The following is a 141,835-nucleotide window of genomic DNA, read 5'->3' on the forward strand; positions in this document are numbered from 1 at the left end:
GATGCAGAGAATATTGCATCGGGAAGTATTCTTACAAATTTTTTTTTTCTTTTATTGTTTCCCAATGAATTCCCATATTATCCATAAGCAACATTTCTAATGGTCTCTTCGTCATATTCTATCGTAAAGTGAGTTGACGTATGTGATGAAACGGGAACCTCGTCAAACAAAGAAAAGATTTAGCAAAATTACGAGAGACAAAAGATTCCCTATGAATTCTTTGTCATGAGTAATCTTGATAACTATATAAAAAATGCCTAAACTTCTCGGCTGTTCATCGCTGAAACCATCACTCTTTGCCGAAATATATTTGGTAAAAGGGCGTCACTGCCTGTCACTGTCTAAGCTGAATAAAAATTTTGATTTTTGCTTTCATATACCAAGACAAACTCGGTGATTCAAATTAAAAATTTTTCTTTTTAATGCTAACCTATCCACACACTACTCTACATAGAATACTAAAGAAATAATTTAATTTTTCGTTTTTTAATGTTCCTTATTATTACAATTCAAATTTTTTTAGTCAATGCAAGCAACCAATGCGAAGGCTGAAGTTTGACAAAATTTTGCGTTCACGGATAACGCAAAACAGATTATAGGTTAATTTGCCTTTAATTACATACAATTTGATGTTGACGGTTCGTGCGCCAAGCACAACGCATTACGCAAGTTTTGTGCTCATTTTCTTTACTTTGTTTTTTCGTTTTTATTTTGCTACAAAAACACATGTGTTTTATTTACTATTGGTATGATTGTCGTTATCAATAACTTGGCATTACACTGCCATAAAGAATTGTATTTTCGATGCTACATATATTGCGACAAGAATAGCACTTCTTCAATGCCTGCTAACACAACATACTTTTTGTTAGCATAGCCTAATCGCACAACGAGAACGCGCCTTTTTTCCGGCTTGGGAATAAAAGTTAAATAATTGATAAGCAATGGAAACAGCTGTTCGCTCATTGTGTCAGTGCCCATCAAGTTTTATTCCGTTTTTGTTTACATATTTTAGTTGATTATTCTAACGAAGATTGATGGTAACCATAGATCGCAGCTTGCAAGTACTATCAGACAGTAACCGTAATTTCTAAATTCGCCAAGAATAAAATTAGGTAAATGTCTATATTAGTTTCATTATCATATTTAAATAAACAAAGCATTAGTTAAATTGATAACCTCAAATATTTTGGTGCGGCAATATATGCTGAAATAACAATAGAAGTTATTAAAAACTTATGTAATCTCTGAGAAATAAAGCAAAGAGAGACGTCTTACGAGAAATATTTAAATCCCATCTTAAGTATTCATTTCAGTTACGATGGGAGCGCACGGTCACGGTGAGCCATATAAAATTCCAGATCCGAGTATTTACAATGTTGATGATATCCCCAAACTGAAACAGGTTAAAGAGGCTCTTGCTCGACAGGGGCTGAAAGATCCTTGGTTGCGGTAAGCATTTATTAGGATAGTAAAAGAATAAAATTGTAGTTTGTTATTTTTCTAGTAATGAGGTTTGGCGTTATGATACTGCACAGTGGGGAACGCATGCACAACGCTTGCGCGTGTTCATGACCCGGGGTTTTGTCTACGGCTTGGGTCTTGCTGCGCTCACCGTTGCTGCAGAGACATTATTGGGAAGCAATGATCATCACGGTCATCATGGCGGCAGCGAAGGTGGTCATCACTAGACCTGCGTTGTTGTTGACGTCTTTCCCCCATTGGCTAATGATAAGCTAGAATATTTCATACATATATCGTGATATTGATCGGATCTTTATTTAACTTCTCTGCAATAAATTTAAGTTTTTGAAAATCGAGTTTCAAAAACAACAAAAATATTTAAGTGGTACGTGGTTTTAAGTCTTCGTAACAAGATCTGAGAAAGATTTGTGGCTTCTTGGTAGGATTGAAATATTCATGACCTTTAGACCAATCGTAGCCTACAGCATATGCAAAGATTTGACCATTAGCATTGAAACTGCATTTTGTGATTGATTGATCCATTGTCTCCGAAGATTTGAGTTTTGTGCGAGCATCTTTGTCCCAAAAACTGAAAGTGCCGTCTGAGCCTACGGTTACCAAAGTGCCGTGAATCGGATGGAAAGCTATATCATTGACTGCGTAAATATCCTGAAATCCCGTAGAACCCGATGAACGATGGCACTTGAAGGTAAAGTTGTCTTTAGGGTTAATTGGATTCACATACTGTATACCCACACGTCCTTCAATGCTGCCTAAGGCATATCCTATGAAAAAGAAGTTTCATTAAGGGTTTGCACATTTCTTAACATAAAAAATTTACCAGTTGGAGCTTTCTTTTTGTCCCTAAATATTGAAATAGTGCGATGCTGATATTTTAAGGGACTTTCTTGTCTTTTAAATTCTGTTGGACTATTCTCTAAGGAATAAATAATTAAACCCCTTCCTGCTGTGCCCACTACCGCCATTGGGTAATCGACATCCGCGCAATAACACCGTTCAGGTAGATTAATAGCTAACATCGGATTAGGCGAACGAGTATCCCAAAATTTTAAAGTCTTATCCCATGAACCGGTCATTAAACATGTGTAATTACTACTTTTAATCCAGTGACATGTTTTAACGGGTGCTTCGTGTGCGGCTACTTGCATTTGCTGGTCTGAAGCCAAATCCCATATTTTCACTTGCTTTTCACTGGCTATGAATACTTTTGTACCATCATCAGACCAGCACACATCTAAAACGGGTCCACCCATAGTTTTCATGGATTTTGGCACAGTTTTTCCAGTTTGTTCTACCTCCCAGCAACGTACACTACTGTCCCAGCTACCGGCAATTAGAAAATTTTGCTGCACTGTAGCTGGACTAAATTCCAAAGCAGACACGGAGTCTTCGGGCGGAGCCACAACTTCGAAGTCATTCATTCGATTCGTGCTCGTGCTTCCCAAGCTTGACTGGCCAAACATGCTGACGCGCGGATTTAATAATATTTTCTTTATGTTTACTAATCTTTATTTTTTTTTTTTTTAATTTTATTTCACGTTTCTTTGAATATATTTTCTGTACTAATTTTTGGCAAAATTCTCTGCTAATAAAAAGAAAATCACATTAATATGTGAGCTTGAAGAATATTCCGAATCAATAAAAAATAAAAAACTCACGCTGAAGTAAGGAGAATAGATAAAACTCAAAAGTGGGTATAAACAGCTGTTGACAGTTTGGCGAACGGAAAACGCGAATAGGTTTGTTTTAGTTAAATGTTTTTAAGGCAATAAATTCTAAAGTTTTTAAATTTTTGAAATGTATAAAGATTAGCAAAAAAAAAGGAAAAACATAACAGCCGAGCAACAGAATATTAGTGCTATCTCGCACCTTGACCATCATAGTTTCTTTGTAATGAGTCCTAAAAGTCAGAAACCTAAACGATGTCTATCACTTAATCTCACTATCGGACTCTTTAAAGTCGAAACAACTATGTTTAATACACGCGTTTTGCCTATGTCGTATTTAAATTAGATAAATATGGAATGGATGAATAATTAGGAAATTGATTTCGTATTCCTAATTTCAATTTCAATATCAATTTTTATATGTTGTATGTAATGTAAATGGATTTCATTATTCAATGTAATATGGATTTCATTATTCAATGTAATATGGATTTCATTATTTTTTTTGCACGTTTTTTTTGGAAAAATATTTGCAATTTCTTCATCTAACATGATTTTTTAAACTTGTGAAACATATCCTTCAATTTACAATATGCCGCATGTGTTTGTCTAAATGATTTTTTTTTTTTTGCACGGATTTCTAAGGGACACTTGTACCGAGTAAAAAAAGATTTGGGTGTATATATTCCTACTGAGGAATGCATCTCTAATTTTTTTGATTATAATTTAAACGATTGCTTATCGCGTACACATTTCCTTTCTTGACTCAATTCAAATTCGCCTTCGTATTTTTATTGCATATTTCCATTTATTATTTATATACATCATCAATAATAAATAAATAAATAAACCTTAAGAATACTGCTGTAATAATTATATAAAATTTATTAATAAATTACGGTATAAGCAATTAATATACATATTTTCAACGTCATTTTATCTTTATCTTCCAATTAATTCATTAATTCTAGAAAATGAAAAACATTTAAAGATCGTATTAATATCTTTGATAGGTTTCGTGTTAAAAAAGCACTGTTCATTCGGAAATTTTTTATAAAAACTTTTTAAATGAAAACACAATTGGTCAAGACTGCGAAATCGCACGGACCGAGACGGACTTGGATTTCATGTACCTATTGTCAGTTATTGTGATAAGGAAATTATGGCAGGACAAGAAGTTTAGCCAGTTGGCAAATTGCGAATGGATCCATAGTTAATTACGGCTTATTTCGATGGAATTGAATTCGACGCAAGTAGGAACTTGAATAAAATAACTTAGCGCTAGATATGGAAAAGTCATTGAAACTGATTACGGCCGCCCGAATTCTTAGTCTTTATCAAGCCAAGCAATTAGACCCTCAAAATAGCAGAAAACAGTGATCTAATTGAATCTTACATAATTTGTGACATGACATCGTCAACATGAGATGTTATATAAATATTACATGCATTCTCTATATTTATATTTCCAATATTTTGTACAATTGTAGGATTTGTTTTTAAATCACTTGATATTGTTTTAACGGGGATTTTTTTGTGTATTGTCAATTCATCAATTTTTTGATTTAATAATGAATAATGGTAAGCACCGAATGTTTGTGATTTTTTTGCCACTTTTGAACTTGTTTGATCTCTTGCTTTTGCCGCATGCGTGTTTAATGAGTCAGATGGTTGTCGATGTTTTTGACAGAGAAAAAAATCACAAATTTTTAAAATGCCTTTACAACCAATATAATCGACTGATTGCTGAATTGATTCCTTTCCTAAATTAATGCGACCTTCGTTTCCGATATATTTAATCCGGCCGCGATTTTTTTGCACTCTTAACGCAGTCTTATTACCAATCACCAGCAAATCTCCTGCATTATTCTCAATACGTATGCGATTTCCATTGCCAATGAAACGTAAATTGCTGACATTATGGACTATGCGTATTTCCTTACGATTAACCACAAAATCTTTGTAATCTTCGTTGACCTCCTCAGTGCAATCATCGACAGCATCATACATTGGAACAACCATGTCTTTTTTTCTGTTTTGTTTTTAACTTACGCTATAACAATATACGCCGAGTGGTTTACTTTCAATTTCTTTCTTAAATACTTTCTCTCTTCGAAGACAGTTTAATTGGTTTGTTTTTTATGGGAATCACAATTACGTCAAACTTGTTTCGTTGCCGATGTTCTTTTAAAATATTTATTTAATTAACATTATATATCGATATATTTACTCCCTTCAGTATCAATTTTGTACTGAGCAACAAGTTGAAAAACATTGCTTTTATAGTTAATGCTTTAATTTGAAAAATTTCCCCTTTTATATTCTCAAGAGAAACTTACAACGATAGCTGATAGAGCTTTTTTGATTAAACATAATTACGAGATTATCTTCTTTTCTAATAATTAATTTTTATATATTTTTTAAAATGATATTCACATTTTCATTTTAATATAAACCAAATGTATTTCTCACAATTCGAAATGTTTTCTTAATGGCTCTCAAAATTGCTTTAAATATTTGTAAATTTTCATCAAAGAATGCCATCTAAGTTCAAGCAATAAAAAGCAAAAGGAAGAAAATTATTAATAAACCATATTTTAAAAATATTTCTATAATAACATAAACAAATGAATAAGGCAGTAAATTTAAACGAATTAGAATTTTTATTTGGTTATAAACATCATAGACGTTACATTAGATTATTGAATATGCATTGAAATTTTATCTAGAAGGCAAAGATTTGATCCTGAATTCTTCATATCACTCTTATCCAAAAGAATCAGTTACAGCAATAGATGAATTTAATAACTTTTGCAATTTAAATTTTCAATATTTTAGTTTGGCAAAGTTTCGCTATGAATAAAATCTCCACAACGAACACGAATATCCATTAATAAACTGAGCCAAGCATTTGCTTATAACTAATAAAGGGAAATGCATGAAAAAGCTGTGGTGAGTTTGGTGATCAGTGATCGAAGCCAGCAATCTTCTAGTGTTATACTTGTTATCCAAGTAAACTGGCCTTCGTTTCAAATTTTAGGTGTGGCAAGTTAATGCGCAAAGTTTTGTCATCCAAGTAAACTGGCCTTCGCTTCAACTTTTAGTCACAAATAAATACGCCGATTAGGCAAGAGTTTCGATTAGCAACTCAATGGTAGTGGGTTCAAATCTCAAGTACGGTAGAGTTTTTAATAAAGTCGAAAGCCTTAGATGCTAGTGCCTTAAGACTTTAGTCTTAGAATTTATTCTCTGGTTAAATTTATAATAATAATAATAATAATAATAATGGTCACAAATAAATTCGGCTAGAATTGGAAATATTTTCTTATTTTATTCACCCATAATCAGCTAACTACTATTTAAGGTAGAAAAATGTCCTCATAAACTTAACGTTTCATCGTTAAAGTTAAAAGAATAATTTTGCAAAGTCACTAATACTAAACTTCATAGATGTGGAGAAGGGAATGAAAGTTTATATCGAAAAACTCAAGGAAATATGCACGAATGAGTCGAATTAAGCATCGGCGTAAGTGTATATTGCCAATACGTTTTTTTTTAAGGAGAATGATTGTTAAAAAATTACCCGTCCTTTCTTTGTGAAATTCGTGTATAAAAATAAAAAATTTCTTTTAATCACATTTATATCAATTCGAAAACATTTTCACTATCTTCGATTTTAAATTTATTAAAATAAAATTATCTGACAAAATTCTACAACTGCTTGCTAAAGTATTCAACACAGTGAATACTTGTTATAATAAAGAAGAAGAAAAAAATTCTATACGCTTACAAATAATTTATAAAAAAAATTAAGATTTAAAACATATGCACACATTTATCATTTAAATAACATTCGAATAAAACTAATGAACGTGTAACTATGCGCCAACGAAAAAGCAAATCGATGATATTACATAAAAGTCAACAACAAAAAAAATAAATAAAAAATTGAAAAAGAAATTGTAAAGCAAATTAAAATATAGTCAAATAGAATGATATGAAAATAAGCCTTACTAGAGGTAGAGATATGAAGCTGCCGCCGTGAGTCATTTCATAAAGCTCATCATCAGTGTATTTGTCAGCTTTAATCGTAATTAGAAATTCCGCTGAAACCGGTTTGTGATCTGATAAATTGTACTCGGGATGAGATTTATATGCCAGTTGTTTCAAATTAAGTTGTACATCAGGATAAACAGGTGCTTGTAAGCGATATAGTATACGATCACACCAGGCGGGGCGACGCTTGAGATTATAATCTGAAGTTCCTTCGATGAATTTGAATGTGGGTGGAAAATTGGGCTTTCTCTCCTCCATTAGCGAGAACGCATTACCCGTCTCACGCACCAATTTTAACTGGTCAAATTGATAAAGTTCATCTAAGCGTCCTTGCTCGACTGCATTTCGTATATCCCAAACTGAGTCGTGACTATCTAAGCGGAAATTTAAATCACCAAACCAAAATACAAAGTTGTGATCAAAAATGTTGCGATATCTTGGTGCCTTGTAATGATGATTATCAACAATTTGATCATAGTCTTCTACGCGTTCACGTAGCTTCTCATCATGCGCGGCTAAGTGAGAGGCTACAAACACCACCCCTGTACCGTAAAGACTTAAACGTATGCTTACTGCTCCTTTATTGCCCCATAGGCCACCGAAACCAGTTTTCGTATTCTGCGTCTCTATTTCTCTTATATGAGAAATATGCTTTGGCTGAACCCACATGCTAATTAACATTCCTTGCAAACGTTCAGCGCCCAGTTTTATAAAACCCATGTCATCCAAGTGTTCTTTCACTTTAAATGTCCACTGGTCATCTTGGAAATAATTCATAATTTGATTTTTTGGCTGAGTATTCACTTCCTGGAAGCCTATCACGTATATATCAGGTACATCAGAATTGTTTGGACAAACAGTCGCATTTAAAGATAACGCATCGTTTAATGAAATATCATCGGGGTAATGACCACCCACATTCCATGTAAGTATGTAAATACATAACTGGGCTACAATATCGCCGTCCATAACTTTATGAATTCCACTTTATTGTTGACAATTTGCACACCAACCTAAAAAAAATTTGCTGCTAATTAAATTAGTGTAAGAAGAAAAAAACATTTGATAACAATAATTACTTAGCGACAACTCTATCTTGCTCTTTCCAATTTTTAGAAACTTCAGCTGTTTCTTTTTTTTTATTTTTTCTTTTCGCCAAAACTATTCAAATTTTTACTCCATTCACTGCCAAATTTTGAGTTGGTGTAAATCAAGCAACTATTTTTCCTATTAAGATCTTTTATCGTAATCGTTAATTTTAAAATAACTAAATTCATATGTGATTCTGATATTCTTTGTTCTTCAATTTACATTTAGTGCTTACCATTATTCACCTATTTTCAATAACCGGTTTATACAATGAATCGGTAACGACAAAAATAAGGTAAAGTAAGCAAAGTAATAATCACCCCTTAAGCCGAATCTTGGATACCCAATATTTTAAGCGATTGCATAGAAATTGCAAAGTACTTTAATAAGAACTCATCTTACTTTTTTTATCCTGACCTTTTCGATTAATTTAATAATATATTTGTATCAAATTTCTATTGACTAGGAAAGTTTTTTCAATAATTTGTAATAAATTGCACCAATTTTCAAATTTAATTATGGGTACCTATATGAAAAATTTCATCTTGTATTGCAATCTTGCAAACCGCTGGTGAAATAGCTCTTTTATTCCCTTCAAATATTATGCTACATGTTAACCTATGATATTAATCAATTTACTAAAATTGTGATGCATTCTTATTTGTCATATGCTGATGACAGAGCATAACAAAAAAACATTCCTCTTAGTTTATATAATAGATTTATTTTAGAAAAAATAACCTTCTTCTTCTTATATTCAACAAATCAACAACCGGAAATTCACCAAGATGTGTGCCTTAGAATAGATTGGAAACAATAACGTTTATTCAATTTCTAATAACTATCTTAACAATATTTCCAAAAAATTGAAAGAAAGTGGAACCTTTGTAGCAAATGTCCTCACTTCTCAATTCTCATATTCCCACTTATAAAAAAGAAAACAAAAGAGAAATATTATAGACAGTTCTCATCATCAATGCTTCCGCCAATTTCCTAATCCTGTTAATATTCTAACAAGCTTCAAATTGGCTCTGCCCACTAAAGTATCACACAAAATAATCCAAGTTTGTATTAATAAATAAAAATGAATGTTAATTTGAGCATGGATATTTTGAGCATTTTGAACTAAGTGAAGAGACTACATTCCTTACTTTCGAAGTCCGCGGGTTCAGAATTAGAAGGAAGAATTATTTGGGAAAATAACCTTCTTTACATTCACGTGTAACATACTACAATTCTAAGCTACGAAATTCCATTCGTGGAATATTTAATATAACCTTGAACAAATTGTCATTTTAAGTTAACGTGGCGCTTATAGGGGTGAGACAAAAAAGTGTTATCCCTTTTTAGCGAAGGTACGTGATATAAGAAAATAGCTTCACATAGCTTTTGATGCCAGCGTATTAGAATTAATTGTAGAAAAATGGTCTGGGGTTGTAAAAGTTTAGAGCTGTGTACTTTGAGATAGAACGAGATTTCTGCCAAATGACTAAAACTTATGCGCGACAAGTTGCGGATTTTGTGTTTGTCTGGACCTGTTCGATTAATGGTAGTATAGTCCTTGGACCAATCTAAACGGAGAGTTACTATCTTTTGCACTTATATTTAATCATTTTAATATAGTAAAACACGTTTTTTATGTTCATTTTTTTCAAAATATATGTCGAAAAAGGATTAGAGCAAAAAATTTGATATTATAATAACTTTAGAAAAACAACAACAGCAATAAGCACAGGCAACTGTAGAAAATGCTTCAATTGCTGATGCGAACAATAGTGTAAATAATAACAAAGAAAAATATTTATTTGGAATTATATGTTGGCCATATCCCATAATTTTCTGACAAAATATATGCAAAAATGCACTATTATTAAACTATAAATAATTAAATTATGCATTATTATACTAAACCTTAAAGTCAAATAACGAAAAGTTTGCATTGCAGTATATAAGGGCATCTAGCAACTAATAGACTTGAATGTCCATCACTAATTTATCGGAAAAAATCATTTCTGGCAAGGTTTTACAGATTCATCAAAATATTTTGACGTTTTGCATTCTCTCTTTCACAATTTTTTTTTTTGTTTGAAACATTTTTTTGCAAAAATTGATTAAATTAAAAAATACTAAACGGAAAAAGGAATATGTTTTCATAAATTAACGACTGATTCATAGCAAAATTAATGAAAAAGACTTCAAATAACCGAAAAAAAGGAAAGCAGCTATTTATCGTTGATTTTGCGTTTTCCTGTGTTTTGAACAAACTACGTCAGGTCTCTGTCGTTGAAGCCTGTTCAAGAAATTTAACAGGAGGAGACGAGGTGTTAATAATTTTTTGTGAACAAGTTTAGAAAAATTTCGCGCAGCATAAAAAGTAGCACTTAAGGATTTCTAATATGTTGCCCCGCAGCGTGGATTTAGTGCGAAGCTTACATCTTAAACAATGCTTTATAGGTCAACAAGCTTTAAAGCGATTTCATAGGCTAATATTATTATCGGGTTATGGCGAAATAGTGCCTATAAAAATTGCCAGAACAATTTGCTCCCATAAAGATAAGGTAGATTAGCTGAAATAAAGAAATTTAAAGTATCCGGAATTAAAAAATACTTCTTATATAGAAATTAGCTGCGTCCGCATTTACAACGACGAGTTCTTCTGGTTCTACCCGCGATTCTTTGATTACAACGCAAACCAAAACGACAGAAAACACAGCTACCGAGCCGAAAGCAGTCAGTGAAACTCAGCTGGCATCTTTGATGTCAGCGGATGCGCCTACACAAACAAAAAAACTCGATATTGAGACATCAAAAGGCATTCTATCAATAACCACCACTATCGAAGATTCAAAAATAAACGAAATTGTATTTGAAAAAACCAATTCTCTTACAATCGATACGCCTATTGAAACTACGGCAGAAAGTATTTTAAAAAAAGAGGCAGACGTTATTCCGACGATAACAAAGGAATTGAGCAAGACCACTAATGCTGTTATTAAACAAGTTAATGCAGCCGCAAAAGCTGCTAGTATGACAATACAGATGTCTAAAGCCACAAGTGATGAACTCTTAACAAAGAAGACATCGAGCAGTAAAGCTCCGTCAGAAGTGAAGACAAAACCCGTAAAGTGATCAGCAAAAACAAATTTGTAGGTGAATCCATTGATGTGTTTCTTTACTTTTAGAAACGCATCAAAGTTGATTGTAATCGTTCCTCATTGGAACGCAACTTTATAACACCCGCACGCGCCATGAGTGACTTCTTGTTAAAGGCTGCCGATTTAGAGCCTTTGCCAAAAATCAAGCGACGTTCACCGTACGAACAAGAACCTCCCATTACTGTATACTGGCGGAAGGATGTTGAAGCTAAAGCGATAGAAGTGTGGGGTTCAAAGGAGATTCTGCTTAGAGAAACCCTTAAACGCGAGCTTGAACGTAAGACACATCAACAGAGTAAGTGAAGATAAGCTAATAGAAATCCTCAAAATGTTTAAAGGCATCAGTTGAGTCCCTCTTCAGATATCTTCACTGTGAAACGAAGACTGCGCGATTACCGCCGTGAAATGGGATATAGAACTACAACAATCGAAGACGAACCCGGCCTAAGAGGGAAATCTGGAAAAGTTGTATTGATAGCTATTGGCATGTAAGTATTATAAAAGCATTTAAAAGATTTCACAAAAAACATTTATCTTAAAACTGCATTTGTGCAGTAATGGACTGAATTTTTTATTTAAAGTGGGCGGTTGGCTTTATTCGGGTTCGCATAGCATGTTTGCTGAAGCTGTGCATTCATTGGCGGATACCATAAATCAATTAATTTTGGCGTACGGCATCCATAAATCAACACAAATGGCCGACCCCGATCATCCGTATGGTTACAGTAATATGAAATATGTTTCATCTTTAATATCAGGCGTGGGTATCTTTTGCGTGGGTACCGGTCTATCAGTATATCATGGTATTACGGGCATAATGAATCCAGAGCCTATGGAGAATTTCCTTTGGGCTCTCTTCATTTTAGGTGGCTCTTTAGTTTCTGAAGGCGCGACACTTTTAGTTGCAGTGAATGAAATACGTCGCGCTGCTAAACTGAGTGGTATTCCTTTTAAAGAATATGGTAAGGAACTTGTTGCTTTTTGTACTGATATCTCATTTGGATCTCGTCCTTGTTTTACATTTTAGTTATCACTGGCAAAGATCCCTGCGTTAACGTGGTATTAACGGAAGACGCGGCTGCTGTAGCTAGTGTGGTGGTGGCCGCATGTTGTATGGGTGTATCTATTTATACGGGTTCTCCCGTATACGACGCTGTTGGGTCTCTTTTAGTAGGTAGTTTATTGGGGGCCGTCGCTTCGTTTATAATTTACACTAATGTTGCCGCTTTGGTTGGCAGGTAAGTCATATTGGAATGCTTTTGTTTTTTAAGAGAGGAAAAACTTTTTTTTTTTTAGATCTATACCTCAGGAACATTTGGAGCGCATTAATTCGGAGCTGGAAAGTGATATTATGATACGAGCTATACATGACGTTAAAGGTATCGATATGGGCAACTCTTTGGTACGTTATAAGGCTGAAATAGACTTTGACGGTCGCGAATTAACTCGCTTTTATTTCGATAAACAAGAACTAAGCGAACTCCTAAAGGTAACAAATATCGAAATTGTGCGTTAATTTGAACGGATTTTTCGTCTAAAGTAAGTTCGGAAAGATATGGATACGAATTAATTATTGAAAGAATTATCTACTGCTACTTATTATATTTCCTTGATTTCCTGTGGTCAGCAAGTAAATACGCCAATGCATCCGCAATAGCCTTAATGAAAGCTTAGATTGGTGTAGTATTGCAAAGGTTTTTTCTTGAAAATCCCTTCCAATTAACGCAATTTCGCAATCGACACTCTTGTTGGAGTACAACATTGTTCATTCACAAATCTTCTTTTTTTCCTCTTCTTAAGGTTGTCAAATCTTTTCAAACCGTCGATGAATTAGAGCAATTCCTCTTGAGTCATGGAGAAAATATAGTTGATTTAATGGGCGGTGAAATTGATCGCATTGAAATGAAACTACGTGTAAGCTTAATTAACAAGTGATCTTGAGAGTTTCAAATTATACTTCTTCCTTGTTTTCAGAAAAAATTCCCTGAAATACGTCATTGTGATCTAGAGATTCTTTAATTGTACTCTAATGGAGATGTATATATATATATGTATATATATGTATATGTATATATATGTATATATTTTTGTTTAGTCACCATCCCAGCCGTTTTCTGTTAACCGAATTGTGGCTTCTTCTACTTCAGAAGAAATTACCCTGAAATGCGTCATTGTGATTTAGAGATTCTCTAGTTGTGCCCTAATGGAGATGTATATGAATATACATATATATTTGCACATATATATGTATTTATTTTTGTTTAGTTACCATCCTAGCCGTTTTCTGTTAAACGAATTATGGCTTCTTGCACTCTACATTTGCAACAGCGTACGAATGTGTACATTAATATTGCCTTAAGCATAAAAAAACTTGTTTTTTTACTGTTCTGGTTGAGTTGTTTTAATTTTAATGAATTATTCGCTAAAATAAATTTATGTGTAATATTGCAAATGTACGTAATAAATAATAAAAAAAAAAACATTTTTTTCTTTTGGGATTTGCATAACCGACGGTTTCAACCGAAATTTGCGAAAATTTAAGTAATTGTTTCAATTACTTTATGCTAAGGACAGACTGTTTTAAGCGTTCCGAGAACGTAGATATTAAGCCGAGAAAATTCGCGGACGAAGATTTCCAACAACAAATATTGAGCGAATGTCCATATGGGTACTATTAAAATAATATCAGAACCATCAAGTTGAAAGTCAGCAGTTATTGAACGTGATGAGGTTCTCTCTTTGTAGTTGAAAAATATGCACATTTCCAATTGAAATTATAACAAAGGCATCATACTAAGAATTTTGACAAAAGGCGGCTCGTATCAGAAAATATGTTTTTGGGAGCTCAGCTGAATATGGTAACGAAGACGTAAACAAATCTACTAAAACAGAAAGCAGTTATTACCTCTTGTCCTTCCGCAGTTCGCTTTTCGTATTTACTAAACAACTGCAGCGCTATTGTTCTTATTCTCACGTTTTATTTGGCTTTTTCTTAGAAGTTTTAGAAGCAACATCACTTTTAGCTCCTGGAGTCTTTTGCATTCTGGCCACTTGCATATCTTTCAATTTTGCATTTAGTTTCTTTTTAGCTTTGGCTAATTCTTCTTCTTGCTTGATAGTTTTGGCTGGTTTAGGGTGTAAAAAACGCTTACGTTCGCCATTTTTGGCAGCTTCACCACAACCTGGTATGAGAACAATAAGGACATGACTTTAGATTAACAATTAATGAAACAAAAATATTCAGTACCGCATACCATGCACTTCTGGCAGACCATGCTTAAAGCAATAACGTCCTTGACAGTATTCGCAAGTGTGACCAATTAAATTGGTTTTTGCTTTGCAACGAGTATAGTCGCACAAATTGTCCACATCCTTCACGGCTTTAAGGACATCATCTAATTTCGTTTCCACCACTTTGCTGGGAATTTTTTCCAAAAGCTCCAATGTATTGTTCGTGCCGTAATTTGGCCGCTTTCCAGGGAACAACGGTGGCTCTTCAACACCTTCGTTTGATGTGACATCGTTAGCATCGCTAGCAGCAACAGCTTTTTCATCTTTGTGTTCTTCATTGTAGTGAAATGTCAGTAATTTTTTTAAAAAGAATATATCTAATCATCAACATTACCTGCCATGATAAATTCTTACAAGTCTCTCAAAAAATGAAGCTAAACAAGAGAAATATATCACACAAAATTTGCAAATAATTGTTTATATATAGATGAGTTTGGCGGACGTTGTTGCGAGGATCAAAATAATTGCTCACACAGCAGATAAATCTTATAATTGCGATGAACACCCTATGATTACTAGTTTTCAGCTGTGAAAATAAATAAACGAAAAGTAAAGTGGAAACTCTGGTTGCAAACGTAAAAGAAGTGCACCCTATGTTTAGATGATAATGCGGACGTATCCTTCGACCGATTTGGCCCATTTTCAATACCAACCTGCGTGCAAGAAATTTCAATGTTTCTGTCAAATTTGAAGTGGAAATCTTTATTTTTTTTATATTTTGATTTATTAAACGTTAATAAACATTGTTAGACATGTCAAAATAACGCAGAGCTAAAAATTTAAACCTTTGCTGTACTGCGGTTGCGACTAGTAGTATATGTGGTTGTTCTTGCAAATTCGACTTTATGCTTTAAGCAACCCAAATAATTTTGTATCTCAGACGCAGAATTGCATTGTATTAGCTGCACAAGAGGTGGCCAAACATTTCAATATAACAATTTAAACTTTGAGGGTTTGCAAAACGTGAAATAAAATGCGTTGCGGTTACCAATTCAAACAACAGTAATACGAAAACAGACAGCATAACATTCGTAACGATATCATTTCGCAAATAAAGAGAAAATCGTAAAGCATTTCAGTTGCTTTTTTCCTTGTGTTGTGTAAAATTTTCGTGACTTTTATAAAATGTATATATAAAGAAATGATGCATTTTGCAGCGTTGTAACAGAAAGACAAGCTTACTTCCTTCATCAAAAGTTGTAACTGGATAACGTGCCTCAACGTTAACATATGCATTGTTTCATTATGTTTCATTCATTATGTTTGTAACGTTTTTGAAACGCTTGTTAAGAATGTAAGTCCGAAACATTTTCAGCGACGGGGTGAATGAAAGAAATGTTACATGTTATAAAGCAACTTTTAATAAGATTAAGACTAAAAAAACATATACTATTCTAAACTTAATGGTGTAAATTCACCTGGTTTAACCCATGATAAACCTTTAGGACCCGTCGCAGTTGAACCAGGCATAGGATCTTTACCTTCTCTTATTCGTTGCTTTATGGGACCGTGAACTTCTTCATTATACTCGTCAAATGTAATATAATGAGGATCATCTGTTGGCGGTTTATCGTATACATGCTCCTTACTGCAGTTCACGCAATCTTTTACTTTTGTTATAAAACCAGCACGATTTTGGCTTATTAATTCAAACGCTTCCGAATTCAGCCATTTTGTAATGTTTGTCAAACGTACACAATCCAAAGGCTCGTTAAATATATACTGCATATACTTTAGCAATTGCCAAATGTGATCTTCACCACAACGCCACTGTGGAAAGGCATGACTCAAATCCATGGTCCCTGTAAATGGACATATCAAAGGATGATATATTTCGTTTTGAAAGATGACAGTCTAGAACCAACAATAATGAAAACACAGCTCCATATATCCCACATAACTGTACTTACTGGCACAGTATTATCATCCGGATATTTGTCCGGCAAAAGCATGTTAAAACGAAAGACGCCCTCAGCGTAAAATCCCTGCCTTACGAACAAAACGCCATACCACACTAAGCATAAAAAAAAAAAATCATTTAACTGGTCTTGTCTTAATATGAAATTAAAACTTGCATAAGGAGTTGCCGAAGGAAGGTATAACATATATTCCTCCTATTTTTTCAGCTTCTATCATTTTGCTAAAAATATATTGCAATTATCTAAAAGAGCTTTCCGTTCCTCTTTTTATTAACTTACTATTCTGCTAAAATTTTATATTCTTGTTGTATAGTTGTTAATATTTTATCCTCTGCTTTGTTTCCATCGTGTGTCATTTTTGTGATTTGCAATACTTTTTCACGCTCTGGATGGGTTTGGACCTAATAAAAGTGAATATGAATATAAATTGAACAAATTTTAATTTTATACAAAATTCAAAAATTTGACAGTCAATACAAAGCAAAGCATATGTTTTTGTTCTGTACACACTTAATATAAACAAAAAATTGTGACAGTTGCAAAACTAGGGTTTCCAAGTTTATTTCTTTGCAAAATAATGAAATAGCATAATGTTGAGTTTTAATGGAATGAAATAGTTTTAGTTTTAATAAAGTTCGCGAAAATAAATTCTATCGCGTGTCTGAAGGCCATTAATCTGTTTATCATAACTGAGATATTATTTGAGTTTAATTTTAGCACCAATTTTTTATTTTAATTTTTTTATTTATTATTAATTATTTAAGCAATAATTAGTCAGTAAATCAGATAAACAATTATAATTAATTAAGGTTAAAATGGAATTAGCATGCCAGTAAGACTATAAAGTCTTTTTTGGCACAAATTAAAGTATTACATAGGATATCCGCCTGAGTGGCCGAGTAGGCAAGAGTCTCGACTAGCAACTCAATAGTCGTGGGTTCAAACCTCAAGTGCGGTAGAGTTTTTTAATAAAAGCCGATAGCCCTAGATGCTAGTGCTTTAAGACTTTAGTCTTAGAATTTATTCTCTGGCTAAATTTATAATAATAATAATAATAATACATAGGATAATACGAACTTCAGTGCCGTAGAAATTCAACATAATTACATAATTACTCATTACAGGGAGGATTATAAAATTTCCTAATTGCTGACTTAAACCTACAAACACTAACCATTGCCTTGATATCAGAAGGTAACGAGTTCCATAACTTGACAGCATTGATAGAGAATAGCCTTGATGATTTCAAATATCTGTTGTCGGGAAGAATTACGTTCGTCGTATGTGTGGCTCGAATTTTCTTAAATAGATATTTTGGCGTACAAGCATAAATGAGAATTTAAAATCTCTGTCGAAAGCCGCGATTTTCTGTAGTCTTTGCGCTTATTAAAAACTTATCTGGCATTCTCTTCGACAGCCAACTGTGGCTTGGCGCTGGTTAAGGTTGCCGTATGCGTTGTTTACACACGAGACATTTAATTAATTTCAATTTGACTTGAGTCGGTATATACGAGTAGGATAAAGATAGTAACTTAAACGTAAGATGACTGCGATTTACACCTTGCTTGACAATGTCAATCACTGCATCAGCCATTCTAATATTAGGTAGAGAGTCAGAATCATAAACGTTGGATAATATCGCGATCGCTTTTGTCTTATCCGTATTAAGTTTTAAATTATTGACAACGGATCAACGTGAGATGCGAACCAAATCACCGTTAACTAGCTGAATCAGATTCTCCACCATCACCCGTGGCCGAGATAAGTATATTTGTGCATCATCTGGCATCATCATAAATGAATAGTGCAATCTTGACAACAAGCAACTAAGTCGTTAATGAAAATACCGAACAGGTTCGACCCTTATATAGCTAAAGGGAAAATTATTATGTTGACAAGATAGGACATTCTGTTCTCTATATGAACTTCATGGATTTCAATAGTTTTTAAAAACTTGCTTTGAAAAATATACGAAATCGTGCTATTTCTGTTGAAGATAAGAAACCATTTTCGAGTGTCTTGGCAATCATAGTAAATGCGTAGCAGCAACTATAAATAATTTCAAATAATATTCAAAATTTCTCTTGTAAGTAAAAATTATATTTACTTAACAGATTAAGAAGTTAAACATATATAATATAAACTAAATTGAGATTATAATGCCTTTCAAAATTGTAAAGTGAATGGAATAAAACTGAAATATTTTACAAATAAAAAAAAAAAAGAAAAAATAATTAAGAGATAATTTGAACGTGGAGCGAATTGGAAACGTTATTATTTGATTAAATGCCATTTTAACAGATTTTATGCCATCGTGAGCACCTAGTTAATGAATGCGGAAAAATAAGAATGAGTGATAGCGTAATAACGGGCAGTACAGATATTTTAGTACAAATTTGTGTTTATATATTAACATGGAATGTTGATGGCCATTCTCCGAGTGCACCTCTAAACGACGCTTTGTCCATAAATAGCACTGTCTGCCCGTATGGTTCACGTTTGCCAGATATTTATGTAATAAGCTTTCAAAATACGCAATACGACGAGAGAACAAACCACCACCGTCGATGGTCGTGGAAAATCGGTGACGTTTTAGATCAAATGGGTTACAGGACTATCGGCTCTGAGCGTATGCGAGGTTTGCTAATTACCGCTTGGGCTCGACCGGAGCATATGAATAACTTGAAATATATAGAAACTCGGCACATAAGAACCGATACAGGCTGGGGCAGTAAAGGATCAGTAAGTGTACGCTTCAATCTTTACGGCGTAGGAGTTGTTTTCCTGTCTTGTGACTTCACTGCAAGCGATGAAAACTTCCTTGAACGCGTACAAGAATTTGAGGGGATTGTACATAACCAGCAATATAAAGCACGCAACTATCGCGGCGTATTCGATCATAATTTTGTTTTTTGCTTTGGCCATTTGAATTTCCGTTTAATTGGTGACCAATCATCTATTTTTATAAAATCAACTGTGAATAAAGGAAATTTTAGAGAACTCTACAAATTTGATCAATTACAACAGATGCGTGGTGCGCCTATCAAACTCGCATTAATGAGGGAAATGCAACCAGATTTCCCACCCACCTGTAAATTTGTAGAAGGAACTATCGAATATGATCTACGTCAACGTCCAGCATGGTGTGATCGAATTCTACACTATTTTCATACGAGACGTTTTAGTAAACAGCTCGACGTAAAGCAAATAGCATATAAATCTCATGGAGATTATATCTTGTCAACTCACAAGCCCGTTTCAGCAGAGTTCCGCCTCATTATTCCTTCTGGTGCGCCAAGAGACGATGAGATTAGTGAGTTGGACGACGAGCCTAAGGTAATTTTATTTTCTGTATGTTTCTACTTCTTCATATTATCTAGAATCAAAGGGTTCGCTTTCGGGTGTAAAATATCGTCGGCTTCTTGCATGGCAACACTACAAAAAGACGTTTGTTTTGAAAACGAGTATGATTCCATACGCAAGGCGGCAAAAAAGTATAGCTTTCAGTTAACGCTAGATATCGGTGTAAAGTTTTCTACATGTGTTTGCCAAATTTGGCATCTATTTAGAGGTTCCGCGTAGATATGCTATACAACTTATAATAGTTCCGAAAATTCTTGGACCAATTAAGCCTGTCGCTTTCGCCACTTTTTTGTGATAATCACCGTGTACTTCGCTTAGGAAAACATTGCCTGCATGACCGGTGATATTAAAAAAAAGAAAACGAAATATAAAAAGTTATCTTTTCATTTATAATGTAATTCTTGGAACCTAGATATGGAAAATATTCACCAAAATGCGGTTACACGTGTTTTATATAGCTATCATTATTTATTTCATTTTTGAGCAGTTCATGGGCATATATTTAATCAATTTTTTTGTAATTTCTACTCGAATCTAGGAAAGCAGGTTCGTACATTCCATGCGGCTTTTTTGGGCATCACTTAAACGAATATTGGGATCATGTTGGCGATTCAAGATAAATTTCTGTAATTAGAAAAATTTTTGTAAACTTTATAAAGGATAAAATTACTACGATTATCGGATTTGTTTCATTTGTTCGGCCGATAAGTTATAATTGCGGAAAAGAGAAAAGTTACGCCCAGTCCGCTTCATACTCCATAGTATTTAATGATTTCAAATGTAGTTGATTGTAGTTAAAATCTCTAAATTGTGGATGAACCAACGCTTTAATTCATGACAATTAGAAGGCGCGCACCATTTTTTTTTATTTATTGTATTGAAGAGAGGAATACGAGTGCGTTTGTAGTAGAGGATATATTAAGTTAGTGAGGATGTATCTAACATGCAGAAGGGCTTCAGAGCAATTCAGAGTCGTAATCTGAATTAATCTAAGAATATCTGTCCGTCTGTCTCTCTGATGACAGTCCGTGCAAATTTGCTTTGACGATTATACGGTACGGATAAAATATGGACATGTTTTGACCCAAGGTTAAACGCTATTGAAAATGGTTCGGATCGGAGCATTTTTTCGACCACTACCCCTATAACGCTTTATTCTAAAAAGTCGTTGCATGGAAAAAAATTGTAATTTTGGAAATTTCTCCGTAAAATTGGCTAAGTAGTAGAAGTATTTCGGTACGAAAAGGTATAATTTTCAATGCTTCATGATGAAAATTATATCATAATCGTAACTTAACATAAAAAAATGAATTGTACCAAATTTGGACCATCTCGGTTTATTTTTTGAATCCTATCCTAATAAGAATTTTCACGAAAATTTTTTCTTTGTAGAAAATTGATCCATTATAGTGATTTCATACAAAACTAAGGATTGTGTTAAACGATGTGGTGTAGAGTATTTACACGTCAGTTTTGTCCGACTATAATGTTCTTGTTTTAAATTATTCATGAAAAATTTTTAAGGTCTCTAAACACCGATCAGAAATCCTTTAAAGTCTGTCGTATTTCAGTTTAAGGCCAATTTAAGCTGCCGCTTTGCTTGATAAAATCTCAGTTTCATTTGATATTGAAGGCGACCTGGGGTCTATTTCTAATTTTTGCATTTCATTCTGATAAGTTTAAATCCAGTCCGAGTCCATTAACAACGGTTGTTCGGATCATAACTTAATCCAGATAAGACGACATCTGTGCGAGGAATACTGACGTTACGACGTGATCGTTTCGATGTGCTGCTGCTTACGCCATTGGGTCTAATTGGCGATTCATTTAGTGTTGATTTTTGGGTGGCTATAGATACTATCTTCACATCTGTTCTATAAAGCACGTATAGGGTATTACAAGGCAGCGTATACAGGCAATGAGATGCGCATATAAACCAAAGCTAAACTTTTTAAACAACTTAGTCTTAAGAATAAGAAAAAGGGCCAGTAAAAATTGCATCCAAATTATTCTGAAATTAATTGCGGTTTTTCGAACAATGACATTATTAGAATTAACTCTTTCCAATTCGAACATATCTGTCATAATCAAAAAAGAAAAAAAAAGTAAATAATTAACTTGGACTTTGTTGCATGACAGTTTCTTATACATATGAGAATATCAGCTGTTTTTTGTTTTTATTTAAGATGTAATAGGTTCAGTATAAAGGTTAGTAGATAATGCAATAAATTTGCAGTGAGTAAGTTGAAAGATGTTTCTACAACGGTTTTTACTAAATTCAAAAGGACAATGTTTTTTTTCAACACCAAGCCGCTGCCTCAACTATGTGCAAGGACAGGAGCCAGAACCAAAAATGCGCGAGTATTTCTATTACATCGATCATGAAGGGATGGTTGGTAAAATAAGGCAATACGTTCTTCTTTTCTGATGTTTAATACCTTTTTTTTTTTTCAGCTCTTTCTTGACGATGCGAAAATGAAAAATTTTACTTCGTGTTTTAAAGAACAACAATTTTTAAAATTTTTCTTCACGCGGGTGAAATTAAATGATACCGAGCGTTATAAAAGTGAATTCCCTTATCTGTCGTTATGCGGACGAGAACGTAATTTCATTAGATGTGATGATACACCTGTTGTGTTTACCCACATTGTTGGTGAAGGTATGCATTTACTGAATAGCATTCACTATAAAGAATAATTAAAAATTGTTTTGATTTTTAAGATGATAGAATAGTTTACAATCACGGCGAGAAGGTTCTGATAACAGATTTTCAACCTCATAAAATCTACATGAATCCTGACACGGGACGAGTTTATCATCCAGCTTGGCCGAAAGTTGGCAACATCGGTTTAATTAGATCAAAATTGTCTATTGAATTGAGTAAACATTTTGAATTTGCCGAAGGAGAGCACAAGGGACCATCTCATATACGTTGGAAAGGAGAGAGGCTTAAATTGGAAAATGAATGGGTCGACCAGACACAACGATATGGTTTGCATTCAAACAAGCCAATTGAATAGTCTGTATGGAATTAAAATTAGGAAAACGTTTAGTATAATTATAAATAAGTTAGAAAATGAAATATATAGTAAGGATAATACCAAAAAACTGATTATCTTAAAGAAAATGAAATTGAACCTTTTTTAAAACAATGAAAAATTATAGTCTTTGCTGAGTGTATGTGGTAGTCCAGATAGTCCAGACAATATTTTGGTACACATTCCATACTGCCTCAATTATTCCCGCCCTGATCGATTATGCATAGGTTTGATGCAATTCAAGTTTTCATATTGATTTTATTATCGTAAGCTTAAACTGATACCGCCGCGGTCCATAACGGTTTCGCATAGAATTATTGCCACCGATCATCAATCAATGTTTGCATCAATATTTGCAGCTCGTCTCTGATTACTGCAGTTGTCAATGTGATTTTCCTTGTTGTATGTTTATTACTAGAGCCCTTGTTGATTCGTTTATTTTGTTGGTCGATGGGATCCCCTTCCATCTTGGATTTGCTACAGTAATTCGTGCATCTCTCGTACTTCCATCTGACCAAGGTGGAGCGAAGGTCTACATTGATCATCGTATATAAACTTAAGTTGCTTTCCCTTTTGTTTGTTTTTCGGTTTATAATCAGACTTCAAAAAATTAACTAAATTAAAGAGAATGTGAAAGAATTTTAATAAAGAAAAAAAGTTTCCAATCAGAAACCGAAAGTCGTATAAGGAGCCAGACATGAATTTATTAAATGCTTTGTTTTGCGATTTATTATTGTTTTGTGTTCTTTTTTTAAAGAAAATCAAAAAAAAAAAAAAAAAAGTAAGAACATTATAGCAAGGTCACTATTAAATGCCCTATACCACATTGTATAACACAATTTTTATATTTATGATAGAGCACAAAAATTACATCTTTTTTTAATATAAAATTGCTATTATGGATAAATTTTCATCATGAAATACTAAAATGAGCCTTTTTTGGTCGCAAAACAACAACGATTTTCGGGAAGTCCTTCCATAAGGCAGGATCCAGAAATGGGCGTAAATGATCAAAATTTTGTAGAGCTCATTTTTGCATGAAATTACTATTATGGGTCAGTTTTCATGACCACATATTAAAACTGAGCAACCAAGGATCAATTTTCGAGTAAATTTTTTCCATACAATGACTTTTCAGAATAGATCGTTGTAAGGGGAGTGTTCAAAAATGTGAACCGATCCAAACCATTTTAAATAGCGTACGTTCTTAGGCCAAAACATGTCGTTGTACCAAATTTCATCAAAATATTTCATAAATTACGACTTGGACAGACATCAGACGGACAGACACGCTTAGATTAATTCGGGTTATGATTCTGAATCGGTACGATAAAAGGTTGGTTCATCTCATGGCCATCTGCGTGTTACATACGTCCGCACTAACTCACTATTTGCCACTATACCACAAGCGTGGCTGCGATTGTGCCAGTGCCAAAGTATAAGATATATCTGTAATTGGATAAACGTACGCGGATCTCTCGCACCGACGAATCTACTTCGTTAATTGCACGAAAGTTTATTAAGTTTTGTTTAGCTCCGCCATTTTCATCTTTGAATGCAAGTCTAAGTCCAAAAAAAAGAAAACTTCCGTCGACTGAAAGTTTGTCAAGGCGAAATTATGTTGCCTTTGTCGATTTGCCTTTCTTTCGTTAGTACGGGCAACTTTTTTGTATTAATTTGTAATTTTTTATTACTTTCGTTGGTTCGAACTAAACTATTAAGCCAAGTTATTGTTTTATCGTGACCGTGTAACGTCAATAAAAAATTTTGATTGTCCGTAACAAATAATATTTGGAAAAAATGCATATTAACAATTTGCAACACTTCATGCTATGACCGTAGTGGACAACGATTAATCCGAAATTATTGAGCGATAAACTGAAGAATATTTTCGTTTGGTTCTTTTGAAGTCTTCTTGCCTCTGGTTTCCAAACACAAATTGTATATCAACTTATCTAAAGTCTAACATTCAATTGTTGAACTCGCTCTTTAAACTCTTAAAGAACTCAATCATCACATATCCGTCATATCCGACATATTTTTATAGTCATCACCGAAGGATGAGAGGTATATTCATTTTATCAAAACGTTTGCAACGCCCAGAAGGAAGCATCAGAGACTCCAAAGCATATATATTCTTGATCAGATCGATTTAAGTACGTCCGTTTGACTGTCTGTCTGTAAACATGTCTACTGTAAACATTCTCCTGCCCGCAAAAATGAAGCTATCGACTTCAAATTTCAAAGATTCAAAGTTCATGCACGCCATTTGGTATTGAAAATGGGCCAAATCGGTCGAAGGACACGCCCACAGGATCACATAAACTGAGAACACCACTGTTTTTCAAAGAGAACGAAAAATTGATTTTTTGCTTATTACTCATAAACCGTAGCAAATACATATATAAAAACGTCTGCGTAGAAAAATGGAAATAATTCGCTACCCCTATCCAATATTATAGCGCATCCAAATTGAATTAGTTTTTCAATGCCTGCATAACGCGCAGCAACAGGCTTTAAAAACCCCACAAAGTATACAAATTCTTGGCCAGTATTAAATTTGGCATATACCGAAACCTGTGCACCTATTCGTCTGTCCAATTGTCTGTTTGTGCCAGCTTGTAATATTTGTGGCAAACATTCCCCCGTAAGCGAAAATGAAAACATTGCCTACAGATTTGCAAAAGAATTTGGAATTGACCTAAACTTTTCAAAGGATACGCCTACACGCACACATCGTCTACACGCCTATACGGCAAAATCTTTTATTTGGAAAATAGAAGAAATTAGCTGCGCACACTCCTTATTGTAGAGCATGAGAATTTTGTTCTTTTAATTTTTTTGTTTTTCTTGGGGTAAAACAAACGGTGATGAGTATAAAAGATTCGATCCCGACCGATTTTTACCTTTCTTAGTTGTTATTATACGATATGATCGGCCTTTCGTAATAGCTTTTAAGATCACTACAAATACAAATAACGCAGTTTACTCGGTCCAGGCATATGTTCTGGCATATTAAGCCAGACTAAACATGTTGGAGATTAATTAGTGCAAGCGAAGCGATTTATAGAAATAATGGCGGTGTTTGAAGAACAATAACGCGCTTATTGGGTTAGATTTTCGTATCGTATCTAGTTAAGAATTAATCGAAGCTATTGCTGCTAGAAAATATATTTTACATTCTAATTCCCGAATTCTTAGAAACCGGTACATATCGGAATAAGCAAAGGTTAAGGGTTCACAAAAAAAAAAAAAGGAAATCAATATTAATACATTGTTTATATTTTAAGGTTTTAATTAATAATTCATCTTGCATTTTCTATATGTCTGTGGATGTATTCCCATGAAGATAGCTTTGAACTGATATTAAAATGATGTACATGACTATACATTTTCATTGTTATTATTATTCGTTAAGCATAGAATGTAAATTATTTCCAAATGATTTTAAAATTAGAGTTTATTTGCCTTTTAACATCATTTAATTTGTACGTAATGCCGCTCATGTCACGTACGAATATGTGCAGTCATACGTTGTGTACGTTGTGTACGTGTGCTTATTTTGATGTACAATTCATTTACGCGGAACAATCTATCTGACACTGAACTTATCGAAATTTTTTCCGGAAGTAGTAAAATATTTTCAAGTTTAATTTTTGTAAAGAAAAAAATGAAGAAGAAGAATCAAAACAAACCGGTTTAAGGCAGACGTTTATAGAAAATTATTATCGGAAAATTGCAGTGGTTTTCTGTTCACTTTAAGATCATTAAGCTGATATTGCTTGAGTATATTGTAAAGGAAAACGGGTACTGCAGACCCATCATCACCTTACACCACTTCATTTGATGCAGTTATTCAAATAAGGCCATTTATTGGAAATGGTCGATGGTGGACTGATCTGCGGCATTATATGGGTTGTCCTTTCCGAATCATTTTCAATAGCGTTCACCATGACGGTGTACCAGTTTTCATTCAAACTGTTAGTTTAACTTCATTCACTAATCTTACTCGCAATTATAAAACAGAGTTGCAGCAAACACTACAAGATTCTAAAGTGTGTGAAATAAAGTTCAGGAGAAATGCTTTAAATTATGTAAACTTTCTTTCATTCTTAATAAAAATATCTTGAAAATTGAGATCGTACGAGTGGACAGACGGACAGACAGGTTTATTCGGATTCAGTGACTCTGAATCGATAGCTATACTATAAGATGCATCCATCTCATTTCATTTCATTAATACATTCTTGTGTCGAAAGTGGTGTAGGGTATAATAAATCAATTCAATTGGATCGCCATGTAGACAAAACTCTACGAGTAATCCTTTAGTGCGCGAAAAAACCTTTCCATAAAAGTGTTCCATTTCCGAGACGCAATTCATATATGAAAAGCGACATTTCTTTGGATTATTCTTTTAAAAAAGGAAAGTTAAAACACTGTAGCAATTATTAAGAAGAAAGAAAGTGAAATTCTTGTATAAAAAGAAACTTTTCATCTATCACGTTGCGGCAAGATAAAGTGGGTATTGGAAGTTACTATTGCCAGGTGAGTATTAAGGATGGTTTTAGACGAATTTATTTACATACGAGATATGTTTATTTGTGACGCACCTCGTTGTCTTTCGTATAGAAAATGTATACAGTGTACAATACTCTTTCTACTGTAACTTAAGAATAATTTATATCTTTTTTTGACATTTACATGTGATGGGTGATAAAGATCGGTGTTTCACTTCGGGAGATATTTCCGATTTTTGAACTTACTAGAAAAAAATTTCTTTATTTATTTACTGCATTCGTCCAAACATCTCCATTATGCGTTTGTCACGTAAATAATGTTACGAAAATGCAGCATTTGATGGGTTGAGTTTTCATGAAAACTGGTCGCTTTTCTAAGAAACCCATACCCGAGATTACGGGTGACCTAAACGATATTGATTTTCATCGTTAGAGGACAGTAACGATGATGATGATGAAAAACAATGAAAATGGCTTACTTAACTATTCTTGATTTTGCAATTTTGAGGCAACAAAGTAGGAACCTTACAGGGAAGAACACATTCCCTCGATTAGCTAGCTACCCCTGAAAACCTATTCTAATTTTTTTCGAATTAATATATATCGACTGTCATTGTCGAACAAGCAAATTTGGACATCAGCAAAAAATGCCCCCAAAATGTCCTTCCTCCCATCTCCTGTTAATCCTGCTAAAATCCGTCAATTTCTAGGTATCATGTTTCTGTAGCACTACCCAACTCCTAACGCCTACTGGGGCAAATATGGTTTTGATTATATACAACAGACAATGATGGTACATAGGTTTGGGAAAATAAGATCCGTAATTCATTTCCGTGGTAGTGCACAGCTCAAGCCCGTTGGGCACCCAAAGCATGGCAGTCTTTATAAAACAAGACCGGTTGTGGAGCACTTGAATAAATTGCTTGTGAGCGTGGCAGAGGCTCCCTATAGGCATGTGTATGTGTGTGTGTGAGCAAGCGCCTTTTACTAAGGAACTCTCTTTATGAAACAATACTTACGCAATAGCGCCCAAAAACGGGATTTTAAGTTCTTTATTTTGTGTACACCATCTGGATATGGATATGCTTTGGGTAGGTGTAGGATAAGAATCAATCAGAATCAAATTCGCAAGTGGTGTATTAAATAGTGTAGTATAAAGCGAACAACCTAAATCTTACATTAGGTGATTATAGACCGGAACTTGCAGAGCGGTTATGCTCGTATAAAAAGTATGATGGGAATAAAGGAGATGTGCGCCGTAATCTAGAAAGGGAGGTAGAAGTTAAAAAACACCGAGGTCCCACAAAGCCGAGGTTCCGCCAATACAAGGGCTATAATGAAAAAAAATGCTGAAAATAGATGCAAACTTCCAGTTTGTAAAGATTTTTCACGGACGGAGTACATCAAAGGCAAGGTTGCTTTGCTAAATGCATGACCACTTGTTTACCTTTACAATAATTTTAGTAATAAATGCATGTTGTTGTCGAAAGTTTGCATACAATTATTTCCTAAAATAAATACTCAATATTATCATCACCTGGATTTTTAAAATTATTTTTTACGTAACTTATGACTGACTAAATTCGTATAAGAAACGATTTTTTTAAATTTAAAATAAAAATTCATGTACTCTTAGGATTAAAGACAATGTGTCACGCATCGAATATACAAAATAATTTTCAACGTTTTATCATATCTGTCTTATGAGTAATAAGTAGAGAGAGTTAAAAAAAAATTGAATACCTTTTAACCTTGTTTGGTATGGGTGAGTATCAACATCAAACATCCACACATAGGCACCGACGGACAGACATGGCTAGATCGATTCAGAATTTTACGAGGTCTCTGAAACATTTGTTGGGGGCATTACAAACATTATGACAAACTGAGTATACCTTCATTTTTCGCTAGTGGGTATAAAAATAACTCAGCCCAAAAATATTTATGCAATCTTTTCATTTGGAATGAGAAAGATTTCTGAGTCAGTAAACTCTTCTTCCTTCGTTAATTATTATTTAAAAATATAACTGTAAAAAACGAGTGCAGCCGTATAGTGACTCTCGTTACCAAAGACGATAATTTGTGGCAAGGGTCTAACGTGGGTTCCTGCCTGAAAGGCTTAACCCCACGGTGGCCCAAGCCGCTTTAAGCGTACTACGCCCCCTGGCGAGTTAGACAATCCCCACAGAGTAGTGGCCTAAACAGCACCAGAGTCCAGAACAGTTTATTGTGTATGGAACAATAAACCCCACTCTGGTTAATGGCGAGGCCTAGCTGCACTCAATTGTTCCATTTTAGCTAGGAGCTCGCCAACCACAACCACCACGAGTACTCCCCGAAGGGCCGCACCCAAGCAGTCAGGACTCACAAATTGATCAACGCTAGCTTCCGCCATAAGGCTTCCACTGTGCTGTTGATCAATTACCACCATTACCCGCAGGCATCCGTGACATGTGTTCAAAAGTAAAAATAGGTAAAAGGGGAAAAACCTTTCTGTCATATCCCTTTTTTCATTTTTGCATGTATTAAATTAATTTGCCAGATATCTTCTATTAATCGGCCAAAGGGAAGGCCGTCCGTCAATTCCTTTTTGCATTAATAGTATAATTAATTTATTCATTACGATTTTAAGGACAAAGTCCATCATACACCCGCAAGCATAAGTGGCTTTGCGAGGCGAGCCTCCTGACCCCCGTGGCTCTCAGTTTGTTTTACAAAGCCTTAGGCATACTTTGGGCGGATGTTAAAACAACCGTACTTGCTTCGGATTCTCCATACTTTCCTGGTTGCCGGCACCAGTGAACTACTTTTCTTGAAATATATAGGTCTCGGGTATTGCACTGACATGGCAGAGTAAACTACCATGCACTCGCTAGATTACTACCTTCAACGTACTTAAAAACCATTCATTCATATATTTCCTCGGTAGTAACCAGCTATTGAGTGAAGAGCTCTTCTTCCAGCCAACCCCTCCACCATCTCTCAGAAACTCGTCGCCGAGTTAGCAGCCCAAAACCTTAAACTCTTCTTAGCCGGCCGAAGCCGTTGCCCGGGGATCACCACTGGGAGGTGAGAGTTTCGGTACATCTATGCTACCCATCAAAGCATAGTTTATCTCCCCACCATAGACGATAAATAAGATTTGCCATAAAAATATTTACACGAAAGTTTATAGAGCAATAGGCATCGCTTATCACCTTCAGTAGCGTAATTTATTCAGCCAAGTCCCTTTGCCACATGTACCTAAGCCCACACAAAATCATTAGTATAGGCTAAGCCTTTCGAATTCTGACATGTCTAACATGTCTAACCGCATCAGCCATGTCACTCTCTGTGGATGCGGCTTCTTTTATACCAAACATTCGATCGAAATTTGCCTCTATCTGAATGTCCTTCGAAATTGTGCTCAAATTTACGAATACCTAGTTCAGCAAAAGGCTTCTGTTCTATAAAATGGTGTCGTTATGTATACGTTTAGTAACGCGCACTGGAACCTGACTGACTGTTAATGAAGACACGATTAAAGATAATACAAACGTGCAATGTACAATGAAACAATTTATGGCGTCTCTTCAAAGCCCTACAACTGATTAGGAAAGTCATCACTATCTAGTTTTATATTAGTTCGTATACCCCCGAGTAGAATAAGAGCGTATCAAACTTGTTTTCCCCCACTAACTACGTGTGCTCTTGGCCAGGTAGGATCACGTTAGCAAAACTTGCAAGTACGTTCTTAATTGATGACAACAGATCAAATTTCAAATGGATAAGAGTTCGCCAACATACTTTCTATAATAGATATTATGAAATATATACCAAGATTAAAGGATCATGAGGAATATCATCAATTATAAAGAAGTTGTCATTTATGGTTCTACAAATCAACATTTACACACACATTGGTCAGAGTTATCTAGGGGAGATAAGATACGTGAAGCGTTGAACGCTTCATCGTAAACTTCGCCCCATTTATACTTTTAGAAATTGTTTGTAGCGAAGCTCGTTGCTAACCTTTGGCAAATTTAATTTGCCGCCCGCTGTGACCATTTAAAATTTTATGACATGTCATATATATGACAACAGTTAGAATAAATTAATTAAACGAAAAATATTTATATTCAATTTAAATGCAAAACTAATTAATTTACAATAATTTCATGATTCCATCTTACTACACACTATACAGTTGCAGCTGCAGTAAACAAAACGTAATTGTTTAATTATTGGGGAAGCAAATTACATACGTACCTATATACATATTTATTTTTTATTCTTCGTGTAACTATGTTTCACTATATCCACCATAAAAGTCCTATAAGGTTTGTTAAATATTCGTAACGTATAGGTGACGATATTCGGAAGCACCTTGTCTGTTCACCTTGTTCATATAATACACGATTTTGCTGTCGTTAGATTGACTTTAGAAATTAGTCAAGTACATGCGTTTAAATATTATTATTAAAAATCTAAGAAAGAATAAAGTTGTCCTTAGTTAGTTGTCCGCCATTTTGTTGCATTTGCTATAATCCTTTCATGTGCCAGAAATGCAGCAGTTATGTAGTTTCTAGTGGCACGAATGATCCTTAATCTCCTTTCTTTTTAAAAAATGTATCCTTCTTTCGGTTAATGGGTCTGAAAAATAGAGAGAGCGAAAGAGAAAGAGAAAGAGAGAGAGGGAGAGAGAGAGAGAGAGAGAGAGATTCACTTTTTCCATTCGGCAAAAAACGGTCACCAAAATTCAAAGCTTCACGGAGCCGTTCTTTGTTAAGACGTAACAGGACTCTAGCGGTATATAAGCTATGGTGTTATGCAGTATATATGTAAGTGTGAATGAATTCTCAGGAATGTTAATTTCTGTCACTCTGTCTGCAATGCATTTTTTCTGTATATTTTAAAAAGTTGAAATTTATTTGTCCCGAAAAACTAGCCTGATGGTGTCTCTCAACATGTGAAGAGGTATACAAGTCAAGCATACAATTCAGCATTTGTAAAGTTTCGCCTGACCAAACGCAGTAAATGAACTGAACAAACGAAACAATTAGGTCAAAAATTAATCTCATTGCTGTGATAATCACTTTACGGTAGTAATCGTTTCTTTCCTCGATGTGCTCTAAAGTTCATACATATGATGCTCTTGTTTGAATGGAAACGATCTTTCAAAATAAGTACTCTTTACTTAGTTACTAACTAACGTATAGTTCTTTAAACTTTAGTGGACACTAATCTCTTTCCTCATTCCTTGCAGTTTTTTATTAAGAGAAGCACATTGGGAGCTAAATATTAAACACAGGGGCAATAGCGCAGACAAGTAGTTAAGAACAATGATTATATGATTGGTATACCCGCGTTTCAACTGTCATTTGGGCAGAACATAATTTAATTACGATCGCAGCTATAGTGAATGCTAAGACGGTAAAGGCAGAACGTTGATCGGTGGAGTACACATCCCACAGGGTTCGACCATTTCTTATCCATTTTCACATTCTCACCAGTTTCACTTCTCTTAGACCCATCACCGCATTTAATACCCAAAGGGTGAACATCCACTATTTTAATGACACTCCTGATCATATGTTTATCGGAGGGATTTAATAGAGGAAAGTATGCGTTAACGCACTTGAATTTTAACTAAATACTTGTGCAATTTAAAAAATCTTATTAAAACATATAATATTCCGAATGATTAAACAGGCGACAGTGACCAGTTGAAACACCGTAGTAGCGGAAAGAAATCTCACGACATAACCTCAAATAAATTAAGCGAAAAATGAAACCGGTTTATAGCTCTGGATATCGTTCATTCGATTGTAAGAAAATTTCACATTTTATCCGCAGCTGTAAGCTCTTCCCCTGTATGGGGAGTTTATAATTCAAACTATTGAGCTGTGGCCCCTGGCTGCCACATAGTCTACTATGCGCGGATATTCTAACCTTAGATTTATGAAAACCTGTTAATCTGGTGCGTAAATTTTGCAAATATGAATGTAGGAAGCTGAAATTTATCAAAAGCATTTTTTGATCGATTAAGGATTGCAGGTAAAAAAATGGGCGTGATCAGTTTAAAGGCACGCAAACAATGCAGAAGAAAATGAAAAAAATGCAAAAAACACTGACAACTTTTTCATATTTTCGTCTATAAAAGATATTTTTCGAAAACCTATGACCCAGGATATTCATTAGGGTCATTAGGGTCACTTTCATCTTCTTTCAAAATATGGATTTAATCTTTGACAATGCGCTAGAATAAAAGGGAAGTAAGTAAATAAAAGTTGGTGTGTGCGAGAAAAATGGAGTATATCTACATATATATACTTATAAATATATTATATACATATTTGGAATATATATATATGGTTGCTGCATTATACCATCAAAAACAGATGTCTAATATTTAAAGATGTCGACTTCTTTATGCTAAATTTTTAAAATGAAAAACTCGTCAAATCGATTGGTTCCGCGAATCGAGCGTTAAATAAAAATTAGCGAAAGCAATACCAAGTTAAATATATTTTTATTAAAAGACAGACAATGTATGTAAAGGTTATCAAAAAAGGCTCTCGCTAAGCCGTCTATGATTTCTGCTTTTCTTTTCAATTTCACAGCTCGTATATTATTTAGAGGTCATAACACACCCATTTTTCTGCTTTGATTTTTATTTAATTACCACAATTAAGTGTTTTTTTTTGTTCTCTTTAAAAAATAATTGAAATTGTAAAATAGTCAAATTTTTCATGTGGGAAAAATTCCAATGGCAAACAATATCGTATGTACGCAAAGTAATTTGCCCGCGCGCGTTTGTCGTCAGCCACCTTGGGATAACGGTTTATTAGATTTGTAGTTTTACTGCAAGATTTAGAAAATACGAGTAAGGGATTTCTCGAATCAGCTATGAATGTAATATCGAATCGTCGTCTGTACGCCCATCCACAGGTTAGTTTAGGTTCATAACTGTTTTAGATTAGGTTTGAAAATGAATAATCCGGTAAACATTTAAGAATCTAAATAAGATTTAAAATAAAACTTTTGCCGGGCCATGCGTTCCGATCGACTGAATACCATGACTAACGAAAGAAATGTTGTAACGATTATTGTGATTCAAGCCATCAAGCAAAAAAACTATTCTCGTCTTGGGGCAAGAGTTTTACATTCGATATTTAACCTGATAATTTTAAAAAAGTTGTACAACTTTTACGTAATTGGAAGCTTGATAGTTAGGTAATTAGAGCTTTCAGAATCGGTTAGGTAAAGGTTTGTATTTGGCAAGAGATGAAAAATCTTGTTAAAGAAGTTGTTGCTCTCCCGCATAGATTATTTGCATTCTGATTGTGATTTATGAGTCTAAGCCAAGAACGACGAAATTTCAGGTTTCTGCTCTAATTTTTTCGGGGTGAGTGTTTTAAGAAGAGAGCGTCAGAGAAAAACCAAGAGCATTCAATATATATACGGATATGTAATAGGTGATATAAAAGGTCTCCGCGGTTTTTTTGACACTAGATAGTGTTGATGCCTATATATCGTGCGATACTCACTTGATTGTCTCAAACGAACATGCGTTTGAAAGGTGACATTTTTTGTGCAGATAATTTTCTAATTCTCTGCTCGTGCCAAAAGTTACATTGATTTGAAAATATATCTGATGAAATACGCTATGTGATGCTTTTTTACTCTAAAAAAATGCCGAAAAATTTCTGTTAGAATGCTGTGAGTGAACAAAAGATGTAGGAGTTGTTTTGCTCGATGTCAAAGACGCACCTTGTTTTGTTCGGCCAGTCACTGAAAAAGTCGATGAAATTTTGCAAGACCGGCACGCAACGTGTCACGAAATAGCGGACGTACTAATAATCAACCACTTGACAGTTTCGAACCATTTGACCGAAAAACTACGGCGATCTTTTGTATCACCCATTATTTACGTTGCAGAGTTTCCGAAGCCGATATTTGAATGTTACTAACAATGCGATGAAATTAATATATCTCCATTCTACAGTAAGCGGGAGATAAAAAAATGAAATTGCATCTCATTAAGTGCATGAGTAAAAGTAAAAAAAAAAAAAAAAAGCAAAAAAAAATCTTTAGCATATAGAAAAAAACCCACTGCCATATCGGTTAATAATATTTGTTTAACCTTTATACATGATCTGCATATAAAATAACTAAGATTGCACTTATGACTAGAAACTAGCAATTAATTTATTATACCAAAAGAAATTGTTCGCATAGCGGAATTAAATAGAAACGATGCTTATATCATTTAAATTAAAGACTTACTTAAATCCAGCACTGAGCGAGGTGACGGACGATATGACGAGAGTCTAACCTGATCTTTAATGTTAATGCTATTTTATTTGAAAGTCATTTGATAAGCATTGTAAAATAATTGAATATATCGAAAGTTAACCTCCACGCACATATGTACGCAGCCTTGGCCAATATTCATCAGATATGCTTGCTTACATACATATACGTAGTGTTATGTCATTATCAATATGTTTTATTTAAATAAAATTTTATATAATAAAAAAGAATATTTCGCTTAATTTTTATTGTCTCTAAGACGTCGTGACCCTGTTCTAGTGAAAACCTTAAAAGCTGGTTTATATTTAAGCCGCGAGTCTGGTTGGGTTTTGCATAATCATTATCTTAAAAAAAAACTGTTACATTTTTTTTTTTTTTGAGAAAGACGACTTCTTTTGCACTGATTATGCAGATATACGATATTAGGCTTGTGCGGATGTATGCGATACCTAGAAGAATTTGATATCTCTTTCTCTGATCCGATATATTGTTATGTATTCAACCGAAGACGAAAGCTATTGACAATAGATTTTGATCGGACCACTTTAAATAGCTTTTTAGTGAATGAATGTGAAAAATTAGGGCGGGACCGAGCCATTTTTTTTAAATCTTCCATATAAATTTTTTCACTAAAGGTATGTTTTTCTTTTTTTTATAACAGTAAGGTCCAATTTCTTGTACTTTATGAAAAAAGTTGGTAGAAACTAGTAACTGAAAAATTTATGTATTTACAGTGACGTGTCGTAACTATACATAGGTCTGCACTTCGAACTCTAGCTCACGTAAGAATTTTCGTAAATGTTGAGTGCAAAGTGTAAATTTTTGATAATTTGTGACAAAGGTAGGTGAAGACTTATACAAGGCGAAGTAGTGTAGAGCACCCGGCCTTGTCCGAGTATAACGTTTTAACTCGTTTTTAAATGAATAAATTTAAATGATAAATATTTCTTTTAAATCGTAAATAATCAACTATTATTAAGTATTGATGATAACCTAATTATTATCTTTTTTTCAATTTTGTAGCTGAATTTCTCCATTTGACTCTGTGAAAACGCAAGAGGTCTTTTACCGAGCGAATATGTCTAGGCCGACACACAATCTTAGATAGATCAAAAATTACTTTCTTAGGATGCACGAAAATGAAACAAGTAAGAACATTATAGTCGGGCGATGCCGACCCCTACATACCCTACACCACTTCGCCTTGTACATTTATTTGCTTATTTTGGTAATAACACACCAAAAACTACACATTATTTTCTCGCAAAGCGTGCATATTGGAAGATTAAATTTTCCCTCCATATAAGAGTTTGCGTTTTGTGATAGCGCCTACACAAGTGGGCGTCCGAAAAAATAGACCTATGCGCTCCAAATTGTCTGCCGGTAATTTTTTCTTGTTGAAACAACTCCTACGAATTATTAAGATATCACGGGATATCTCATAAGGAGAGGGGTAAGAAATAGACCCATGCTGTTCATATTAGGTCCACATAATTTTTTTATTTAATTACTGTTATGAGGAAATATTCATCACAAAGAAATTAACAATTGGGCTTTTTTGACATGCGGTAGTATCCAAAAACTAGACCTATGTGGTCCAAATTCGGTAAGGTGAATCTCTTTGTCAATTTAGTATTATCAGCCAATTTTCACCATGAAGTATTGGGATTTTGACCTCTTTACCATATAGAGCTTTCGTTTCTGTAAGAAAGATTGTATGAAAGCGGGTTCAAAGAATTGCCCCAGCTGGTCTAAAGTTTCAATACCAATTTGGAATGCCAAAAATACCACTACTAAGTCACTTTTGCCGACAGATATTGAAAATTGAAATTTTTTTTTATAACGACTTCTCAAAATAAGGCATTATAGGGAGGCGTTATATGGAAAGTGTATTGATACGAACCATTTTCAATAGCATTCATCCTTGGATCAAAACAGGTCGCTCTACCAATTTTCATCAAAATTGCGACCTATAGCTTGAACAGAAGTTTACATGGATAGACGGCAGACAAACAGACGGGATCAGATTAATTCAGATTATGATTTTGAACCGATCGGTATAATAAAAGATGGTTCCATCTTAAGCCCTTTTACGTGTTACATATATCCACACTAACTTAATATACTCTGTACCACAAGTGGTGAAGAATATGCAAACTGTATATGATAAGAGTATAATCAAGAGGTTCAACAAAAGCTAGGGCAACCATTATTCATTTTATATGCACTCTTGACAGTCTATAAAGCGAAAATTAAGGAAAGCTTTCAATTGTTAGTCAATGAGTAAAAAGCATATTCATTCCTACCTTCAGTTTGTGGTCGGGCAAAATGATTTCTCAAGGCTCAATTCTGAGAGTCCGTTCCTCAACTAAGTCTTTAAATATTTGAATGGCATATGATGCTATTTGAAGTTGTTGCAATCGTTAATAAAAGGTTAGATGTTTCCCCAAAAACTTGAAATGATTCATTTGAACGGCTTTTGTATGGATCTTGTATTCGATTTTCACTTCGCAGACAAAGACTTTTCACGAGCAAATGTTCTTTTAAAACACATTTCATTGGCATATTTGACTTTGTCTATTTGCTATTTTGCTATTTGCTCTTTTACTTTTCTTATAGGTCTTTGCATGGCCGCACCAACAATCCAGTACGCTATGTACAATTATTTTTCTTTGAAAAACTGAATGCTTTATAATGCTTTATAATAAGACATGTCAGGGAAACGTTTTTTTGAAGAGGAATTACGAATGCTAAGAATCAAGGAAATATCGAAGCGATATAAATCGACATTCTTTCACTTTGCATGTAGCTTTATCTTATGATGAGTATAGGGTGTTACATTTATAGGAGCCGAACAGATTCCAAATTAATGATAGGCTTTGGTTAAAAATTATAAGCTTCGAAGTCATAAGAAAAAACTCAACAAGTTGTGGTGGTTTTCTCCACTTTGACGATGGACGATAAGGATGATAAGCAAGAGTAAGGCAAACCGCTGACTAATTCAATAATATCGACGAAAAGGTAGTAAATAGTCAAACAAAAGAAAATTCCATAAATTGAATTACAACGGAATACATTTGTTTCAACCAAAATATTTACGTTTTGAGATTGATCGACAACTAAATGAGTCACTTAAGTTCAAAGGGTGCAGCCAAACACGGTAATGCTTTTTAAAAAAATAAATGAATCAAAGTTATATCGTGATTAGTAGAAGTATAAGTGCTGATAGTCGGCGATTACTTACAGTAATCACTCATACGAAGGTTCAGGTATTCAAAGCCTTTGAATCCGCGCTGGAAGCCTACAATGCGTAATTGGGAAAATTATAGCATCGTAACGGAGGCCTGACTCTCCCCGGCCAGGAAAAGTTCCGTCTTATTCCCCTAGTTCTTCGTTTATTATAGTCACTTTAGTTAGGAAACCATGGCCCAAGCGGATCATTAAGGGTCCAAAAAGTAATAATGGGCTGAAGGCATGGCAACAGGCTGTGTCGAGGAATAGTGACAGTTTGTGATTGGGAATACATGGAAGACGTAGAAACAAACGTAGCCAAGCGATACTTAAAGTGTTACGATCTGCTTTAGAAAATAGTTGTAAACTATCAGGAGAGTGTTTCCTTTTTGTTTCTCTATCTCGACAGTTGGGAACATGCCTTTGCCGAAGCATTAAGTATTAAGCACACCTTGGCTTGCCGTCATTTAAGGTCTTACTACACGTAAGAGCATTGGCGCCGCTTTAACATTCGACCTTGCCTTAGCCCATACGGAGCGGGCGTAAGTATTCCAATTGTCACTGGATCTCGTCAAGTCAAGGCGCTAAAAAATATGATCTTTAAAAGGTATTAAATTCAACCTTTATGCTTGATTTCTCGGTTCTTCTAGTCGGTTCAGGTGATCGATCGATGTACCCTTTATCGTTAAGATGATTCTTAATTTTTATTTTTCAACTGCACGTCGAGAGCGTTGCACATTCTTGTTAAAATCTTGTCATTTACTTTGCGCCTCATAATATTGAATACAAAATTTTTAAATTTCAGTTCATTCCGCTACACTGTTTGCTACACAGCAAAACAAGTATAAATATACAAGCAATCTGTTGGCGATGATAGAAGTTATTGCGTTTTATATATAATACTAAAACAGTAGAGAGGCTAACACACCTGATAGATTTACTAGAAAAGAAAAAGGTTTTCATTCAAAAATTTTCCACTGATGGCTTACACCATTTCAACAGCATCAGCAATAGCAGCAGCAGCAGCAGCAGCAATACTAACAACAACAACAATTGAAAATACAAAAGATAACATACACAACAGCGGATACCAGAGGTCTGCAAGGCAAGATAGATGATAGATAGCTAACTGTTTGAATACATGTATGCTTATGTTTCACATGCAACGTAGACTTGCCGTCTAAGGTAACCTGAAAGAGAGCAAGTACAGGTAGTATTTAGTCTTCACACAGTGGTAAATGCCATTGATTGAAAAGGTAAGGTGACGTGAATTATTGGCAACAGAGTTGTTGGGTGGTAGGGAAGGAAGAGGGAGCTGAGAAAATATAATATGTCTTCGGTTTACACCGAATCCGTAGATAACTATTCAATGCTTTAATTTCAAAAGGCCGTATGTTGGAGTTTAAAATCCCATTCTTAAAGGGGTTCCATGTACCGAATAGCACGAAATAGCGCTGCACGAATGCAAGATAAAAAGAAAAGAGTGTTTCACCTATCGGAGCCGTTTTAAAATTTTTCGCGCAATAATTTTGTTATTTCATGACCTGTATGGCGATGTCCTTCTGAAAACAAACGTCGTCTAAATTCGTAGGGTCAACTTCATGCGGAAAAATATCGTACTCATTCGCGGAATAAGTGAGTCATGTAACATTGCAGTGTAACGTCTAAACCAGTAGTAGTTTTGAAAAGTGAGTTTCCCTTCCAGCGCAAGAAGCTTATTAGGTCCTCGGTTGCTATAGTTGAGGGGATTATTTCTTTTGACTTCTCATAGCTCCGGATAGGACAGTTTTTCTGCTTTACGTACTTAAGCAGATACAAATAAGCCTCGTCACTTGGATTGCTGGGTATACCAAAATTCCTTATCGTTTTCAAAAGCAGCGAAAAATCGAAAATGACATAACCTGTTGAAAGGCCCTATGAAAGGCGCATATGTTTGCTAATTATAGCCGAACTTAAATAAAACAATTTAATGGACGGACATGATTGAACTTAATCTCGCTATTTACACTGGTCAAGAATTTTTGCCCTTAAAGAGAGTAATTCACTTATGACCTTTGGTAAGCATCTCAAGCATTTGAAAATATGATTATACCGACTGTTGTGGTGGGTAATAAAGATTGAAAAAGGTGAGAGGTAATCGAATAGAGTTGAACTATTATTTCATTATATGTTGGTAGAATTTATCAAGGCAACTTATCCAATGTAGCAATTACACGTGCTTATGGATTGTGGAGGAAAATACTTTTACACACACACGCAAACAAAAATAAGCGAATCAGTGACAACAGCAAATACAACAACAATATTAATAATAACGTCAGCAGCAACATGAAAAATCAGTCAATCATATCTCAATCAGGGTTTTTTCTTATGCTACCCACATACCCATCGTTAGCGGCATATTAAGTTCATCAAATGTTATGAGGCATGTAAGAACAAAAATTACGCGTTCCCTCAGTTACTTTTGTGCGCTAAAAAAAAAAATCCATCTCATCATGTATTATAGAGGTTGTGTTGCAGTTAGGTTATGTAATAGGCAGACTTTTGTTAACATATCGTTTATGCCGCTGTACATTTTTAAAGAAGAAATCATCGAAAAATCGAACAACTTGAAGTAAATCGAAATTTACTAATAAAAGATTCGGTGTAAGCCGAACGAACATAACTGCATTCTTGTTTAATTCATTCATTTGATGTTTTAAATCGTATAGAAAAATTGCAACAATTTTGGTTAAACATGCAACTAAATGGAGTGAATGCTTTTTTGTGAGAAATAAGAGGCGATGCCAGGGATCTTGTAGCTTAGATGGATTTATTACGATTTTTTGAATTGAATTTTCAATCATAATGCATTGGCAAGAAATAAATGGCGATTATATGTGAAGGCTAAGGGTATAAATGTAATACCGAATGCGAAGCTCTTCATATGAGTGCTCTAATGTCGAACGTTCGCCGTCTTTTGAAGTTGCGACATTTGTCTTAATTCCTTTTGTCGTCTCAGTTTATTACATGAGACTAAGCATTGAATGTAAAGTCCTTCAACAAGGCGTCGTTTTAAGGTTATGTTGTTCTCTTTTTGAGGTTATGTTGCAGTCTTTTATTATTTCAATTTATCAGAAGCTCCTATTTAATTAAAAGTACTTCTCGACGCAAGTACGTTTGCGTATTGTCGAGCAGAAAAAAATAAAACAAATATAGCCTTAAGTTGCGTTGATGGGCAGAATCAGAACATTTTCTATTTCCAAAAGTTGCTCTTGAGCACAATAGCAAAGCAAGCTATATAGTCGGCAAGAGAAACTTGCTTGAGATTGCCCACTGAAGTTCATAGTATGAGTTGGCGATTGAGATAGAAGAGACCGCCTTTCCTGAAGCGTAATAGTGAAAGTTTATAATAAATTGCTTTGTTTTGTGCTTTCCATTCATAATTCAATGGAACGCGTGCCTCTTTAGACATTATATAAATTAAATGAACATTAAAGGGAATAATAAAGTAATTAAGAACCGAAGGTGTAACAATTTTTAATTGTTTAATTGGTTATCGTCAAACACGAACAGGGTGTACCAAAACTGCTTAGAACTTTCGATATCGTGAAAAATTTGAAGTCTTTTATGGTCCAAAAGGGGCAAACAAATGCAGCTGCACCTGAATGAGTGAAGTGAACATTTCTTCAAAGTCTTCCAATTTAATACTGGGATTTAAGGAATAAGTGAAGTGAATACATTTTCAAAATCTTCTTATTGAATAGTGAGCTCCAATGAAAAACTTCAACAACAGAGTACCTAGATTCCATATTTTGAAGAATTATGTAAAACCAATGAATATACGCCGCCAATTTGAGACAATATATAGCATTCACGCATTAGTCCGCTTTCAAATGAAAAATGTTTTAAAAAAGCTGCAATTATCTGTTGACAGTGCGCTACACGATTTTGAGAATAAGTCCGAATATGTCTTGCTATTGTAACATGGTATACCTAACATTTCGCATCTCTGACATGTATTTAGAGGGAAGAGTAAATTGAAGCGACGTGGACTGAATCAAACGCGCTATAATTTGCAAGTTACATCTGAAATAATCAATACAGGCCGTAGCAATCTATAATGCACTCTTGACTCGAACACCTAAATTATCATGAAAGGTGTCTCCTTGGCAATCTAGAAAGCACGATTGACTCGAACACTATTGACGCGAACACCTAAAATATCATGGAGGACGCATTTCGCGGTTAGAAATGTCTATTCTTGGCTACGTTACTTTTTCAGGCCATTATATCTTAGGCGAGGCTTTCTGGTTAATTTTGATGCGCGTGCTGTCGCCTGATCTAGTGCATCATTATATTCTACCTAAGTATAAAGATAACAACAATCATTAAGGAGTAGAAGAAATTTGTATCAAAAGTCAATCTATATCGAGACACCCTTTATCAAGGCATGTGACTATAACTCTAGATATACACGCATCTGGTATTCTGGTATTCTGTCATCATCTATAAAATGACATGAAATTGATGAAATAATTGCCTAAACATATTGACTTTACAACAATAGATTGTTTAATGGTTGCCAATATTTTAATAAATAAACGTAATAATCAAATATTAAAAAGTTGACTTTATTTTTTTAAATAAACACAATTTCGTATGATAGACTAAGAATTTATTTATTTTTTTTTTTTTTTTTTGAAGAAAATTTTAAATTCAAGCAATAGTTTTATTAATCATAAAATCCGTAAAGGTTATATTGATGCTCAGACATGACAGTCCGTCGGCATGAGCAGATAAATTGCGATAGGAGAATTATTTAGTGATCTCAGTTAAACTGTTGTTGATATACGTTGGTTATATGTTGTTGCTGTATTTGGGATTTTAGCTTGTTTTTTTTTTATATTTTTTTTATTTTTTTTTTTTTTTATTTATTTATTTTTTTGCATCAGACATCAGCAACAGCAACAACCAACAATCAACCAACTTTAATATCAGTCACTAAACGTACGCGAAACAGGTAACTACTGCTTGAATTAAATCGTTCCGTTCGCTAATTCAATTCAAATTCAAATAACTGAAAAAGGCGCGTAGTTCACGATACGTAAACTACTATAATACTTAATATGTATACTTGTATGTATACAAGCATGTATTATTATTATTATTATTATTATTATTATTATTATTAGTTCTATCAAACACACAATTGTTGTGTTGTTATTCTTACAACAACAACTTTTTGTTTGTACAATTGCAAGAAACGTATTTTGAACGTAAATGATTAACTACAACATTAGTCAAAATGCATTACAATGAGAAAAACAAATAAATTTTCTTAATAATTGAAATTTCTCTTGAAACGAAAACAACTAATTAATTAACTTTAAGATATCTAAGAATAAATTTTTTCATAAATATAAACGCGCAAAAGAAACAAAAAAAAAAAATTAATAAATAAATAAATAAACAAATACTTTATATAAAGTTATTAAAGCAGTGATCATTTATATCTTACACGATTACAAATTACAAAATCGTTGCGGAAGAATGTAAATAAAACAAGAAAAGTCGTTTTACTTATACTTAATTGTTCTTTGTAAACTGTTCACACGCGCAAAAAAAAGAAGCACAAAAAAAAAAAAAATGTAAAAGAAATTTCAAGCTGAACGAAATTAAAGGAAACAATATTTACTAAGCAAGTGCTAAAAATATCAAATTTATTTATTAAAAACAACAACAAGACGAAAAGAAGTTCTTATAATTCGCAAGGTAAATACAAAAGAAAAAAGAATAAATAAAATAAATGAAATATTTATAAATCCTTTATAGTCATCACATTTCTTTCGAAAAACAAAAATAAAATTTTAATACTTTCTAATATAGCGTGGGTGTGGCTGTTTTCATGATTTTTATATATGCATTTGTAGGAAGCATCAGAAACCCCACAAACTATATATATATATATATATATATATATATATATATATATTCTTGATCAGCATCAAATCCTAAATCGATTTAAGCATGTACATCTGTCCGTTTGTTTTAAACATTCTCTTGACCGAAAAAATATAGCTATCAACTTCAAATTTGACGGGACCATTGGAAGTTTTTGCACGTAGATTGGTACTGAAAATCGGCCAAATCGGTCGAAGAACCCGCTTACAGCACCAGGTAAACTGAAAATACTTCTGTTTTTCAAAAAGAATGAAAAATTTGTTTTTTTGCTCATTACTGATAAACTGTAGTATTGGCGATGGTCTCGCGTTTGTGTATAAAAATGGAACAACTTGACCACGCCTATCCAATATTATAGTATATCAAAATTTAATTGTTTTTTCAATACCCTCGTAACACGCACAATTTTTCGCCAAATTTAAATTCGGAATACACCTAAGAATGTCTATCTGTCCATCTGTATGTCTGCGCAACCACAAGCTTCAAAAAACCCATAAACTATGTAAATTTTTCGTCAAATTTAAATTTGGAATGCATCTAAACATGTCTATCTGTTCATCTGTCTGTCAGCGCAACCCTGTTGTATTTGCAAAAAACATTCTCCCAATGAAGATATCGCCTACAAATTTGCAAAAGAATTTGGCATTGACCTAAGCTTTTCAGAGGACACGCCTACAATCCCCACAAGTCTCTACGACAAAAGCTTTATTTATTTTGAAAATAAAAGAAATCAACTGCGCCCACTCCCTGCTATAGAGCATGAGAATTTTGTTCTTTTACTTCTTTTGTTTTTTTTTTTTTGGATTAAACGATGCTGGGTGTAAAAGGTTCGGTTCCGATCGAATTTAATGTTCTATAATAAACCAAACTTTTTTTTAGCAGAGGTTTTCTATTGTTACATTGTTTTATGCGCATATTCCTTGACCGATTTGATCCATTCCCAAAGTCAATCAGTGCGCAAGGAATTTCAATATTCCTGCACTAACCTGAAATCAATATCTTATTTGTTGCTGCCGTGACCACGTTTACCATGTACACTTCCATAGATGGAGAGACGGACATGCGTAGATCAATTCAGAAACTGATAACGATCAATAGCTTATATGGTTTATAGCGTCTCTAAAGCTTGAAAGATTTTACCGCAGTCTCTCGATGATGGGCAGTCTCTCAATAAAGACAAAGGTTGATAGCCATTGTTAGCATAAGGAGTGATATTCAAGAATTTTATTTATATCTTTACTGATTAAGGGGCGAAAAAATATTTGATCTAGAAGAGTAAAGAGATGCAGAGTCATTACATAACCTAAAGCAGATGATATTATATATATTTGGTCGCCGTCGTTTGTAACGCATTAAATAACATAATGTAGATCTCTTAAAAGAATTGACTTACCTAAGAAAGTGACCATTCAGACTTTTCCCTTTTTCGTAAAAGAGGATCGATCCTGTTCTTAACCTGGAAAATATTACAGTATATTTAAATGTGTCTTCTATTAGGCAAGTTAAAAACTTTGCGACGTTTTTCCCGTTATATATGACTTCAAAGTAACATTACTTTAGTAAAACGAACTTTTCTAAGCCAAAAATAACACGTTTGAAAAGAGACAATGAGGAGGCATTTCATCATATGACGTCACTGTGAAAGCATATTTCGAGTAGTGAAGGAATGGAAGCCCTCTGGATAAGGTTGAGTACAAAAAGCAACTCGTTACTTAGATATCATGTGTATTCCCCACAAAAACGTTAGCTTCTATAATATCCATCTGGGAATTTTTAACGAAGGATATAAAAATCGAATCGAAAAAGTTGGCGGCCTGGGAATGACGTTAATGCGCTCAGTAGTGATATCGCATAGGCGAATAGAGTTTGACGTTGGGTGAGCTTGAAAGGGGATCGTGGCTCCGGAGCTGCTTCAACTTGACCAAATTAATGACTGACTGACTCTATTGTTAATACCTAAAGCTGTTCAAGCGCACGATTGAGGTAAGGCGTCCGGAATTTATTAATAGAGTAGACGTCGTTTTACAGAGATGGCATAATGGCTTCATTAGAAACATGTCAAAACATCTTCCATTAAAATATTGCACATTTGTCTTAGTAAAATTTGTTTAAGATATAAAAAAAAACATGTTTGAAGGAGCTTGGTCCTTAGTTGCCTACCAGAGATCAAGTTCAGCGCTGCTTACCTGCTATTCAGAATAAACCGCGGCTTTGAGCCCAGAACATAAAATGGATCCACTTTAATAAACTCAATTTTGTTGAATGAAAGCAATTTGTTTTTTCAAACAACAGGTGATGAATAAAACTGAGATCTGGGTGTGGGGTCTTTTAAAAAAAAATCGAAGACCATTTATGTTCGTGAACAAAAAAAATATATCTGAAATATTAGCGTTCTATGAAACAAATATTTTCATTAGTTATCTAAACGTTGAACGAACAAATGGCTTCTTAGCTACACCACATACAACGATCAAACTACAGATGAAAAGCCTAATAGAAAAAATCCATTTGTTTTTCTGCTTTTTTTTTTTTGTATTGACTTTGCTTTCTATAATCTCTGCTTTTTTGCTCTTGCTGTTCAGTTATATGTACATCTGTTACTTATTCTGTTCAATAAAACATTAGTAGCACCCTATGCAAAGTAAGGTTCGATACAATTTCAGCGAATTATTCGGCCATTTATCGGATTGCATAGGTTAATCGTAACTCGTTTGTTCAGTAAACAGACGAATCGTTCCGGTATTAATTATTGAAGTCTTTGGTAAAGATTAGTGGCCGGATTAATGATAGATTAGCGGGCGAGCAATATTTTGCGTTCTCTGCATTTGGCAAAAACGGCCGAATATAAAACGCGAAAGCTAGCTTTTAGCTGCATGATTATCCGCCTGCTTTATTATGTAATTTCTTCAGTGAACATGGTTTTTAAGTTCTCACATTGAGTAATCTTTACTCTGCGCAGTAGATCATCTGGTTGGTAATCGCGTATGGAAAATTTAACTCTCGCTTAGGTTTTCAGCTATTTGTGCTAAACAGCTGGTGGTATAAATGAAAGATAACTTTCAGTTGCCCGATTATTCCTCCGTTGCTGATTTCTAGAAGAAGAAGAAGATTTTTTAATTCAAATATTACATGTCTGTACACACTTTTGATTATTAAATTTATTATTCTTTTGCATACATTAGTGACATGGTCATGTCTACGACATGGGACATTTAAAAATTCAACACATTCACGAGCAATCACAGGTACGATAACGTCTACTAAAAAAATTATCTGAGAAATTCCATTAGACGATCGTGATGAATGCACCACAGCGTAGTTAGTTGAGCATCTAAATTTTGAATCCAGAAAACTTGACATCATTAGATAACCTTTCTATATTTTCAGCATATACAATAACCCTTATGAAATTCTTTATGCTCTCAAACAGCTGACTTCCTTTACCAAATCTGCTGGATTTGCTTTGTAATCCACTTTGATTCCTTTTAATACCCATCACCGAACAATGCGTTATGTTGTCAAGAGATATGCAAATGACAAGAAAAAAGTTTGAGAGACCCTACAAAGTATATATATACATACTCTTGATGAGCATCAAGTTCGGAATCGTTTTAGATGTATCCTTTTGTTCATTTCTGTAATATTTGTTGTAAGCATTCTCCGGGGCACAAAAATCAAGTTATCGACTTTAAATTTAGCAAAAACATGGGCACTTCGCAGATTGGGGATTGAAAATGGGCCAAATCAGGGGAAGGACACGTCTATCATACCACGTGAACTAAAAACACCTACTTTTTTAAAAAGAAATAGAAAAGTGCTTTTTTTTATCCATTACTCATAATACATATACAACAATATTGTAGTGCCTGTACAAAACTGGGTAAGAATTGACCATGTGTGCCATACTTCCATTGTTTTTTAATACCTTTAAAACGCTCAACAGCAAGCTTCAAAAACTCCATAAAGTATGTAAGATCTTAGCCAATTGAAAATTCTGAATGCACCTAAGCATGACCGTCTGCTTAACCACTCTTCTGTCCGTCTGCGCAAAAGCGTAATATGCGTGGAAACATTTTCCCGTTTTTGCAAAACAACTTGAAAATGATCCAAACCGGGCAAAGGACACGCCTACAATGCCCACTCGGCTATGTAACAAGAAGAGCGAAAACTTTCAGTTTTCCTCTCCCTTGCTCGTTGTTCACAACACTGCAACAGGTACACGATATAAGTTTCCACAAATCTTTTATAAAAAAGTAGCATAACGTTGATGGGTATAAAAAATTCGATCATTGCCGAATATAATTTTCTTATTTGTTACTACTTACTTTTGTTAACTCTCCCACTGTTTAATTAACATTCACAGGCATCCAAAGCTTGTAATCAATCTTCTGGCAATAACTCTAGAGTTAACTGACTACCTTTACATCTCTGCCTCCTAATAAAGAAGACCTGCAGCATCACGTTTTGCTGAAAATCGTCCTAACTATTGCTATCAACTGTGAACCCAAGAGAACAACTTATATTAAAAAATAATCACCTTACCTGATATACACATCCTGTTATTAACAGGCCTAATGCCTTCACCTAAACAAATAAAAAAAATAAATAAATAAGAAAATTAAGCTCGGTTGAGATCGAATCTTTTACACCCATTTACTGGAAAAAAAAAACAGTAGAAGTAAAAAAACAAAATTCTCATGCTCTGTAATATGGAGGGGGCGCAGCTGATTTTTTCTACTTTCAACGTAAAAGTTTTTGGCATATGGGGGTTGTAGACGTCGCCTTTGAAAAGTTTAGGTCAAATCTAAATTCTTGTGCAAATTTGAAGTCGATAGCTTCATTTTTGTGGCCAGGAGAATGTTTACAACAAACATTACACAGACGGACAGATGGACACGCAGAGGACTACATTTTCATGCACGTATGTAAGCGAGTGTACGCGGCTGATTTATTTCTATCTTTCAAATAAAAGTTTTCGTTGCATAAGCGTATGGCCGTTGGAGATATGTCTTCGGAAAAGTTAAGGTCACTGCGAAATTCTTTCGCAAAAGTTGTAGTTGAGATCTTCATTTTCGCCAACGGCAGAATGTTTTCAGCAAATGCTACGCAGTTGCGCAGGCAGGCAAATGAACAGACAGACATGTTTAGCTCAATTTAGAATTTGATATGCTGATCAAGAATATGTACACTTTGTGGGGTCTCTGAAAGCTTGTTCTGAGTGTTTCACGAAATGTTACTATCCTTCGGTGATGGATACAAAAAAAAAAGGAAAATAGCTGAATTTTCATTTTGTGTGGGCGTAGGTGATGCTTCCTACCATTGCAGAACAAAAATGGAAAATTACATCTGTTGTCGTCACTGAATAACGGAGAAAAACTTTTGACTGGTTTGGATTCTTTTCAAATTCTTTTACAAATTTGTACGCGATGTATTTGTTTTTGCAAACGAGAGAATGTATACCACAGATACGGAGTAGTCAAAAATTTACCTCCAACCAAAAGCTCCTACTTCCCGATCCATGCTTCTTTTCTATTCATATATTTATTTACTTATTTTATTGATTATTGTCCCAAAATAATTGTTGAGTTGAGTTTCTTTATAATGGAGTCGCGGCCTTTTCCGCGTTTGTGAGGTTCCTTTTGTAGCCTGCTCTTTTCAAATGTTTCCAAACTGCGATTGCTGTTTAGTGCCTGCACTATTCTTTCTAGCTTGCGTGCCGGTCTTGCTCCACCAATTGTAAAATTTCATCGTCTTTTCGATCAGAGCAAGGTATATCTTTGAAGTCGAACCCTTTCTTCGTTCGTTCCAGCATTCTTAACGTACACTTTACAAATTGTTTTTTTTTTTTTTGCAGCGTTTTTACATTCTTTATAGCGAAAAAGCATCACATAGCGTATTTCTTCAGATATTTCACTTACTTTTAAATCAATATAATTTTTTACATGGGCAAAGAATTAGGAAACTATCTGCACAAAAAATGTCGGCGGAAATGTCACCTTTTAAGCACCTGTTCGTTTGAGATAACCAAGTGAGTGTTGCCCGATATGTATACATTAACACCAACCCGTCAAAAAAACCCGCGAAAACTTTTTATATGAAATGTCACCTGTTAAGCACATGTTCGTTTGAGAATATCAGGTGAGTGTTGCCCGGTACATAGGCATTAAGACAATTCTGCCAAAAAAAAAAAAAACCGCGAAAACTTTTTATATGAAATGTCACCTGTTAAGCACATGCTCGTTTGAGACAATCAGATGAGCGTTGCTCGACATATAGGCATTTACACAATCACGCCAAAATTACCGCGAAGACTTTTTATATGACCTAATAGATGTGACGAGTAATGAAATGTTTTATATCAAACCAATTAAAATTTCACCTAGTTTGTCTCACAAATTATTCGCTGGTACATGGCTCGGCATTAAAAGCGTAATAAAATTTTTTGAAGATATAACGTTCCCAATACAAAAAGGATAATAGTCATTAGATCTGCAGTTGAAATGACTTTTTGTCTACTACGAATACATTGTTTTTTTTATATATTGCTTTGAGGCGACAATCGCACAGAAGGCGTAGATAGTTGCTCTAGGAAGTAGTAGAGGGCTTTGACAGCGCTTACATTGAAGACTATCCTAGAATCATCTTTTTAGAGCCGTCAGTGACATTGAATTCGTAGAAACTTCACGAGAGGGTTGCTTTTTATTCTATTTAACTTTTTTTTTTTGTAATACAATCTGCAGACATTTAATGAACATTTCAGATTATTACAAACGTAATGACTAAACTAATATCCGAACTTTGCAAGACTGTTACTGACGCGAACAGGTAGACGTAGAAATGTAATTTCAGTGAATTTAAACATTTTTTTCATTTTCGTTCACGATCATGTCAGTAAATGTGAAATGATTCGATCTGCTTCGCAAATGCGTAATTCTTTATGATTTTATTGCCATGTGTAACGATGTAAATAATTATTTTGATTGTTTTTGTCTTTCTTTGTTCACATTTCAATTCTTTCTCTTTCAATTCTCTTCTCATGACATAACTTTCCTTATATGAGTTTCCACATACGAGTTGTGTATAAGTGCATAAGTACAAAAAATACAATACCTACTCCGAACCAATTATGATGAATGATACCTTAGGCAGAGGTAGACGCACACGACGCGACTACAACTTTCTTTTACGGTTGCGTAAAGTTAAAATGCAAGCGAAATTTTTTGTAATTTCAGGGCTTATAGAGATAACGTTAATAAGATCGCTGACGGAGGGGCGCTTAACGCGTACAATTGTACTAAATATTAGCTAAAGTGGAAAATATTAATCTTCCTGGAAATGATTCATTGATTTTATATGCTTCCCAAAAAATTAAGCTTAATATTATTTAGACAACTTATAATCAGTTCACATATTCTTTATTAAAAATTGTTACGCATAATCGATAAACTGCTACACGTGCAGTGATAAGCAACAGCACTGATGGTTGGTTGATAGTAAAAAGCTGATTACTACGCCGTAGTGAACTTTGCAGGAAAACTTGTTTACTGTTATATTGTGGTCGATGTTAATGTGTACCACCAATGAAGAAGTGCAGAAAAAAAGAAATTTCACTTGTGTAATTCACACGCACCACAAGACCAGTATGCTATGTAAACGTTTATTAAGTGAACGGCATGATTTAATAAAAAATATCACAACAATTGACAATTCCCCGACAGGGAATAAAAAGATTTAGTTAAAGGAAAAACAAAAAAAAACTGTTTTTTTTTTTGTTTCTTTTGAAAAAAGTCTCCTATAGTTTACCATATCTAAATGTTTTAATTTTTCTTTGTTTGTATTAAACCTTAAAAACTAATATGAAACTTATATCCGGTTTCGTGGGGAATTTTAGATACCCCAACTAGAGTAAAGATGAAATTTTTCATTATCAAATATCTAAATTGTGCCAATGTGAGTGAGTGACGTTAGCTTGTAAGAATTAATCTTATGGGCTCAGAGTTAATGAGAGGGATTAAAGTGAAAATATATGTAATAGATTTTTTAACCCCTTCTCGCTCTTTTTATAATATGATGTAGATGCTGGGAGGATGGATGGACCTGAATTAGGATTAATTTTGTAAGTAAAAAATGGTTGCGAGGAATGTATTAAGATTTAGGTCTTCATCACTTTTCTGATGTGTCGCCATCTTCACGATCGATGGATAGACGGATGGACGGCTATCTCTGGCTTCTCATAAGGTTTACGAATTAGCGCACCTTAACCTTGCGTTGGGGAATGCTTCTAACTGCAACAACGGAACAAATCCAATCATATCTTACAACGGTCGCTACAAACTGATCAGAATTATCCCTTTTTTATTCATTTAGTCGTTAAAAAAATTCTAAGACTAAACTCTTAAAAGCACTATCATCTAAGACTTTTATTAAAAACTCTAGCGCAGTTGAGATTTGAACCCACGATCGTTGACTTGCTAGTCGAGATTCCTCGCCTTCGGCTACTCGAGCGGATAACTTTCAAATAAACTTAAAACTTCATTTAAAATGTCACCGAAAATTTATAAAATGCATCCGCAAGCTTTTGAATAATTGGTGTTTGCAAAAATTGCGATCAGCAGCTAAAAATGATAGAGAAATGGGTAATACTAGTGTACATAACGGTTGAATTCGATGGTTTTGACTTTCCTCTACTTAAAGTAACTGCTTTCCATTTAATGTCATTCAATTATGCAGTGTATGAGGACGCTAATCATCGAGCGCTTCTTCTTCCTTCAAATTCATTACTTTTGTTGTTGTTGTTGAAGAAATATGCTGTCGAACCCCACTAAATACGCTCCGCGGCTTATGGCAATAGTGCTCCATCATAAACTAGCTGCTGATTCAATTGACTGAAAATGCCATTATTTGGGCACTTTTTCCAAGAGTTGTCCAGGACATACTGTTGCAGGTCGAGACGAAAGTTCTGTCAAACTCTGCATACTCCGGTGGTGCCTACTCCTGATTAGCACTTGTTCAAATCGATGCAGAATGGCTTGGATGGCACGCAGATCCGCAAACTTAAAGAAGTGTGAAAATGAGTCGGTGCCAAACCAATTTCATTTGTTTCGACATGATAACGCCATGTTGCCAAAAATATTGTAGAAAATAATTTGCTTAATATATATATTGTACCAATTTTTCATAATAAATGCATTTTTCAACTGAAAAAGTCATCAAAATTTTTGCAAAACCGTAATATTTTTGGAAAATTGTTGTTACGAAGATCTGGCAAATATTTGTCGAACAGCCAAGTAAAGGGCAACATTCATCAATATGATGATACTAAGTCTAGTATAGGGATTTGGTTCGACCTTTTCTTTTAAATATCTCGTTTCGTCCGGCAGCTTAGTTACATGTCGTACAGTCGGTAGCGAGAGTCAAAAGTCCTAAGAGGTCTCCCAGGCTACTGTCGATATCTGAAATCGATAAATTCATATTTTCGTCAATAACCTCGGATATATCTGCAATATTGTCTTCAGTCTCTTCACTTGGAAGCCTTACTGTCAACGAAATATTCAAAGACACATATAACGAAATTTTGGTACTATGTTTGCTGTTATTTGCCTATCGAACCGATCTGAAGCAGCGCTTTGTCATGTAACGTTACCATGAACGAAGACCAATTTTTATGCACTTCAATCTCCTCCAATGGTCAATAAGTTAACAACCGTGCACGAGGCGATTTTTATAATCATTAAATAAACAATTTTTTTTAAAAACGAGATAATCTAGTTCCTCTATAACAGAGCTGGGCAAATGCTAGCCCAAAAGACGTTCAGAGGAAATATCTGGTTGATCTCTATAAGCCGATATGTTAAACAAAGCAACTATGAAAACAAAAATTAATCATCAAAGAGCTTATGATCTTAGATCGAATTATCAGGACGTGAGATCTACGCGAACGATCTGAGGTGCTGATCTACATTATAAATATTTTTCCTTTCATATACGGCTTGTGCACTGTCAGTAAAAATACTTTGAAATTTTCGACTTTTATTCATCGGTGGGTCACACCCCGGCCGGCAATATTGGATTTGTTCACAAGTTTCAGATTTTTAGGTTAAAACTAAGAGCTGACATTGTGATTCTGATGTGGGCAAGCAAAGTCGGGCGTTAATAATAACCGTGAAATGACTAATTCCAAAAGGGCTAAGAACACATTGGGAGAACAAAACTGTGGGTAATTTTCTCCAATTGATTTGCTAAGGCATATATAAATACCTTATAGCGAAAAAAAAATTTTTTTCTTTAGAACACATTTTCGAGCTCGCCCGTCTTTGAAAATATTGATTTAAAATCCTCGCGATCATTTAAAAAAAAAAAAGAAGAAGATCGTTTTTCCCAAAAAAAGAACGCAATAAAAGCCATGAAAGCAAGCTAATCAAAAAAAATCCGATGTGTTTCACTAGAAAACGTTATTATGAAACTGCAGCTGAAATTTGGAGTCAATCGGTTAATAATGGAGGTACGTTGAAAGTACGTTCAACGGGTCGGCTAGAAAAATGTAATTTCGCGAAAAATCCGACTAAAGTTTTAAGTTGCCATTGTTTTAAGGCGATGCACAAAATTTGATTCACCATAAAACCTTTCGTGACTGCTTAAGGGATCATTGAAAACAATAAAATAAAAAAATTCGCATTATTTTTTAACTAATTTGGAATATTTTTTGATCATAATCAGGATTTTTTATGATGGGGTTTATTCATTTTGTTTTTAACATCCAAAAGGAAGTTTCAGATATCCTACAAAATATGTATATTCTTGATCAGGGTGAAATTCTGAGCTGATTTAGCCATTTCTATCCGCCAGTCAGGTGTTTGTACGATATGGGTGTTGGTACGATATGGGTATCAAATAAAAGAACTTGGAGAGTAGAAAGCGAAAAGCATTGTGGTGAACAGGTGAGGTTCGACCCTTGCCGAATATAACTTTCTTACTTGTTCTTCATTAACATAACATTTTCAAATCCTTTTATGCTTCGAATATTTTTTATTTGGGTAAAATATTGGAAACCTTCAGCATTGATTGGTGTTTGTAGCATTACCCTTTTACCATTCTAAGAGATTAAAGCCCCTCTTTCAAATAAAACGATGAAAACAAGTCCTTGCAAATATGGTACACTTGAGATATGTAAAATACAAAGAGCTTTCTCAAGATTTCTCTACTCCTGAACGGAACGGTATAGGCAACAATACTTACATGTATATCAATATTTATCTAATCTGACATCATTTATCTGTTTTAGTAGACGTTAGACTTCGTAGGCAAGAGAGCAATAAAGAAATTTAAATAGCAGTAGTAGTAGATATAATTGTATTTATATATCTTGCTAAACTTTGGTTCCCATCGTTCAATGCATTGTATTATCGTAAATTCTGTAATGATTACATTATTGTACTAACTAGAATACGGCCTAGTAATTCCGATAATGAAATTTAAAAATAACACTGCTTACTTACTTAAAAATTTTTTCTCAAGGAAATAAGGACAGACTGTTATTTTTTATTGTTATTAAAAATGGATAAAATTGCTTTCATTTTATTTAATTATTAAATAAACATAAGAAAAAAGATATTAATCTCACCTTGCAGCGAATATATTTACTCACTACATAAGATAAATATCATGTAGTGTGAAAAGTATTGAACCTTTCATTCGGATGATAACATTCGTCCTCTAAATATCAAATTATTTTGAATAGCAGCAGGTCTTGTCAATATCATTTAATAACTGGCGTTTGGAGCCGGTAACTGTGCGAACTGTGTTACGACTTAAAAATGGATAGAATATTTTGACGAAATTTGCCCACTCTCCACATAACGACCTATTCTGCAAAGTCGTTATACGGAAAAAAATTTCAATTTTCAATATTTAACGGCCAAAGTAGCTATGCAGTAGTTATTCGGCGTTGTAAATTGCTATGAAAACTTTGGACCGACGAAGACAACTTTTGAACGATCTCTCATATAAGAAATCTGAAGTTCATATGACAAAAAAGTACAAGGCACGGATGCCTTATGATTGAAATTATATCATAATAGTAATTGAACATAAAATACGTAATTGTACCAAATTTGGAAAATCTCGGCTTATTTTTTGGAGACTATCCTAATAAAAATTTTCACGAAAATTGATTCTTTGTGGAGCGGTAAAGTTTAAATTTTAATATGTTATGATGAAAATTGCCCCATAACAATAATTTCATACAAAAATGAACTCTACAAAATTTGGACCATCTACGCCTATTTTTGGAACCTGCACTGTATGAGGATTTTCACGAAAATTGATCTTTTGCAGAGAATTGAGGCATCTAATGGTCGGCCTTGCCCGACAACAATGTTCTTACTTATTTTTAATTAGGGTTATAGTTGGTACGTTGAGGCTACGTAAGTGCAATTTTCCGATGCCTGGACTTCTATAGATCGTCATCAAGAAAGCAAGTCGTTATATGGTAAGAAGATGTAATTTTTTAAAGGTACAGAGCTTTTAAAAATCGATCTTCGCCTGCCATGATAATTTCACACGTTTTAAACTATGAAAGTGTTAGTGTTTGAAATAGTGTACTATTTAAATAAATATTTGAAAAATGAAAAAATTAGTAATTTTGCGAATATTTTAAAATGTTGTTTCGCTTTCGAAGATGTCCTTTTCGTTAGTTTTTCACCTTCGTTATAGGAGCACAAGAGTAACTCATATAAAATTTTAATTTTTTATCTCAACCTTTTGGCCTTGAAAAAATTTAACAACAGACAGATAGACTGAGCAAATAATTGAAAACTTTCTTTTCACAAATTTTTTTATTTGATAAGCCAGGCGATAATTCGCCTATTTATTATTTCACGCGACTTTGGGTACAAAAAAAAAAGTTAGCAACCATTTAATAAAGCGGCAATAAAAATGCATGGTTGCTATATACAAGGCGTTAGGAATGTGGTTTCTCTTTAAAAGCTTCAATAATAAATAGTTGTTAAACGTTATCGGACTTCGGACGGCATGGTTACCGGCGCATATCGTCATCAAAGATTTCAATGTATATTTCGAACATCTTCTGTAGACCAGTGTTCGCCAGTTGTGGGCACCAAAAAAAAAAAAAAAAAAAAAAAACGATAATATATATTATATATATGTGTAAACTTATACCAATATTCTATACCTTGGATGTTTCAAAATTCGCATTATTAGAACTTGAATACTAAATACATATATATATTATCTTATCTTTAAACGGAATGAAGAGAAGCCAGAAAGGGATCGTAAATTTTTCAAAACTAAGCAACTGACTTACTGCCAGTGTTACGTCAATACATTAAAATTAAACAAACAAAAATGCTGCATTTGACTTGGCATGACATCACATCGATTGCATAGCCATTGTTTGTTTGCTACATGCTGGCGTGTCAATCGATCGTATCGGTCAGTTATTGGTCTAGAGATCAAATGCACGCACATTGCTCATAAATATTTCAAATCAAAAGGGACAACCTGACAATCTTTGTATAAAACGTTATAAATTAGTGAGCAACTTACTCGCTACCGCTGCTAACATTTTAGAATTCATTTCTGGCCATCAGTATGTCATGTGCCGAGTTTCATGTAAGAAATACTAACACTAGACGACGAAAGCACGAAATAGAAATGAACCATGCTAAGGGGAACTGATGAGTTTCATCGGCTCCATAGAACTTATAAGTAAAATAGCAAATCTAACTCATCCCCTCATTCTTCTTACCGTGTTCAAGAAGTAGAAAAAATCTATTCACCTTAAGGTGCGTACCAAATATTTGGCATTTGATTCGGGTATGAAAAAAAGAAAACACGAAATACCCTGTCAGCAATAAATGCCGGCTGGAAGTATTTTAAGTTTGGCCGAAACATATGAAATGTTAGATCGATATCTGCTATTGTTTTCAAGATAATGATAACAATATTTGGAAATTTTCCCAACTGTTGCAACCATGTTTGCCCGGTCAATTCATATCCGTTCTTAATGTGATTCAAAGCAAAGATATGTGCATCAGCTTTTAAAGCTTTATCTGAAATTTTTTTATCTCTATTGCTTTTAACAATGGATGACGACTAATACGGGGAATAGATAAGCAGGGAAATGGGCAAATAGTCTTAGAATTCCACACGAATAAAGAATGTTCATAGTTTATGCTACTTAAAGGCACGTGTATGACTTTTAAATGCAATAAGACATATACACCGGTATATTTTGACGCAGAAGGGCACATGGATAAGTGAACCAAACTGCATTTGATAAGTTTTCAGCGAAGTCTAATATGTTGAAAAATATTAGAGTCATCTCTTTCCTGAAAGAGAAGTCACTGGCCTTAAAAAGTTCACATTATACGAAGGGGGGATTATTGTTAGAAATGCGATTTATTAGGTTAGGACTTGTCTTAAGAAACGGTGGCATTCAATCTATGCAAACTTAATGATAAATGTGATGTTGCAAACTCTTTTAAGGATATCCAGACTTTCGGACCCAGCGAACATTTTTACTCTCATTTCTCTGCGACTATTTTACCAAGCTCAGCCATCAATTTCGTTCGGGAGTGACCGAAGGATCTTCGGTTTCGATCACCAATAACTAAGTTTGCTCTGTAGCTGTCGGAATGGGAGTCGCTGCAGTCATTGGTACTAGATCTATCGGTACTATGAGCAACACCGAGAATTTATTTATAGAGCTGCTAGACTATAAAATCTCTGCCTTTCAGCCAGCATATAAAACGTCCTTATAATTGTTCCTTGCCTTTAGAAGTTTTCTGACTATTTCACCGATTTTGGAATCAAACCGTGTTAAGGCGATTAATAACCGACATGGCATAGAACTGCAGCTTCTCTGACTTTAACGCAACTTGAACTCTTCTCCCCTAACGCCAGCAGCTTTTTGATCTTTCGCTCGTCTACTTACTCTTTATTTTCTTCTCTTTTGGATCATTCTCTCGTGTCTCGATCATCATTTCTTCTACTATGATTTCTATCACCATGGAATAATGATTGGCTTCTATCCCTGCAGCAGTCTTATTTTAAATATTATAAATACACCTGTAATGGGTTTGAGATTTAATTGGTGGGTAAATAAAATTCGTTTTGAGGCATTTTCTATGATTTTCTTACCCGTTTCTTTACACGTTTTCTTATCTCACTAATTACGATAATTGTTCTGTAGAAATTATTGTGCATATATATATATATGTATATATACATACATATATATTTCATATATCAATGCGTGCATATATTGATTGTAAAATATAAACTTTATACGTATGACCGTCAAGAATTTCAGATACTTAAGTCTTTGATTGCTAAACACTCTCACATATCAATAACCCCGGCGATTAACAAAATATTGTTTTTATTGGAACCATTCACTCACTAGATTGTTTATTTTCAATCAAGTTGACAATATATATATAAATCGTTTCACCAAAATTTTCAGTTCTTTTTCAAACAGTTGATCGGCATCGATCAACGAATATAGACAGAGTTTATCAGAGTTTCGTTTAAACAATTAATTATAATTTTTACAAAAACTAATCATAATAATCATAATAATAATAATAATTATAATAATAAAACAATAACAATAGTATTAATTAACTCGTTAAGGTAAAGGATAATTTAAATAATGAGAGCAAAAAGTGATTTAAAAGAAAATCTAAACTATAGTTAAAAACCCAATTTCGGGATAATCAAAACATGAACTTGGAAAATTTTGCACGTGTCCATATAAAGATCAGGATCACTTAAGAGTGCCTTTACTCGCGATGCAATATAATTTTTTTAAATCAACTTAAGTTAAAAAGTAGTGAACAAAATATTAACAAAATATTTTCCGCATAAATGGATCTACGTATCATTGTCCTGCTTATGCTCTAATATTTTAGTGAACAATTTTTGGAGCTAACTGCACTTAATCTTAAAGTAAAATCAGCCGGGCGTCAAACAATACTTACTTACCTTCCAGTTTTAATAACGGAACTTTCCGAATTCCGTATATTTGACATGGCATTCCATTCCATGGACACATTGGCATCGGCCTTTGTCGCTTCGAACACCTACGTACCACATATTTACTCTAGATGCCCAGTATTAAGTAACTAAATAATTTACTTTATAAAAAGTAAATTCAATTAATACATTACTTCAAAGGCCGATGCAATGCGTAATTAACGATCGCAATTACTTTTCTTTAATCTTTTAATCTTTTTTTTTTCGTAGTTTCTTTAACTATATGCTATATTTCCCATTCGGTTCGTTACACCCAGATATAAACTATCGATATAGCATAATTTTACCATTTCGATTGTAAGGCGCAGTAAAAGTATTGTACCGAATAGTGTAGACTGAGCATTATTTCAATTATTCGAGCGTTCCTGAATTCACGCATCGTCCGCTTTTCGAACTCAGAAAAGTCATCGAAATCTACACTAAAAGTAAAAAAAAACAAAGTAAAACGTGCTCTTTTATCCCTAGATTCGAAAATAGTCATGTTCTCCAGGCAAATAATTCCATGATAGGGGGAAAAAAGCCTTAATCGACCAATGTAAAGACTTGGCGAATCAATATTTTTTCCACGAACGACTTCAAATTAATAAGAATTCCCTGTCGCTGTTATGCGTACAAACACATCTTCAACTTTCTTATTAGCTATAGATCAGTTCAATAGTCGTGATTATACCCTAATCATTTGTTGCACCGGGCATATCAATTTGGAGCGGATGTACACAACACCCAGAAGAAGTTGAAAAAGAGCGATTCCCATTTCCAAATCGACCTAAAATTGTCCGTCCATCCGTCGGGCCAAGGTCCGTCTATGTCTCAAATTTTCATGTATTTCGATGAAATTTAACCAACCAACACTCTTTCTTCCAACGATGAACACTATTGAAAATGGTTCGGATGGGACAACTGGTGTGAGTATTTAATAGAGATTAGAGAGAGATAAGACAGATTGTCCGTCTGTCCGTCGGTCCGTGATATGTCTATGTCGCAAATTTTTGAGCTAGTTTGCGGAAATTTAACCAACCAACTTTCTTTCTTCCAAAGACGAAGACATTGAAAATGGTTCGGATGGGACAACTTCTTCGAGCACTTTTCATATGACGCTTTATAAAAAAGTCTTTGTATGAATAGATGTATTTAAGAAAATGATATGAATATTTAATTGAGATTATAGAGAAATAAGAAAGATTGTCCGTCTGTCCTTCTGTCCGGAGTCTGTCTATGTCTCAAATTTTCATTTATTTTAATGAAATTTAGCCAACCATTCGGATGGGACAACTTTTTCGAGCACTTTCCTTATTAAAAAGTCCTTGCTTGAATAGATTTATTAACCAAAATTGTTTAGGGTATTTAATAGTTGGCTATGGCCGTTTATTTATTTTAAAAAAACGACCACTTCTTGGACAATATTTGTGACACGTTAAAGATATGAAAAATTAATTCCGCGATGGTTGTAATAAATTATCAGTGAGATTACAATTCGAATTTTATTTATTGCCTTAAGTAGTTATTGACCAATCAAGCAAAGATGCCATTCCCGTGATCATAGCTTTTTTTTTATTTATTTATTTTTTTTTATTTGTATTGTTGCAATGTTTTCTAAGCTTGATAAGACTAATCTTATCGTCGCAAATTGCAAACAAATTGTTTATTATGAATTAAGGATTAAACGTACGTTTTGCGTGCAATTCATTCAAAAAGATAAAATAACTATAATTATAAATCAATTGGAATATACCCTCTTATCGATACGCATTTGGAGATAATGTTTCATAATAATATTTGTTCTTTTTTTTTTATTTTTTATTTTGCCATCTTGGCAGATGTCTTTAAAGGATACTAAAGAGAAGTCGACTTCGGTTTTCACAATAACCGATTTTCATTCGAGGTAAGTTCGAAAGAATTCAAATATATTTTAAAAGCTTAAGTCATTTTTAAACAACGTTGCAGAACTAATCTCACAGAGAAAGGTAAACTTAGTGACGAATATGATCCGTTCGCTCATCGTGATCAGGAAACGGGCACATCAACGAGTGGTGCTTTAGCGCATTTATTGAAAAGTTCTTTAGGTACCGGTATCTTGGCCATGCCAATGGCTTTTCTTAATGCCGGTCTAGTATTCGGCATGATTGGTACTTTAGTAGTGGGATTTCTTTGCACATATTGCGTCCACATGTTGGTAAGCTATACGATTAGTGTTTATTTATATTTTGAAATGGTTTTTTAACTATGAAAATTCAGGTTCATTGAGACATTCTCATGCACTTAAATTTGAAGTGACGTATTGCTTACGAAGAATTTATCAACTACTTCAAGGTTCTCTACTTAAAACTTATTTATATTTATAAAGCGATTAAATTATTGTTAAAAAACCATAACAAAAAAAAAAAAAAAATAACGAAAACAAAAGATGATCTGTAATCGATTTTTATGCTTCGGTTCTAGGTGAAAACTTCACAAGATATGTGCCGTGAACTTCGAGTACCTGCTTTAGGTTTTGCGGAAACTGCTGAAAAAGTCTTCGAACACGGTCCCATAGGTCTGAGGAAATATTCAAAATTTACCAGGTATATTAAGTTATCAGATCTTTATTGTCATCACTCTACATTTGTGGACTTAACCGTAGAAACGAACCTCCGTCACATAAAGTTCTAAATTCTCTTCACCTATTAGGAGATCAATTATTCTTTATAGTTGACATTAGAATCTAATTGACACTATCTTCACGCCACGTTCAATAGTTCGTAGACTATTTATACGATTGATGATTTTTTAAGCTCACGTGCTTGTTATTAATACTTTTAAGATCACAAACATTATAAATATACATCGACCAGAATTACCTATGATCACTGTTTGCTTACCGTTAAAATTCTAACGGAAAACAGGATATGCAAAAATCTTCATTGACAACTAAAATTTTTTACTCTAATGGTGTTTAGGTTTAGGGGCTTTCACTCGAAGCTGTCATTTTCATGAAAATCCGCATATTGGAGGGTTAGATTTTCCCTCGCGCGTCCAAAAATAAACCTACCTTTTCACCATTTAAAGCTTCAGTTTCTATTGGCACGGTCCAAAGTTTCCACACCAATTTGGAATGCCGAAATACAGCTACTTAGCCACTTTTGCCAGAAAATTTTGAAAATTGCAATTTTTTTCAGAATAGGGGAGCGATCCAAAACAAGTGTACCTATCCGAACCCTTTTTAATAGCGCTCATCTTTGGGCCAAAGTGCGTCAGTGTACCGAATTTCATCAACCAATGTCTAAAAAATTTGCGACTTGCAGCTTGAAAACAAAAATATATGGACAGAAGTCAGACGGACATACGGACAGACAAGCCTATAATAAAATTTGGGCCTTCCTTAAGCTCTTCTTGGTGTTACATACGTCTGCACCAACTTAATATACTCTGTCCTACAAGTGAACAAGCCTAACATTAACGGGAAACTTTATATATCTGCGATCAAAGGTGGCCAGGTGTTCAAAATTCGTTTAAAGTGAATGTAGCTTTCCTGCATTGTATTTATTTGTTACTCATTTTTTTGTTTTGCTTTGTTTTTTTTTTTTTTCTTTTTACAGACAATTTGTGGACGGTTCTTTGATGGCTACTTATTATGCTGCTGCTTGTGTATATATCGTGTTTATAGCGACTTCATTTCGTGATGTCATCAATTGTGATTTAGATATCAACTGGCATGTGCGAATTTATATCGCGTTAACTTTGATACCGTGCTTATTTATCGGACAAATACGTGAACTGAAATGGCTGGTACCATTTTCGGCAATGGCCAATGTATTCATCATTGTCACCTTTGCCATAACACTGTATTACATGTTTAACGAGCCATTGGTATTTGAAGATAAGCCATACATAGCCAAAGCAACGCAATTGCCATTGTTCTTTGCCACCGTGATATTTGCCATGGAAGGTATTGGTGTAGTCATGCCCGTAGAGAATTCGATGAAGAAACCTCAGCATTTTCTGGGTTGTCCAGGTGTTTTAAATACCTCCATGTTAACTGTGGTCACATTGTACGCAATTATTGGCTTCTTCGGTTACATACGTTTCGGATCTGAAGTACGCGGCAGTATAACTTTAAATCTACCGTACGGTGCACCGTAAGTAAATTTTGTGAAAAATAATATATAAATTGATTTTACGTAATCTATCTCTTCTACGCGCATAGAAGTGCATTCAGATTTTTGGTTAGGATGAGATTTTCGACCGATTTAGTCACTTCACTTTAGTCCATCCTTCTATCGGTCGTAACTTTCATAATAACAATTACATGAGCTTAAAATGCCTCTGAATTCTCGATCATTTTTCGAGCGAGATACATTTACTTATTTGTTTGAAAACTGACAACATTTTGAAAATATCAAAAAGTTTGAAAGAAATTTTTCTGAACAGCCCCCAACCATAGGAGAGATCCGCAATTCAGTTTCATTTTTGCAGGTAAAGAGTCAATTGTTTCGTATGGAAAATTCCATCAGTCCAACTTTCATAATCTCTGAGTAATGAGCAAAAACGGAATAATCTTCAGTTTATGCTCCACTGCAGACCCCTGCCCTGACCAACTTTGCCCATTTTCAACACCAACTTGCGTGCAAATGCTTCCAATATTTCTACCAAATTTAAAGTCGATATCTTCATTTTCAAGAACAACACAGACGGACAAACATTTCTTAATCAGTCACAGACTTTATATATAAATTATAGGGTCTCTGAAGCTTCCTTTTGCAAGGAAAAAAAACGGATTTCCCCCCCGTCCGTCAGCGTTGGGTGTAAAAAGGATTTATTATTACTATTATTATAAACTTAGTCAGAGAATAAATTCTAAGACTAAAGTCTTAAAGCACTAGCATCTAAGGCTTTCGGCTTTATTAAAAACTCTACCGTACTTGAGATTTGAACCCACGACCATTGAGTTGGTAGTCGAGACTCTTGCCTACTCGGCCACTCAGGCGGATAAAAAAAAAAAAAAAAAAAAAAGGATTAAAAAAGGATTAAAAAAGGATTTAAAACTTAAATTAAATTTTCTACATAAACTTAAAACTCAGTTCCAAGTTCAGGTCATGACTGATACGAATCCGCTTAGGATGCTCCATGAATACTGTGTTCGAAATATGTAGTGTATGCAGTATAACGAGGTACGCGTATCTTCATGGCCAGAAATCATAAAACTTTTAATTTTTCAAGTTTCACCTAAAATCATTTAACCTGAGATAGCTTTTACTTCTTCTGAAGCTCACACTCTTAAAGCAATTTTCACCGATTGATGTAATAAGAGCAAATGCGAAACAAGAACTCGAACCGATAAATAAATAAGTTGGGAGGACTTCATGTCTAAGGCTTGAAGCTTTGCATTTTTTTCGCCCTTTTTTTTGCAGAATTCAAAACCTTACCTTACTAACTAGTACCTGTTTTTCATTTACTTTAAATATTGTGCGGGTTTTTTTTTTTTTTTAGTTTGGCAGATGCTGCCAAGTTATTAATGGCTTTGGCGATACTCTTCACTTATGGCTTGCAATTCTATATACCGAACGATATTTTGTGGAGTAAAATCAAGCATAAATTTGATCCGAAAAATCATAATATCTCACAAATATTACTAAGAACAGGTATTATACTGATAAGTGGTGGTGTTGCGGCAGCCATACCGAATCTGGAACCATTTATTAGCTTGGTGGGTGCAGTGTTCTTTTCATTGCTGGGTAAATGACTTTCAAATTTTCACATTTATTTCGGAAACTTATTACTGTTATTGTTATTTTCTTCAATTCATTCAGGTATTTTTGTGCCGAGCTTAACCGAGACGGTTCATTTGTGGCCAAACAATTTAGGTTTTTGTAAATGGAAATTGATTAAAAACATAATTTTATGTATATTATCTATTCTCGCTTTAATTACCGGTGCTGCTGTTAGCATAATTGAAATAATTAATATGAACAATGATCTCCCAGAAGCCAGTGCGCAGTGTAAAGCGGTGTAGTTTATAGTAAAAAAATTAAGCATATTTTGCAAAATTTCATTTATCCATTAATCATTAATTAATATTAAGTTTATGCTGTTATGGTAGGAATCAAGCTGGGCTTGCCTTTAAGCAATAACCTTTTTAACTTAAGTATCATTTTTATTTATTTGTTTGGTGCTACATATATTAAATATTTTTTTATTACTAGATGATGTGCATTGCGTTCTTTGTATGCATTCACTTTTTATATATATAAATATATATATATATATATATACACACAGATACATTAAATATATATTGCGAAGCATTGATATTATTTTTAATTTCATTAATTAATTAATTAGTTTATATAAGTTAATTATTTAATAATTTATTATTTAAGTATCGCCTTAAGATCGAAACATGTAATGACATCAAGATTAATTTAGAATATAATCTAATAAAATTTCAAATTAAAAAGACATATATTATATATTAAAATTTGAAAGATGATCTTGAAATTTCTGAGCTATAAATTCTAAGATATGATCAGTTGAATCTCGGATCTGTTTAATTTGGTTTATCTTAACTCGTAGATCAGGCGTTCAGATGTAATGTAACAAGGAGAATTTAGATCGCTCTAAACTGAACGATCTTCTTCTTGCTTTCCCGTTCGTAACGCAAACGAAATTAATTTTATTCACTTGTACAAGTTTTGTGCCATTTCTAATCCAAGAGATAACTAGCATCGGACAATATTGTGATTTCTTGATACCTCAATATACGTAAACTTGCTTATATCAACTTTTGTGGAAACAAAAAAATATTTCCAAAAAACGTAAAGTGCGATTAACGATTTTTAAAAGGATTAAATTGAGATTTTTTGTGAATATGATCCACAAAGTAATCCGAAGCGCATAATAATGCCATGATGTATGCTATGGAAAGTATTAAGATCGAATCCAATGCCGAAAAGTCATGGCGTCCACATTAAAGGGCGCACACTTTGTCATGCTCCAATCACCGGAAAAGGCAATCAAAAAATTAGCCTTCAGTTTGACCGCGACCGCGAAGCTTAGAAATAGTAAACTCGTGAAAATATATAGACAAACGCATGGAATCGATATCATATTCAAAGCAACACTGGCGCGCTTGATAAGCCTGCAGTCGGAACTCATCACAAATAGTCATTCGTCAGCGATTCTCAAAGGCCTCTATCTACACTGTGGACAGACAGACAGACAAACTTAAATCGATTCAGAAAGATTGGGTTTATTTCAAGTTCGTTCGGGTGTTGTAAACATCTTCACAAACACTGCACTAGAAAGAGGCAGAAGAATAAAAAACAAGAATTATCCAATTTGACAACGGCATGCACAGCTTTGCGCTAAGTAATTGCTCAGGCTAAGTAAAAGATCAAAATGGTTCATCGTGAGATTTCAGGACTTTTCAAGCCGCGAGAACTTTTGTATCAAAACAATCATGTTCTTCTCTCATGTTCTTGAGACAGGCACATGTCCGTTTTGATATATATTCTTTAATTTTGGTTTTCTTATTTTGACATTTTTACAATATTTGTTCCAATACCTTGCAATTCAAGAACAATTTTTATTTTTTTTATATTAACAACCAAAAAAATTTGGTTTATCTTTATTGATTGCGTGAAGAATTTCACAAACGGTTAGTTAGCTATATATAGGCAGAAAAAAAGTACAACATTTTTTGTACATCATGATCCGTCCATCTGTCCTTGTGGGAATTCCTCATAACATTCTTTCATTATGAACGCTTACTTGTCACTATTATGTATTTTAGAATGTATGTATGTCAAGTTATCGCTAATGTTGTATTACACTTACTCGTGATCGCCAAATTTTTGCGGCGATAGTAGATTAGTTCTGGGAAAAATCTACAAATTAAACAAATTTTCTGATGACAATTTTCAAAAATATTTTGTTTTATGAATTGCTTTTTAAAATCCTGAAGAAGAGTTTAGCACTGCTTAGTTATCTTATTTAGTTATCTAAGAAAAAGTCTTATGCAATGGATGGCGAGAGCGTGTCTTTAAACGAAAGTTCATTTGCAAAATATTTTTACAAATCTGATGGCAGCAGAAGCTGTAAGTCTTTTGAGAGGTTTATTAAGATTCAATATAAAAATCTCTAGGAAGATGCGATCAAAGTTTTTTGATAAATGCAAATTCGTGATAAAATTAACTAAAGCAAAATGATCAATGATCAACCTTTGACTAAAATAAATAGTTGAGTGAAACTAAAAAAAATTTACCACATGTCCGATTCGAAAAGAATGAATAAATTAATATTTCTCACATTTATTAAGTATGTATTTTTTTCTTTGAAGAGAAGTGAAAATATTGAGACAGAAATAAACTTAATGGCCTAAAGTCTAATCAAATGTTTGATGAAAGGAAAACGATATGTGCTTAAGAAATATGTTTTTTTTTTTTTTTAAGTAAAAAGTAAATACATAATATATGAATAATGAATGATTTTTTTAATATTAAGATTTTACGTAAAGTACACACAAATAAGTAATGCCTCATTTCTTCGGTTGCTGTTCGGATGTTTCATATAGCTGCTTAATAGGGACCATTTGGCGCAGACCAAATTCATGGCCATTTTTCAAAAAAAAAAAATCAACCTTATTTTTATATACTGAATTTTCAACTTTTTCAAGCGTTTCAATTAATTAAATTTATATAAAAACTAAACGTGTACTCAAAGATTGGGTCATGTTTGTCAACTTAATATTTAAAGGTAAGCATTTAGGATTAATCATTTTAATCAAGTTTCTTATTTTTTCTTTTTCTTAGCATTCTTTTCATTTGTAAGCATATCAGTTTTTCGTTTCTGATTAGCTTTAGTTTGTTGGGTTGTAGCCTGTGCCCCGGAATTTTTAGCAGCCTTCTTTTTCTTCTCCTGCCGTTCTTTTTCCTCCAATTCGAGATTCTCTCGTTCAATTAGCGTAATCAACGTGTTACAGCGTCGTTGCAATTCTAAAGCGGTACGCGACTTTATAAACCAATCGAACCGAAATTGTGGAGATGCTCTATCAAAATATATAAGTAAAGTTTTACTTTTCACGGTGATTCAGCTGCTAAACATAATTAATTAATTATAATAATTTGAGCATCAATTTATATAATGCTTGAATGCCAAATTGAAGAATTATTTACTCAGCCTTTAAGAAGCCTTTCTTTAGCTAATAAATGTATATTTGCACTCACCTTATAGCGGCACGTAGCTCCTCGTAAACATTTTCCTTATCAAAACCTAGCTTGTGCAGCATGCATACCAAAAATCGATCTTCAATTTCGGTGTAATTTTTGCCCTTATTATTTCCATATTGTAGACGCAACTGATGGAATGGTGCTCGATAACGTGACATCTGCATTTTTCAAAAAGAAATATTTAAAATACACTTATTTTATATTTAAAAATTTCCGACCTTTTGATCTAATGCTTTTTTAATGGATAAGCGCCGTTGAATTTTAGCTTCACCACGCTCAATTTGCCCCATAATACGTTCAATGTCTTGCAATTCATGGCAACGTTCCCAGAAAACCGCATTATATTCGATAACTTCCTCAGGTGTCTTACCTTCAACATCCTTGGCTATGTTTTCAATATCGTCACGACCATATTTTTCGTTAGCCTTAATAAATTGATTAAAATCACGTTTAGTCCACGTAGTGAAACCCTGCGTAAGCAAAGCCTCTTTTTCGGTCATCTCCTCTTCAGTCAAAGGTTCAGCCTCATCAATTTTACGTTGCTCTTCCCTTTGCACTTTGGAAGCTTCCGAGCCTAACTCGGGATTTTTCGGTACTTTATAGCCCACGGTTTTACGAAAATAGTATATCTCTTGATCGAGTAGTTCAAATAAACGGGGCGGAAAGAATTGGAAGTCTTGGACAATTGGTTGTTTTGGCGGTCTTGGCGCTTTGGGAGCCTTGGGTTCTGAAACTCTTAAAGCTTCGCGAAAATAGGCATCAACGGCATAATTAGCCTTCCGTTCACGTTTAGGTGGCTCGATCCAATTGCCCAAAGCATTTAGCTTATGTTTTTCACGATAATCTTCGCCTTCAAATTGATACACCGAAGTGGAAGCACCAGCTTCACCATTTGTATCCATTGTGAATGTACGTAATGAGCTCTCTCCTAATGAGTCTAGTTTAGCCTTTTCCTCTGCAGTTTTAGCTTCTCCTCTCTCCAATATAGTGTCAATATCTTCATCAGTAAGCTCAGAATCCTTGGAGGCAAAAACATGATTCGCGCCGAAGCGTATGATATTTAACATTTCATCTTTATTCAACTGGTTTCCAGAATTGTTAACCAGGCGTCCTTGTTGTATAACCAGTTTATCTAAACGCAATTTTATCTCGGCCCTTTCGACTATTTTTTCTTCTACTGTGTTCTCCGTAATGAAGCGAAAAACACGCACTTGTTTCTTTTGACCAATGCGATGAGCGCGATCCATTGCCTGCAAGTCCATTTGGGGATTCCAATCAGAATCGTAGATGATGACCACATCGGCTGTGGCTAAATTTATACCTAAACCACCGGCACGAGTCGACAACATGAAAATGAATTTGGTACTATTGTCCATATTATAATCTTGAATTTGGCGATTTCGATCTTCATGGGGAGTCTGTCCGTCCAAACGACAATATTGATAATTACGCCACAAACAATAATCTTCTAATATATCCAACATTCTAGTCATTTGGGAAAATATTAAAACCCGCGAGCCTTGAGCCTGTAGTTTTGGCAACAATTTATCAAGAATAACCATTTTACCAGAATTATTAACCAAATGAGTATCGGTAGTGTAAGGTGGACCGGGCTCAGCCCCATCGAACAAATAAGGATGGTTGGTACATTTACGCAGCTGCATTAAAATATTTTGTAATCGCATCTTTTCCATCTTACCAGCTCCATTAACAATGTCGATATCTTTCATCAACACTTTAGTATACCATTCTCTCTGCATTTTCGAAAGTCCTACAAATATTTTAATTTCTTTTTTCGGTTTCAACCTCTTCTCGACTTCCGATTTCAAGCGTCTCAAGAGAAAAGGTTTCAAAACAGCATGTAAACGCTGAATTAAAGCATCATCACCTAAACACGTATTAGTGTTAAACCATGAATCGAAATCTTCAGAGGAATTAAAGACATCAGGCAATAAGAAATTCAGCAGAGCCCACAGCTCGTGCAAATTATTCTGCAAAGGCGTGCCCGTAATCAACAAACGATTTGCAGTTTTAAATTCGCGCAATATTTCTGATAACTTGGATTTTTCATTTTTTATACGATGAGCTTCGTCGATAACCATGTAACGCCAATTAAACTTTTTGAAAACTGATTTTTCACGTATACACATTTCATACGAAGTGACGCATACATCCCATTCACCTGGCAACAAAATGTCTCTAATGAAAGTATTTCGTGCATCTTGATCACCGATAAGGCAAACAGCACGAAGGGAAGGACACCATTTTTTGAATTCATTCACCCAGTTTTGAAGAGTGGATTTTGGTACAACCACAATATGTGGGCCGGCTTGATTCCTATAAAATTAGTATAATGATTTCATTACATGTTACAATTTTTAAATAGAATTATCAGACGTACTTGAAATGTTTCAAATATCCTAACAGGGAAATCGTTTGCAATGTTTTACCCAAACCCATTTCATCAGCCAGTATTCCATTGATGCCATTTTCGTATAAGGAAATCATCCAATTTAAGCCACGTACCTGGTAGTCGCGCAGCTCGCCATTCTTAATATAACTGGGTGATGCTTCGAAACGAAATAACTCTTTTGTTTGCGTATCTTCCGCCAGAAGTTCTTCATCTTCCTCTTGTTCTGTCTTGCGATGACGATGACTGAAGCCAACAACAAAAACCACAAATATATAATGAATAAAATTAAGTACAACGTTCTAATAAATTTATGAACACTTACTCAGTATTTGAAGGTTCTTTAATCTTTTTGGGTCTCCCCTTCGGTTTTGTAGGGCTTTTTGCACTGTTAGTCATAAAATGTGTGAATATTTCAGTCTGCTTCAATAGAAAATCAAACCGTTTGCTACGATCAGTTTCAATTTTATTATCAAACTCGACTTCCTTTTCTGCCGAGGAGGAAGTATTTTCTGAATTGGTTTCATTCTAAGTGAAAAATGTAAACAGAAATTAAAAGCCGGAAAAATATTAGAACACAGCTGGCCAATCGGCGTCTTTTTCTTGGGCAAGTTCGATGCTTTGTTTTACGAACCACAAAAAATTTTCTTACCGAATTTTCCTCGTTACCCTCAAGCTCCTCAGTTTTTCCTTCATCTTTAGACATGTTTTCTTAATTATTTACTATCTTCTTTTTTTAATTTCAAAATACTTTCATGAATTTAATTACTTTCTTCCTTAGACAGCACAAACCAACTCGCACACTTGCACAATTTTTTGTGAAAAGTGCAGAGATACCGTAACATTCACTTATTTTCGAATTGTTATTAGTAAGTATAAGACGGCATTGGGGATTTAATTTAAATATTAAGGAATCAACCAACAATCTGTCATATCAGGTCAGCGGCCGTATATTTTAGCAGCCTTACTCTATACCTATAAATTGTAATTTCTCTTAGAAGTGCAAGATAGGTAGAGTATATTGTAATTTCTCTTAGAAGTGCAAGATAGGTAGAGTATATTTTTCCCTGTGTTATTCTCGCCTTAATCCCCCACTCTGTCTTGTAAACAACGCATGATTTTTTTTTAAATTTCATTCTTTACAAACAAATTCAGCTTAAGTGATAACAGAGAAAACTAAAGGGGCTAACACAATGCGGCATATTTTCGTTTTCAGGTTAAAAGCTCCCAAGTGGCCAACACTATGTACCCGCCCTATCATATAACTTTACATTAAAAGAAATAAAAATTGGTGAATACAATCAATCGGGACAAAACCTTTATATCTCGAATGGCTAAGTTTGCTTCTCCAAAGTTTGTTAGGTATCTGGAATACACCGTTCGAAGACACACTTTCATGGCGGCGAGCACGGTTAGTCCGGCATTCAGCAGTTTGCCTGTCTAGATCGGTCACGATAGCTCGGGCAGGACACAGCGCACTTGCTTTGCGTGGCGGTCTGAATGGACGATACACAAGATTAATGTAAAAGCAAATCAAATTTTTGATTGATTACAGAGATGGACGTAAACATAGGCTTCACTAACGCAATTAAATAAAGTAAATGAATTATTTTAGGGAGCTGAAGAAATGGCGTATCATTCCTATTGTCGAGTTGGGAGTTAACTTTTTACAGAACTTTATGGGAACTGACAAATCATATGGGCTTGGACGTGTACATACAAAAACAGAAAGAAAACAACTCACAAAAAGAAAAAAAAAGCAATTTGTTTTAAAGTTAGAGACCATTTAAATAATTTATATTTATCTTACACCAATCATGCATTATTTTGTACGAAATGAAAAAAACCAATAAAGACTATTTTTTTTAAAGTTAAAAAATGTCCATCAATTTGTTATTTGTTTGTAGTGTCCAAATTATGAATTAAGATGTACAACAAAGGTCTCCCGATGGTGGCTGTGCTTGCGGTTGCTAAATTTTTCCACATGAATCCGCATGTTTTGTAAATAAATTTGCGCACATTTGAAAAATCCATTTTAACTGAAAGAGAGATATTTTAGGCACTATCACCATGGGAAGTCATAATTCATTCGAATGAATTTAAATATATCTCTCATAAAGAAATACTTACACAAGCGAATTGAACTTTTATGAAGCTGCTCTTCGAAAAATTCATATAACAAATCAAAACCGCCCGATTTCATCCTTACAGTTTCTTGAAATTTTTCATAGTCATTTAGATACATTTGCTAAAACAATGTCGTAAAACACTCCGTCACATCACGTGGTTCTAAAAATTGGTCATTCGCTTAATTTTTTTATCTAATCAATCTTCTTTCTTTTGTTTGCTTTTATATTAATTTCTGTATTGTTATTTTTTTATAAACTCGTTGTTTACGTTTACGTTGTTTTTTCTTTTCTTAGTTCTAAAACCATACGCTTTTGTTTATTCTTTCCGATAAAACAAGTCGGTAGAGCGGCTGTTCAGCACTTGCGTCTTTTTAACGCGAACACGAAAATAATGCCTCTTTACATCAACTCTCTAAGGATCATTTTTCTTCGTTTCTTATATCATTAATTAATCAAAAATTTAATTTGGTTTCGCGTTAACTTTTTTACCGGATTTCCTTATATCTTCTTATCAAATAATACGGTAACTCGGTTTGGCATTGTGCTTACCACTTGGGTCTTATCATCCCAAAAATCGGAATAACGCATTATTTTGTGAAGACCCTAGAATCACATGCAATAGAAATTGAACATGGCATCAAAAACTATAATGGGAAAGTCAGCTGGTTAATTTAGGCAGTAGAAGGAATCGAGTTAAATTTATCAATTTTGCAAAATGTTGTTAATGAAAAGATTTTGTTGTGGCTTTCAACGCATCAATGCTATTACAAAAACAAGGCAGCCCGGTGATACTTTGGAAGTGAGAGTACGTCATTGAATTAAACTATTTCTTATTGTCAAAAAAAAAAAAAGGTTTTATCTGGCAGCATTACTTTGTATTTACATAGGGTTGGATCAAAAGTGTAAGGCGCTTAAAGAACAATGTATTTTTTGATATCAGCGACGGTTCTACAATGCAAAAATTTCAAATTGTTGTTCCAAAAAGTGAACAATTGAAAACCATATCTGCCGGCAATTTGGTGAAAGTTGTGGGTCAATTGCAAGTGGCACCGCAAGGTCACTACGAATTGCATGCTAACAGCTTGGAAACTATAGGTGTAAATATTAACTAAAATTGCAAGATCTAAATCAAAAACATTGAAATTTCGATAATGGGAAAACTTTTAGCGGAAGGAAACTTAAATTCTGGATATCCCTTTTCTCCAAAACAGCAACATGACCCAGAATATGTCAGAGAATATTTGCATTTAAGGTCTCGCACTAGTTGTACGGCAGCAATTATGCGTTTAAGACATAAAGCTCAAATGGCGTTGCACGAGTTTATGGACAAACATGATTTTATACATATCAACACGCCCATACTAACTACTAATGACTGCGAAGGCGCTGGAGAAGTAGGATATAATGTAAACTAGAGTAACATATAACGAGTAATTCTTCTTTCAGGTCTTTACGGTGCAACCCGACTCCAATGAACTCCTTAAACAAATGTCACGTCCTTCTGTTCCTTTAAATCAAAGTTATTTTGATTCCAAAGTTTATCTCAGCGTTTCAGGTCAACTGCATTTAGAATCCATGTCTTATGGTTTGGGCAATACATACACAATAAGCCCCGCATTTAGAGCGGAAAACTGCAAATCTCCTTTACATTTGTCTGAATTTTACATGTTTGAAGCTGAATTGGTATTTATAGAAAATCTCGAGGAACTTTGCCGTTTCATTGAAAAAATGATTAAAAGCGTGACAAATGACATTCTAAAATCTAGTGAGGCTGATATTCAATACTGTCAAAATCAGACTGTGAGAGAAAACTTTAATCTTCAGTGGCTACGAGATGCTTGGCCAATATTAAGCTATAATGAAGCTTCTGATATAATCCTTCGAAATAAAGAAAAATTCAAGACTGCTGTTAAATCTAATGAAGGCTTTTCGAAGGAACAAGAACTATTTTTAGTCGACTACTGTAAGGCTCCCGTATTTGTGGTGAACTGGCCAGCCGCCCAGAAGCCCTTTTATATGAAAATTTCACGCGAAGATCCTTCAAAAGTACATGCTTTAGACTTGCTTATGCCGGTGGTAGCAGAACTATGCGGAGGTAGTTTGCGCGAATGTGACGTAAATCGATTGCAGGAACATCCCCATTTCCCTGAAGGCTTAGAATGGTATCTGGAATTGCGAAAGTTTGGAGGTTTACCGACCGGAGGTTTTGGGATGGGATTTGAGCGCTTTCTGCAATTACTAACTGGAGTGAAAAATATTAGAGACGTTATACCATTTCCTAGATATCCTCATAGTTGTAAAATGTAAAAAAATAAAGTTCAAATTAAATGCTAATTCAATTTAGAAAGTATATCTTAGTAATTGGCTACTACCTTGCAAGCTTGCTTTATCGTTAATGCTCTAAATGCTCAAGGCAGTATCTCTTATGTTTTTGGTGTCGATAGAAGCGGTGCCTTTTTTTACTTCTAATTACAGTCAAAAAAGTATATATTGCGACTAAAATTTTCAATAAAGAATTTTTTTATTTTTCGCCTGGTCGGCTGAGTGGGTGAAGGGTCTCGATTACTCAATGACCGGGGCGATGAAATCCTTTTCCTTGAATGCCCTAGAGGCGCTATTGCTTTAGAAAACGAGACTTGCCTGAGTGCACGTAGACTGTCGAATATCGGCAAATTAAAAATGGGAAATCTGGGGCATCCTAGGTGTATTAAAAAACGTCATGGACGGGCAAACTTTTGCACTCTGCACTCTGGGTGGGATTAAGGGATTGGTATACCGACGGTTCAAAATCGGAAAATGCAAATCTTGGGCTGCGGTTTGTTGCCCGACTTTTCAGAAAGCCGTATATAGGCTGAATGTTTAAGAAGACAGAGTGGATCTGCATTTACTCAGTCAAGTCCGTAAAGGGGAGAATGATAACATCTAGGCTTGTGTTGGAGTGCCATCAAACACTGAAAGAGCTAGGCAGACGCGATCATGTGCACCTAATATAGGTGCCTGGCCATTCGGGTGTTGAGGGTAACGAAAGGATTAACTATCTGGTCAATAAAAGAGCCCGAGGGATCATGTTAGGTCTCGAAGCTGTCTGTGGCGTACCAAGGAGTTATATTAACAGGCTGCCGTCGCTATGGGCACAGGGGGAAATCGGATAAAAAGTAAAATGCACTGAATATGCACATGTGATTTGACAACCGAAGAAGATAACTATTTTTTTATAAAATAATCAATAAATTATTATTAATGTTATATTTAATTTAGCCAAAGAAATAAATTCTAAAACTAAAGCACTATCATTTAAAGCTATCGACCTCATTGAAGACGCTGCCGCATGTATAGCTCAAATGAAGATACATTATCAGCCTAAAAATGGGTTACTTTTAAAATGATTATGGTAGACACCGCGATTACTTCTTTCTTAATAATATTAGCGATATATATATCAAATAAAGAACTTGATGAGTAGAATGCGAAAAGCATTTGTAATAAAGATTTGATATAATAATAGTATATAAAAAACAAAAAATTAACATTTTAAATATAATGAGATAAAATAACAAAAATATAAACAATAAAATGAAATTTATAAGAATCCATTAGAAATAAGTGACAATGTTTTAAAAATGGCATAGTTTTTGCTACTGATTTATGTTATTTGTAGTTCTTCTATAGTTAGCGCGGTTGTTCAAAAGGGTCGTATGGAACTACCTATGGACTGTGAATTGCCCTACAAAAGTATTGTCGCGTGCAAAATGAGCTTAGCACTAAGAAGTCCTTTTAGCGAATTTTTCGTTTTTTGCTTCCAACGTTATTCTCTTTATTAGCAAATACATCAGATTTACGTTTGTGACCATTAGTTTGTTGGGTTCTAGCTGACGTTTCAGAACTTCTAGTCGTCCTATTCCGTTCTCTTTTTTTCTTTGCGAAATCCTCCTGATCAATCATTGTGACTTGCCCTTGCGGCTTCAAAATACCAGAAGAGCTTTCGGTCAGCGTATCTAGTTGGAGCGTATCTTCACCAGTCTTAATATCGATCCTCGCAAGGAGAGCATCAATGTCGTCGTCAGTGAATTCAGACTCTTTAAGAGCGGAAATATGGTTCGCACCAAAGCGCATTATTTCTATTATTTCGTCTTTTTTCAAACTATGGCCAGCACTGCCACGCAGAAGTCCTTCTTGTATAACTAATTTGTCTAAACGCAACTTTGCCTCCGCCCTTTCGACTATTTTTTCTTCTACCGTGTTCTCCGTAATGAACCGAAAAACACGTACTTGTTTCTTTTGGCCAATGCGATGAGCGCGATCCATTGCCTGCAAGTCCATTTGGGGATTCCAATCTGAATCGTAGATGATGACCACATCGGCTGTGGCCAAATTTATGCCTAAACCACCGGCACGAGTCGACAACATGAAAATGAATTTGGTACTGTTGTCCATATTATAATCTTGAATTTGGCGATTTCGATCTTCATGGGGAGTCTGTCCGTCCAAACGACAATATTGATAATTACGCCACAAACAATAATCTTCTAATATATCCAACATTCTAGTCATTTGGGAAAATATTAAAACCCGCGAGCCTTGAGCCTGTAGTTTTGGCAACAATTTATCAAGAATAACCATTTTACCAGAATTATTAACCAAATGAGTATCGGTAGTGTAAGGTGGACCGGGTTCAGCCCCATCGAATAAATAAGGATGATTGGTACATTTGCGTAGCTGCATTAAAGTATTCAACAATCTCATCTTTACCATCATACCTACTCCATTAATAATGTCAAAATCCTTCATCAATATTTTAGTATACCATTCCCTCTGCATTTTCGAAAGGCCTACAGATATTTTAATTTCGTTTTTCGGCTTTAGCCCATTTTCCACTTCTAATTTCAAGCGTCTCAAGAGGAAAGGTTTCAATACGGCATGTAAACGCTGTATTAAAGCATTATCACCTAAACACGTATTAGTGTTAAACCATGAATCGAAATCTTCAGAGGAATTAAAGACATCAGGCAACAAAAAATTCAGCAAAGCCCACAATTCATGCGAGTTATTTTGAAAAGGTGTGCCCGTTATCAATAAGCGACTTTGTGTTTTAAATTCACGCAACGTTTCTGATAACTTGGATTTTTCATTTTTTATACGATGCGCTTCGTCGATAATCATGTAACGCCAATTAAACTTTTTGAAAACTGATTTTTCACGTATACACATTTCATACGAAGTGACGCATACATCCCATTCACCTGGCAACAGAAGTTTTTTTAGCAAAACCTGGCGCTCATCCTTTTGACCTATCAGGCAAACGACGTCTAAAGATGGACACCATTTCTCGAATTCATTCAACCAACTTTGAAGAGTCGATTTGGGTGCGACAACAATGTGAGGGCCGCCTTGATTCCTGCAAAAATGAATGCAATTATTCAGTCATTTGCGACAGTGTTACGTTCAATTTTAAACCTACTTGACATGTTTCAAATAGCCCAACATCGAAATCGTTTGCAAGGTTTTACCTAAACCCATTTCGTCAGCCAGTATGCCATTGATGCCATTTTCGTATAAGGAAATCATCCAATTTAGACCACGTATTTGATAGTCGCGCAATTCGCCATTTTTAATATATGGCGGTGAATTTTGGAAATTGAATAACTGTTTGATTTTCTTTTCTGTTCGTTCCTGATGCCTATATCAAGAAAGAAGCGTACGCATGTCGAAAAGTTAAATTTGTATTAGCGTGTTTAATAAAGGCTTACTCTACTACACTTGGGGATTGTTTGTCTTTTTTTTGTTTTCCCTTTGATTTTGTAGGATTTTTCACATTGTTACTCATAAAATGCGTAAATATTTCAGTTTGTTTCAATAAAAATTCAAAGCGCTTGCTACGATCAGCCTCTATTTTGCTTTTAAACTCCAATTGGTCCACGGCTGAAGAAGAGGTATTGCCTGAATTAATTCCATTCTGATTGCAATAAAGAAAGTAAAGAATAACGTGGAATACTTTAAAACAATTCACGCAAATACTTTTGTAAAAATTAATCTCACCAAATCTTCCTCATCTGTGCCAATGTCCATTTCTTTCCCACTTCGATATACTTCCATTTTGCGATTATTTATTTGAAAAAAATTTACCGCGAATTCTTCCTTATAAATGTAATGATGCCAACGCCTTTAAATAGAGGTTAAAAAGGAAAAAACGCGTTTTCATGTGACGAAATAACAAAACTTTAAAGTTGGCAAAGCATAGTGCATACTGTGCTGCAAAACACTGCGGCTGTAGCAAAGTATAGAGTTTGAAAAACTGAAAATTTTGTTTACTAATTACTAGTGATTAATAAAACGGACAATTTTTTAACGTTTATCAAATAACCGTATATTATAAACAGACATGCCTTACGTAGGCATACACAAGCAAATTATTTTTTCACAGTTGGTGCATGATCGACGATGCAAAACAGTAATTGTTTTAGGGCTTAAGCAATTACCTGATATTCGAAAGCGTAAAAGTTGATTTCAAAGTTTATTAAATCTCTTAAAATATAGCCAAAATTGAAAATTAATGAATGTTTTGAAAAACTTTTGAAAGAAAAAGCATAAATTTTTGTTTCCTCTTTTTCTTTTTGATCAATAAAAACAGATTCAAACAAGGCAAAGATTTTAAAATTCAAATCAACGTAAAGTTGCTCATATACAACAAAGTATTTGGAAATCAATTTTTTTGCTGACATGTGCGAAAATATGGAGTAGTATTCGGGAAAATTTCTGCAACTGGCTTACCTTGCCCCTTTATTTCCATATTCGCTTAATTGTACCTATATCTTTGTAGATATCAGGTATTTGCAAAAACTTTGATCACTTCTTCACTTGAAAAGGGTATTTTTTGTGGAAAATTGCTACTATTTATATTAATCAAAATAGTTTTCATCATTTTTTACAACATTTTACAATATTTTTGGCAACATGGCGATCTCATGTCGGAAGAACTTAAGTTGATATGGCAGCGATCAACTCACCAACCCATTTTCGCATTTCTTCAACTTTGCGAATCACGTGCCAGCCAAGACATACTGTATCAATATGAACAACTGGTAATCAGGAGGCGTCATGTCTGATGAGTAAGCTGGGTATGGTAGAATTTTCCTTTCAAACTGCAATAGTGCATCTTGGGAAACTCTTGCAACAAGTGGCCAAAAATGGCATTTTCAGCCAGTTCGTGTCGCCACTTTTAAACCTTTCAACCCAAAACCAACAACCCAAACCCAAAACCATTCAAACATTCTCAATTGTATGGAATCTTTATACAAATTACTGAGAACATATGCGCTTATTCTCGCATCGATGGCTTTTTTATAAAGAGACCTGTTGAATGATTGAGAACGAATATGCGCTCATTTTCTAAAGGCGTACAATACATGTAAAGAAATTTATTCAACAATTGGGTTATCATAGAGCAGCACCACCATAAGCCTCTGAACGTGTTTGGTGGGTTTCGGGAGTCGATTTCTTCCAAGACAGAGTGGCAGACACACAGGCGGACGGACAGACTGACTGACTGACTGAATAAATGACATCCCGACAGACAAACTGACTGACTGACTGACTTGCAAACAGACAGGAAGACTGAATGACTGACTGAGTGACTGAAATTTGGAGGAAGAAGTATTTTGAGGTTCACATGATGAGCGTCGGCGTACGCGGCATGAATCTATACTATTAAATGGCTACCTGTTATTTTATACAGAGGAATCATCGAACTTAACCGTTACATACAAAGAATTTACATTTCTTTATTATTTTCCCTGTAGAAGTCAATGATCAAAATTTTTACAAACCCCTAATAAGTTTCATTGCAAAAATGTATGTAATGTATTGTACAAACATATACTGCAATTAAAGAAGACGATTTTTATTAAGATGATTTTTATTAAATTGCAATGCAAATTTTTTTTCGTTTTCTTTCTGCCGTCGCATTGGCAATTTACGTGGCGAAAGAAAGCTCTTATTTCAATAGATATCCTCCTTGTAAACGCGTTATGTTTTTCTTCTATGCATACAATGAATAGCATTAGTTTGCAGCGATGGGTTAGAAGGATCAAAAATAAACGTGGAGCCCTTGAACTTTTCGCACATGAAATTCGTATGTAGTAGTTTATATAAATCTACAAACATTATTTTCTCCTTAGTTAATATCTAATAATAAATTGATTCGTTCTTTCTAGGCTGATAATAAAGCCTATTCCTTAGATAAAAATGAACAGCAAGATAAAATGGATAAACTCAGCAAAAGGTGATCTTAGTCGCCAAATGCAAGAGCTACTAGCAATATGTTGGTGCCCGTGGCACAGAGTTTAGTTGGATTTATATTAATGCCTGGAGTCTAGCGTTTTACTGGTAAATTGGAAGATACATTTTAGTTGAATTCATCTATATTTGATTTTTCCTGTTAGATACAACATATAACAACAGCTGTTTGAAGGCTTGAGGCCAGTTAATGTATTACTTGTTAAGATTAGTTTGGTTGTTGTCTTTATTATAATTAAAATTAAGTAATGTATTCTAAATTAAATAGATTATCAGAAATATTCTATAATTTAAGCGAATTTTCATCTACGGTTTACAGTCATTTGCAATCGTCAACAAGTTTCACTAGTTTTTACCATAAGATAAATAGCGCAATAGGCACTTTAAGCAATATTAATGTCCAATAACAGTAAGGGAACCGCTGCAATTGTTTACATTAACATTTACTAAAATATGGAGTTTTTACCAGAATTTCCGACATACGTTAACAGAAACGAAGTGTTGCAATTTATTGTAAACAATTCCTCCTGACACTTTTATATATATTGCACCGGTCTTCTTCTTGATGCTTATAAATATATTGTGCCGGTCTTCTTCTTAATGCTTATAAATATATTGTACCGGTCTTCTTCTTCCTCGTAGCTAAACTACACCACGTGAACAATCGCTTAATTTCATGTCACGGCAAGCAGTTCCTTTCGGTTTTAAAACGTATGCCGGTGTTACTTCTGAAGTCGAAGTCTATTACTTTGAATTTTTTTTTTTTTTTTTAAGTAAGCTAGAGCGACTTCTATGATCATATTTGATTCCGGAAAAGCATGTGAGAGACCACACTAGAGGACTCAAAAACATTACCAAAAATTTAAAGCCTAGAACGTTCGTAAAAGTCTAAAAGCAAACCAAGCAATCTCCCTGCCTACGAGACTTTTCGAGCCTCTTCGCGTCATCCAGATTACAGCGCTCTTGTAGCTTCTCCAAAAAAAAGCCTAAAGCTGTTAAGATTATAAATACAATGTAAAACACAAATTTTTTATGAAAATTTTTAACCGAAATTCTTCTTGCCTTGTCTTCTTGCTTAGGTAAAAAAACACAGTAAACTTAATATGGTACAAAATCTTCGTTTTCCCAAAATCAGTGATTTAAGGGACCTCTATCCCTACTTCGTAAACTATTTTATTGCACTTCCAACACTTTTCGGGCTTTTTCTTTTCTAAGCTTTCCAAAAAAAAGTTATTAAGATTGAAAGATATATTTCTCCATTCAACGTTCATTTCACCGTTGCATCGATTATGTAGTTTTATGTAACAAGCAAAAAAAAAAAAAAATTTAGTGCCGTGATAATACTTGAAAGTGATTTCTTTAGCAATTTCTTTGCAAGCTAGCAGAACCAAGTCCATCTAACCCTTCATTCTTGTAATGTGATTTTGGTGTTTTCGGTATCAGTGGTCGTAGCATTAGATAGGAGAATTGAAACTGGCTCTTTATTATTCCTTAGCACACTCCATATTCGTTCCTGTTTTTTTTGTCACGACCTGATGGATTAATTTTTTCGTAATACTACCAACGACATGGTTATCAAATATACTGCTCCGGAAGTACGCACACAAGTGGGATAATTTGCTTATTTTTATAATTGACTGGTTAGCATCGCAATGTTTTGCTAATGAGTTATTTGCATGAAGATGGATTACATTATCTTGGACAGGCGCGCACAACATAAACAGTCCAAACATAACATCAACAATACTAATAAAAAACGTAGGAAATATTTTTTTCGTGCTAGTTGGGTTGAAAATTGGGGGTTACATATATTACAAGTTGCCTAAGGGTATAAATATTTTAAAACAAGACGAAAGCTGACCCCCTCGTTACAGAGCCCTTTTATGTTTAAAAATGAAGCTGTACAAAACGCCTTCCATTTTCTTCGCAGTTCTATTTTAAAGACAATTGAAAGATTCCAGTCGTAGTTCCATAACGCATTTAAATTTACTTGTATATACATTGATACATAATATATGAAATATATATATATATATCGATTACGGATTGTAAGAGTATGTTGTTCTAATTTCTTTTACAACGATAACAATATTGTTAAATAGATTTTTACAAAATAATATGAGAAGAATTAATTCTAATTTACAATCGAGTGTATACAATAACACGTGCTCGGAAAAGGGAGAGGCGAATTTATAAATTGCAGACATGGGAAAGGAATTTTTTTTATATAAACTATATATTTGGAATGAAGACAACAAACACTGTAATAATAATTCAAAGCAAATGAATTTAAATTTTTTGGATTAAATGTTTTATGGAATTATAGGCAGATGAAAAGAGTAATCCCACATCTTTAATAGCATCCGCAGTACATTTATCAAAAAGTGGAAGTCAAACAGTGCATTTATTCCAACTGCCCCAAAAACTTTTTCTCTTAATACGTAACAGCAGCTTTCTTTTAAACCGGGTAACTACGCTACTGTGTTAATCATTACTTCAGGGAGGTTTATTCGTATCCAATCAGTTTTTTATGGAAAACATCTGAGCTATTTTGCTAGCCTGACATTTTAGGAAATCATAACTTTGTTTCACACCCTTTTTAAATGATTCTGCTTTACTGACAGTCTGCGCTGGATGATGGTGCTGCTGTTGCTGCTGTTCAAGATTGGATTTTGTCGTGATAGATAGAACTGCCGGCGTTGGACTTCGAACGAGAGCGACATGTTTGTGATTAGGAAACATATTACATAAAACAAAATTGAAACCATTGGCAGTTTTTAGGCAATTCGACTTAAATCGTTCGACACCAAAAGCTCTTATAGCCCGGGAGAAGCCAAAAACTTGTGAACTAATGTAAGCATGACGAATAGCTAAGGTGCGCCCGTCCTTCTGCTCGGTATATTCGACAATTTCATCAACTTTCTGTAAGAAAAATTTGTTATTCCCCGGTTTACAATGCTTTGAAGCGATTGAAGTGAAAAACATACCATAATTTTTTTCATGCCAATGTTTCGCGTGAATGTGGTTAAAGTTTTGTTCTTCGGATCCAAAATAGAATCTTCAATTATTTTAATTGGAGTATTTTTATAAAAACGTTCACCCCATTTAGGCACATGATTAGTTTTAGAGAGTATACGCCGCGAATACAGCTTACCGTCACGCACTTCCCGAGAAATTGTGTCTTCTGTTAATACATGATTACTAAAAAACTCCACTACTTATAAGCAGTTCTTAATACTGGAAGAAATAAAGAAAACCTACCTGGAGGGATTGGGATAACGATTCCAAAATGCCTGCACCACTTGCTTCCATGAATAGTCAAACACAGTTTCAGTGCAGCAATGGGATGAAACAACCATAATTTATGCAAGATCTTCAAAATGTCTGCAAATAACAGGTATTAATATAATTTTATAAACAATGTTCGGGCAACATCAGTTCATTAACACTTTATTATCTGTCCAAACACAAAGCGAAACTGTTTTTGTTTTACATAACAATAACCCTGAATTGAAATAAATCCAATAAATGGCTAAAAATAGATTTAGATGTAGGTTATAACAATCATATCATGGTAATATATAATTTAATACAAATGTTTTCGAAAAGAAATGGCATGGAAATACCTAGAAAAGTATCTTAAGGTGTGATAACAAAAGTCCAAAAGTATCTTTGGCTACATATAATATTGACGCTTCTGGAGAAAAAAGCCTTTCAAAGTTCTCGTAAGTTTTTTCCAATAAAAAAAAAATTGATTCACTTCCCCTTGCGTTACCTTACCAGTGTTTTTGAAATTATACTTTTACAGCCGTTCTTTTCAGCTTTTTCAGCTTAGTGTTATTATATTTTTCCGTTTGTTTTGTAAGGTCTTTCTTCTCGAATCGAATTTTTTCTTTAATCACGAACTCCAAGAATTATATTACACAATCGAAACGTAACGCCATGCAGCCAATCTTCGGCGGAGTTATATCCTTTAAAATCGTTCGAATGCAATTACTCCGGGTTAAAGGAATTTTTCCGCTGTATTCATTAAATTTTAATTTAAAAATTATACATTTTTATTTTTAATATCGTTCCAATTAAATTTAAAATATTTTTATTCCGCGAATTAATGTCACGACAGAAAACTTCTGTCGAAAATTTTTTTATAATTTGCTTTTGCTTTGTTTCCATAACATATTAGAGATGAGACAATTGTTTAATTGTATCGATATCATAGCAGTGACTAAGCTGCCTATTCGAATTTCAAGTTAATTATAAAGGTTTTTGTGAAGCTTAAGATAAATTTTGTACACGTTATATGAACACTTTTTTGATCGATCCTTGAGATAATTACTTAGTAGTACGTAGCAAAATTGATTTAGTGATATCTACCCACCTAAGTGCGTGTTCAAATTTGTTTCGAAATTAAACTCGATCTGAAATATTTATTTTCTTTTCATTTTTGATAGATGAATTTCCGAAAAACAGTGCAAATTAGTCATAAATCATTATCTCAAAATTTACGTGTTTTAAATGTTTCATTCCAGCCTGCAGATTCGGCCATAACAATCAAAAAAGCTTAATAAAATTATAATTATAAGTATCTACATTGAATCATCGTATATTAAATGTACTTTGAACTGTTTTTTAATCGAATGTGATGATGTGTGGTTATGACAGGTTTGTAGAGCGTATTAGTTTGGTTATGACAGGTTGGGAGAAGGTATTAGTGTGATTATGACAGGTTGGTGGAAGGTATTTTGATCATAATTCATGCAAGTGTGGTATGATTGGTCTGTAGAAGCTAATTGTTTTATATGAACTTCAAAGCAAATCCAATTCAAAAGCAATTAGGAAGACATCTAATAAGGAATCCATTATAAGCATTGAAATTAAACCAAAGCAAAACTCAAAATTATTGAATAAAATTTTCAAATAAACCTATTAAATAAAATTTTAGTTATCGAAAATCCAAAAATAATTTATAGTTATCAAATATTTAAAGTGTAAAAAATTTTTAGTGCATTTTTAAAAAAAAATATATTTGCATTAACTGGTAAGTGGGTTTGTTATTACTTATAAATCATTCTTTATAAAGGAGACCCATCTGAAATGCTGCTAGTTTCGTTGGTGTCTCCGTATGAAATCATATATTGTTTTATTCAGTAATGAAATTTTAGAATAGGTTTTTGCATTTAGTCAAATTTTTTTTTGGTTTACATTTTTAATATTTGCGGTATACAAACAAGAAGGTGCTCCGCCATATTGTGTTTGAAGTTTGCAGACCAAAAAGTTACATTTAACTGCAGAAAAATACCCTGCACATTGTTTGTGAAAAAAATTGTACAGACACATGTGCACACATATATAGTAAAATATTTTACATTATTTTAATATTTTTTCATATTTATTGAAGCAATTTTTATTTATAAGCAAATATCAATTGATATACTCGTATTCCATTTCTTTTTTACTCTTTCATATCACATCTTAAGGCCACAATTCCTTGCGCTATTCTTATTAAATTATAATAACTAAATCTCTATTGATATACTCATGTTACTCATGTCACATGCAAACAAGCTCGAAATCACAGTCTAAAAAGAATTACTTTTAAATTTGTTGTTGGTTGTACATTTGTGCATAGAAGAAGTAGTAGTAGTAACCATTTGTAGCTAGGTTAATAACGTTGCCAGGTTGTATCATCTCGATCGTTTCTTTTAGTCTAAAAATTTATATCATTAGTCTAAAAATGTAATTCATTTGTCTAAAAATATCTTGTGTTCATTTAAAGTTTACAAGGTGTAAATAAATATATTTGTATATATATTCAAGTGGTTTAGGTTTCTTATAAACTTTGCATAATTAATTATCTCATATAAATCGTAATTAGAAAATTGTCCGTTATTAGTAAAAAATGCCTTTTTTGTAATCGTTCGTTTTGTGTGTATGTATTCCCAACGATTTGCTGTGAACAACAGATGAATAGCTTCGTAGGATATCTGTTTTTTATTAGTGAGATAAGAATTCATTGTTTGACCAATATTTGATTTACGTTCCTGAAATCGTTTGACCGCGATCTGGAGAAACTCATCTAGTAGACGATTATTTGCCAGAGCGATCACATCCCTCAAAAACAATAACAATCCCTCGTTTACTGGCTGAGCTCGTACCCATGCCGTTTTATTTATTTTTATTAATTAATTTTAAGATTTACTTAAGAGTCAATTGAACTCGACTGCCATTTTGTTTTAGTTGAGTTTCTTGTATAGGTGGAATAAAATAAATAAATAAATAAATTTCTTCCTTTTTTTTTTGGGGGCAGCTGTAGGGAAACCTTTGATTTATGAAAAGAGAATATTTCGTTTACCTTATAATACAATACAGTTTTATATATTCGATCTGCTACTGTTAAATCTGAGTAGGTGATAAGATTTCGAAAGATGGTCCTATATTTAATTTTTGAATAGACAATTATTTATTTTTAATTGGTTTATTTTGTTTTTCAAACATTTTCAGGTTCTATAATTAATACATATATATATTTTATACGTATTTATTATTACTTATTGTTTTAATTCATTTAATTTAAGTATATATGGCCAACATAGCAAACGAAATTTTTAGTCAGTTGTTGAGGGAGCACCCCAAATTGTGGGGTGATAAACGAAGGAGGACTTGCATGGTAGAATGCAAGAGACTGGCAGATAGGCTGACGGAGACAACGGGGCGGTTAGTGACAGAACAGACAGTTTCACAAAAAATTAGAGCAATTAGACGTTACTTGAGGGATTTAAATAGCAGTAGAAGTAGCAAAATCTCAAAGTTGGGAGATTACATATGGTATGCTAGGGAATTGGGATTGACGAGGGCGGAGGAAAGACTGACAGATCAATTGTACCGGGGAACTGGGCATACAATAATTATCAAGGAGGAATTAGAAGAGAATATAGAAGAAAGTTTAGGAGAGACCACAACACGGACAAGGCCATCAAGCCCAGTACGTATAATAGAAGACGACGGTCCCACCACATCAAAGGAGGCGTCACTTGCCCGCCAAATCGAAGAGCTAAAGCAAGAACTAGCCGAAGTGAGAAGAAGTAAAGATCGCCAAATCGAACAGCTAAAGGAAGAATTAACCGAAGTGAGCAGAAGTAAAGATCGCCAAATCGAACAGCTAAAAGAAGAACTAGCCGAAGTGAGGAGAAGTAAAGATCGCCAAATTGAACAACTGCGAGCAGAACTGGCCGCAGTGCAAAGGCCAAGAAGTTCAGGAGGTTCTTAAAGATGTCGTAAGCAAGTTAAGCGCTTACGACAAAATCGTACAGATTAGTTTCGACGAGGTCTACACCAGTAAACAGTTAAGCTACAGCTGACCTGAAGATAAGATGATCGGCTGCGGAATATCATCCAAAAGGAAAAAGGTGGAGTGCGTCACAGTACTGATGTTCTCCGCGCGGAGCTTGCTAAATCTATTTAACGTTATCCTAAGCGCAAAACCGATAACCAACCATATAGGTAAGCCCAGCGAATTATGCAACGCAATAAAACTGCAGAGGAGATCAGACTAGATGTCCGAGCTGTCGTCTGCGACAGAGCGTCGCCCAATAAGGATAGGGTGAAACGCTTCTTCAATGGCGTTTATCAATTCAAAAAGGCAGACGGCAGCACGAAACCTATATTGCTCCTCTACGACTACATCCATTTGCTCCAATCATACAAAAGAAAATCACAAGATGACAATACCGTAAACTTCGGCATACAATCACAAATTACAAGAAGAAACAGGCCGAAATCATATTTCTGACGACGAAGAAACGTAGTGCAGACCTTATCATCCCCACGAAGTTGCGCTGAGATGATAAAATTTTGCAGTAATATAACACCAGCGTCATTGCAAGCGGATGTGAACACCTTCGCCCCAGGCGAGGAAAGTAATATTGCCGAGCGAACTTTAAATTTATATGAAATGCTAACAACTGTAACGAACGTCTTCCTTCGAAGTTCAATTACGACCAACACTTGGGAAAACCTAAAACAAAAATTGGAACCCGCTAAAGAGTACCTTAATGCGGCCACTCATTGGGAACAATTAGACGTCGACGCTTTGACGACAATACATAATTTTATCAGGCTAATGGACGACCTGATCCTGGCTTACCTTGGCATCCAGATAGAATCATGCAGAGTAAGCCAAGATCTTCTGGAGCGTTTTTTCGTTAACATGGCAGTAAGTAAGAAAAAACGTACGAGACCTTCGCACCATATCCTAAAATTGTACAAAAGATTAAAACGTCGACAAATATTAGCATGGATTCAGAATGGATTTCCACCTCCAGATGACTACCAGCTAATCGATCAATTGAATTATGACATAGAAGAAAAGTCCAAGGAGGCGTTTCAACCATTCGAGCTCGATGGAGAAGTGTCCACTAACTTGACGACAGTTCAACTAGAAAACAAAAATGATAGTTACCTGCGTCTTGTTACCGGTTACTGTATCAGACGATGTATACATGACCAAATAAATTTGCTTCGATTGCCATAGAGATTTGGTAGCAAGCGAAGGACAATTTTGCGAGGCAATAAATGGAGTGCTAATGGCCAAAGATACGAAAAACAACTTGCTGTACATATCAAAATATCTAAATCCAGCGTGGCCAAAAGGCTTTGTCAACGAGATGTTTGACAAAGCGTACTACTTGTTTGACGCAAGCTTGACGGCACCCGAAATAGGCAAGAGAATACAAGCCACAATCGTGGCACGAGTTGAGTTCTTCGCAAATGGAGGTTCATGCTCCAGTGGAGAATAAATTTGCTGGGGTATATATTAAATCTATTGCTGAACGAAAACTCTTGGAGAGAACCGAAACACAAAAACATTCCATCGTTCTAAGGAAAATCGGGCCCCAAAAGCAGTAAAGTAATTTAATTACAATATATTTTCACTGATGTATTACTTATTTGCGTTTTTTCTTTCTTTTATTTTAGATTAAAAAGGTCCAACACAAAAAATATGAAATAAGGAAAATCGGGCTCCAAAAGAGTAGTAAAGTCAATTTAACTCAAATATTTTGCAAATATGGTAAGTTTGTGGTAATCTTTGTATATACTATGTTTTAATTACAAAATTTTCTTTTGCAGATATTATATTTATTATTATTTATTATTATTATTTATTATTATTATATTTATTTTTTATAATTATTGTTATTGTATTATTATTGTAGTATTATTATTTTCTTATCAATGTATATATATTTTTACATTTTCTCAATTATTATATATAGATGCTATTATAAGTTACGTTACGTTTATAATGGTTTCTTTTTACTTAAACTTAAGTAATTCACTCATGACAAAGATACAACAGTAATTTAAAAATACATTCTCTCCTTTATTTATATTACTACTTATTCCATATACCACATATTCATAACACCATAGAAATATATGTGCCTAAGGAGCTGTACGGAGGCTAAGGAGCCTTCTATTGTAAACCAATTGTCTTTCTAACAACCGCACAAAGACCTGTACGAAGTAGTTGGGGAATCGTCTAAATATTAAAAATTAAAGATCGACACTTAAATTTAGACATTGAACAGTGTGTTAATAAAAAAAGAGATCTGTACTTGGCTTTATAAAATATTGATCGAAATAATTCAAAAATCCATAGATGGAAAAGATCTTATAGTTGTCACATAGATTCAATTGAATCATTTCCAAAACAATTTATACTTGTTTGTTTTAAAGTATTTGCAGTATGACCCTTTTCGTATAATGAAAATTGAAGATCATATGACAAAACCGTCTAATTTTCAATGCCTTCCAATGAAAATCAGATCATAGTAGTAATTTAATATAAAACAATTCACTATACCAAATTCGGCCTACCTACCTTATATAAGCAATTTTATGAAAATTTTTATTTTTTAAGACCCAATGTTTTAGTTCTAACATGTTATGATGAAAGTTGATCCACAGTAGTAATTTGATATAAAATTTAACGTACGACGACGTACGCCTATTTTTAGATCTTACTCTATACAAGGATTTGTAGAAATATTTTTATTTTTTAGGCTAGAGATGTTTAAATTTTAGTATTTTATGATAAAAGTGGATCCATAATAATAGCAGTAGTATAAGATACAAAAATGAACTATGCTGAATTTTGAATATGTACCACGATTTTCAAAAAACTCTTGGGACAACCATTCTTACGTAAAGCGAGTCTTTACTTGTTATGAGATATAATTTTTAATATACAGTCCTACAATAGTAAGTTCAAAGAAAAACAGGGTATAATTTTTATGTTCTATGGCAAAACTGCAGTGTAGCGTGTTTATTTATCTCGTCATATGAGCAAGAGGTCACCAACACGTACGGCTATATCACGAAATATCGTAAAATTACTTTTTTAATAAAAGAACCTATAGCTTAAATTACGCAAATTATATGCGTATGATAATGGTAACGTTTTTTCATTATTGAATATATATATATATATATATATATGTATAAGAGGGATACAAGCTATTCAGTTTGAACAAATTTATATGCATATGAACAAATATATGAACAAATTTTCTCACGCTTCGACATCAGCTGATCGAGAATGTTACGAAAATGCAAATTGTTTCAAACTGAACAATGTATATGCATCACATATATATATGCATCATATATAAACAAAAGCAAGGCCAATCTAATAATGATTACGATAACTTCATAAGTTCCCATTTAAATTATGAAGATTGAATAATGATATATATTCCGAGACTAATTTCAATAAAAAAAAAGTTTTTTTAGAATTAAAAAAATTTCGTGTACATTTATATATATATACATAAATAACAAACATATGAAAACAATCGATAAATTTAATATTTCTACGATTTCTTTCATCATAATAATATGTATAGATATATATTTATTATATTATATATAAATACCAGATAAGTTCGAATTTGCAAAAACTTTGTCATCGTTAAAAGTGATGTTTATTTGTCTGTTACTTTTTTAATTCTAAATTTGTTTTGTTTTTTTTTTTATTGAAACTTATCGTATTTATTATTACATTGGCTCTGCTCATCTCTATGAAGAATATTACTTTGCACGTTTATGCATGATTGCTTTTTCTTTTAATGCAGACGAGAACATGGAGCTATATTTGCAAAAGATGCACATTTAAGACATCATCAAGCGTAAGTTGGCCGTAATATTAATCACCACAAGCTTTCGAATCGATTTCGACAACGAATAATAATGAGATTTCCATTTTCTCCTCACATGTACCTTTGGTACTGCTAAGGTAAAAATGAAGAAAAGTTAATGTTTGATAGATATTCTCTTGACTTAGGTCTCCAAGTAAAATTTATGGATGTGACCTATTCATTTAAACACATGATAGTCTACTAAAAATTAAAAGCTTGCAAACAGCAAAAACCGTCATAGTAAGAATATCAATAACTTGCACTCTATAGCATGTATTGATCTAAACTTTAATATGACATCATTTACAGCCCCTTTATGCGCTATTGGTTCTTAAGGGCTTACCAAGAACCGCTGGACATTTCTGATTCTGTTACTCATTTGATAGATGTGGCAAGAGAACTCGCCAAAGACGAGTCTTGTTTTTTAACGCAATATATCTACAATATAAAGTATGAATTGGATGATGAACTTAGTTCATATATTTTTATATCCTACACTTCTTGTGGTACAATGATATTTTAAGCTTGTGCAGACGTATGCAGCACCCCGAAGGTCTTGGGATAGGCCCACCTTTATTATACTGACTGATTGAGAATCGCTTTCTGAATGAATTTAAACTAGTACTTCCACCTGTCCGTCTTGTTTACTTGTCCTCGATTTACAGGCCGTAATTTTTGAGATATTTTAATGAAACTTGGTGCAGATGAGCTTTTCGACCACTTCTCATATTTGGAAAAGTCGTTACATGAAGAATTTTAGGGTGATGTAGGGTATTTACATGTAGATGGTAGTCCACTGTTACTGATAACTGTTTGGCTGAATGAGAATGAAAGGAAATACTTATTTGTTTAACATTGGCATGAAAATTGATATAAACAGAAAATAGACGAGAAATCAAAACAATGAGATTATCTTACATCAGTAAATTTGTTAGGTTGCAACGGATTTGAGTTATTGATTAACTTCTCAAAACGAAAGCTAACAACAATCAAATGTTCGCATTGGCATTTGACTTGATATACGCAAAGGCACAAAGAATACCGGTAACCTAAGCATTATTTGTAATACATGAGTAGATATGCAATAAATTTTGTTTTTGCTTGAAATTTAACATTGTTAACGGTTTGCAATGTTTTCTTTTGAATCTTGTAAAAAATTGTGTTCTCTTGTAAGGTGTCAGTCGTGTCATGTAACAGTGCACAAGTGTTAATTAAAATAAAAATATATAATTAAAAAACATTTTAAAAAGATTAAAACAATTTTTTTAAATATTGGAAATTTTTAAAAAAATATTTTATTTCATATTCAAAAGTTTTTAGAATTGTAATCAAGCAAAACGTTTTGCTTTTTTATTTATCATTAAGCTTCTTTACATTTCAAGCTTTTCTTGCATACTGAGATTCTCTTAATTTCCTTTAGCTTTTAATAGAAAGAGCTTTATATTGCTTAGAAAGGAAGAAACGGATAGACTGCTAAGAAAACAGTAGCGATTGATATCTATGTACTTGCAATGAAATAATCAAAACCAAAATATGTCCAAACGAGGCAAAATAAAATAAGAAAAAAAGAATAGAAATGAAACCAGTGCAATTGTGAAAAATGTTCAATTAATCAAATATACTTAAGTTATATAATTAAGTTACATAAAATTGTATATATATATATATATATATTTGTATACATATATATACGTATCCAATAAATTGCATTAAATCTAAAAGTGACTGAATAATAAAACTAATAATCGCTATTAATAAACACATATACATAGTATACATAGTATATGTGTATTGGATGTTCGAAAAACTAAACTTCTCCCTTGAAAAAGCAGTTAAAAATAACAAAAAAAAAATTAAAAAGTATGGAAAACAATTTTCTTATTTCGCTAAATTGCCAATTAAGCCGGATACAATAGAATTTCCTCAGCTATATAAATAACAAAAAGCAAACAAATTAAAATTCAATTTGACGGAAATTCCCAGTAAAAAAAGCAGAAAGACAAAAATTGAAGAAAAACAAAACAAATTCGCCCATCAATCAAGCAATGTAATCGTAACAAATAAACATATATATGGTTTTTAATTGAAGAGAATGATTTGTAATGTTTGTTGTCCGTTTAATCCTTTAAAACGCTCTTTTAAAAGAAAAAAGAAAGTAAGAAGAGCCCTTATGCTCTCATTTTTGTAATAATACTTGTAAACAGTAGAAAAGCTTATAAGAAAAATCACAATTAAAAATTTAACAATTTAAGAAGATTTAATTAACAATCTATTGTAGTTCAATCTCTATGCTTTCCTTTTACGATGTGTGTGCAGTGCGTATAAAGAATGTTTTTGTTTTTATGTAAAAATTTCTTTACCGATTTTTTTGCACATGTATGAGCCCTTATGGACGGAATGTGTAGTGAAAGATTAAGAGACAAACAATAGCGTGTAAGGGGAGAGAATATGTAAAAATAATTGTACGCATCATTGTAAAACGTTTAATCTCTCATAGAAAAATGAAATAAAATATGGCAACACTTTGGTTAAACGAGAAAAAAGAAAACTTTCTATTCTCTTTTGTTATTAATTTACTCTACACATTTTATTTATTGTCTATGTCTAGTCTAGCATTCTCTCTACTCCCGGTCAAAAGTAAAACAAAACAAGGGAGGAATTTTTCTGGGTTTAAAACGACATCTTAATTACCTGCATTGGGAAGAAAAGTTTATAATTATGATAGAAAACGATAAATATTGCATCGTAGGGACAAGTTTTTCTTAATTGCAAAATGAAACTACGCAATATATGAGCAGTGATTTACAAACGGTGATGTCAAAAAACTTGAGATCACCTTTTTCGTAATTGTGGCTTCCAAAGTATATCTAAATCGGAGCATATGTACATTTTATGGGGGATTTTAGTGCCCTCTATTATGTTATATATATTTTTTGCAATGAATCTTATAGTTACACCATCACTGCAGCGCATATAAAAAAGGAAAAACCGAAACAAATTAGACTTTTCAATCACAAGAACAACAACACAATTGCAACGTATAGCTCAGCTGTTTTATTTGCGTTCATATGCATGTAGACAAACAGTTGACAAAAAAAGACTTAATATTATTAGTGCTGGTATTCAAAAAATTAAATCAACAAAGCCACATCTGTTTTAAATCGAAATTTCCTCTTAAATCATGTTAACTATATTTCAGAACATTTTTTTATTTTAGGGATAAGTGTATTGCTTGCTTCATTGCACAATTACAATGTTTGCAGCGAATTTTCGCTATTTTTAGGAGTAACACAAACATTTGTGTCTAATTTATGAATATAACCGTTTGGCTGAGATACATAAAGATAGAAATAGCTTGAGATGATGCATAGAAGGGACGAATAAGTCTCTATCGTTACAAAAACTTGACGCCCAAATAGATAAAATTATGTGGGTATAGAGTCATTATCATCTCTCTAGTTTAAAAATGATTAAGCCTTTACGGCATTTCAAAATTTGTACATAAATTTAATTCATAACGCTTAGTAAAACTTCAATAACTTTTAGAGAACGTGTACGTGTTTGCTTGAGGAGTTCAAAACATTACGTGTTCCCATCAAAGAAAATGTATAGTATAGTATGTCTATACAGGGAGCTCTAAGCGAAAAATATTCGCTTGTTGCATGTATTAAAATCTGTATATCAAAGTCGGAAATTCCTGTGCAATGTGAAATAACGTGATCTATTTAAGTATAGTGCACGCATTGGAAAAGTGAAGCTTCTCACTCTTCTTTTTCGACAGATTTGTTGCGATATCTTTGCACGAATTTTTATCGGTTTTTTGAAAGATGTTGAAAACTGTAATCCGTTCGTGAATCCTAATATCATCTCAAAAGAGTCTTTCTAAATATATTTATTTAATAATAGTCGTTCTATACCTACCCCTGTGTAATAAAAGTTGATTTATTATTGATTTAATAATTACCGCCAAACAAAAGAAGAGGCGAAATATTTGTATGAGCACAATTTGCCGTAAATCTAGCGAAGAAAAATTCAACTTAAACTCGATTACCTATATTTAAAAAATCTACTCAAACAACACAATTAGTATTGTACATATATAACCTTTCTTAGTCTGTAGTTATTTTATTTTTTTTTTAAATAAATCAATTATTTCCGTATAAATTTTGGTTGGCCGCATGCCAAAAATACCAGCAAAACCAGCTGCATAAATTGTTTGGAAGCCATATTTAGTTAAGCCACGAAGGGATGATTAGTGGGTGAATGTAATGTACACAAATATCCCTAAAACGACCATATATTTGTGTGCACTATTTATTTTTTTTTTCATGTGCACTACAAAAAAAATGAGGACTTATTCGATTTTTCATTGCGTTCGTAACGCTCGTATATAAATAAATGTGCGTAAATATTTCTGCAAGATTTTAATTTAGCGATCAGTGATGAGAACGGTGACAATTACAAATGTTAAGGTAGAGGACCAAGTACGATACAATACAATACAATAAAGGTCACGTCACACGTAAACTATTTATTACTTATTTTTATGATTGTCGTAACGCTAAATCTTCTGAAAGGAATATAGCTCACGATATATCGGCTTATCGGCTTATAATTTAAGCAACATATTCGTTAATAATATTAACGAAGTCGTGAATCTTGCAATGAAAATGTTTAAATTGTTGGGTGTCTAAGATTCGTTTCAACGAGAATATCATTTTTTGAATATTTTTAACTATAAACACATGACCGTAAACTTAATTTCATTTCTAACTGTTTTAGTTAGATTCGCGGTTTTTTTCACGAATCTATTGAATTCTGAGTATTACAGCAAATAAGCAAATTTCAAGTAAAGGAAGAAAGAATTTAGTTCGCTATTGTATTAACAGCTATATGCTGATCAAGTTGTCATCAATTAATCGAAATATATTTTTACAAGCCAGTGTAGATAGAAATCTTTCTCTTTCCGTCTAAGTATACTGGATAGGGCTTGAGTGTAAACAAATATCGTAGTAAGGGAAAAATTGTCGCTCCTTAATTTTTAAAAAAATTTTTGGCTGCTATCCAATCAAATGGGACGAATTTTTCAAAAATTCACCTAAAAAATGCTTATTATAAACAATATTCTTACATATAAGCACGCATGCACATATACATCGTAGATTATAATTGTGATAATGTGCTCTGCTAATTTTCAGGAGAAAACAAAAATCAACAAAGCATCGCAAGTGCAGTAGCCACTCAGATTAACGGCAAGAGACGTTGTTGTTGTTGTTGTTTTTGTTGTTACATGACATCTGCCATCGTTTACAGAGTTTATACGCAAATATATAAACATGGATTGGAGCTGGGCCATAGAAGGTGTTAACAACGATGTGCCACGCACCATGGGACCCGAATGTGAAAATTATATGTCGAATGAACGACGTTGGACGGAGGTGGTAATAGTGAGTTTGGGCTGCCTCTGGATATTACGTTGGGCTAGTAAACGGGCAGATCCTATTTCTCTTCCTTGTGCAAGCAAATTGAATCAGTCGCACTCAACAGGCCGTTTACTGCTCATGTTACTAATGACTTTCGTATTTGGCATAGAGATGGGTTTCAAATTTGCCAATAAGTCTGTGATATTCGTATTGAACCCTTGCCATATCCAAACATTGGTGCAAGTAAGTTTTATACCTTAGGTACGAGATCTTCTATGAGAATTAACAAAAAATTCTTCTCATTTAGATTTATATTTTAGCGGCCAAGCCTAGCAAAGCAACCGTAGCTTTATTTAGAATACAAATGAATAATTTGAACGGACCATTGTTAGCGTTCATATTCCCGGAAGTAGAAAGCCGCACATTGCCCTTTGAGCAAGCCACCTATTGGTTGCAACACGCCTTGCTTTACATAGTACCCGTATATATCATTAGAAATGGTACGAAATCTAGAAAATGCAAAGAAAAAAAAAATACAAAAATTTGTTTTTAGGGATTTATGAAGTTGAGGATATTTACGACTTTAATTGGGTCACGATAGGCGTAATGATTATGTTGCTTTATCATTTTGTCGTATTAAATGCCATTTCTATAGTAAGTATTTTCATAAATTCTTATTACATAAATAATAATTTATATATATATATAATGGTGTATTTTGTCCGGATTTTTAATAGGCTAGCGGAGTTAATTTAAATCATATGTTGTGTGCGGCTGTGACCGATCCGTTTGAGGGTCAAAATTATCGCATTGCTGCTGTGATACATGAGTCTATTTTATGCCCGATTCTCAATAAAGTGACTGTGCTCTTATATTGTAATAAGCAAACAATGAAATCAAATTTACTACGAAAGCATACTTACAACCAAAACACAAGTACAATAATAAATGATAATAATTTGTCAAAAGATGAATTACTTTATCATCAACATTATGAGTTAACAGAAAAAACAACAACAGAAGGGACATCATCGCAGCAACAACAACAACAACAACAACATCATCATCATTTACCGCCCTTAAATGTTACCGAAGAATGTATAGTTAAGCAGCGTAAACATAATATAAGCGAAGATAATGATATTGATATTAGAATTCAAGAACAACAACATCAGACGCTCTTAGCTGATGTCGAAAGCGAAAGGGAATTATTAAAAAATTCGTCTACAACTGCCAAGTGCAACATGTCCGCTACAAAAGTTGATTAGTATTTATTAAGCAAAGTTAATTACAATCCGAAATCTATAAACATTCAAAATGTCAATCTTCTTCGTCTATTTGTTTCTCTTGTTATAGTATGTGATGCGGAAATTTGGGTTGTACAATTATAATAATATGTATGCATTCTAGATGTGCATAAATGTACGTTTAAGAGCGCATAGCTAAGATAGGAAAAAATAATTCGTTAAACAAAAAACCCAAAACAAATACATTATTTTATGTTCTCGCGTTTTGTTATTTCCTGTATATAAATATGTATGTTAATTAAAAAACAAAACAAAACAAAACAAAAAAAATCCATTATATAAAAATATTTAAAGCAATATGTATTTTAATATTAATAATAATATGGCCTTAATAATAAATGAGTCTCTTTAGCAGAGTCTTAATAAGTATTACTTAGTTTACGTAGAACAACAAAGTAAAGAAAAGAATACCATTTTATATTAAATCAAATAACAAAGAATTAAACTTATAATAAATTGTTCATTGATAAGAAAACAAATAAATCAATAAACGATAATAAAATCAATAGTATAATAACAATAATAACAATATTGATAAAAATAATGAAAATTTCTTAATTATTAGTTTGGAATGAAGTTTTCGTTACAGATAACAACATCCACCTCGATGTTGTCTGTTGTTGTTTTCAGTCTCTATTTATCGAATTTTTTTTTGCTCACATTCCGATAGTCATCATTTTGATATCACATGCCACGTATTACGTCCAATTTGCGCCAAAGCAGGGACGACTAGTTTATATCTGTCCCTGACTGGTTTACTGATGAGATGCAATGTTTTGGAAACTCCTCGCACGTTTGCAAACATTGCATGAAATGTGGAAGAGGAAGTCTCGGTAGAGTCTTCATCTACGAAACCAAAGATTTCGTTTATTTTGAACGATTGTAACGAACGAAAACTAGAATAAACTTTATCAATCTTAATTAAGAAGTAAAAACATTTTTTTTGTAATTTTTTTTTTTTTTTCATTCTAAGTGTTTTTGTAACGAACGCAAAATGGCCTCGTTGAGGCCATCATGATTAAAAACGAACAGAATTTACAAAATGCCGTCATTTTTAGTTTTTTATTTACATTTTTTTTTTATTTGTATATTATCGGCTGGCAAATATCACATTCAGGCCGATAGCCTGCGTTGCTAGAGCTCAATGTCACGGCCACACTACAATGTCAATATTAAGTGACGATACACCACGACAGCATACTCGCTCCAGCAGTCAAGGTTTAAACAATCAATTTATAAGTACTTGCACAGATGCGGGCGATTGTGGCCGCTGGTACACCTTTGCCTAGTGCGTCAGTCATGTTAACCACTAAAAATTTGCAATGTATGCTTGCTATTTTAGTGTTGGCTCATAGCAATGGCAGTATTCTGGGTACTTCATGGCACATTGTTTTGCAAATCTTACAGCATCTTGTTTGGATATTGGGCTTAAAGCCATCTACTGCCGGGAGTCTGCAGGCTTTTCCTAAACCAGCTGTAGAGGCTAATATTGGTATACAGACCGCAAAGCAGCATAAACAAGGAGGACCGGTATATTCGCATGATATAGTTTATAAAATTCATTTGCTCTCGTCCTATTTCACTAGATATAAGTAAATATATATATAAACTTGAGAAAATCAAACGTAAATTCTTTTGGTGTAGCTTGCTTGCTCTTCTTCCTTTTTGGTGTCGGTTGTTTGTTCTTCGTCCTTTTCAGCGTAGGTTGCTTGTTCAAGAGTTAAAAGAAATGTATTTCTCTATAACTTTTGTTTACTTTCAAGAATTCTCTAAGCATTGCAAAAATATTTTAAGGAATACTATTGAAAATTAAATCGATACAAACATAACATGCATTATTCCAACGAGGGAAAATACCGAAGTAGTTTCACCCGAAAGGCATTGATGGAAAGGTTTAAGCTGCATGTTATCAACCAACGCATTTGTGTATAATAAATTAATATAAGTATATATATATATCATGTAAAATTTTTTATACGAGCAGATGAAAATTAATATTACAACAATGGATGATTTCTTCTTCTAGTAAGAAATTACCGTCTTTTACTTTAGCTAGTCTGAAGTATTTATAGTGTTTTAGGTGAACAAGTTTGTTATTAATACCATCATTGCCCGATTTGAAAAAATTTTATTTTTGTAGAATATTTCACCGAAAGCGCGCGTAATTCGGGTAATGCCAAAGTTGTATGTATACATTTTTCGGGCATCCGAGAGTAAGCGTCTATATTTTTAGAGAATCTGAGAGTAAGCGTCTATGTTTGTTTACAATTCTGAATAATTGAGTCAAATAAGAAAGTTAAAACATAATTCTCATCGAATTTAAAGAAATTACTTCCCATTCAATAAATAATCTGTAATCATTTATAATAAAATTTATTCGTAATAAAAATAAATTATTTCTAATAAATATTAAAATAACAAAACTAATAGTACAAATAGATAAATTTTTAATGAATTAAAAAGGTATTCCTTATTTTTGACATCACAAATTAATGTTTTAATAAACTATTTAATTATAATCACAATATACATATGTATCTCTTTAAAATAAGTAAATTTACAAAATATATGCTGCCATCTATGTTTCCACGATTCTCTTGCAGCCAGGTGATGACACCTACATTACAAAGAGTGGAACTTTACAAAACTAACTCTCGATTGTGTCTTATAATATATTTTACCGGTGCGTCCAAAACGATGGAAATTTTCTTGCCCATCACTGAAACGAAGTGAAGATGGAAGATCTCTAATAACACCGCGCATAAAAGGTCTCCTTGACAGGCGTTCAATTTCAATGTCTTCCCTAGCAATTTCTGCGTCCAAATACGCCTCTTCCTGCTCATATTTCGCAATCAGTTCAAGCCTTCTTCTTTCCACAGTATTTTTCCACAAATTTATTAATATTGAGAACATGATGAAGCAATGTTAATGATTTTTTCTGTCTATCGATTCGTATATCCAATCAGTTTCGTTGACGTAATTAAGTTGTAAGGATTCAAATAATAATTAAGAAAAAAAAAAAAACAATAAAATGTAAAAAAACTCCAACAACGTATTTACCAGTTATCCATGTGCAATCGAAATGATCAAATGATCAAAGCAATACGCGTTCGGGCCTTCAAAATTTCTAATATTTTGCAGACCGTTAGCTGCAGAGGAGCATGTAGAAGAGAGCACAGAGTTGCTTTCCTATAAATATGAATGGCGAAAATGAAATCTCATTACTTTATGTATGAATTTCGTTTAAACATCGTGAATAATGATGATCTTAATGATCGTACTACATGAACTTTGATAACAATTTTTATATTTGAAAATTTTATTTGCCAAAAAAATGTTTAAAATAATATATTTAAGAAAATATGATTTTATAATGCATCTAAATAACTACCTTTTTTTTGGTTTTTTCACTACTTTGATTTACGTCTCTTGCGACAGTTCATATATATAGTTTATATGTGCGGCATATATATAGGCACAACAAGAGTGTTGCCGTCATACTTGTATATACTTGTATATACTTTTACTTGTATTTACTTGCACTTGTACAGCAGTAAGTCACTGCATATTTATGCGTATATTATAAGTATTTATATTATATATTTATATTATATTATATTAATAAGCGGTAATTAAATGGTTGTGTTTATAAATTGAAAATAAACCGAAACGCAACCAAAAGTCAGCTGACTCGTTAGCGACGGATTCGATTTTCAAATCAATTTAATAAGAAAGCCTTTAAATTTGCTAATTCTAACATAATCCCCAACTCTACACTTTGGTCTTGGAAATGTTTTATGGAAATTATATACAGTTAGTATTATCTGCTTCTCGTTGTGCTTATTGACTTCATTTGCTTTCATTTTGATTCTTCCCTGATATGTGTTATTGTATTTGGCTAGTAATGTTTGCATTGAACGGTTGGTCATTGTTAATAATCGTAAATAAGAACAATACTCGCAATAAACTGTCCAAGCGTACATCGCAAGAACCGTTTAACATGTTCCGAGATATGAGTTCCTTATACATGTTTATTATTATTTACAAGTTGCGGGTGACATTTCTGTACGCAAATAGTGGACGATATTTGCTTGGTGCAGAGTGACAAAATTTCAAAAAATGAACTAATACAATGAACAAATTATAACACTTTTCTTAACGCATATTTTAAAATGTATTCCAAATCATTAAATGAATATATATTAAAACGCCACACATTGATGAAAAAAAAAATCGTAAAAATGAACATGGAATAATTTTCGTACGGCATTTGCCACTTTGTCTTACAATTATTCTTTTTTTTTTTTAAATTCCGTTAAGGCATATATGAAGTTTGAGTTAGCGGAGGGTTTTCGAAGAGAACGGAACGTAAATCATATATTACATTATTATCATATATATATACATTATTCCTCTTGCTATTGCTAATATTTCAACACCTTCTTTTCAGCTGATTACGAGTATTAATAAAAATGCAACTCTACATAATATCAAGAAATATTTTATTAATTATATTAATTGCTATTTCATTCTATCTGTGTAAGTAAATATTCGTGGAAGCTATATTATTCATAGAAGAAAAATGGTGGAATGGTAATTTCGAATATTTGTTATGATTTATAAAGTACTATAAAACAATAAGAAATTATCGGTGGTTACAACTAAAGATAAGTACTAATGCCGTTAACCGAAAACTGTTATATTAGTTGTTTGCAAAAATTTTGAACTTTGATTTCTACTGGTAAAAATGATAAAGAAATGGGAAACACTAGTGCACATAATAGCTCATTTCGATGGTTTTGACTTCCTTCTACATAAAATAAAAGGTTTCCATTTAATATTATTGATCTATTCAGCGTACGCCAACGCTAATCATGGGAAGCTCAAAATTCTTCACCTTCCATTCAAATTCATTACTTTTGTCCATTTATTTGAAGAAGCCCGGTATCGAAACTCTCCAAACATGTTCGGAGGCTTGAAGGGTTGAAGAGTTTAAAAGTGACGACACGAATTGGCTGAAAATGACACTTTTGGCCACTTGTTGCAAGAGTTGCCCAAGAGGCACTGTTGCTGTTTGAAAGGGGAAGTTGCACCACACCCAGCGTACTCTTCAGACATGACGCCTGCTGATTACCATTTGTTCAGATCGGTGCAGCATAGCTTGACTGGCACGTGGGTAAGCAAAGTTAAAGAAATGCCAATATGGGTCGATGAGTTGATCGCTGCCATACCAATTTAAGTTCCTTCGAAATAAGATCGCCATGTTGCCAAAAATGCTGTAGACTGTTGTAGAAAATGATGGAATATATTGTACCAGTTTTCCGCAATAAATGACTTCTTCAAGTGAAAAAGCGATCACAATTTTTTAATATTTATTATCCCCAAATCTATGATGGATTTTCACATCGCCCAGCTGGTATCACCTTAATTATAATATAGTGGCAACTACTACATACTACCACTACTACTGTCAACGGTCATCTGTTCGATTACAATATTTATATATAAAATATAGTGCATCGTTCTAATCAGAATGTGTTGTCATTTCTCAAACAAATTTATAGAAACACACTCTTATTTAAAAGAAATGTTATTTTTAAGTGCATTGTAAATACGTAGGTATACATATACATATATATATATATATATATATATAAAACGTGAATTAAAATATATAAATAGCAAGTAATATGCATGCTCCTGATTAAAATGTGGGAACGAAGCGGAAAATTTTAAGCAATGCAATGTAAAGGTGACGTAAAAGAATGCACGCCTTTCAGTGGGAATTTGTGCAGCTGTAAGCTGTAAGAAGCAAATTTAATTTAATATAATACCGCGTCGTGGCATTTTGCATATGATTGAAGAGATCAGTAAAAAAAGGGAATGCACGGCTAAAGAACATAATAAAAAATGAACGATGTCGATATTTTTTACAGAACAACGCAATATGAGTGTCAATTAAACAAATGGTAAACGAGAAATTAACTGAATATTATCTTGGTTGCGCGCCTGCTTTGTACACATATGCGATAATGAAAATAATCACTACTTAGTATTCTATCATTTTATATATATATATATATATATATATATATATATATATATTAACAAAGATGTGCTAAAATATAAAAAATAATGCATAAATTAAAAAGCTTTCAAAGGAAATTTAAGAATGAATGCGTAAAGGATGACAGTTCTAATAGAAAAGAAAAGTATAGCTTCAATGACAACAACGTTACAACCGCTGCTATCTAATTAGACCTTAGAAGTCTTAAGCTTGCACAACGGACAGAAGGTGGAAAAAAGTGAAAATATATTTGTATTAAAGTGTTCAATATAAATATATATTTTATATTGATTAAATCTTATATAATATGTGTGTGTACTTTATGGCAAATTATAACAACAACAGAAAGAGTAATTTATTTATGTTTACAAAGCAACAAAAGCCTAAACATATAGAATGTCAACAAGTGTTAAATATAAGCGAAAAGATCATTTAAAATCAAATATCTCTATGTACAAATAAATAAATAAATAAATAAATAAAGTAAACGTATCAAGGTTTAAATAAATTTATAGTAATATACTTTTTCCTTTTCGTTAATCGATACTCGCATCGAATAACCCGTCGTTATGCCTATTGCGGCTCTTGCATCTGTAGAAAACATTAGTGGAAAACCTTATAATAAACCTTTCAATAACATTAATAATATTAACGCCGTCCAATCGTGTGACTATAATTTATTATCATCTAATTCAATGCCGGCATCTATACAAAAATCTAAGCAGTCTTCTGGTCTTCCTAGTGCTGTGTCCCATATCTATTATAAACACGGGTTATTTTTGTCCAGTTATCCTACCTGTGCTACTAGCATAGCAATTGTCGCTATACTATTCTCCTGGTAAGTTGAAATTATTATTTTTATAATTATAGGATGCCTCGAAATGTGAATCCTCCGTGACTAAGTGACTATAAGAGGAATCAGGGAATAAAAGAATGCAAGTTTTGAGACTGAAGAGTTTTGTAACGAATACGAGATCCACGTTTCAATTTTGAAAAATAGTACGAGTGCAGGAACGGTAGACGTCTTATATGGCAGTTTTAGGACTGAAGAGTTTTGTAGTGAATATGAGGGCCACGTTTTGATTATGAAAAATTCTATGAGCGAAGGGAACGGTGGACGTCTTACATGATAATGTCATTCGTCCTAGTCTGAAAGGGCTCGTAAATTTTGGTCATTTTATCTACGTTTTTTGGAAATGCGATTATGATCTGCAAACTCTGTCTGCAAGAGCGGGAGATTGTTTCTTTTCTTTACTTTCATTGAGTTGGATTTAAAAATCCTCTAAACAAAAATATTAAAAATCAATGGTTAATCCTTCTCGGACCAACCGAATGAGCTATTTAACTGCGATTGTTATTTGTACGCTTCATTGAAAGTATGATGGCAGATATCGCATATTCGTATATAGACCGAAGACTCTCCCTATACCATATATTGAAAATGTATGTAAGGTTTAACCGACTTTCAACGGGAGGTATATAAGTTGTGCTACATTGCATTGGATATAACTGCGATTTCTCGACATCAATGTGCCGTATTTTTCGCAATATGAAACACACCTTTGCACATAGATATATGGCCCCAAAATTTGGATATGTCTTATGATCCGAAGGTAAAATTAAAATGTTTTTCAATAAATCGTCTCTAAATTTGAGGCACGACAACAATAGCTCAGATGAAGAAGTAAGACGAACGGTGACATTAACGAGACGTGTGATAGTATCGAGATTGAAAATGGACTGAATATTGTTAGTACGAGTTATGTTAAAAATATATAACAATTTTGATCGGAAAGTATTTTTTAAAAATCATCTTATAGTTCGAAAAATACGAAAAATACATTTCACGCTATAGTAAATTAACAAACCGGTCAATAATTCTCCGGATAGGGAAATTTCTTCTTTCAGCTTTTGACAAATTTTTATTTGTTTAACACGTTAAGGACAGTGTGTATCACCGGTGGCTCACAAGCGAATGCTTATGCGAAATAGGAAAAACTGCGCCGTCCTTAACGTGTTAACAATTTCTCGTTCAGTACAATAAGTGCTTTGGTTGAAAATTGTAGCGTTTTCTACAGGCGTCAAAAATTTCGCATGTAATTCTTTCTGATAGAGCAGTGTTTACAGCACTTCAGAGTGTGCATATTTAAAAGCGATAGTTTCATATTTCTAAACCCTTCCAATAAATCATTAATTGACTGATTATTTGACAAATATAAAATAATACACAAAACGCTGACGTATTGTTTACACTGAAAACACCCTCTTCCCAATTATAAATGTAAAAACTGAAAGACGTTAGTATAAAAGGTGTGAATGAATAAGAAAATAAATAATAATACAAAATGGGGGAGAGGAGTGGGTAAAATTGATATTTCAATCTTTCTTTTTTTTTGCTCTTTTTTTTTTTCAATTTCATTGAATCTGTGCAAGCAAAGTGAGAACACTGATTTGCCAAATATTTGGCATCGTACGTAATCTTTACGTCACTAATTTCTAACAAAGTAAAACCGATCCATTATAAATAATATAGAATTCCTCGGGTTCGCTTTTATCACATTCTATCTATTCACTCTAGTGAGAATATAAGAAAATTATTTCGTTTTCGTGCGAAATGATTAATTGAGAATATCTTGATCAGGGAAAATCACGCGCAATTATGAAATTCTCGCACTTTGTCATAGTGTAGAGAATTTCTAACCGAAATAGATATTGAAAGGCAACTTATCTCTTGCAGATTATTTTCAAAAGATGCAATGAGTTGATTATGGGAATGCTTAGATATGTTTTCTTCACATCTTACACTTCATCATCATCACCATCATCATCATCATAATATCTTGTCGTTCAATGATCTACTCACTCTACTCACAATGATTGTAACGCTTGTAGACAAATGGATCTTTCTAATCTATACAGTTTTCCGTGGCTTATAGATAGATATATAAAAATATGAAAAAGAATTGAATAAGAAAATTACATTTGACTGTTGTAGAAAAAAAAGAAATGGAATTACGACACTCCGTAATACTATGTGGGCTTAACTATTTTTGTGTAGACACTGTATGATCATTCACAAGACACGTGACAAATGTTTTTTTGAAAGTAGGGATGTTCTCAGTTTCTATTTCTAACTTACGTGAAAGTATTTAGAGGGTCTTAGCCAAATTTGAAGGCAATATTTTTATTTTTGCGATCGAGAGAATGGTTGCCATAGGCATACACAGGGACGGATGGACAAACATGTCTGAATCGATTCAACATTTGATAGTGATTAAATACATTTTGCGATCTCTGAAATTTTTTTTCTGAATATTGAAAATATCTGGTTCTAGCCTTTCGTTGGTGTAAGTAAATAAATTATTTCTTGATATTCACTACATTATTATATCCACTATTGCAAGGTGGTGGTTTTACTCATTTTTTTTTTTTTTTTTTTCGTAATATATATAACACCTAAAAGGAGGCTTCAGACACTCTATAAGGTATATATATTCCTCATCAGCGCGAGATTCTGAGTTGATTTAGCCATGTCTCTCTGTCTGTCTGTCTGTCTGCCTTTTGTGATGTTTGTTGTTGGCACTCTCCTGGTCGCAAAAATGTGGATGTCGACTTCAAATTTAGTAGAAGCAATGGAAGAGCTTGCATGCGGGTTGATATTGAAAATGAGCCAAATTGGTCAGAGCAGAGGCGCGCAGTGGAGCGCAAACTGGACGCAACTCCCCCCTTTCTTAAATTTTTGAATTTTTTCTCGTTACTCGGCAATTATTCAAGTTATAGACCTGAAATTTTGCACATTTACTTTACGGAATACTCTACTCTTTACGTCCAAAAATGGACATAATCGGCCATGCCCACACAAACGTACTAGTAAGTAACTTTTGTAAATTTTATTTTTTTCACACTATTTGGTACAAACATGGGTTAATTTTAAAATGAATAGGGTGGACACCGCGTTTATTTCTTTTTTAATAACAGCAGCGATGTGGGTATCAAATAAAAGAACTTGGAGAGCAGAATGCAAAAAGCATAGTGGTGGATATGCGAGATTCGGCCACAGCCGAATATTATTTTCTCGTTATAACATATATATTTTAACCACGACATGTAAAGTCAAGCTGTGTGCGGAGTTTTTTCCCTCTTCTAACAACCAAACAAGACAATACATATTAATCGACCCCTAGATTCAAGTTCACAAATATATTTTTATATACTAGATACGTAATCTGCCGTTCAGCGAGGCGTATAGAAATTTCAAATTTACAATTTTTTAGATTTAATTTATATTTTTTAACGTATCGTAAAGTTAACGCATGGCCATTACAACAGATAACGAACAAGCAAAGTATCAAATCAGTAGAAAGGATTAAGTCGACTTAGAAACTTATGTCTATAAAGAATGCATGAAAATATTTTACGAGATCATTAATGATGAGTAGTTCTGAGTTTTAAAAAGGGGAGCAACAAATTTATGGCTCCTCCAAGATTTGGCATTGAATATCAAAATAGACAAAAAGTTATAATTTACTCAGAAGGCGTAAACAAACAATGAGACATGACTAGGAAAAATTCTCATATGTGTCAGTGTTTCAAAAAGCAGCCAAACCGTGGTATATATAAGTTATTCTACTTATATTTCTTCATTCTTAAGTATTATAGATGGCGTAGCAAATTTAAGATATTCTTCATTTTGTAGCGAAAGTTTTGGCCATGAGAGCGAAGAATGAATGAAAATTCATTTTATTAATTTTCTTTTCTTTTTTACTTTTTCCCAGTTACCCTTTAATTAACATACCTTTGCCTGGTACAATTCCCACAAAAATCGTTTTACCGTTTGAGGGGAAGTATAATTTATACGATGGTGAACGTAGTATCAATAGCAATTACAACTATTCGATGGTTAAGAATTTATTTATGACCAATAATGCATCGATGTATGAGCCGCATTTTCCATGGGCGCAAAGTTCACCTATACTTTATGTACAACAAATAACACTGCGTGCAAGTATCTTGCCATGGATTGATGAAATGCAATTAATGGACGCGTTTCGTGCACCGCTCTACGAAGTTTTTAAATTGCTTGAAATTGTGCGAAATCACGAGTCGGTAGAAAAGTAAGTAAATTTGTCTTTTTTTTTTTAAATAAATTTTTATATAAACAATGAGACCCATCCTATCAGTTGATGTCTGTCTGTTGGTTGCGTCATTCATTTTCTATAATTTTCATAAAAATTTTATTAAATATGTAATAAAATCAAATAGCTCAGACTGTTACGTAATTTGTTTCAATTTTTTCTTTTTAAATATACCTAAGATATTTTGTGAATCCTGGTTTTTGAAAAAAAGGAGACATTATCCAGGGAAAAGGTTATCAAACCGCAATAAAATTGTGATCTGTATGCATGTGTGTGTGTGCACAATTGCAATAATTACGTATGTGTCGTAGACAGCAATTTGTTACGATTCATTTCTTTTAATAAATAGATGATTAATGATTTTCGAATGAATTGATCTCAAAACAACTTAATGCAGCTTCTAAAAGAGCAACAAAAAAAAAAAAAAAAAAAAGGCGAAAATGAAGCAAATCAAAAGAAAAGTATATAAAAAAAAGCAGTTCATATATTTATATTTATTTTCAACTACAGCTAAGCAAAATTCCGACATGACGTGGTAATCAGTTATTATATAAGAAGATCAATTAAGTTGATTACGTTTTTATGGGAGAAAGAAAGAAACAAATCTTTCCATTTACCATAGCGTAGGCTTTATATCCTTGAACTCATTCCGTTGTTTTTTTTTTTTATCTTATCTACTTTTAATCTCCTTTAATTCTCCTTTTTATAGCCAACGTACTTTGGATAAAATCTGCTTGCGTGTAGATAGTGCGAAGCGTTCACAACATGAGCAATTATTTCCCGAATTTGGATGCCTGATTTTATCGCCGGCCAATCTTTGGGCACAGAATTTGCAAAATTTTACCGGAGACACAAATATTCTGAACACGATTTTTCAATATCACGTAAGTAAAAAATAAAATTGATCCTCTATTTTTGCCTTTCTTTATTCATAACTGGCAAGGAGGGGAATGGTCAAATAAACATATGATTTATATAAAATCATTATAAATTAAAAAAACAAAAAAATGTAGGCGTTGTTGCGGCTCTCATCGTCTTAAAATAATCAGAAAAAATATAAAGGAAGACCACAAAAGACTATTATTATTATTGTTATTATTATTATTATTATTATTATTGATTTCGCCAGAGAAATAAATTCTAAGACTAAACTCTTAAAAGCACTTGCATCTAAGGCTATCGACTTTTATTAAAAACTCTACCGCACTTGAGATTCGAACCCACGACCATTGACTTGCTAGTCGAGATTCCTCGCCTTCGCCTACTCAGGCGGATCACAAAAGATTATATATCCTACTTTCGTACTACATATATTTTTGCCGACTTTAATAAATATATCATTGATAAGGTCTGACTGTACGCTGCAGATAGATGTTTTCATGCCTTACTACACCACTTGTTCCAGGTTGTTGGTTTCATCGTTTGGTTGAGAAGCAATTGCGGCCGAAAGGCCTTTTGGTTAACAAGTATATTCATAGAGCAGGAAGGTCGTTCCAGATTTGATTCAAAAAATTGAATGCCGAAATTGTTGTACTCTATCAGAACGCCCGTCGTCTGAGGACAAACTCGACTAGGTGTGACTATCATGTTGTAACATTCACCGAAACTTGGCTGAAGCCAGGTAGTACGGATTGCGCAACTTTTTCATCAGATAATCGATTGTTTCGTAACGACACGATACATAGACCGGCTGCGGTGGGCTTATTGCAGTAAGAAATGTGTTGTCTACTCTCTTTTTTTTCCCTATGTTTGTCATTGAGGTGGAATTTGTGGTTGCAAAAGTCAAGCAACAGTCATCTTAATTGTAAATTACATGCGCTTGTGTTCCTCTTACGTCAGGTCCCATAATTTGTATGCGTCCCCTGTCTTTAAAAGGTAATGGAATTATCCTCATCAAGCCCAGGGATTCAATCTTCGGGTGATTTCAAGTTGTCGAGCGTTACATGGTTTCGTATTGACAAACTTTGTTATTTTACATCTTTGTCGGTCTCATTAGCGTGTAATGACTCTGTTGATAGAATCTGTGAGTTTGTCCTTATGCAATATTTATAATGGGAAGGTGCGAAACCTGAACTTAGTGTCCCTAAACGATACGAAAAACTGTATCACTCGGGAAAATCCGTTCGTTTTATCCGAGGATGCCTATCACTCTACGTTGCTGATAACATTGAATGGGAAGTTGCAAGTGATACATGCTACAAGGTTGTTAGAAGCGGCTCTTTTATGTTCGGCAAATTCCATTTTGACAAACTGACATGCAAACTATCTGAAGTTATTTGGTATTTTGGTTGGCCCGATCTCGACGATTTGAAAGTGTCCGATCTGGTTTAACAAGTAGTTGAGACCTTTGCTGAACGGAAGGAGTAGACTGTTCAAAATATTCAAGAGTAGTGGTTTACATGTTTAACACCTACAGTAAGATTTACTGCAGTAATTGCATACGTTGCGGAAAGGCTGCTAGCTGGAAGTCTAGCTGTGCTATTTCTATTTATAAGTGCGTGGATCAAATAATATTATTAAGAATTACAGAGGAATGGCTAAGCTTAGTGCATTGCCAAAGCTGTTTGAAGCCTTAGTCACTAAGCAGCTTAAACTGGAGATTACGCCGATAATCTATTCACGCCAAGATAGTTTTTACGAAAGTGAGACCCACGGCTACCAACTTGTTGGCATGTACTGGTGATGCTTTCACAGCGTTCGAGGAGTATAAGCAGACTAACGTAATTTACACTGATTTCTTCTTTTCCAAAGATTGCTTTTTAATTCTTATATCTCCCGCGCAATCTGGCGTCCCTTAGGAAAGTCATCTTGGGCCTGTTCTTTTCTTTCTATTTGTAAATGATCTCCATAGTTGTATTCAGAATTCTAGAGTTCTAATGTTTACAGCCGACGTCAAAATGTACCAGTTTATCGATGCGCTACCTGATGGCAATTTTTTTTAACGTGATTTGAATAAATTCTTAGGTGGGTATTATTCATTGTCGTGGACAAGCTTGCTGCCTACATTGTATGTAATCAGCAACTACGTTTTCGAGAGTGCGTCTTACCCTAACGACTAAGGAATCATCCTTGACTTTAAGCTCAGGGCTAATGTTTATATTGGAAATTCTGTTCTGTTCTTGTGGGTTTGATTTGAAGGAGGTCTAAAATGTGTGATGGTGCGTATATGACGAAAAGAATGAAACCAAGCATTAAACCAGCCTTAATTTAGTTTCATCAGGAACAAAGGACGACGAAAACCTTAAAATACTGTCTAATTTCATTACCCGACATGATCCTTTGTAGTCAGTCTATAATTAATTTTAAACCAAGCATTTGTCACTACATCGACAATGTCACAATTCGCTCATCTGCTGCTAGCATAATAGTAGGTCAGGTATGAAGTTAGTCTCATACGCAACGGGTGTTATTACAATAGTTTTAGTGGTGGTGGAGTTTAACTTTAACGCAATCCGATCAAAATCAGCGTTAACCTGCTAAGCCAAAACATATATCTGTCCAAGCGGATGGGAAAGGTAGATCTGCGGATTATCGGCCTAGATGAAAATGGCATTGCAATTACCTTCAATGGATGATAACGCAAAAAAAATGGCAAATGACTTTTTGTGGCAAAAATCGGATAATTTCAACAAACCTAGATTTATTGGGAAAATGGTTCAATGATCGTGAAGTCATCAAGTCGTGATCAAAAGTGACTCGGTGAACTTTTTAGTTTGGGCTTATTTTAAAGCGTTGGCTTACTTCACTAAACTATGAACTCTCAATGACTTTATTCGCCAAAATTATTCATGTTATTGATTGAATAACAGCAGATTGTGTGAAAAAGCGGCCAAAATTGTTTGGGTTCAAGAACTGAACATCACTTTTTACAGAAGCCCCTTTTTTAAATAAGAATGGCATAAACGACAGCTTGGCTTAGTTTTTGTTATAAATTGAAAGAAAAAAAAAAAAACTCATTTCATGACTACATATAATAATATATTGCGCGATCGATTAGTAATCGCAAATTACAGTAAAATGCACACTTCTTCAAAACACTGGCTTTCAAATTTTTTTAACTTTTTTACACGCAATTAAAAGTTTTGTGGAGCACGCGAAAATCAAACTCGAATAATAACAAGCAAAAATTTGAGAAAAAAATTCAAAATGAATGACATATTGATAAAAATAAAATAAGCACTCGGCCAGCGAATGGGACGTGAAGAACGGATCGGTGAAAGCATAAAGGTAACCAACTGAACACCCTGCGACTAGGTTGCGGCTGCTATCTGCTTTCCTCTCCTCACTGCTTACCGAGCTTCACCGCGTTACATGGCGCAATTTTGACTGATTGGTCATAAAAAAAATAGTTCCGCTGTCTATGTATATAGGGTAGTAGAGGCTTCAACTACTATAGCCTACACCATCTTTAGTATAAGAGTACATTAAGTTTGTGCGTATGTATATAATACTCCGAAGAACTTGAGATAGGACCTACCTTTTATTACAACGATCGATGCAGAATTACTTTCTGATTCGATTTAAGCTTTTCTTATGACCAATCTACACGTCTCCATAATTTTGGAGATAATTTGATGAAATTTTGGTAAGCTAATGTCCTTTAGCTCCCACTGTTGAAAATGTGGTTCGCACGAGACAAGAGGAAACAAAAGAGAACAAAAAACAAATATCTAGTATACGATATTTTTGGATTATTTTAATATTAGAGTTATTGGCTGTTGCGCACTTGTATGTCAAAAGTCCAATTAGGTTGGACTATACTTTTGAGTAAAAAGGACTGATTTCTTAGATTAAATTGAGATTTTGGACGACTTATCCAATAGAGTCTTGTGATATGATTTTTCCATGTTAATCTTTGATCAATATATAAAACGCAAGACACTTTACACGGTTTCGAATAGATTGCCATTCGAAAACAATGAAGCATAAGGACCTTTAGTTCTAGTCCGCAAACGTGGTAAGCGTAGATATTTCAGCATTTATTTGATCGTTGAAAACATTCATGGGATCACTAGATGAAAATAGGACATCAGCGTAGATCGCAGTTAAAATATTGCCAGCGACTGGGAAAATCGGAAAGTTGTATAAAATATTGTACTTAGAACACATCCGTGGACCAAGTTTTTATCTTTACGCATTTGTTGTATTTGTAGAAGGGGTCGGAGATGACTTATTAATTATGTGATTATTTTTACTGTCATTGCAGAATCTTCAAAAAAGTAAAGTATCGACTGCGGAAATGCTTTTTGGCTTACCAATGCAGGATACGGGTTTTAGGCGTTATCCGTTGCGTTCGCGTTCCCGTATCATCCAATACGCCATCACTTTGTTTTTGAAGCAAAACGATCATGAGTACTTTCAAAGTCTTAAGGAGAAATTATTCGAATACTATCCACCATTGCAGAAAGTTGCTACCTCTTCGCCAAGCCAAGACAAATCCTCGATTACGTACATTTTCTATCCGGGTGAATTTAAAATGTGGGAATTTTTACCGTTAACCACAGCGTTCGTATTGCTTTTCACATATGTGTACTTTTCGGTACGAAAAATTGATGTTATACGATCCCGATTATTGTTGGCTTTATGTGCAGCCATTACGGTTTTTGGCAGCTTGGTCATGTCATTGGGTTTGTGCTTTTTCTTTGGTCTAACTCTCAGTTTACAATCAAAAGATGTGTTTCCCTATTTGGTCATATTATTGGGCTTGGAAAATTGTTTGGTTATTACACGTAGTGTTGTCTCAACCGATGAAACATTCGATGTTAAGATCAGAGTTGCTCAAGCCCTTAGCAAGGAGGGCTGGCACATTTCTAAAACATTGCTTACAGAAATTACAATATTGACCATAGGACTGGCTACGTTTGTGCCAGTTATTCAAGAGTTTTGTATATTCGCCATAGTGGGACTATTGTCCGATTATATGTTGCAAATGTTGTTATTCTCGACCATTTTGGCCATGAACATTAAAAGGCCTGAATATTCAAAAGAAGCTAAGCACTTACCAAAAATGATGATGTCCTTTACGGTGAGTCCAACTTCTTCGCCAATCAACGGTTACAGTTCCTTGGGTAATAATGGGCGCGTGGATTTTCGTTTTTTTGGCAACTTTGCAAATTCAATGGGCAACGGAGGTGCCTGTGGTGGTGGATTTTCTTCATCAAATTTTGTACATGGAGGATTTCATCGCTCGCAATCGCATCCGAAATTAGCTTTTGGCGATTTCAATAATCCATCGGGTGGTACTGACATGCCTAAACGGTCTTCTATAACTTTGAGTGCCAATGGCGGTATGTGCGCGGCGAATAATCATGATCGTATTCCGAAACGTTTAAGAATTGTCAACTTTTGGGCTCGCACACGTTTCTTCCAACGAGCCTTTATGGTCTGGATGAGCGTTTGGATTTGTTATATTGTGTATAATTCCGGTTATTTGGAAACTCTTTTTGTTTTGGATAACAATCGCACTACGGCTTTTGGCGGGGAGGAGTTTCAACGTAATTGGGAAGCCGGTCGCGGTGCAGTGTCCAGTTTTATAAACAATGTGCAGACTGTTTTACATGCCAAACCCATGGAATCTCATGCTTTTAATGGCCAATCAACAACGAATAACGATCAAGATAAAGCTTCCGGGAGAATAAGATCCAATGGCTATGCAGGTAAAATATATAGAGAGAGATATTTTCCTCTTTACATATTATTAAAGCTCGAATTTTCATTTTGCAGAACGATTTGCCGAAGGCCATGTGAACGAAACCGAGGCAGAACTGAAGCGTTTGTTCTATCCCGACTATGAACTAAACTATTTTCTTTCAAATTTTCATTGGTCAACAATTATGAAGCAGTATAACATGTCATTAAGAGGTCATTACATTACCATATTGCCTACCATTAAATTATCGCATGCAATTAATCCCGAACAAGCGTTGCTCATAAGAAATCCTAATGAGAAGGTGGTGCAAAATTTCCAGTGGAAAGCACTGGCCGCCGCGTTAGATCCTTTAGATTTTAATGACGACGACAATCGTGAATCACCCATTATTATGCTCGGCGGTACCCCATTATTCCCTAAAAGCCCCATGGAAATTTTTTTCGCCATTACTTTGTGTTGTATCAGTGTCTTTGTATTATGTTATACTATGGTAGTTTTTTATCGTTGCATTTGTACGCGTAATTACGCTGAATGGCGTTCCAGTTGGAATGAATGTTCCGAGTTTTCACCGAATACCGAACAAATTTTGGAAGGGGTACCGTCACAAATTGCTGGCCATAAACATCGTATAGAATGCTTGGTATCGGATGGGGCGAACATCATTAGTTGCTGCTTGAAAGGACAAATTAAAGTTTGGGACTCCCGTAGCGGTGAAAATGTGACCACCATTAACCGCGGCGATATGCAAGTAGTTACGTATCGCGAGGATGGCGATGCAATGGTGCGTAAATTGAATTCATCGCCAGTCTGGTGTTTGGATTGTTTTGATAATTTAATCGCTGTTGGTTGCGCCAACGGACGCATTGAATTTTGGGAAATACCGGGTGGCATTTTAAAGGTAGAAAATTAAAAGTTTCAACAAGACTTTCATTATTATTATTATTATTATTATTATTATTGTAACTTTACACTATAATAGTGCACTTATCATGAAAGCTCAAAGAGACATCAGGGCATCACACATATACATTTAAGTGGAGATCGTGTTATAGTGGCGCGTCTATGCGGACGTTTGGATTTTTATCGCCTGGAAACTTATTATAAAGGGAAACAAATCGATTGGAATTTTACTTCAGCCTACAGAAGAAGTGAGAAGAATACTCTTTATATATATATATGTATATATATATAAATTTGATCAATAACCTTCTTTGACTGATAGCTCATGTTCGGACCAATTCTACCGGCAGCATAAGCATAATGCATCAACAGCAGCAGCAACAACAGCAGCAACCGCAACAGTATCTTGCTAGTCAAACGAAAGAAGAGATGAAATGTACATTGCAAAGCGTGCGGTTGGCTCATCAGCAGCCTATCACGTGTATGGAAGTTGTCAACGGAATGGTGTTTACTGGAAGTCAAGATCATACGTTAAAGGTGAAATACAATATTTGCAGAGAAGTTTTTCTTGCTTATTTCATAATTAATTGATTAAGAGCAGGTTTACACTTTAAACAATTCGGATATTGAGTATACACTGCATGGACATTGCGGACCAATAACTTGTCTATTTGTGGATCGTTGGCAGCCCGGTACAGGCGGTTCCGGATCACAAGACGGTCTTTTATGCGTATGGGATCTACACACAGGCACTTGCATGTACAGCATACAGGCTCATGACGGTGCTCTCAGTTGTCTGGCTTGTGCTCCTAGTTATGTTATTTCTTTGGGAACTGATGAACGTGTATGTGTATGGGAACGTTTTCAGGGCAATCTATTGACAACAATTAATATATCAAATGCTTATTCAAATCTGTTAATGCTGACGCCATCTCTGCTGGTTACCAGTAAAATGGGTAAATATTTTGAGAAATTTTAATAAATAGTTTACAAACATTATGTTTACATATCTCTAAAGGATCTCTTATTGTTTGGGATGTACGTACTGGCGAGCCAGCTCGGGAAGTTAAGCTGGATTTTGCGAATATGCAATTGTGTCCTAAAATTATGATGCTCGCTTCTGATTCTGTAGTCTGTGATTATGGAAACGAAATACGAGTCGTACGCTTTCCAATTGTAGCCGATAAGTGTAATTAATTTTTTATTATAATCTGTCCACATACTATTTTTTATATTGCTCATTAACCTTGTCATCTGCCGCAATATGCATCAGAGAATGTACACTAACTAAAATGCACACTCGTCTTTTTCCTTTACATAACAAGTTCCTTTTCTATATCCACCTTAGGAAGATATTAGGATCGCTTTCTAAACACAGAAATATATATCAGATGATATTCGATAAAGTAAAATATATATATATTTTATTAATACAGATAGAAATGTGATTTTTATTTTCTTGTCTGTGAAAATTACAACTTCAGATAATTTTAATACAGTTCTGAATATTTGGAAAATTTGCATATGGTAAGAACTAGAGCAGAGAAATTTGCGCATCTGTAAACCAAAGAAACCGTTATATAAATAGTTTACATTTAACAAAAGGGGCACGTGACGATTTTAAGAAACGGTGGTGGATATCCAAAGTTCGGCCAAAGACGAACTTGTGTAACTTGTTTATTCATTTTCCTAAAAACAAAATTCAAATAAGTGATAAAACTTGTCTTTAAGTAGATCCTACTAACTTTGTCTTATTTATGTATTAAGCTTAAGATCCGATACTCTCTTAAACCAAAAACAAAAGTCCTTTATATCCCATCTTTATTTTATAATATATTCACTTATTTCCAATTTTATTCATTTGAAACCTATAATGTTATCATTTTATAATTGAAAGCGTCGACTTTCGTTTCGACTCTATTACCTCTCATGCCTAACATCGGAAAAGATATGAGGATTATAAAATATTTGCAATTTATGACAGCAAGTTGCAAATACAGATCAAACCTTATACACATTGTTCCTTAGCTTGATTAGCGGAGTGGATTTAAGTCTTCTTTTTGTTTGTCCGCACAGACTAAACTAAACTATGTTTACGCTCTCTAAATAGATAGATCATAGATCATAATTATTTAAAGTTTCCATTTCTTCAATCTATCGCTCTTTGATTTACATTTTTCTTGATCGAAAAAGAGTCGCTTCGCGAATACGACATATAACATATTTTTATATCTTTTACTCATAACAAATTTTTTTTTGATTTCATTATTCATATTATTAAGATTTTTTTATTTGTGATTTTAACTTTTATAGCATATGGATGTTTTAATAAATATAAGTAACATGTGAGAAATGAATTATTGTTGAGGAGAACCTTTTTAAAAAAGGTTTTAAAATAGCAATCGTTTATAAGGTAATGAGGAATAAAATGATATATTTTTATTAAATATTTTTTGTAATAAATTTATAGGAAATAAAGGTAAGCTTTATCATCTATAGACTAGCTAAGTAGTTATCATTCGATGTAAAAATATTACACGAAATTTATTTTTTTTCTTTGAAAGAGCTACATATCATGCAAATACCGTTACTCATTGTAAATATTAGATTGCCTTTTCAACACTTGTAGAAGCAAAGCTTTGTGGTCTCAAGGTGGTTCGATTTTCACCACCACATATTACAACATACTTTTCTGTTCATAGAAAGAATTTCGTGGAAATCCTTATTAGGGTAGGATACAAAAAATAGGCCAAGATAATTCAAATATGGTACAGTTAGTTTTTTTATATCACATTGCTGTTGCTTTTTTGTCGTATGAACTTCAGCTTTCGTTATATGAGAGAGGGTAGAAAAGAGAGAGAGGTAGAAATACTGCTACTCTGCAATTTTTTTTAATTTTAACGACTTTTCAGAATTGGGCGTTATATAGGGAGTTGTCGCAAAAGTTAAGCCAGCCGAACTATTTTCAATAGCGCTCATATAGGGGCCAAAGTACGTCTGTATATCAAATTCCATCAAAATGTCTGAAAAATTGCAGCCTGCACTGAGAACATAAAAAGGCAGATTATAGACGGACAGACAGAACCACTTTCCATATATAATAAATGGGAATACTACACTGTATAAAAGTCATTAGAGAAAACCTAAGAAGCAGATATTATTCGTTTATCTCAAGTAGTCTAAGGAAAGTTAAAACTGAACACAGAAAACGGAAGGACGAAAATAAACAATAACACCGAAATAGGAATAAATGTGAAAAGCGTGAGCGTGTCTGATATATTCCTCATATTGTTATGTGCTTGTGACTTTCCGTTAAAAATATTAAAGTTTTTGGGTGTTTCTAGTTTACCGTCTCCTTCGGTCTATAATGCGCACCGAACGATAAGGCGCACACTTAGAAAAATATTTTTTACTTTCCTTTTTATTTACTGTTAACATTACTCGTACTAGCAATATTCAGTAAACTTTTTTCTCGGGACTATCACTCCTCTCGTTAATGTCATCGTTCGTATTGCTTTCATCTAAGCTATAATTGTGACTCCTTTCAAACTTCAAATTTAGAGACAATTTATTGAAAAAATATTTTAATGTTACCTATGGACCATAAGGCGTACCCAAAATTTGAGTCCATATTTTTATGTAAAAAGGTGCCTCTTACAGTCTGAAGGATACGGTATCAGTCATTTCGAAGTAATGGTCGAAATTTTGCATACAATTTACATAAAAAGATATGCTTTTATGATATCATTTCTTAACATATTTCGCCCTAATTTTAATAAATATATCCAGGTTAGCTACATGTAAGACAGCCAGGCACAATAGAGTTTGCCACTCTATGAAATTGAAAGAAATGATCAAAATAATATGCAAAGGGCTCGAAAAAAATCCTCATTGAAATAGTTCTCAATAAGATTTTTCAACCCATATAAGAAGTAAAAAAAAGGTTTGATCTTCGTAGAGACAAGTCTTGATCCCCACAAGCAAAGATTACAACTATTTTTTTATTCACTGGTATTTCAGACAATCCTAGAAGAGATTTGTATAAGCTCCAATTCAATTTCCCATTAGTTACGTCTTAAAATTAGCCAACTTTATGTACTATGCTATTACGACTGGGCTTGAAAAGAAAATGTCATTGAATATTAAAATTAATCGTCCTCTGAAGGTATATTTTGCATTCATTTTTTTAGTTTGATAAATTTTGCGCCAAATTCATATATACCCACAGGGGTTTGATTCTTTTGATCGTATTCAACCCAATCATCCTCGGAAAGATCGACATCTTCGAATGCTTGGCCATTGTCAGCTGATTGCACAATCCAACCAGTACGTGGTGAGAATTCTATTGGTTCTGCGCCGCGACAATCAAACACTACAATAGTCTTGAATTTGCCGGCATCTTTTTCCGTGTAAACATCTGCGTAAAGCGTTGAAATTAAAATTCAATTCATATGGAACTTTCTTTGCAACGTACCATTCGATTTTTCTACAACATCGATAGTATTCTCTCGACCGCACATCTTGCATTTCATACAGAAATTGAAACCTTCTGGATTCCGGGAGGAATCTTGTTGTTGCGTTTTCTCTGATTCAGTAATATCATGCCACTTATCCGTTGTCTCTCCGCAGTTTGTGCAAGTCAGCTTAAGGAAAAATGCATAATCTGGATGATTAGTTTTTAGTTCTCCTACATTTTCTAATGTAGCACAAATTTGCAAAGCAACTCGCACCATATTTATTGCTTCTAAACCTCTTTACTATATTTGTAAATTAATCTACGAACGACGTTATGTTTTATATTTAGTTTATGTCATATTCACCACATTCCCTTTAAGTGGAATATCAGGCATGCTACATATCAGATTTTTGCAACTAAGTCGTCGCGATATAAGTGAAGAGTTCTTTTTCTTGTTTGTGAGATTAACTGGACTGGCCAATAAGGAGGTGGTGACAGTCACTCATAAACATTAACTTCTTCTCTTTTCTTAAATGATATTGATATTTTGTTCATTGCCAATGATCAAGTTAATCTCATCCGATATCTGTGATGAATGCAACACTGCAGAGTCATTTGGGTATTTTTGAATGCAGGAAGGTCAACATTTTCAAGAAACCTTTCCGGTCTTTTAGCTTATAAAATAATTTTTATGAAATTTTTCGTTCTAACAATTATACACATCTCAAACAGCTGACTGCCTTTATCAAATCTGCTGGTTTTCTTTGTTATTACTTTTCTCCTACTATCTTTATTACACAAATAAATAGCTTAAGCTTATAATTAATGTTTCTGGGAATTTTACCCGATTGTTGACAGTACTGTACTGACTAACCGTACATGTTTGTCTCTTAACAAAGAGAATCATCAGAAAAACTTCTATTTACTGGTGTAAAGACCTCTCAATTTGGCGACATTATCCATTTTTCTTTTCCAGACATAAGAAACAGAAGAAAGATACTGAAATTTTGAGAATAATTTTGATATCTAATTTTTGATAAGTTTACAACGACACAAAATGATAATATAACTTTGTATGCCCTTCACTTCTACAATGATTCAATAAACAGTGATGCTAAGTATTTTTAAAATTCTATTATTAACAAGAAAGACTTTGCAGTTGTGATTAAATAAAGTTAGTTAATTTGAAAAAGTACTAAAACTATCATTCACTTTAATCCCTTCAATTGTGGCAAGGACTGATGGTTGTTCAATAAGGAAAATATTACAAACTTCTAAAAGTATTTTTTCTCATATTTATTATCTGATAATTTTTGTATTTAATTTCTTTAAGAAATTAAGTTTAGATGGATATTGTACTTTACGTTGGTCGTTCGGTTCTTGATGATGATTATACTGGGAAATATTTCCTTTCGTTCTCCGATTTAAGTATGACAACCTCTTAAAACCAGAAACGCAACGACAAAAGATAGCAGGGCGTTTACACGATAAGGTGCAATCACTTTTCTCAGGATAAGAATCTCACTTTTTACGAGGCTTGAAGGATTAAAGGTATTCGATAATATTTCACACGGTATTTGCTTGAGCCCCATACTCTTCAATCTATATATTTTTGCATGATTTTCAAGGCGACAAAACTCACATTTTTCAATATGCAGATGATTTTTTAATTGCATCTACGGGTTCATGCTTTTCAGTTGCCATGAATAATCTCTCGATAAAAGCTAATCTTTTTTTCGATGTCTGTGCCGATCTTAATTTATATTTTAATCTTTCTAAACGCGAAATTATGCTCTTTATCATAGAAACTAAAGTTAATCAGATAAAGTGTCTTCGATTTCTTGGTACATTTTAAATGACAGCCTAACTCTTCGTGGGCATTTTAAGAAATGCCTTCAAAAACTTTCAATATGGAAGTACTATTATCAAACTCATGACTAACCACCAGTTAGGTTTGCGTCCCAAAAAAGCTTTGACAGTGTACATAGATTTAGTCTAAGATCTAAGATTGAATTTGCACATTCTACATTTTGTAAATTTCCAAAATATATTGAGAAACGTATACAAACGTTGGAAAGTGGAATGTTATAACGTTGTACTGGATTTACCCCCTCAACTCCTCGACATATTCTCAATGTCATCTCTGGTCAACGGCGTGTTTCCGAAAGAGCCCTTACTATGTAATGCTAAAGAATTAATTAAGCTCAAGATAATGAAACCTTCCTCTTTGTAGAAAATTATATCTGTCAGTGATATTGTCTCTTGCAGCTTCCCATTTTGTTATCAAAAACCTCGAAGCAAAATGTCAATTTTTCTTGTATGAGGATCTTATGTCAGGGGAAATTTCTTTTTTATTACAACAACGGCTATGATATATATGCCACTGACGGTTCCGTTTGATATAATGTATCTGGCTTCTCGATGGTAAAGCGTCTGCCTGAAATAGTACGTAAGCTCAAAATCGCGCAGGAACTTTCCTCGACTTTTATCGAATTGTTTGCCATCAAACATTGTATTAAGGTAGCCATTATGACGTAAAAAATTTGTCATTTTTTCTGGTAGTAAATCAACTCTGCTTCTAATAAACAAAAGATATCTGGTCACTGCGGCTTTTTTTTAAATGAGAAAGCAGACTTTCATGCAAAAAGGGCTCAAGTTGATGGTACAATTTCGTCCATCCAATAGGCTCTCAAAGAAGCAATCCGGGCAATTCGTAACCACATCTTTCAACAACTACTTGATGAATTTGAAGTGATTGCGCGTCCGAAATCCAACCGGTTTTTCTGTAAAATAAATCCCATAATTACATCACTAATCACAATACGTTTGCATACCCTTTTAAGCATCCCTGCAAGTAAAACCATTGTAGCGTTAAGTCATATAAATGTAAAATAAAATGTATCACTTGTAATAAAGTCAGTATAGAGAAAAGATCGTGTTTTATTTCTTTAAAGAAAAAACTATTCATCTTGAAAAGTTACAACAGTCATTCAGGTTACAAATATATATGAATGAAAAAGGACAGGCACGCGATCGAGTCATAAGTAACTTCCGATGCAGATAGGTAGAATCTACTGTTCGCATTTACCCATTTTAAGTTACCGAAACAAACGAGTTTTTATTTTCCCTACATAGACTGGGACTGAGTTAGGCTTGTGCCAACTGTTTTATGCGGTGGATGTTACATTCAATTTCTGAAATAGAGTCATAAAGTGTTTATTCGACATGTAATGCTTTCGGAATTTAAATAAGGCAATAGCGCTAAGGAGACAGCTGAAAAAATATGCACCGTATAACGTGAAGGACTGGTAACTGATCGGACAATTAGAAATTGGTTTTTAAAATTCCGTATTAAAGGTACGACCTTAAAAGGCGGGTCCTTTTCCCGGCTTTGACGACAACCTACTATAAACAATATTGGAGCATAATCTACGTCAATCAACAAGAGGTATAGCAAATAGGTTGAAGATATCTTACAATCAACTCTCAAATTAATATAATTTTCTTATTCAAAGAAAACAAAATAAATGTCTGATAAAAAAACGGTAGTTACTTATGACTCGACACAATACAATTTGTTATAAATAAACTTTTCCAGAATTCTCTTCTCATGACCCAATTCTTTCTACAAATTCTACAAAATTATTATCTTAAGGATTGGAAGGTTGCAAACGTTTTGAGGAAATGAATTGATCTCTCATCCTTCGATGATGGATATACAAATGCCAAAAAATACATGAAAATACCTAATATTTTAAAGTACTCGTTCAATTTTCTTGCTATATATGATTTTAAGAAAAATTTCAAAAAAAATTCATTCTTCTTCTTCTATCTATATATATTCATGATAGTTTATTGTTTCTGGTCTTTTGTTTTTAAAAAATATTTGTTTCTTTAAATGTTTTTTTGTTTGCGTTTTATATAATATAAAATTGAAAACAATAAAAATTATATTAATCAACGTGTTTATCACAATTCACATAAAATGATCTTTTCTACATGGCAGAAAATAGGAATATATAATTTTTTTCTTCAACAAAGTAATGCCTGTCGCCCTGTAATGATATTTGGTATACATGGCTGCATAAAATGAGGTATGTGTTTAAATTACTGATTATTCTTCGCTTCCTTGTTTTTGTTTTTCTTTTTCAATTTTCACTTCACATGTCTTATTCTTACTAACTAATTTTTCGTTTCCGCTTTTTTCTGTTTTTTAACTTAAACTTTTAAAGAAAATTAAAAATTAAATATTTTTATAGTTAAAGTAAGTAAATTATACTGATTCTTGTGCTACTTAATTATATTACAAATTATAATAAAAATTTAATTTACTATTAGTATTTTGAATAGATATTATGTGCTTAGTTGCCACATTTTGCTTGACTTGACACTTAAAGGACTACATATAATAAGATCTTTGACACGACTACTGCTTAGTTTTCTCAGGAGACGCAGGGACTATAGTGACTGGAGCACTGCTATTGTGACGTTGTGCTTCGTGGTTATCATTAATATGATCATTCTCAGGATTATCCCAAGGTTGCCGTTTACCTGAACCGAAAATGTTGAAGATAGTACCGCAGATAATGTAGACAGCTGCAGCAATAAAGAATACTTTACTCCATTGGGCAATTGTGGGCTGCAAAAAAAAAAAAAGAAGAAGAACTTTAAATAAAATTCAGAACCACTTGTAAACCTTAATATAATTAACCTGATTATCTATTAAGTTGCCGGCAGCAATAGGCGCCAGTAAGCCAGCCAAATTTGCCGAACAATTTGTGATAGCCATTAGGACACCAGCAAATCTGGGAGTTATATCTAAATGATTGATCTTGAAACCAGAATAAATGCCACCGTTCAAGCCTACACCAACGGTGAGAATGGCCAGTGTTAAGACACGATCACAGCCAGTATAGGAGGCCGCTATTAAAGCTATACCAGGACCATATTGACCTGAAATTATTGAAACCATATTGTAAGCAAGTCCTGAAATATTAAGTGCATCACAGTATTCCGCATTACCTATGGAATTCATAATTTTTCGCGTTGACGTATGACTAAAACGTTCTGATGTAATCATCCAATCGGCTACCACCGATATAAATAATGAGAACAACCACATGGCCAGATAGGGTAAAGATGACAGCAAGCCGTTGGATTTTAAGGAAAATCTTAGCACTTGTTTCATGTAAGTCGGCAATTCTGTCATGAGTGTTTCATAACCGTAGTTATGACCCATGTGAGCCAAAAGAATAGCATAGAAAGGCAATGACTTCGCAATCGTTCTGAAAGGTATGGGCGGTATCTGCCGTAATTAAGAAAATAACGCGATTCAGTTTCACTTCGAATTTCTAATTGAAAATGTTTACCTTCATTTCGCTTGTACCCCAGAGCGAATTGTTGATATATTTCTTCTCACGTTCGCTGATCGTGGGATGCGAGCATGGATCTTCATACACCCATATAATAAAAGCGACGGACCAAATTGTGCCAACCGCACCAAACACATAAAATATTGATGGCCAACCGCCATCGAAACCGTATTCAGCTAACAGACCCGATAAGGGCATAGAGATAATAGTACCAAATTGTGCGCCCGCATAAACAGCAGCTCCCATTCGTGATCTTTCATTCGGTGGAATCCATTTGGCGAGCAAGGCATGAGTGCAAGGCACAATGGGACCTTCGCCTAGTCCTTGAATGAAACGTATAACACTCAATCCCCAGGCACCTCCTCGGCGAGCTGCTATTGGCACGAAGAAGGCAAACACCGAATTAATTAACATGCCGTAGCCCAAAAACCTAAGAGCACCATATCTTTTAGCCAACATTCCAAAGGGTATCTATTATTGAAATGAAATTAACTCATCAGATACTAGGTTAAAGAATCAACAGGAATTGCAAGACTTGCCTGAGTAATAACGTAACCATAAAAGAACGCCGACAATATATAACCTTGTTGAGCCGATGACCAAACAAACTCACCATCTTGACTTTCTTCCTATCGGATAAAAAACGATAACAATGGTATGTACTTTTACATAAGTAACTTCTAAAGAACTTACCACTTCCGTGAGATTCCAATTGGGACATTCATCATCGAAGACATCATCATGTCCATCTGTGATAGCTGTATGATTAACCATGGCAACAATAGCCACCGACATATTTGTACGCATTACATAGGCATTTGCCATGCCCAAAAATAACATAAACGTCACGAAAAATCGCTTTTGAAAGCATCCTAAATATTGGAAGAGGAAAAGAATGAAATGAGAAATCTATTATATAAATTAAAGTTTGATAAAAACAAGTAAGAACATTATAGTCGGGCGACACCGACCATTACATAGTCTACAACACTTCGCTTAGCACAATTATTCGTTCGTTTTGGTAATAATACACCAAAAGCTACACATTATTTTCCTGCAAAACCATAACTTTCATGAAAGACCGCATATCGAAAGTTTAGATTTTCTCTTCATATAAGAGTTTGCGTTTCGTGATAGTGCCCATATAAGTGGGGGTCCAAAAGAAATAGACTTGTATGATCCAAATTCCATAATGTTTATTTGTTTTGCTGAAATGCACCTACGAATTATTAAGATATCATGAAATATCTCATATAGAGCGGGGGAAAAAATAGACCCACGTTTTTCAAATTAGGTACACTTAATTTTTTTGTTTAACAATTATCATTGACGAAATTTTCATCACAAAAAAATTAACCATTAGCCTTTTTTGGCATTTAAGGGTTCGCGTTTCATGAGTGTCCTTCAAAAAATAGATCTGCATAGTCCAAATTCGGTAAGATAAATTTTTTTGTCAATTTACTATTATGTGCCGATTTTCCCCATGAAATATTGGAGATACGATCTTTTTAGGATTGCAAAGATTTAGTTTCCGCAGGCACGGTTATATGAGAGAAGATTCGAAAAATTGCCCCAGTCGGTCTAAAGTATGCGCACCAATTTAGAATTATGAAATACTGCTACTTACTTAGTCACTTTTGTGGAGAAATTTTGAAAATTGCAATTTTTTTCCCACATGACGACTTTTCAGAATAGGGCGTTATATGAAGAGTTGTCAAAAAGTTGATCAATCTGAATTATTTTTTCAATAGCGTTCGTACTTGGGTCAAAGTACGTCTGTTTAAAAATGTCATCAGAATGTCTCAAAAATTGCGACCTGCAGCTTGAACGCAAGATTACATGGTGAGTCATCAGCGAAATGATTCTGAATCGATCGGTATAATAGAAGGCAGGTCCACCTTAAGCCCTTCTGGATGTTACATACGTCTGAACTAATTTAATATACCTTGTACCGCAAGCGGTGTAGGGTACAAAAATAGTGCTGAAAGCATGTAAGTCTCACAGTTTAGGGAGTTTTTTAAGTTATGAATACATTATATAATAGAAAAGTATCTGGTTGTAAGGTGAAGGAAGTGTGTTAGCGAAAAACTTCCTTTGTTCATCAGCTCGCCGACTATCAAATTGGGACGATAATGATGCTGGAAAGAACAATTCCCTGCTTTTCTAATCAGACTAGTTCTTCAAAACGACACAATTCAGTTATTGACATTATGTAGGTTATGTATACTGTCGATGAAGTCGATTAGAATTAGATCACTTCTAGATTAGATTACTACTAATTAGAACAATTTTATGCGAAACGATAGAGACGTGAAAGTAGCGGCAAAACGATTTGTGAAAGTAGAAGATCGAATAGAAAACTTGAAAGCGCATGGGGACGATACACAATCAATAGCCAATAATCGTTGTCATATTAATGAAGTGTTGCAGACACTTGGAAAAGTTAATTGAAATTAATTGAGAAAATCTAGACCGGAATCACGTGAAGGTGCCATTAAAATTATTGCAATGCCCGCAAAGCAATCATGATAAACGAAGAGCTGGTGTTTTGTTGTGTGTTAGTTAGTTGGTGTAGGAGTATCTCTGGTCTAAATAAGAAGCAATTATTACACTATGCTAATAGCTTTAATTTGCAAAAAAAAAAAAAGATTCATCACTTCGCGAGATAGTTTTGCTATTAACAAAGAAGTGCAACTTTTGTCCGCTGAGGTATTTAGCGACGGCTTCTCGTAGATTACGCGTTTTATGTTAATTTTTCAGCAGAATGGGAGAGAAAGGAAAAAGAAAGAAAGTACATGTCTTTAATAAGAGTAAAGCAGAATTTTGTTATTAGAGAATTGTATTCGGCGAGGTTAGTTAATACGAAAGCGTTGTCTATAATTTCTTCATCAAGTGTATTCCTTTCCTAAGCTTTGCTGAAAAGAATACGTGGAAAATAACTTTCGTTGACAGTTTTTGTCAAAAATACTATGAGATATGATAAAAAATTGTGATAGCTAAGGCGAATTTTCGATAATTTCGGGTGATCAAAAATATTGAAAATGTTTCCTCTCTCTTGTGCTACTATCGAAATCCCTCCATCCTATGACCAGTCAAACTATGAAAGCAGCTAGAAAAATGCATATCTCCGAAAAAAATGATCGAAAATGGCAAAGATGGAAAGTAAAAACAATACATAATTACCCCAGAGGTAATTCTTTTGGTTGTCTACGCCATGGATTTTAACTCTCTTCCCCACACATTGTCTCTTTCTACTTGCTGCAAAAGTGGGAATCCACATAAACCGTTAGACTGGCCGAAAATGAAACTTAGGAAATTCGGGGGCGAAAGATATCTACACTCCATTTTCACAAGATTTTGTCGCTACAAGAAAGGTGCACTTCTTTCTTATTAGAAATTTCCGCTATTCCGCTAATATTACATTTTCGGAAAATTCTCTAATACTTGCAGTTGAACAGTTGTAAGGTAAACACTTTCAGAGAATAAGGTTACGTAAGTGCCAGATAGGTGTTTACAAGATTTCTTGCGCTCTTTGGTAACTCAATTACTGCACAATAGCTATTTGTTGACCATTGAGAAGAAGTATTGGTTCTTTTATCAGAATTATCCCTATTTTTTTTTTTAAAAATTGACCAACATTAGTTTGTCAACGTGTTGTTACCCATCGATACTTATAATCAGCACCGTAAGCTAAGATTATTGTGTAGTGTATCTTATTAAAGGCTTTTTTGAATGGAAATCTTTCAGTGGATGCGTGATTTGTTGCGCCTATATGGAAAGGTCGAACGTATTAATTCATATAATTTTTCTCATTGCGAAACTCGTCTTCATTGGTCTTTTAAAGTTATATCGTAGGAAATATTCAAAGCAAAGCCATCTAGCAATTACTTTAATAGAGCTCTGTAAGCGCTCTAATAGAGCTCTGTTAAGTAGTTACGATTAAGATATGTTTGGACTTCGAAACCTATTCCATTCAAATTATGAGACGTAAAATATTTTTGTGGACATTTAATGAACCTATAAAGGGATACCATTCAAATAAGCTAAACAAATTGAAATTCGACTTTTCGGAACTATTATCACCAAATTTTTAGAAATTACATATTAGCAAAACAATACGTGGCCTAGTAACATGAGCAGAAAAAAAAGGAATCTAATTTCTTGACAAATTCTAACCTTCTTTATTAAAGACGTACGCGCCGTATGTTTGTTTAACATGGGTAGGCAATTTGTAACGTGTAACGCCTGTTTAAAGAGTGTTTTTATATTTGCATTAGAGTGATATGGGTGGAATTTTTTGGTTGGACGTAGTCGGTTTATGCTAACGAACAAATTTTCTTAATTTAGACAGAGGGGGCTTTTAAGCCCAACCCTCGATAGATGGCTTTAGGAAGCTCTGTTGTTGGTGCGTGTAGTTAAATTCGAATTTATCTTCACCTTTCATCTTTAATCTTATTACAAAATAATGGGAGGACTGAAAACAATGGAATGCTTTAGATCAGAGGTCGGCAACCAATGGCCCATTTGATAATTTCAAGTGAGCCACTTTAGCTTCGAAAATAAAGTATAATATGCAAAGGCGTAAATCATTAAATATAAAAATCGAAAATTCAGATGCTTGTGTTCAACGTCCTAAAAGACTGTTTTCATAAGAAAATATCTTTGATCCAAATGTTTTTCTAATGCTCACATTTTGGTTGATTTTGACTCGTGACCAAAAAATCTTGACAACCCCTGCTTTAGATCATACCTAACGAACCATAATACATTTTTCAGCAGGAGCAAACTTCTTACTACACTTCGCGATGATTACAAATAATTAGTTGAGATCTTTATTGTCATTTGGTTGGAGGTCAACCAGGGCAGTTCGTAATACCTTCAAGAGGAAATGAAATAATTCGTTATAAATTTTTTCTTATATCGCACATAGTCTTTTAGCAATTTCAGCGAAAGAGGATATTGAAGAAGGATTTAGCGAAAGGTTTTAGCCTAAGGAAGACTCACTCACGACATACAAAAAATGGATTTTAAAATATTTCATATAAAGTTAACATAGATCAACAGGTGGCGCCTCAGTCAAAAGTCCCGTTCATTTTTTTTTTTGAATCACATATTTTATATGTGTAACCGGAGTAAAAATTTTATTAATTTATACTTTTCTTATTTATTGCTTTTTTTTGAGCTTCGCATTTTATTTTATTTTAGTGATCTCAATGAGAATAAAAAGGCCAAGAATGAGAGAAACGACTGACTGACTGACTGATTTCACGGTGATCATATTGATAGACTACGGAATAGGTTATGAATGCATGTACTTTTTACCTCACGATTTTACAAAGATAGTGTTGTTGTAAAAAGTTTTCAACATTTTATAAACAATTTAAAAAGAGACGAGTATTTTATATAGCATAACAAAGTGTAACAAGAAACTATTTATTGAACAACATTATTGTAGTGCAATAAATGAAATCATATTTTCAGCCTGCACGTGTTTAAATAATTTGCATACTACACGTATTTAATTACGTGTCTAAATAAACGCAATCATATTCAAGCTTAGTGCATATTCTACATGCACAACAACACATGACAAATTGTACTTTAGGGTAAACAACTTTGTAAGGTTTTTACAACGCTTGTTTATCTCTATACAGCAGGCAGTGAGCTTAGATTACACTTCTAAGATATTTAATGGATTATCAAGGCGACATTGTGAAATCTGTCTTTAGTCGAGTATTTATTCTATTGTATTTTAAAACACAAATGCTTTTATTTATTTACTTTCACCTCTTTTTCCTTTCTGTGCGAAGCACGTGTTTCTATCTTAAGTAAACCGGTTGTAAAAGTTGTTCTACGAAAAATTATTATGCTTTTAAACTAACAACAAGGTAAAATGTTGAACTAAATTCTATTTCTAAAAAAAACATTGCCGATCTTTAGTTCATCAATAGTGCCCGATAATCGTAATCAGCATTGTAAGGTAATAGTGTAGTGTAATGATTTCTATTAAATGGTATATAGATATTTTAGCTGGAAGGTTCTGTTTTAGTCCTCTTTTAAGTTCGCGTCATAACCTATGTTTTTAATTTCCTTTAATGTTTTAACTTATCGCAAACGATTGAGCAGCGCTCGCATACATCGGTAAGCGAAAGAATAATAAGCCAATTGTCCGCAGAATCAGAACAGAAAAAGACGACAGTGTTTTTGAGAGACCTTGCTGCTATTCAGCCCAATTTATCGATTAGCTTTTATATCCTGAAGCATGGCCATTTGGCGATTTGTTTGTTACCTATTTTGCGCAAAGAATTGGACTAGACTTGCCGAATGACCATCTATTCCAAAACAAATAAGCGTCGCGTAAACTATGACAAAGAAAATAATAATTTTAATAATTTTAGGTGAAAAAGTTTTTTGAAACCCTTCACGTCGAGCATGTGAAGTCCAACCTCAAGTGAAATACAGTTCGACCTGTAAAGATAGATTTCTGATACCCAGAGAGAAATGTTTTTGAATTTAAGCGGCAATAACGCTTAAACCTTCTTTTTTTATTTTTATTTATTTTTTTTTCAGGGTTGGAAAGCGTTTCGTTAAAGCATAGCGGGCGAGTTATCGAGTTATTGGAAGGTCAAGGGTTTCGAAGTTTGCAAGCTTTTTCCCTTGGAACTACGTAAAGCCACTGATGAGAGGAAATTTTACTTCTCTTTAAACCAAAGATTACTGGATTTGAAAGAGTTTATGGCTAAACTTGGTAGGGTGACAGCGACCATTTAAAAAAATTCATTTCTATTGATATAATCAATCATAATATTAGATAATTGCAAAAATTTTGATCAACGACTGCTACTGGTAAAAATTATAAAAAAATGGGAAATGCCAGTGTACCTAATGTCTCAGCTTGATGGTTTTGCCCTTCCTCTACATAAAATAGCACTTTTTCTTTTAATATTATTGATCTATTTAGCGTGCGCCGACGCAAATCATGGGTCGCTCAAAATTCCTTTTTTTTTCCAAATTCAACACTTTTGTTGTTTATTTGAAGAAAGGCACTGCCGAAACCCAGCAAATACGTTCAGAGGTTTATGATGATGCTGTTCCATCATATCCCAATTATCGGTTGTGGGTTGAACGGTTTAGAAGTGGCGACACGAATTGACTGAAAATGTAATTTTTGGGCAACTTGGTGGAAGAGTTGTTCAGAATAAACTGATGCAGTTCATATGGGCGCCCAAGGTACCCACCAGACATGGCGCCTCCTGATTAACACTTGTTCAGATCGGTGCAGCTGGGCTTGGCTGGTTGAAGCAGTGCGAAAATGGGTCGCTGCAAAACCAGCGCAACTTCTTTCGACATGATGTCGTCATGTTGCCAAAAGTATTGCAAAAAGTTGCAGAAAATGATGGAAGCTATTCCGATTTATATATATTGTACCAATTTTTCGCAATAAATATGTTTTTCAAGTGAAAAGGTGATCAAAATTTTTGCAGTCATCAGATAAATCTTAATCATATAACGTTTCTTTATATAAAAGAATGTGATCGTTAAGGTGCCCTTGGCAATAAAATATGATCGGTAAAAGGGATCGATATCATATTTCAAACCAATATAAAAAAAGTTAAACTCGGATAGCATCCTAATATATACTATAAGTTTTTAACTAAATGGACTTAAGAGAAAGCATATCTTTGGATGTCCTTGAAAGTGCGATGGTCTTACAAATTTTAAATACAGGCAATCACTTCTTTATGAATCATAAGGTAGGTGGTGATCACTTCATAGTTAGGCCTACATATTTGTTTTTTATTTTTTGTTTTTGTTGTAATAAACTGAAAAACGCAATACCGTGAATTAGTTGCCGCTTAAAAAGATTTATTATTTACTACACACTTGAAAATGTTTCCTTGTTTTATAAAATTTTAAAAGTAGAAGAAAAAAATTAAAATGTATTTAGTTACAAAATTCGTAGCACATGTTTGCTTATGATAAATATATGAAAAGCTTTTCCCTTTCCACCTACTTGGTTTGGTATCTTCAAAGATTTCATTTAAGCCGTTTTGATCCCAGACAAGGACATGTCCGTTACGCTGACGATTAATTTGTTGTTGGCGTGGTAAAGTCATTTTATTTATTTTTTTTATTTATATTTAAAAAAAAGAAATTTATAACTTATAGAAAGATAAAACAAAAAAAAAAAAATAGTTTTAATTTCTTTTTATTTTTAATGGAAATTATATATTTTTTATATATATGTATATATATTTGTTAACACTTTTTGCGCACACGTTTAAACCATTTCATTTCTATAGTAAATTTTTATGATTTATCCACATTTTATTAAAATTTCTTTCCTTCAAACAAATTATTTTTAGATATTTCTTCGTTTTTATTTTTATTTTTTTTATTACATATAAAAATTTTTTTTTAACGAATTTTTTTAAAGCGTTTCTAGTAGTTCTACAAACGTCGGCTATTGAACTGATTTCGTAATTTGTAAATTTTTATACAACAACTTTTACGAACGACTGAGGTTAAGAAGACCCGCACGAGCAAGCGAGATGACAAAAACAAACGGCATTTGCACTAAATCTTCAAAAAAAAAAAAAAAAAAAAAATTTTTAAAAAAAAATATAAAAAATTAAATGAAATATTTGTTTTTCCTTTTTTTTTTTTTGGCGCGCCTTCGTTAACTTAACTGATACTCGCCGTACTCGCCGATCTGTTGCCTTAAACTATTTATTGTCTCATTTTTCTTGATGTCTGCTTGCTTTTGACAGCATTTTTACCGCTCTCTCAGTTTTCTCCGTATGTGGATGGTGAGATAGGAAAAAGAGAGCAAGAGAAACCACCGGCCAGCAAGAGGTGGAAAGGAAAAGAAGAGTGAAAGAGTGAAAGGTTTTTGCGTGTTGGCAAAAGTAAATAGTTCTTATAGCTGTTTTAAGATAGGTACACAATTGATTAGAGGGTTGAGGGTTTACAAAAGCAGTATGTATGACTAAATGATTTTGAGGATTTTTCAACAATTTTATTGTTGTTTTTTTTTTTGGCTATGCATATCATTGCTTCCGTTTAGGAACTTTTCTGCACATTTCATTGAATTTCTTTCAAGAAATTCACGTAAATAGAAAATATGACGCAAATTCTCTTCTCAAAATGTATATGTATATATATATATATATTTTTTTTTTTTTTTCTTTTTTATTTTTCATCAAGACAAGATTTTTCACTACTAAGCGATAATAAATTTTTAATTCAATATTTTGAGCTTAGGCTGTACTTGTTCGAATTTCTTTTGACGGTTCGATTTGTCAAAATGTGTCCGCCAAAGTGATTGAAGAGCATTTGTTTGAACAGCGCTTGCAAAATACTCGAATATTTTGGCAAAACCATGTGACATTATTTATAATTGTACCGCTAAATGAAATATATTTTAAGAAGAAAGGGAAAAAAATTGTAGAAGCAACGCTTTGCTTTTCAACAATAACCTCAAAAATGGTGTAGAGTATTCATTGTTCGGTTCCTTCTTTCGGCGCATAGAGTAAGTAGAGTCGAATTTCATAGAGCGATGTTATTGAGAAAATGGCTGCCATTGTCAAGATACCATCAATTGATTACAAATTATTTACTTCCGCTTCGCTTCTCCTTCAATTTCTTTTTATCAAATTTATTTATTTATATTTTAATTTCGACGCATAAAAATAAACATTTAATTTATGGATAATTGGAAAAATGAAAACAAAATAAATTTGAGAAATAACTCATCTCTTAAAAGCTTTATGATAATAAATAAAATTTTGAAAAGACTTATAGAAGCACTTTCCTTTCAATGGTTTCCTTGCCTTCAATAAGCACAAGAAAATAATTTTTAATTGCTTCAAACACTAAACGACTTAATATTTTCATTAAATTTATATGCAGGCAGTAAAGCTTTTAAAAGTCATGTTCTTATACCAAGCGACTAGGGGTTCAGGGTATATTCCTTTTATCAAAACCTTTGCATCATCGAGAAAGAGGCTTTAGATGCCGTCTAAAGTATGTGTGCTCTCCATTACTAACAAATTCTGATTTGATTTAAACATATATGTGCGTCCGTCTGCCAGTAATACCCATTCTTTCGGCGGCAAAAAAGTAAAGATATAGCTTTTAAATTTGACAGAAACATTTGAAGTTCTTGCACGCAGCTTGGTATTGAAAACAGGCTAAATCGGTCAAAGGATACACCCACAATACCACGTATACTGAAAACACCTCCGTTTTTCAAAAGGAGTAAAGAAGTTTTTTTTTTTGCTCTTTACTCATAAACTAAAGCAAATCTGCAAAAAATAAATTTACAACAATTTGACCACACATTCTATGTGCGATGCTGTAGAAGAATGACCACGCCTATCCATTATAATAATACATTAAAAATAAATTTTTTTCTCAAAGCCACTATTGGAGGCAGGAACAAAGTTCAAAATCCCCACAAAGTGTGTAAATTTTTGGTCGATTGTAAATTCGGAATGCATCCAAATATGTTTATCTGTCCATCTGTCTGTCTGCGCGATGCAATATTTATGCAAAACATTCTGTCGTTAGCGAAAATGAAGATATCGTTTAGACATTTGCAAAAGAAATTGAAAGCGACTTAAACTTTTCTGAGGGTAGGCCTACACACCCGCAGGTCTACGCGGCAAAAGGCTACGCCCACTTCATATTAGAGAGCATGAAAATTTAATTGTTTAACTATTTTTGTCTTTTCTAGGACAACGATGATGGGTATAGAAGAATTGGTCACGTCCGAATGTAATTTGCTTACTTGCAGTGGAAAAGTCATTTTTTGCTTTTGCTCGTTTTTGGAAAACGATTTTTTGTGCAATATGTAAGGATTGATGAAACGTTGATTCAACGCTACACTCTCGAGTTAAATTAGCAGCCGAGTGGATACCACTATGCCACTAAAATAACTGCAACTTGTAAACAAATGGACAAAATATCATGAAAAGTGGCCATGTATCGTTTGAAGCTTGGTGCCATCTAGAACCGATATGAATTTGTCAGCAGCGCTTCCATATATGTATACGACCGAAAGTTTATTGAGTTATGTGATATATTGTTATAGATCATACTGCAAACTCTTCGCAGTTTTTTCCGCGTGATTTCATTGATGCCTATATATATATCGTGCAACACTCACCTGATTGTCACAAATGAAAATGTGCTTAAAAGGTGACATATCAGCTTATATTTTTTGTGAAGACAATTTTCTAATTCTTGGTTCGTGTGAAAAGTTGCATTAATTTGAAAATGAGTAAAAGATCTGAACAAATACGCTATGTGAGGCCTTTCTTATTATAGAAAAGGTAAAAACGCTGCACACTGAAAAAGTCGATGAAATTTTTACAACTGGTGGCAGCTATCACATAACGACTTGGAATCATTTGAAAAGAGCAGACTACAAAAAGAGTCTTGAAACCGCGAAAAAAAATGCGATGACTTTTCATTATGACCCAATAAATATATTATTGCTTTAAATCGCCGAAATAAGCATCAAATTATTTATTTTACCCATCCAAGGCAGGCAAATAAATGCAAATGATTTTTCATTTCGCAATTAGAAGCCTGCTTGTGAAAAACTGTCATGCGGCAATCGAATGAACTTTGAGCTCCAGTATTTTGTTGTTTTCTTTTGCAAAATGTTTACTTAATTGTTTCATTTATTGTTAGTCCTTTAAGTGTTTACTTTCGTATATGATCTAATTTGTTGGCATATAATTATTTGCTATTGTGGACTTTGATTTTTAGTCTCTTATTACTAAAAATAAATATAAAATAAGCGCCCGGTAAATATCCCGTGATTGAAAAGTAAAAATGAACGAATAAATTCTTAAGCGGAAAATTGTATTAAGTAATAAATAATTTAATGGTCAAGTTTGAATCATCTGCAGGCATTTTCAAAAATGCTTTATTTTCATTAATCTATTAAAAATTAATTTTTTTTGTTTTCGAATGTTTAATTCCAATAGTTTTGAAAATCGTAAGCTAAAATCGTGAGTCACAACATCACGAGTTTTATTATTATTATTAGATAATATATATGCACCCATGTGAACGAGAAAGTTTATAACTTGGACACGAATCTGATAGAAAAGAAATACAGAGAGGGAGAGAGAGAGAGAGAGAGAGAGAGAGAGAGAGAGAGAGAGAGAGAGAGAGAGA

The 141,835-nt window shown here is 33.8% G+C and overlaps 16 protein-coding genes across 31 annotated transcripts in view; 6 read left to right on the forward strand and 10 right to left on the reverse strand.

The window, feature by feature from the left end:
- The first annotated feature begins 1,033 nt into the window (after nt 1-1,033).
- LOC119636416 (NADH dehydrogenase [ubiquinone] 1 beta subcomplex subunit 3) lies at nt 1,034-1,846 on the forward strand. Of its 3 annotated transcripts, none has more exons than XM_038031736.1 (3): nt 1,034-1,115; nt 1,317-1,452; nt 1,508-1,846. In XM_038031736.1, exons 2-3 carry the CDS (start codon nt 1,322-1,324, stop codon nt 1,689-1,691), a joined length of 315 nt encoding a protein of 104 aa, XP_037887664.1. In that variant the 5' UTR covers nt 1,034-1,115; nt 1,317-1,321; the 3' UTR covers nt 1,692-1,846. The 3 variants fall into 3 exon arrangements, with proteins under 3 accessions (XP_037887664.1, XP_037887661.1, XP_037887662.1); XM_038031733.1 differs by having other exon boundaries at nt 1,036-1,115; nt 1,305-1,452; XM_038031734.1 differs by lacking the exon at nt 1,034-1,115 and adding an exon at nt 1,143-1,240 and having other exon boundaries at nt 1,305-1,452.
- Nucleotides 1,745-3,156, reverse strand: LOC119636415 (mRNA export factor). The gene is made up of 2 exons (XM_038031732.1): nt 2,306-3,156; nt 1,745-2,249 (listed from the first exon to the last, which is right to left on the reverse strand). Exons 1-2 carry the CDS (start codon nt 2,946-2,948, stop codon nt 1,843-1,845), a joined length of 1,050 nt encoding a protein of 349 aa, XP_037887660.1. The 5' UTR covers nt 2,949-3,156; the 3' UTR covers nt 1,745-1,842.
- Nucleotides 3,157-4,268: 1,112 nt separating this feature from the next.
- Nucleotides 4,269-5,573, reverse strand: LOC119636707. The gene has a single exon (XM_038032267.1). The coding sequence runs from the start codon at nt 5,172-5,174 to the stop codon at nt 4,545-4,547; it is 630 nt and encodes a 209-aa protein (XP_037888195.1). The 5' UTR covers nt 5,175-5,573; the 3' UTR covers nt 4,269-4,544.
- A 793-nt stretch (nt 5,574-6,366) lies between these two features.
- On the reverse strand, nt 6,367-14,374 carry LOC119636467 (phosphatidylinositol 4,5-bisphosphate 5-phosphatase A). 5 transcript variants are annotated; one of them, XM_038031818.1, is made up of 3 exons: nt 8,288-8,699; nt 7,167-8,221; nt 6,367-7,030 (listed from the first exon to the last, which is right to left on the reverse strand). In XM_038031818.1, exons 2-3 carry the CDS (start codon nt 8,175-8,177, stop codon nt 7,016-7,018), a joined length of 1,026 nt encoding a protein of 341 aa, XP_037887746.1. In that variant the 5' UTR covers nt 8,178-8,221; nt 8,288-8,699; the 3' UTR covers nt 6,367-7,015. The 5 variants fall into 5 exon arrangements, with proteins under 5 accessions (XP_037887746.1, XP_037887745.1, XP_037887742.1 ...); XM_038031817.1 differs by lacking the exon at nt 8,288-8,699 and adding an exon at nt 14,358-14,374 and having other exon boundaries at nt 6,367-8,221; XM_038031814.1 differs by having other exon boundaries at nt 6,367-8,221.
- Nucleotides 8,115-13,839, forward strand: LOC119636466 (zinc transporter 9). Its single transcript, XM_038031813.1, has 10 exons — nt 8,115-8,133; nt 10,438-10,855; nt 10,917-11,417; nt 11,480-11,747; nt 11,814-11,940; nt 12,008-12,414; nt 12,480-12,690; nt 12,749-12,941; nt 13,253-13,366; nt 13,427-13,839. The coding sequence occupies exons 2-10, from the start codon at nt 10,694-10,696 to the stop codon at nt 13,469-13,471; spliced, it is 2,028 nt and encodes a 675-aa protein (XP_037887741.1). The 5' UTR covers nt 8,115-8,133; nt 10,438-10,693; the 3' UTR covers nt 13,472-13,839.
- LOC119636468 (DNA-binding protein SMUBP-2) lies at nt 13,924-15,250 on the reverse strand. Of its 4 annotated transcripts, none has more exons than XR_005247148.1 (4): nt 15,078-15,249; nt 14,707-15,015; nt 14,358-14,634; nt 13,924-14,245 (listed from the first exon to the last, which is right to left on the reverse strand). XR_005247148.1 is itself a non-coding variant. In XM_038031819.1 (4 exons), the coding sequence occupies exons 1-4, from the start codon at nt 15,082-15,084 to the stop codon at nt 14,298-14,300; spliced, it is 561 nt and encodes a 186-aa protein (XP_037887747.1). In that variant the 5' UTR covers nt 15,085-15,250; the 3' UTR covers nt 13,924-14,297. The 4 variants fall into 4 exon arrangements, 2 of the variants coding, with proteins under 2 accessions (XP_037887747.1, XP_037887748.1); XR_005247147.1 differs by having other exon boundaries at nt 13,924-14,301; XM_038031819.1 differs by having other exon boundaries at nt 13,924-14,334; nt 14,427-14,634; nt 15,078-15,250.
- An 836-nt stretch (nt 15,251-16,086) lies between these two features.
- Nucleotides 16,087-17,153, reverse strand: LOC119636688 (protein crossbronx). Its single transcript, XM_038032227.1, has 4 exons — nt 16,942-17,153; nt 16,819-16,883; nt 16,654-16,757; nt 16,087-16,597 (listed from the first exon to the last, which is right to left on the reverse strand). Exons 1-4 carry the CDS (start codon nt 17,016-17,018, stop codon nt 16,133-16,135), a joined length of 711 nt encoding a protein of 236 aa, XP_037888155.1. The 5' UTR covers nt 17,019-17,153; the 3' UTR covers nt 16,087-16,132.
- A 10,432-nt stretch (nt 17,154-27,585) lies between these two features.
- On the forward strand, nt 27,586-67,343 carry LOC119636534 (proton-coupled amino acid transporter-like protein CG1139). Of its 3 annotated transcripts, none has more exons than XM_038031930.1 (7): nt 27,586-27,608; nt 62,923-62,987; nt 63,050-63,278; nt 63,545-63,666; nt 64,681-65,220; nt 66,572-66,816; nt 66,892-67,343. In XM_038031930.1, the coding sequence occupies exons 2-7, from the start codon at nt 62,923-62,925 to the stop codon at nt 67,092-67,094; spliced, it is 1,404 nt and encodes a 467-aa protein (XP_037887858.1). In that variant the 5' UTR covers nt 27,586-27,608; the 3' UTR covers nt 67,095-67,343. The 3 variants fall into 3 exon arrangements, with proteins under 3 accessions (XP_037887858.1, XP_037887856.1, XP_037887857.1); XM_038031928.1 differs by lacking the exon at nt 27,586-27,608 and adding an exon at nt 44,533-44,860; XM_038031929.1 differs by lacking the exon at nt 27,586-27,608 and adding an exon at nt 60,653-60,703.
- Nucleotides 67,344-69,086: 1,743 nt separating this feature from the next.
- Nucleotides 69,087-73,515, reverse strand: LOC119636357 (chromatin-remodeling complex ATPase chain Iswi). Its single transcript, XM_038031668.1, has 6 exons — nt 73,371-73,515; nt 73,044-73,246; nt 72,710-72,964; nt 70,527-72,645; nt 70,306-70,466; nt 69,087-70,127 (listed from the first exon to the last, which is right to left on the reverse strand). Exons 1-6 carry the CDS (start codon nt 73,422-73,424, stop codon nt 69,872-69,874), a joined length of 3,048 nt encoding a protein of 1,015 aa, XP_037887596.1. The 5' UTR covers nt 73,425-73,515; the 3' UTR covers nt 69,087-69,871.
- Nucleotides 73,516-75,477: 1,962 nt separating this feature from the next.
- Nucleotides 75,478-77,164, forward strand: LOC119636359 (probable asparagine--tRNA ligase, mitochondrial). The gene is made up of 4 exons (XM_038031671.1): nt 75,478-75,652; nt 75,735-75,942; nt 76,015-76,241; nt 76,294-77,164. The coding sequence occupies exons 1-4, from the start codon at nt 75,563-75,565 to the stop codon at nt 77,152-77,154; spliced, it is 1,386 nt and encodes a 461-aa protein (XP_037887599.1). The 5' UTR covers nt 75,478-75,562; the 3' UTR covers nt 77,155-77,164.
- Nucleotides 77,165-78,442: 1,278 nt separating this feature from the next.
- Nucleotides 78,443-80,979, reverse strand: LOC119636358 (chromatin-remodeling complex ATPase chain Iswi-like). The gene is made up of 4 exons (XM_038031669.1): nt 80,884-80,979; nt 80,595-80,800; nt 80,306-80,524; nt 78,443-80,242 (listed from the first exon to the last, which is right to left on the reverse strand). Exons 1-4 carry the CDS (start codon nt 80,938-80,940, stop codon nt 78,622-78,624), a joined length of 2,103 nt encoding a protein of 700 aa, XP_037887597.1. The 5' UTR covers nt 80,941-80,979; the 3' UTR covers nt 78,443-78,621.
- A 4,186-nt stretch (nt 80,980-85,165) lies between these two features.
- On the reverse strand, nt 85,166-87,300 carry LOC119636742 (protein preli-like). Of its 2 annotated transcripts, none has more exons than XM_038032322.1 (4): nt 86,915-87,300; nt 86,401-86,523; nt 86,127-86,340; nt 85,166-86,061 (listed from the first exon to the last, which is right to left on the reverse strand). In XM_038032322.1, the coding sequence occupies exons 2-4, from the start codon at nt 86,496-86,498 to the stop codon at nt 85,660-85,662; spliced, it is 714 nt and encodes a 237-aa protein (XP_037888250.1). In that variant the 5' UTR covers nt 86,499-86,523; nt 86,915-87,300; the 3' UTR covers nt 85,166-85,659. The 2 variants fall into 2 exon arrangements, with proteins under 2 accessions (XP_037888250.1, XP_037888249.1); XM_038032321.1 differs by having other exon boundaries at nt 85,170-86,061; nt 86,920-87,299.
- An 11,900-nt stretch (nt 87,301-99,200) lies between these two features.
- LOC119636695 (transmembrane protein 164) lies at nt 99,201-101,433 on the forward strand. 3 transcript variants are annotated; one of them, XM_038032243.1, is made up of 5 exons: nt 99,201-99,586; nt 99,648-100,000; nt 100,065-100,257; nt 100,311-100,411; nt 100,495-101,433. In XM_038032243.1, exons 2-5 carry the CDS (start codon nt 99,671-99,673, stop codon nt 101,023-101,025), a joined length of 1,155 nt encoding a protein of 384 aa, XP_037888171.1. In that variant the 5' UTR covers nt 99,201-99,586; nt 99,648-99,670; the 3' UTR covers nt 101,026-101,433. The 3 variants fall into 3 exon arrangements, with proteins under 3 accessions (XP_037888171.1, XP_037888170.1, XP_037888169.1); XM_038032242.1 differs by having other exon boundaries at nt 99,201-99,346; nt 99,533-100,000; XM_038032241.1 differs by having other exon boundaries at nt 99,201-100,000.
- Nucleotides 101,434-107,435: 6,002 nt separating this feature from the next.
- On the forward strand, nt 107,436-121,511 carry LOC119636461 (sterol regulatory element-binding protein cleavage-activating protein). The gene is made up of 9 exons (XM_038031805.1): nt 107,436-107,969; nt 111,907-112,245; nt 112,976-113,150; nt 117,473-118,922; nt 118,990-119,813; nt 119,895-120,063; nt 120,138-120,352; nt 120,417-120,771; nt 120,834-121,511. Exons 1-9 carry the CDS (start codon nt 107,701-107,703, stop codon nt 121,010-121,012), a joined length of 3,975 nt encoding a protein of 1,324 aa, XP_037887733.1. The 5' UTR covers nt 107,436-107,700; the 3' UTR covers nt 121,013-121,511.
- Nucleotides 121,512-122,659: 1,148 nt separating this feature from the next.
- Nucleotides 122,660-124,548, reverse strand: LOC119636535 (UPF0587 protein CG4646). Its single transcript, XM_038031931.1, has 2 exons — nt 124,290-124,548; nt 122,660-124,232 (listed from the first exon to the last, which is right to left on the reverse strand). The coding sequence occupies exons 1-2, from the start codon at nt 124,546-124,548 to the stop codon at nt 123,994-123,996; spliced, it is 498 nt and encodes a 165-aa protein (XP_037887859.1). The 3' UTR covers nt 122,660-123,993.
- Nucleotides 124,549-128,307: 3,759 nt separating this feature from the next.
- Nucleotides 128,308-141,835, reverse strand: part of LOC119636657 (putative inorganic phosphate cotransporter) — a 28,774-nt gene continuing 15,246 nt past the window's right edge. Inside the window, exons 1-7 of one of the 2 annotated variants that reach the window (XM_038032157.1) lie at nt 137,658-137,812; nt 130,337-130,515; nt 130,183-130,272; nt 129,641-130,114; nt 129,294-129,576; nt 128,983-129,224; nt 128,308-128,910 (exon numbers count right to left, since the gene is read on the reverse strand). In XM_038032157.1, coding sequence (XP_037888085.1) covers nt 128,698-128,910; nt 128,983-129,224; nt 129,294-129,576; nt 129,641-130,114; nt 130,183-130,272; nt 130,337-130,515; nt 137,658-137,760 — 1,584 coding nt within the window. In that variant the 5' untranslated portion in view covers nt 137,761-137,812 and the 3' untranslated portion in view covers nt 128,308-128,697. Of the gene's footprint in view, nt 128,911-128,982; nt 129,225-129,293; nt 129,577-129,640; nt 130,115-130,182; nt 130,273-130,336; nt 130,516-137,657; nt 137,813-141,835 lie in introns of those variants that run through there. The other variant, XM_038032158.1, reaches the window with a different exon arrangement.

The sequence above is a fragment of the Glossina fuscipes genome, unplaced genomic scaffold (genome assembly GCF_014805625.2).
Source record: "Glossina fuscipes isolate IAEA_lab_2018 unplaced genomic scaffold, Yale_Gfus_2 28, whole genome shotgun sequence".
Classification (NCBI taxonomy): domain Eukaryota; kingdom Metazoa; phylum Arthropoda; class Insecta; order Diptera; family Glossinidae; genus Glossina; species Glossina fuscipes.

Excerpts from the sequence above, each read along its gene's own strand:
- LOC119636416 (XM_038031736.1), top strand. The coding sequence starts at position 1,322 with ATGGGAGCGCACGGTCACGGTGAGCCATATAAAATTCCAGATCCGAGT. Across the intron at positions 1,453-1,507 it reads CTGAAAGATCCTTGGTTGCG|TAATGAGGTTTGGCGTTATG; the intron begins GTAAGCATTTAT and ends TTATTTTTCTAG.
- LOC119636415 (XM_038031732.1), bottom strand. The coding sequence starts at position 2,948 with ATGTTTGGCCAGTCAAGCTTGGGAAGCACGAGCACGAATCGAATGAAT. Across the intron at positions 2,250-2,305 it reads CAAAAAGAAAGCTCCAACTG|GATATGCCTTAGGCAGCATT; the intron begins GTAAATTTTTTA and ends TCTTTTTCATAG.
- LOC119636707 (XM_038032267.1), bottom strand. The coding sequence starts at position 5,174 with ATGGTTGTTCCAATGTATGATGCTGTCGATGATTGCACTGAGGAGGTC.
- LOC119636467 (XM_038031817.1), bottom strand. The coding sequence starts at position 8,177 with ATGGACGGCGATATTGTAGCCCAGTTATGTATTTACATACTTACATGG.
- LOC119636466 (XM_038031813.1), top strand. The coding sequence starts at position 10,694 with ATGTTGCCCCGCAGCGTGGATTTAGTGCGAAGCTTACATCTTAAACAA. Across the intron at positions 12,942-13,252 it reads AACTAAGCGAACTCCTAAAG|GTTGTCAAATCTTTTCAAAC; the intron begins GTAACAAATATC and ends CCTCTTCTTAAG. Across the intron at positions 13,367-13,426 it reads GCATTGAAATGAAACTACGT|AAAAAATTCCCTGAAATACG; the intron begins GTAAGCTTAATT and ends CCTTGTTTTCAG.
- LOC119636468 (XM_038031819.1), bottom strand. Across the intron at positions 14,635-14,706 it reads TGGTCTGCCAGAAGTGCATG|GTTGTGGTGAAGCTGCCAAA; the intron begins GTATGCGGTACT and ends TTCTCATACCAG. Across the intron at positions 14,335-14,426 it reads AAGAAAAAGCCAAATAAAAC|TAGATTTGTTTACGTCTTCG; the intron begins GTGAGAATAAGA and ends TTTCTGTTTTAG.
- LOC119636688 (XM_038032227.1), bottom strand. The coding sequence starts at position 17,018 with ATGACACACGATGGAAACAAAGCAGAGGATAAAATATTAACAACTATA. Across the intron at positions 16,758-16,818 it reads TTCCTTCGGCAACTCCTTAT|TGTGGTATGGCGTTTTGTTC; the intron begins GCAAGTTTTAAT and ends TTTTATGCTTAG. Across the intron at positions 16,598-16,653 it reads CGGATGATAATACTGTGCCA|ACTGTCATCTTTCAAAACGA; the intron begins GTAAGTACAGTT and ends TGTTGGTTCTAG.
- LOC119636534 (XM_038031930.1), top strand. The coding sequence starts at position 62,923 with ATGTCTTTAAAGGATACTAAAGAGAAGTCGACTTCGGTTTTCACAATA. Across the intron at positions 63,279-63,544 it reads CATATTGCGTCCACATGTTG|GTGAAAACTTCACAAGATAT; the intron begins GTAAGCTATACG and ends CTTCGGTTCTAG. Across the intron at positions 66,817-66,891 it reads AGTGTTCTTTTCATTGCTGG|GTATTTTTGTGCCGAGCTTA; the intron begins GTAAATGACTTT and ends CAATTCATTCAG.
- LOC119636357 (XM_038031668.1), bottom strand. The coding sequence starts at position 73,424 with ATGTCTAAAGATGAAGGAAAAACTGAGGAGCTTGAGGGTAACGAGGAA. Across the intron at positions 72,965-73,043 it reads AAAGAACCTTCAAATACTGA|TCATCGTCATCGCAAGACAG; the intron begins GTAAGTGTTCAT and ends TGTTGGCTTCAG. Across the intron at positions 72,646-72,709 it reads GGATATTTGAAACATTTCAA|GAATCAAGCCGGCCCACATA; the intron begins GTACGTCTGATA and ends CTAATTTTATAG.
- LOC119636359 (XM_038031671.1), top strand. The coding sequence starts at position 75,563 with ATGTTGTTAATGAAAAGATTTTGTTGTGGCTTTCAACGCATCAATGCT. Across the intron at positions 75,653-75,734 it reads GTGATACTTTGGAAGTGAGA|GGTTGGATCAAAAGTGTAAG; the intron begins GTACGTCATTGA and ends GTATTTACATAG. Across the intron at positions 75,943-76,014 it reads TAACAGCTTGGAAACTATAG|CGGAAGGAAACTTAAATTCT; the intron begins GTGTAAATATTA and ends GAAAACTTTTAG.
- LOC119636358 (XM_038031669.1), bottom strand. The coding sequence starts at position 80,940 with ATGGAAGTATATCGAAGTGGGAAAGAAATGGACATTGGCACAGATGAG. Across the intron at positions 80,525-80,594 it reads CAATCCCCAAGTGTAGTAGA|GCATCAGGAACGAACAGAAA; the intron begins GTAAGCCTTTAT and ends TTCTTGATATAG. Across the intron at positions 80,243-80,305 it reads GGCTATTTGAAACATGTCAA|GAATCAAGGCGGCCCTCACA; the intron begins GTAGGTTTAAAA and ends TCATTTTTGCAG.
- LOC119636742 (XM_038032322.1), bottom strand. The coding sequence starts at position 86,498 with ATGGTTGTTTCATCCCATTGCTGCACTGAAACTGTGTTTGACTATTCA. Across the intron at positions 86,341-86,400 it reads CGTTATCCCAATCCCTCCAG|TAATCATGTATTAACAGAAG; the intron begins GTAGGTTTTCTT and ends GGAGTTTTTTAG. Across the intron at positions 86,062-86,126 it reads TTGGCATGAAAAAAATTATG|AAAGTTGATGAAATTGTCGA; the intron begins GTATGTTTTTCA and ends TTTTTCTTACAG.
- LOC119636695 (XM_038032241.1), top strand. The coding sequence starts at position 99,671 with ATGGATTGGAGCTGGGCCATAGAAGGTGTTAACAACGATGTGCCACGC. Across the intron at positions 100,001-100,064 it reads ATATCCAAACATTGGTGCAA|ATTTATATTTTAGCGGCCAA; the intron begins GTAAGTTTTATA and ends CTTCTCATTTAG. Across the intron at positions 100,258-100,310 it reads CGTATATATCATTAGAAATG|GGATTTATGAAGTTGAGGAT; the intron begins GTACGAAATCTA and ends ATTTGTTTTTAG.
- LOC119636461 (XM_038031805.1), top strand. The coding sequence starts at position 107,701 with ATGCCTATTGCGGCTCTTGCATCTGTAGAAAACATTAGTGGAAAACCT. Across the intron at positions 107,970-111,906 it reads GTCGCTATACTATTCTCCTG|TTACCCTTTAATTAACATAC; the intron begins GTAAGTTGAAAT and ends ACTTTTTCCCAG. Across the intron at positions 120,064-120,137 it reads TACTTCAGCCTACAGAAGAA|CTCATGTTCGGACCAATTCT; the intron begins GTGAGAAGAATA and ends TTTGACTGATAG.
- LOC119636535 (XM_038031931.1), bottom strand. The coding sequence starts at position 124,548 with ATGGTGCGAGTTGCTTTGCAAATTTGTGCTACATTAGAAAATGTAGGA. Across the intron at positions 124,233-124,289 it reads TGTTGTAGAAAAATCGAATG|ATGTTTACACGGAAAAAGAT; the intron begins GTACGTTGCAAA and ends CGCTTTACGCAG.